Source organism: Microcebus murinus, chromosome 4, assembly GCF_040939455.1.
Source record: "Microcebus murinus isolate Inina chromosome 4, M.murinus_Inina_mat1.0, whole genome shotgun sequence".
NCBI lineage: Eukaryota > Metazoa > Chordata > Mammalia > Primates > Cheirogaleidae > Microcebus > Microcebus murinus.
Genome location: NC_134107.1, coordinates 66,547,568 through 66,691,746, shown reverse-complemented (window position 1 = coordinate 66,691,746; position 144,179 = coordinate 66,547,568).

Genomic DNA, 144,179 nt, shown 5'->3' with positions numbered 1-144,179 from the left:
AAATATCTTTGGCAAGTGGACTGCGGGCCATAGTTTGAGGACGCCTGGATTATTGTGAGCACTTGGTCATGTCAGTTTCCATGGAACTTTGCTTGGGACATAATTCTTTTCTGGGAACCTGTTTTTCAAGTGATCAATCTCATAAAAGTTAATGCTTGCCTCTTAGTTGTTTTACTTGAAAAACTTTGTACGTATTTTATAGGTATTCGACCTACACAGTGTTGATAAAACATCTTATTTAAAAGAAAGTGTTAGAGATGGATTTTAAACTGGGTCTTGTGACTCCAATGTCTGTGATCATGTTATTGCACTATAGTAGCTGAGGACAATTCATGGCAAAGTAAATATTATTCTTTGGAATCTGAACTATTTTCCTCTAGGAAATGAGTAACTAAAGAACCCTTTTGAATAGTGAAGAAGTATGATGTTGGTTGTTTTTAAAGATGTAAACTGGCAATATTGTGGAAGATGATTTGGAAAAGAGTAAAAAACTAGCTTTGGGAATGTGCATTGCATGTAATTATTTAGTTGCTACAAAAGGAGACTTAAGTAGATTATTGGAGGTGAGAAAGGAAAACAAGAGACAGATGACAGAGACGGAATATTTAGTGACTGGTTAGAAAAAGAAAGAAAGAGAAAGTATTCTTGCCATTTGACTCTGAGGTTTCCATCTGTGTTTCCTGTAAAATTGAAAGGACCACTGACAGAAATAGATGAGTCAAAAGGGAAGTAGGTTGGATAGGATATCAAAGATAGGAATTTGAAATGAGCTTAAGAAGGCTGGTTGGGGAAATAAGATGGAAACTGATGGTAGACCTGGACCATTGAATATATATGACAAATATTATAATTAATTTCCAACAAAAAAAGAAAAATAGTTTCATGACTGATGGGAAGTGGAGTTTGATTATAAGAGGCTGTGTGGGAAAGGTTGATTAGGAAGTAGAAAAAAGCAGTAATAACAGGCTGCATTTTACAGAAATTTGGCAATGAAAAAGAAACAGGGAATAGGAACATCAAGGGGTAACAATATTGAGAAGTTTTTTTATTGCTTTTGTTTCAGGATAGGAAAATACAATTTTTTGCGTCAATAAATCAAAGAAAGATTAAGTAGAGAGAATGATGCCTAAACTGTAAGAGGGTAATTTATAGAAAGTGGTTCTAGAGGCTCTGGGAAGAAATGAGAATTTAGGTGACACAGGTAAAACTTAAGTTTAGAAAGAAAGAGGGATGTACACCTTTTCTTTAATAATAGAAAAAAAACCCATGGAGATTAAGAAAAAGACATTTCTAAGTGAAAGGGAAGAGCGTTGATATAATTTATATTATCCATTGAATCTTTCAAGAAATATTTATTGTGATTCACTTGCTGGGAAATGAAGCCAGTACAGAGGAAAGCAGAACAAAGAAAGAGAGAGTGCCTGAGTTGAATGACATTTATTGGACAATCCCTGGGTGGTGGGATTCCCAGTTATGAGACAACACAACCTGTATTTTGCTTAAGATAGTTTGAGTTCAATGTCTGCCACTTGCCACATGACAAGCCATAGTTGCAGCCACAGTTTTCTCCTTCCTATCCAACCCAACTTAACCCATAGCTATGGCCATATCATGCCCCACTATCTCTAAGTATACTTCTTAAACCAACACATTAAGGATCTCGTCCTCTACTATTACCATTCCCTATCTTTCAAGCTCAATTCTTCTAATACTCTCACTCTAATGTGATTTTACTTCCCAGCAATTTATATCTTGTTGAGTATAACACATTTCCTTTATGTATCACCATCTCACCTTCTAAGCTCCACTCTGAGCAATTTAGATTTCATGGTCCAACACAGTAAGTTCTTATTTATACAGATTATCTTCCTTGCTCTTCTCTCCAACCCTTGCTCTTCTCTCCAACTGAAATACCAACCCTAGCTTAACTCAATCATTTGTCTGCTCCATGTTGTTTATTCATTTAAGATTGGAACACCAAAAAATGATAAAAAAGCACCATTTAAAAAGGTAAGGGTACCTGAGTAAGAGTAAAGGTAAGGGTACCTCAGTTCTGAGCTTCACAGTAAAGTGACCTGTGTGCCCTGGTTTGTTGGGAAAACTCTGAAGTTAATATCTCCATGATGAGATGTGCACTATCTGGGGGATGGTCATGCTGGAAACTCAGACCTGTGGGGGGAGGGGAGGAAAGGGCATTTATTGAAACCTTAAAATCTGTACCTTTGTAATATGACGAAATAAAAAAAAATATCTCCATGATGGCCTATAAGCTAGTCAGACACATTTTCCCCTGTAGAACATCATGTAGTTTTCCAGAATTTATGTGAGTATCAAAATCTAGTATGAGCATTTTCACTTAATACTCTTGGTTTTTTTTTTTTTTTTTTTTTTTGAGACAGAGTCGCACTCTCTTGCCAAGGCTAGAGTGCCGTGGCATCACCCTAGCTCACAGCAACCTCAAACTCCTGGGCTCAAACGATCCTCCTGCCTCAGCCTCCCAGAGTGCTAAGATTGCAAGTGTGAGCCACTGCACCCGGCCCAGTGAGTACTCCTGTTGATGGAAATTGTGTTTGGTTTCTCTCAGCTTGGAGACCTTCTATTTTACCTTTTCAGAAAAACCCCCAGTGTTCTGTTGAGATAGGAATAGACAGTCTAGCTGAGCAGAACAAAAGAAAGGATCTGGAGTTGAAGTTCTTAAATGTATTTTTAGACAATGCTACTGATATCAGCCTCGTATTTATCTCCATTTCCAGAGATAATAGAGCCACCAATTGTTGAGCCTTCTGGGAGTTTGGAAAGAAAAATTAGGTTGATTCTAAGTTTAGCGGGTTTAGGAGGGAACAGAGATAAAAATGCATGTTTTCAACCTGCAATCTTTATCAAGAAAGGACTCCATTCTTGAAGTACTATTTATAGAAATCCTCATTCCTTCTTGCACATTTTCTCTTTAATTGGTTAATAAATTAACCGGCCCAAGGTAAGAGACGACCTCCTTCATGACTGATGGAAACATGCCCAAGCCCTACGAAAGGGCACTTGCTCATCCCTACAGGGGAAACATTTTGGAGTATCCCCATGCAACTAATTCAATTGAAATGTATTATTTATCAGCTTTGTGACAGGTAATGTGCTTGGCCATTTTACATACTTTATTTCATTCACTTCTCAAAAATAATCCCTACATATTATTTCATAACGCAAACAGGGAAGCTCTGAGAAGTTACTTTCATCAAAGCACAAAGCTAGTAAGTAGCTGACCTAAATGTAAGTCTGGTCTTTACAATTCTTTCTACTCAGCTCCTTTTCCAAGTTTTTGCTTTATATCTAAGAGCTATTTGGACATGATAGATACTTCTGCTGTTCCATAGAGGAATACACTTTTATTGCACATGTGCACACGCACATACATAAATACACAATATACTTGTTTTGTGAATGATTTGAGAATAAATTGAAGAGACATTAGGCCCCTTCATTTCTAAATATTTTAGCATATATTACCTAAGTACAAGTAAAGACTACAATATATTTATTGAATCAAAAAATATAACAATGACACAACATTATTACATAATCCATAGTACAAATTCAAATACCATCAATTGTCTCAGTAACATCCTTTACGATTTTTATTTTTTCCCAGTCTAAGATAAAATCCTGTGTTAGGCATTCCACTTAGTTTCCGTATATCCTTTGTCTTCTTTATCCTGAAACAGTGCCACAAACTTTCTTCATCTTTCTTACATGGATGTTTTTGAAGAACACAGGCCAGTTTTCTTTTTAAAAATGTTCTAAATCTGAATTTATGTGATATTTTCTCATGCTTAGATTCCTGTTATGTATTATTGATAGGAATGCCAAAGACATGATGTTTTGGAATTCTTGCTGAATCATATCAAAAGACAGATGATGTCGGTTTATGCTAATTATGATGATGTAAACATCAATCACTTGGTTAAGGTGATATTTACCAGATTTCTCCACTTTAAAGTTAGTATTGTAATTAAAAAATACTTTGTGAGGAGATAAATTAATTTGCAAATAACAACCCATCATTAAATGTTCTCCTACTAGTTTTAGCCCTCATTGTTAATTTTTGAAAATCATCATTTCTTTTATGTGCGGTATTTTGCCATCTTTATTGTAAAATAAAAATGTGCCTGTCTTTCTTCCTTTCTCTTTTTCTCTCTATCATTCTTTATTTATTTTGAGTATAGATTTGTGGGTTTCTATTTTATTAAATTTCTTGGGAAGTTCTTAGCCATTATTTCTTCAAATACTTTTTCAGTACCATGTTCTTTCTGTTCTACTTCAACTCCAATGACGCAAATATTAGATCTTTTGTTGTCTCTCAAGTTTCTGAGGCTCTGTTTACACTTTTAAAATGTTTTCCTCCTCTGTTGATTATATTACATAATTTTTATTATTTTATAGGCAAGTTTACTGGCTCTTTTTACTGTCATTTACATTCTGCTATTGAGTCCATCCAGTGAGTATTTCCTTTCATTTCAGTTATTGCGTGTTTCAGTTTTTGAATTTCCATTGTAGTTTTCTTTATGTATTTTTATTTGCTGAAATTTTCTGTTTTAACATTTGTTTCAAGAATGTTTGAAATTGTTTCTCTGAGTATTTTTATAATAGCTGCCTTTAAAATCTTTTCATGATAATGGCAATATTTGTGTATCTTGGATTTCATGTCTGCTGTCTTTTCCCATGAGAGTTCAACTTTTCAAGTTTCTTCAAATGCCAAGTAATTTTGTATTAAATTTTGTACTTTTAAAATATTATAAAACTCTAGGTTTTATTTAAATGCTATGAAAAATATTGATGTTTTTGTTTTAGTAGGCAATCTATCCAGTTAGGTTCATGCTGCAAGATCCAAATGTGCTTCTGTGATTCCAAAGTCCATTTAGATTGCAAAGTCATGATAGAGCGCTTCACATCTGTTTCCAATGTGCACCACTCAGTGGACAGTCTGGGGGCTGAGCAGTGGTTTATCTATAGTTCAGTTCTCAAAGTCTTAGAAATATTCATTAGTATCAGATCATGGCATGAAGTGAACCTAGAGTTCATAAACCACTTTGTGGGATCCCTTTCCCAAACTCTTCTCTCTCTGTAATCTTCCTAGTACTCTTTGGTTCTCTGGAGCTTTCCTCTGCAGGTTGGCCCCATCCTATTGGAACCACAACCCCACTAGAGGAGGGAGAACTATACTCCCTAAGAGTTTTGACTCCTATGGGCTTCCATTAGAGGCTGTTGTTCTCTACCCCCACCTCCAGCCCCATGGAGTTACTTGGGAATTGGGGTGCAGGAAAATGGGGGGAAAAAAAGAAGAAAAGGGTTGATTTTTGCACTCTTTCTGTGTGGATAAGATTCAGGCCAGGGAATTCTGGAGGGAAACAAGTGGTAAATGAGCTTACATCATCTTGGGTAGATCTAACCTCTTTGTCTTTTAATATGTGCCATTGGAAAGAGTTTAAGAAGGCTGGATGTTTAGTATAAGGGATGGGGAGAGCAAAAGTGCAGGGTCAAGAGGTGAGGCTGAGAGGCTGAGAGGTCATAAGCAGCTTGGGCCATGAGAGGGAGGAGGGCATCTTACATGTAGCTTTTGGTTTAGGGTCTTCCAGAATATTTTTAAAAATTCAAAGAAAGCTTACAAAGTTATGGTCTGTATAAGATTTTTAAGAAAAGAAAATAATGGTCTTATAATAAAAATACAACTAGGAATAATCTCATTTGGTGACTGAAAACAAATATGAGACCTCATGAGAGTCTGTACAGTGGGCCAAATGGCTGTCTTACCTGTACTCCCTCTTGCTGTGCTTGGTTCATCCAGCATAATTAGGTGTTTTATTTGGAGATTGGTGGGAAGCTATTGAAAGATTTTAAGCAGTGCAGAATTTGCACTGTGGAAGAGTATTCTTTTTTCCTTTTTTTAAAATTTCAGCATATTACATTGGCTCATGGGTGATGCATTGGAGAAAGAAAGAGTAGATGTGGAAACATCAGTTAAGCGGGTGAGTGATCTAGATAGTGGTAGGCAGAATAATGCCCCCTTCAAGATATCCAAGTCCTAATCCCTACAGTCAGTGAATATTTTGCCTTACATGGAAAAAGAGACATTGTTGATGTGATTAAGTTAAGGACTTTGAAATATTGAGATTAAGCTAGATTTTTTCTGGTGGCCCAATCTAATCACATGGGCCCTTTGCAGTACAGAACTTCTCTTGGCTGTGATCAGAGAAAGACATGTGAGGACAGAAACTGGGCCAGAAAGATGCTGCATTGCTGGCTTCGGAGTTTGAGGAAGGAGACCGCAAGCTAAGGAATGCAGGTGGACTCTAGAAGGTGAAAAAGGCAAATAAATGGATTTTCCCTTAGAACCTACAGAAAGAAACAGAGCCCTGATGGGCCCTTGGTTTTCATTCACTGAGACCCATATTAGGTCTATAGAATTGTTAAGAAAATAAATTTGTGTTGTTTTAAGCCACTTTGTTTGTGTTAATTTGTTATAGCAGCAATAGGAAATTGATATATAGGCATATATTGACCTAAACTAAGCTATTAGCACTTAAATGGGGAAAAATAGACTGATTTGAAAGATATTTGGGAGGTAAAATTGATGGGACTCAGTGATAGGTAGAAAATATATAAGTGGTGGGGAGAGGGCAGTGAGGAGTGGAAAAATTAAAATATTTTTCTCATATTTTTGGCTTGAGTAATATTTTGATACGACAAAGTGAGGTGCAGCTGTACCAAGTATGTAAAAATATGAAAATAGCTTTGGGACTTTGTAGGGGCTGGAAAAAATTTTAAAGTGAATATTTGAAAAAGACTATATTGCCTTGATGCGAGTGTCATTCACTGTGATTTGCCATGAAAAAAGAAGTTTGGTTTTACATATGCTGAGTTTGATGTACCTGAGGCCATTCTAGTGGAGCAGGTAACAATCAGATCTATAGATTTAGACCTCAGGGGAGAGCTCATAGGTATAGAGTTGTAGTTTGCAGAGTGATCAATATACACATATAACTTAAGTGGACTTCATTGAGTTATAGGACGGGGAGACAGCCTATATAAACAGAACTGATAGAAATAATTGACTGAAGGATATGAGAGACACGGTGGTGCTTGGGAAAGGATGTGGGTGAAAGGAAGGTTTTTGGAAGATACTGAATATGTTTGAATATTGATTTAAATCAGTAGTATGAAAGTGGATCTAGAGGCAACAGAGGGAGAAGGTGATGAGTTGAATGCCACCCTTACAGAGGTAGAATTCATTGAAATTAGGAACAGAAAGAGGTGCTGCTCTTGTTTATGAAGAGTTCTTCTCCTCAACTGTTGAAGGTAGAAAGAAGAAAATGATAGCATGAACTAAGTTCCAAGAGGAAATATAGACCCTATTTGTGTGAGCATAGCTCTGGAGCCAGGTAGCTGAGGCTAAAGCTATTGAAACTCGCATACTAAAGGTAGACCCTGTAACAATTTACTAGTAGTTTGATTATGAGCAAGTTATTTAATCTCTGTGCAATTCAGTTTCCTCTTCTATACCACGCTGATATTAATGTTACTCATCTCACTGGGTGAATGTGCAGATTAACTGAGTTACTACCTTGGGAAATACTTGGATCTGTGTCTGCAGAGGAAGTACAATGTTTACTGTTGTTATGCGAGATTACCATTTTAAGTGCATATTTATTTTTGCCTTTTTGTGATAGACTTCCCAATCTATGCTTTAAGGGTTTTGAGGCCATAGCAAGAATGCTCTTGTACAAAACTGTGAAGTTATAAACCCAGTCATATTCTGGTAGTAGCAAACTGTGAAGGTGTAGACACAAGCATATTCTGGTAGTGTCCTTGAGCACTGTGTTTGGAGCCAGTCTGATTTGTGTTCCCTCTTCAATAACTGATTTGGTATCTGTTTGAGAATAGGAAATATATTTAACTTCTACAAAATTCATCACGAAAACTGATGGAATTGGTTTATATGATTCCTCAGCTTATTTCTAAATCTAACACACTAAGATTTTATTTTATATTTAAATCTATTGTGTTAAATGGTAAAAATATATAATTGGTAAAATAGAATATAACATTATATGAACAGATTTCTGCCTTCATTTCCAAACATAGTTATGCAATATTCTTTAATTTTGATGCATATGATTATGCAAAATTCTGAAGATCTCTTTCTTTAGGTTTTGATATATATTCTACTTTGATATGATTATAGTGCTATATATTATTAATGTCTATTATATTTCAGCATTCTATTTTATGCTGAGTGAAAATTAGAGGTGAATAGAATGCCTGCTCAATTACACTGAAATGAGAAGGCAAACAAAACAAGAATATATAAATAAAGAGTTCAGGAAATTATTCCTATAATAATTGAAGTCTTATTTTTTTATTATTTTACTAGTTTATTCATTTAGTAAATATTTTTTGTCAAACTTTGTGTTATCTCACTTTGACGGAAATGGGAAAAGGCCTAATGATTCAAATGAGCACAAACGTCCAGTGTAGAAAGTGGACTGGAAAGTGGATGTGGTCTCAATGTCCCTGAGTTCTCAGGGAGGGGACCTTTAGATATCTATTGGGTACCTGGGTAACTTTGGCTCCAGGATAGCAATGGCTTTCCTGATCTTCAGCATGCATGGAAGTTTAGGTCAAAAATTTATATCTTTCCCTAGACTCTGTTTACCTATCTTGGGTAGGCAGTTCTTATGTGTCAGTACGTAGCTGTGAACAAGCCTTTGCTTAACTGCAATTTTTATTACAATTTCTCATGTACTTGTTTTTCCCACTACTAAAATTTAAGCCTCATGATGGCAGGAGACCATATCTCTCTTGTTTGTTGCTTTTTCCTGCCACCTTCAGCAGTGTCTAGAGAGAGGATTCACTCAGCAGGCATATGTTGGGTAAATGTAAAATCAGTGTATATAATAACTATAGTCAGGGGTCAAAGGGACTTCAATATTGAAGGGTGCCTTTATGTATTTATTCATGGATGGGAAGGTGGTAGCTTGGAGTGGTGATGATGCTCACTATAAAAGGGAGGATTGTCACCATTTTGGTTGGCAAAGTAAAGAACACATTTTCTTTACAAATACCCACATCACATAGAATTAGATTATTGGATTTAAATTTCACATGTTTAAAAATTCATAAAAGAAAAACCAATCAGACACAGGGCTGAACCAGCAAAATATCAGAGGATTTAAATGGTAGTTGAGAAAGTGTTTGAGGAGTAGTACAGAAGCGGGAAGGAAAGAAGTGCTGGCTGGGGATTAGCTGAGGCAGCCAAGGGCATTTACAGCATGATTTTGGCTGACACAGCAGACACAGCATGAACCAAAGTCAAGGGCAGGGGAGGGAGGCAGGGGCTTAGAGATACTGCTGTACAAACCTCCAGGCAGCTACCGACAAGGAGATCAAGACATGTTTTTACTGATAAGCAAGGCCAATGCAAAGGTCAGAACTTTGATCATGAGAAATTTTAATTACTCAGATATTGATCAGAACACCTAGGAACCAACTACATAAGACAGCGTTTGAGAACGGGGCAGGATTTTTTAGATTCACACTGGGAGACCTGACTACTCTTCTCAGACTGTGGTCAGTTGCTATTCTAAGAGCATCCTAGGAAAAAAGCCCAGACTTTGGGGAATGTCAGTAACCACAGTATTATTAGACTTTAAATGCTAAGTAGAAGAAACATTAAATAAAGTTGATTTTGAAGGCACATATAGAAAGCCCTAAGGACCCTTGATGGCAATTTTTTAATGTAAAAAGGAAGAGGGAAAGAATATTTAAAGGTGAATTGAAGTGCTTCTTCAAAATCAATAAAGAAAATTAAACCTCTTTAATGATCTCAGGCTAGTAATACAGTTCAGAGGTAGGGTCTGCCCCAGTATATCAGGTGTCTGTCTGCTCTTCAAAAAGTTATTTTGTGATTTGGTTACATGTTTGGTTGGGTAGGGGCTTTTCTATAGATCTTGGTCTTTGTGGGTAGTGCCAGATCAAGAAAGATACTTTAATTTAGGCCCTTGAAATATTTCACTCAGACTTTGTAATGCCTCTGCAACTATGCTGTCTTCTCTGAGCCTTGCTTACTCTCTAGTATGTCTTCCCCAAAAACCTGTTTCTAAAAGATAGGTGTAATAATTTTACTTTGATAAGCTCTCAGTATAGCAAAGACAATTCTCTAAAATTTGGCCTTACATTACTTCTTTAATCTCAATGTTTGCTACCCTTATATGTATCCTGCACTCTAGCTATACATTTTTTTTACCTTGTAATCATATTAGATTTACAGAAAATTTGCAAAGACAGAATAGAGAGTTTACATATACTTCCCAGCCATTTTCTCCCTGCATTTAGCATCTTATATTACCATGGTATATCTGTCAAAACAAAGAATTGGTCCATTGCTAGTAATTAAATCCTATGCTTCATGCAGATTTCACCAGTTTTTCTACTAATGTCCTTTTCCTGTTCCAGAATCCCATCCAGGACAACACATTGCGTTTAGTCTTTATGTATCCTTAACCTCCTCTGGTATATAACAGATTCTCAGATTTTTCTTGTTTTTGAGGAGTACTGGTTAGATATTTGCAGAATATGCCTCAGTTTGAATGTGCTTGATGTTTTTTCTTATGATTAGACTGGGGTTATGGGGTTTAGTGAGGAATACCACAGAAGTGAAATGCCCTTATCACATCATATCAAGGGAAATATGCTGCCAACATGACTTATCGCGGGTGTCTTAACCTTGATCTCTCACTCTTTTTTTTTTTTTTTTGAGGCAGAGTCTCTCTCTGACACCCCAGCTGGAGTGCAGTGGTGTCATCATAGCCCACTGCAACCTCAAACTCCTGCCTCAGCCTTCTCGGTAGCTGGGAATAAAGGTGCATGCCACTGCACCCGGGTTAATTTTTCTATTATTAGTAGAGACAAAGTCTTGCTCTTGTTTAGGCTGGACTTGAACTTCTGGGCTCAAGCAATCCTCCCACCTCAGCCTCTCAGAGTGCTAGGGTTACAGGCAAGAGCCTTGGTGCGCGGCCAACCTTGATCTCTTGGTTAAGATAGTGTTTGCCAGGTTTCTCCACTGTAGAATCACTAATTTTCCCTTTCCATACTGGATTCTTTGAAAGTGAGTTCCTAAGTCAGCCCCCGCTCAGGAGTGGTGGAAGGATCAGTCCTCTGTAAGGATCACTTATCTCTATTTCCATGTCTGTCTGTCTATCTATATATTTATATTGGTATGATCTTATGAATATTTATTTTATACTTTAGATTATAATCCAATATTATGTTGTCTGTTTTATTGCTCAGTTTGTTCCAGCTTCGGCCTTTGAAAGCTTAAAATGCTGGGCTTAACCTTCTTAATACCTAGATTAGTAAGGGCTTATTAGCTACTGGTAATGGAACCAACTCAGTCCTGCTTAAGTCAAAAAGTAGAAATTTATTATAAGAATATGGGAGCATCTTGGCCAGGCACGGTGGCTCACGCCTGTAATCCTAGCACTCTAGGAGGCCGAGGCGGGTGGATTGCTCAGGGTAAGGAGTTCGAGACCAGCCTGAGCAAGAGTGAGACCCCCTCTCTACTATAAATAGAAATAAATTAATTGGCTAACTAAAAATATATAGAAAAAATTAGTCGGGCATGGCGGCACATGCCTATAGGCACATGCCTATTTATACTTGAGAGGCTGAGGCAGGAGGATCACTTGAGCCCAGGAGTTTGAGGTTGCTGTGAGCGAGGCTGATGCCACTGCACTCTAGCCCAGGAAAAAGAGTGAGACTCTGTCTCAAAAAAAAAAAAAAAGAATATAGGAGCATCTCCCAGAACCTTTGAGACACAGTACAGCTGGATATTAGAACTGGAATGCATCTTTAGAAAGTGATCAGCCCTCCCCGCTCCCACTTAACTCTTCTGCTTTACTCTGAGGGTCTCATTTTCTCTCTCTCTCTCTCTCTCTCTCTCTCTCTCTCTCTCTCTCTCTCTCTCTCTCTCTCTCTCTCTCTCTCCCCGTAACCTCAGGACACATAATGAGATATAGCTGCTATCTCAGAGCTACTGAATTCATGTGTTAAAATTTACAGCCGTTTAAGTCGAGAGATATGACTTTCTTAAGGTCCTACCTCAAAAGAAATTGTATTTATTAATACCTAACTTAGTTTAGATGTCTGTTATCTGGTGCATAAAGTTATGCCCAGGGATGTGGTGTGGATCATGAGGTGCAAGCTTGGCTCCACAGTCCACATCTACGTCAGCATCATAGGTTGGGGACACATTTCCCAGAGAAGCTTGTCGTATACCCCTCAAGTATGAATGTCTGTGGCTGAAAAATACTACTTCCTCTGCCTTAAATGCACTTTTGCTTTCGATCTGTACAGAAAGCCCCAGCTCAAGCATTATTTCTTTTAGGGTATCATCTATGCTCTCCCCACTTCTCTTAGTTATACTCTCATCTCAACACCCACCTGTTTTTACTATTGACAAATATATTTTATTATTTATCTTACAACATCTTCTAATATTTTCTTCCTCAGGATCCTGTGCCTCTTCAGAAAGTTTTCATGTGTAGTTTATCTAACATCTCTAAGATCTAATATAGTCTGTAGCATATTATAGGTTCAATAAATGTTTTCTGAATAAATAAATGAATGGACAGTGTTAGTAGAATTAATAAATGAATAAACAGTATTAGTAGAATATGTATTAAATTATGTTCAGGCTAAAGGGACTAAAATTAAAGTGCAACATTAATAAACCTTAGTTAAAAGCACATTAATACTTTCTGATAAAACAGTTAAAGAGATACTTTTCTCTGTCACTCCACACAAAGAAGCCTTAGAAAATACAATGCCTTAAAAGACAACCATAGCTCTTTAGCAGTAGAAAGAATTGGAAGGATTCAAAGGCAAATAATCTCAACAAATTTTTAAGAGATAAGTGGAATTGAAAAAGAAAAGCCCCACAGAGTATTAATTTGCAGGGTCTAATTCAATCAGCAAGAAAGGATTTCTCAAATGTATTTGTAGGAGACAGACGGGAAAAGAGAAAATTGGTTCACTGAAAAATGAGACCAGGGAATTAGAGACATAGGATAAGCAAAGGAAAATTTGTTCAACACCTGCATTTTGCTTTGGTCTTTACAGACCTAAGGGGAGATAAGAAATCACTTAGAATAGAAACCATAGTTCTTGTTTTGAACTACACAAACCACAGCTGAGAATGGGTGGATGACTAAGAGGAGAACAGCTGAAGGAAACACAAATTCAAACTCTGCCAGCTCTGCCTAGGCACCTTGAATTCATAGTGGAGGTCCTCATACCAGGCACTCAATTTAGTTTTGTCTGGTTTCTTGACTTTCCAGTCACCTAATAATAATTAAATGCATTTTTAGGAATGTTATTTGGAATTCTCAATCTGCGGTAATTCTCTTCACACAAGAGTGTTGTCCTGGAAAGAGTCCAGACCGATGACTCAGAAAGAGGAATTAGAATTTTAGCCTGGGGTTGGAGATATGAATTTGGAGATACCATATTATTCTAAGTTAAAATGTTGACATTAGAAGAGGTTAACTAATGAAAGCATGTAAAGTAAAATGAGTAATAGGCCGAAAGAGAATCTAGGTGAATACTTGCACTTAAGGACCAGGCAGAGGTATGGAGGATTAAGGAGATTAAGTAGAAAGAGTGGACCATTAGAAATGAGGATAACAAGGAATGTGGTATTGCAGAAGCAGAGGGAGGAGTGGTAGGAAGAAGTAGTCAACAGAGTAAAATGCTGTAGACATTAAGATTAGGGTTTAAAACATTCTTTGTATTGTATATTGTTATATTCATTTATAGAACATTTTTTAGTATTATATTCCCAAGAGATTCATGACCATGCTTTTATTTTCTTTATTTTCACTAAAATATAGCCTACCTTTTCTGAGGCTCTAGTAACAATATTTTTTATATGAAGTTGATCTGCTAACATTATCTTATACTTTTAAATTTAAAAATATTTTTTTTGCTACTTTGGTTTTCCCTAATACCACTAGCAACCACTTAAGAAGATAAGCTAGTGATATTTTATATTGTGATTCTACTCACAGTCTCTTTTCCCAAAAGCATTATTAGTGGTGATCTTGTTCTTTATGAGGATGGCTTTTGAACTAGGGAGATGATTTGGGTTTTGGATAGAAATAAGTCTCAATTTAAATCTCTAGTCTACCATTTCATATCTGCATGTTCTAGGACAAATAATTTAATTTATCAAGGTTTAGTTTTCTCATTTGTACATCTATAAAATGCATCTAGTTATATCTGTGCTATAGAGATCTTAAAATAAATGGTAAAATGAGTGCACAAATGAAAATATTAGTTTCTTTTTTGCAGTGCAAATTTATATTTAATTATACTTAATTCAAATGAGGTGAATTCTGAATAGATTAATTTTCTCTAGTAAAAGATAAGATTCAACCTCAGGGCTCTAGAAAAGCCAATGTCTTCCCACATTTTTAGATTAGTCCAGAACAGCCCTGTACTGAAACATTTGTCTTTTTTTTTTTTTTTTATTTCGGCATATATGGGGGTACAGATTTTAAGGTTTCAATAAATGCACTTTCCCCCCCTCCCCCCACAAGTCTGAGTTTCCTGCATGACCATCCCCCAAATGGTGCACATCTCACGCATTATGTATGTATATACCCGCCCCCTCCCCCCTCCCCTCTCCCCTACACCCTATTACTGTAGTACCTATGTGTCCACTTAGGTGCTACTCAGTTAATACCAGTTTGCTGGTGAATATATGTGGTGCTTGTTTTTCCATTCTTGGGATACTTCACTTAGTAGTATGGGTTCCAGCTCTAACCAGGAAAATATAAGATGTGCTATATCACCATTGTTTCTTAGAGCTGAATAGTATGACACTCTACAAAAAAGACACCTGCACTCGAATGTTTATAGCAGCACAATTCATAATTACAAGGCTGTGGAAACAGCCCAAGTGCCCATCAGTCCAAGAATGGATTAATAAAATGTGGTATATGTATACCATGGAGTACTATTCAGCTCTAAGAAACATTTGTCTTGAGTAACTATTAACACAAGGTCACCTTCTCATTTTGTATGTGGTCTCCAGGGGAATATCACAGATACAATTTTGTATTTCCAATCACTCTTACATGGATACCTAGTACTCTCCCAAATTAAGTAGTCTCTTCTTTCATGGCTAGTCTATTGACAACATTGAACACCAAAAATTGAAATGTCTTTGAACTGCCATTTCTCCAAGGTTCAGGAAAAGCAGTAGATGGAAGGAATGATTCAGGCAAATAAATATGATTTGACTTCTGTTGCTTCAGACTTTGATTTCACCATCTGTCGTGTCTGCACTGGCTATGAGAGTAAACTTGTTGATCATCTGCTTCAAGAGAAGGAACATCAATAGAAACCTGCTTTAGGCAGAGCCTTGACTATAATATTAATGCATTGCTGACTTTCTCACTCCATCTTCACACCAGACACCAGAATGTTGACTGCAGTAAATGATGGATTTCTTCAATTGTTTTACAACCTCAGCTTTGGTGCCCTGCTACTTTCACGATTGAAAGTTCTTTTATACTAGTGTCTCGTTCAAAAATCCTCCTCCGAAATATTCGCTCAACTCTACCCTTCTCTCCTCTAGAATGCTTGATTGGTGTCTCCTTTGTGCTTCGGAGTCTCCTATGCAGTCCTCATCACAACACTTATTCATCCTGTTGTACTTCACTAACTCTGCCACACTTGAGGGCAGATGCCACTTTTTAAATCTATGTGTCTATACTCCTAACACCTGCTATAATACCTGTCACCGAGTAGGCATGTATTAAATTTCAGTTGAATGACACACTGAATGGAAATTTCTATTATTTGACCTTTGATCCTGCGCTATTTGGTATTTCTAATTCCACCCATTCTTGTTTTTGACCCAGACATCAACAGGGATATGTCACCCCTCATTCTATCAGCTTAGCAGTGGTCTTTGCTGTTCTTATTTTTTTTTTTTGTTTTGTTTTGTTTTTGAAAATATTGGAAATACATGTTCATTTTCATGTTACTATGAAACCGTTTCTGGATCTTTCCATGCTAGAAACATTGGAGACATTACTCAACTTCTAATAGAATCCCAAATATCTGAAGGTTGAAGATCCAGATCAAGTGTTACCTTTTTCTTCTATGAAACTTTTCTTGACTCCCCAGGGATAGTTAGACCTCCCCCGATCCCAGAACTTTATTATTTTCTCTTGTAGAAATTAACCTCCTGTGGTATAGTTCATCCATGTATAGAACAGATGCAGACTAGGAGTTCCTCAAGGACAATGTATGTGTTTCTCACTCATTTTTATGCTCATTTTGTCTGGATAAGTATCAACTTCTAAGACTTTGAACATATTGTTTCCTCTAAATAAAGCACTTTACTCAAAACCTTCTACCATTACTACCTCTTGCCCTATTCCATTACCAGTAAAAAACACATACTTCACTGAGAACCCCTAAATATTCTTTCATCTGTTTCATTCTTTCATTCTTTTATCTGTTACCCATTTTCAGAAATGTCCTATGATCTCCTCACCAATCACCCTGCAAAGTTGTATTTATCATATTGTCTAGGTTATAGCAGAAGAAAAGCTAGGGGGTAGGAGTATCAGAAAAAATATTGTAAATTACAAGAAGGCAGGAGTATGTCACAGGGTGTAGGCAAATTATGTCTTAGAAAATGTACTCATCCAAGACATTTATGGCTTGTAAAATTATTCATATATGATCACACACATATACATCATCTCATAACAATCACTAAAGTTGAAAAACAGAGGTTTTATTTTAACATGCTAATTCAGTTGAACTTTAGCATTTTAGTTTTAACTTCTTATTAATTAATTCAACAAATATTACTGTAGGCTGACTATGCTAGGCACTAAAAGTGCAATATCAATTTAGTTTGTGATCTAATAGAGGATACAGAAAATAAATCATACCATCACAATACTCGATAAGTGCTACAGTGACAATTTATTCCCTTGCTGAAGCACAAACCTGAATGCTGAGCTATGAATCACTAAGATAGTGAATGATGTCAGTCTATTACATCTCAGTGAAACTGGGTTGTTCTCTCTTTCTCTTGTATACTTATAAATTCTCCTAAGGTTTTAAAAATGTTTTATTTATAGAATATTGCTGACAAGGGAGAGATAAAACTTTAGTAAATGTTGAAAACTGGTTAAAATTTGAGGCTATGCCAGAGAACTTATTACTCTCAACATAAATATGATTTGAGGTAAAGGAAAGAGCCAGAAAAATTATCTATATATGAATTTAGGAGTTCACAAAGGTTTCAGGGTATAAATAAATATGATTCTCAGGATGTCAAGGGTCTACTCTGAGAAAGGCAAATATCTTAAGCTGCTCCTTTTGGTCTTCTAAAAACAAGGTACACATGACATAGTAGTAGAAATATCATAATGACAAATATGATGGATTTTACTTTAGAGGTTGTCTAAGCACTATTAGGCTAAATTTACCGCACGAACATTTCTTTTCTGGATCCTGCCAGCTATTTGGATATTTTTTCCAAAGAAGTGGATATAGGTCCCTTCTAACCTTAGTCACTGAGTTTTGGAGAATTTTGCTACTAAGCAACAATAAATTGAAATACATCTTTTAGTTCAAATAATGGCTTCTGTTTCTGTTTTAGTGTTTAAAAAATTATGCAGGCTTCTGGTATGGCCAGCACATACTATCAGACTAACCCTTACACAAATAACAAGTATAAACTCTGGGAAAATATTAAATAAAACAAATATTTGAAGAAACTTCAGAGCAACCCAGAGCAGAGACATAGCAGAGCATTAATAAAAGAAAGAATTAGTTCATCAGGAAGACGTAATAATTGTAAAAGTATATGGGCTTTACAACAAACCTTTGAAATATAGGAAGAAAATGTTGTCAGAATTAAAAAAATAAAAAAATTTACAGTTATTGTTGGAGGTATTAAAACATTATCTTAAATATTTAATAGAATAATTATACCAAAATAGTCACTGATCCATATATTAAGATAGACTTTATCATGGGCCATAAAACAAGTCTGAATAAATTTAAAAATATTGAAAACATACAGATGCCATAAAATAATTACATTATCATCAGGCAAATGGTAAACAGAACAGTGGTAGCTGTACTTATATCAGACAAAATAGACTTTTAGTTGAAGACTGCAAAAAGAGACAAAGAAGATCATTATCTTATGATAAAGTGGTCAATTCATCAAGAGAATATAACAATTTAAAATACTCTTCAGCTTTCAAGAGGGGAAAATCCTGTCATTTGCAACATTATGTATGAACCTGAAGGACATTATGCTAAGTGAAACAAGCCAGACACAGAGAGACAAATACTACGTGATATCACTTATATGTGGAATCTAAGGCAGTTGAACTCATAGATATAGATAGTGCAATGATGGTAAACAGAGGCCGGGGCAGGGGGTGTTGGGAAAGGGACAATATTGATCAAAGGGTAAAAAGTTTCAGTTAGACAAGAGGAATAAGCATTAGTGATCTATTGCACAGAATGGCGACTGTGATAAAGAATAACACATTGTGGTTATCAAAATTGCTAAAAGAATAGATTTTCAATGTTTTCACCAGACAAAAACATGATGAGTATGTGGGGTGATTGATTTGTTAATTAGTCTGATTTAATCTATATTGTAAACATATGTCAAAAATACCACATTGTACCCCATAAATATATATAATTATGTATCAATTAAAATAAAATTTTAAAAAATTAGAGAGAAATCTATAGTTTTAAATGCTTATATGAGAATTAAAAATTCTGCAATAAGATTTCACCTTAAGAAGCTTAAAAAAGTTGAAAAAAAGCAAATTTAAAGTAAGTATAAAAAAGGAAATAATAAAGATAAAAATAGAAATCAATGAAATATAATATAGACAAATAAAAGACACAATTAACAAAGTTGAATCTCTGCCTTTGTCTTTCATTGTTAGAATTTAACTATGTAGTCATGCTGACACTAGACTCTAGGAAGAGAAGCTTTTCAGGCTCCCAGAATATGTGAATAAAGGAGCACTTAGAAGGGCAGAAATTATGAATGGATGCATTCATCTAGAGAGTGGCCATTCGAGTCACAATCTCGTACATATTCCAGTAGCACAGGGATTCCGTTTTGAAATATATATATATATATATATATATATATATATATATATATATGTATTTTTTTTTTTTTTTGAGACAGGGTTTTGCTCTATAGCCCATTTTGGGGTGCAGTGGTGTAATTCATAGCTCACTGCAACCTCCATTTCTCATGGTTCAAATGATCTTCCTATATCAACCTCTCCAGAGTATCAAGAACTACAGGCATGTGCAACCACACTCAGCTAATTTTTTTTTTTTTTTGTAGAGACAGGAGGTCTCATCTCAACTTTATTGCCCAGGCTGGTCTTGAACTCCTGGCCTCAAGTGATCCTCTTGCCCTGGCCTTCCAAAGTGCTAAGATTACAGGTATGAACTCTCATGCCTAGCTCCAAAATTACAAGTTTTTCAGCCTTTAGTTCATTGTTGGGTACATAGACATTACTATTTTGTGAATGGCTAGATAATAATAATAAATAAAGCTGTTTTTCTAAAATTTTCCTATTGGATATATCATTCTGAATAAAAGAAACAGGTTCAAATTTGTGGGCATGGGAAGGAGTCTGTGTGCGTGTGTGCGTACGTGTGTGTGTGTGTGTGTGTGTGTGACCTTAGCTGATCCTGGATCTCAAACTTTGATCTTCTGTTCTATCTTAATGTTCTTTGCCTTAACAGTGGTTGCTATAATTTAACAGCAAGTGTGACATTTCTATTATTACCAAGAAATGTTAAGTGGAAAGATATTCTGGGAGATGGACTTTCCATAGGTAATCAAAATTACATGAGTACAAGATGTCCAAGTCACTAATTATAAAACAGAATATAATTTGACTGAAATTTATTTCTTTGTAATTGAAAAGTACAGACTGTAGTGTGATTCAGACAGTAACATCTTCCTACTTTTTAAGGTGATGTATCCAGGGAACAGTCATTTGTAACAATTTTCATTATCACATTTTACTTTCCAGAGAGCCACTCAGCACAAAATAATAGGTTTTCATTTTCATCAAGGAAAGACTTTGATTGTAATAGGACATGTGTTGTGTTGTATAAGTTGGGGACATCGAGGGAAAGCAAACAAAGTGATATGATTATCGGCTCTTAAAAAAATTTTGTTTTATTGTGTAAGAACACTTAAATGATATCTACCCTCTTAACAAATTATAGGGACAGTGTTGTAAAGCATATTTCTAGAACTTATCTTGAATAATTGAAACTGTATACCTTTTGATTAGCAGCTCTCTAATTCTTCTTCTCCCCATGAAATTAGTTTTGGCAATGATGTGTGTAATGAATATAACACCAAAAGCTCAGGCAACAAAAGCAAAAATAGACAAGTGAGACTATATCAAACTGAAAAACTATTGGATGGCAAAGAAAACAATCAACAGAGTGAAAAGGCAACCTAAAGAATGGGAGAAAATATTTGAAAATAATATAACAGATAAGGAGTTAATTTCCAAAATATATAAAGAACTAATTCAGTGGGGGAAAAACAAACGAACCAACCTCAATAACCAAATTTAAAAAATGGTCTAAAGACTTGAATTGACATTTCTCCAAAGAAGACATACAAATGGCCAATAAGTATTTGGAAAGGTTGTTGGTGTCACCAATCATCAGGAAAATGCAAATAAAAACACAATGAAATATCACCTTACTCCTGCTAGGATTTATTGTTACTTAAAGAAAAATTAAAAAAATAAAAAGAAAAGCAAGTGTTGGAAAACATGTAGAGAAATTGAAACATGCGTACACTGTTGGTGGGAAAGCAAAACAGTGCATCTGCCACAAGCAATAGTACAGTTTTCTTAGAAAATTAAAAATAGAACTATCGTATGTTTCTGGGTTTTTTTTAATCTAAACTTTATTTTGAGGTATGTATAGATTTACAAGCAGTTGTGTGAAATAATACAGATAGTCCCCATTTGCACTCTACCCAGTTTTCCCCAATAGTGACATCTTATAAAACTATACTAATAACACAAGCAGGATATCAGATTCATATAATAGTCAATAAACAATAATTTCATCGCTACAAGAATTCCTCATGTTGCTTTTTAATATTACACTCACTTCTCTCCTTCTCCCTCCTACCTCCTTAAATACTGGTAACCATTATTCATCACTTTTATAATTTTGTCATTTCAAGGATATATGAATGGAGTCATATAGTGTTTAACCTTTAGGGATTTGCTTTTATAACTTAGCATAATTCATGGCAGATTTATCCAGGTTGTATGTCAATAGTTTGTTTCTTTTTATTGAGGGGTAGTATTCCGTGGTATGCATATTCCATAATTTGTATAACCATTCACCCATTGAAGGACACGGGAATTGTTTACAGGTTTTGGCTATTATGAATAAAGCTGCTATAAATACTTATGCACAAGTTTTGTGTGAAGATAAGTTTTAATTCCTATGGAATGATTGCCAAGGAGCACAATATTTGCATAGTAGCTTCTCATGGTTTTAATTTGCATTTCCTTAATAGTTAATAAAGTTGAACATCTTTCATGTGCTGATTTGACATCTGTAAGTTCTTTTTGTTGACATTTTTATGTTGAATGTATTTCTATCACTCCATGTTTTAGAAAACTATGTTTCTCAGCCTACTTAATACCTTGCTCTGTATATCTGAAAACAAGTCAATAGACTTTTGTTTGAAAATTCTTTATCTCGATTTGACGATTTCCCGGATAATTTTCTTATGCATCATCCTTGGGAAGCATATCAATTGCTAAATGTTTTCTTACATCTTCCAACACCTGAAAAGAATAGACAAAGTATAATTTCTACTACCTGAATGCCTATGATGGGAAGAATAATGCCTCCCTCCAAAGATGTTAACAGCCAAATCCCTGAAACCTATGAATATATTACATTATTTGGCAAGGGATAAATTAAATTTGCTAATCATGTGACTTTAAGATAAGTTGATTAGCCTGGATTATTCCTGTGTGCCCAATGTAAGCATATGCATTGTTTAAAGTGGAAGAGGGAGGCAGAAAAGGCGATCAGAATCAGAGAGAGATTTGAAGATGTTATATTGCTGGGTGGGGAAAAGGGCCATGAGTCAAGGAATGTGGGAAGCCTTTAGAAATTGGAAAAGGGAAAGAAATGGATTTACCCCTTGAGCCTGTAGAATGAATTTAGCCTTGCCAACACCTTGATTTTAGTCCAGTGAGACCCACTGTGGACTTACTACCTCCAGAACCATAAGACAGTAAATGTGTGTTGTTTTAGTGACTAAGTTTGTGGTCATTTGTTACAGCAACAAAAGGAAACTAACTCAATGCTGAGTTATTATTTAAATGAAATTGATGCAATAATTTTTATTTCCATTAATTTCCGGAATACTTTATATATGTCTTTATCTATTCTCTGTCTCTTTTTTTTTTTACTGCTAGATCTCCATCCCCTGGTACTGTGTATATCATGTGTGAGGTGCTCAAAAACTATAGTGATTGGGTATATGGATACATGAACATCTTCCTCTCATTTTAATTTAACATATATTTACTGGCTATCCATTATGTATCAACCATTTCAGTTTTCTGGGTGCTGAGGTTAGAATGCTTAATAAGGCACAGGACATTTTAGGAAGGGAGATAGATACAGATAACTTTATAATATAGAATGGCAAGCAATATGAGTAAAACTTTGAAAAAATGTTGGGTATATATTACAGGGGATGATATTTATTTCTGTTCAGAAGATAGCAGTTGTATAAAGCTTCTTAATGCAATTGACATATGGGATACATTCTGAAGGATGATTGTGTGACTTTCATGCAGTAGCAGGGGCTTCTAGGTAGAAGTAATAATAGCATTTGCAAAGGCACAAAGATGTGAAATTACAAGCATCTTTGAGAAAGGGCTAGTCGTTCAATGTGGTGTATCAGTATGTGTGTGTGTAAGGGAAAAAGATACTAGGAAAGAGGTTCATAAATAAGTTTGAATGTCATTATGAATAATTTGCATTTTATCCAGAAGGCAGTATTGAGGGAAAATTGCAGTATTAAGAGTGACATGGACAGATTATTATTTTAGAAAGATAACACTGACCAAAAGGCAGTATAGGTCTTTGGGTGCAGGCCAAAAGGCAGTGAGGAGGCTATCATCATAGACAGTATTCAAGGTAATAAGGGCTGAAAGAGGGCAAAGGTGAGATTAAGATAGTTTTGCAAAGGCTTTTAGCCATAAAGCTGATAGTTGAATTGATGACTGATTGAATTGGGTGGGTGAGGTGTGACGGAAATAAAGATGTCAGAAATGTTCTGAGTTGGGGTGACTGGGTAGATATAAGATCAGTGATACACCCAGGGGGAAGAATAATTTGAAGGCTCAAAAAAATTAATGTTGGAGATACTGAGTTTGACAGCAAGACATGCAAGTAGAATATGGAATAGGTAGCTAGATTTCAGAAAATAAATGTAGGAATACTGATGTGAAAATTTCAGATGTTATATTACTACCTTCCAATTCCACAGGAGTATGTAGAAGGTGAATAGCCTTTGCAATTAGATAGACTTGAACTTGGATCTCAGGCCTACCACTCATTACTGGGATGAACATAAGCAATTCACACCTACTTTCTTACCTGTGGAATAAGTTCAACAATACCTATCTCAAAAAATTTTAGAAATTAAAGTATATAATGTACATTAAATACCCAAAGCATATTATATATTCAGAAATACTTGTTTTTCTCTTTTTCTAATCCCCTTTCTTCACCTATGTGTTTTATTTAATGTCAAAGTTCTTGATAATAGGGTTCATATTTTATTAATCATTAGAGAAAATATATTGCAGGTGCTCAATAACTATCACTTGAATTCAGTTGATTATTTAAAATAATTTTAAGTTGAAAAATCCATATTCACAAAAGTAATTTAAAATTCCAATTGAAAAAATAAAAAATTAAAGTTTCATTGTCTCCAAACCTACTTCAGGTTGCTGAAAATTGTCAATGGTTTAGTGTAGTGGAAATTTTTTCTCTGCATATATAGTAAATAATAGATATTTATATTAGTGAAATGATGTCATATTAATATATTGTCCTGAAATTTTCTTTTGTCAGTTAACAATACATGTATGATGGATAACATGTCAGTATATGTCCCATTATTTTTACCGGCTGAATATATTTCATAGTATGAATACATCATTTATTTAACCATTCCTATTCTGATGGACATTTACATTATTTCTAACTTTTTAATGTTACAAACAATGTTGTGTGAAGCCAGTTTACTCTGCACTGGTTAGCAACTTGCCTGAGTTAGATAAGATAGAATACCCACACAAGTAAAAGTTACATGAAGTGGATTTTTTATTTGCAGAGACAGATAAAAGGGACAACAGAAGCTTAGGGTTCATTGTGAGTTGGTCTCCCCAAGGTTCAGGATAGCTACCTAGGGCAGGTGGAATCTTGTCCATGAATGCCCCACTTGCAACTACAGCTGAGGGACCCTAGAAAGCAACCTATTGTGGGTTTTATACCCTGGGAGAAACATGAAAGATTGTGTTGAAGAATATTCTGTTTCTAGGAGAGACTGGAACAGAGCGCTGGCTGTTCAAGCCATTCCTCTTTATTGCAGGATGTTGCAGTTCCAGCACATTCTATTGTGATTTTTAAGAACTATAAGCCAGAAAGGGGTGTGGGGATTGGATTGGTACAAGGCCACCCAGAGAACTGTCCTGCATATTGCAATATGTGTTTTAAAATATATTTATTTATATATTATTGATAATATTTTATAGAATATTTATATACCTCTATATAAAACTGTATACTTATTATAGAGTATGTATATCACTTACTTTGATAGATACTGATTACATTTTAAAATGTTGTTAAAAATGCTCACTCCTCAATTGTGTAAAATAATGTTAAGTTTATCTCTTTGTTGCCAAAAGTTTTATTTAAAACTTAGCCGAAGTGGTAAGCAAAATATTTTTCATGTAATTTTAACTCATATTTTTAAGTTATCAATGAGGTTGGACCTCTTTTCCTGTTTGTTGGAGATTTGTGTTTCTTTAATTTGTGAGTTACTGATTCTTATTCTTTATCTATTTTTTAATGATTTCTTATTGTTCCCTTATGTAATTATAAAGGGGCAGAAAGAGAATGTCTAAGTCACTCTTTATAGGAATAGGCTAGAAGTGCACTGCACTTAAAGGAGCAACCTACTTCATGATATATTATATTAAGTTCCTAAACATCACCATTAATAGTGACATGTATGATGGTCATTCATTTGTCACTGTACAGAAAATAATTTTGTTGAGTAAATGATATGCACTTGAATGCCACATCTTCTTTTTAGTGAAATATTAAGACAATAGGAAGAGTAACACATACTATTGGGCAATTACCAAGTGCTATACTTATTACAGGCCTTATCTCGTCGAATTGTCTCAGGAATTTTATTATTCACAGCATTTTAAAGATGCATTATCAGAGGCCCAGAGAGGCTAATTATGTTTCTCAAATTCAACATTTTTGGTGATAGCTTTGAGCTTACATTCTAGGCAGTGCCCAAGTTCATATTCTTTTCACCATGTCTTGATGACTCCTGTTTTTTAAATAAACAAATTCTAACAATTCTAAGATGCAATTTCCTTATGCCATTTAGTGTTGTGGAACCTGCTTAAAGGACAGTTTGATTTTTGACAAAAATGAAGCTCAGTGTTCTCCCCAGGTGGCCCAGTGAGTGCTGCATATAACAGTGTTGCTGTGGCTCAAAAAGAAGGATCTCAGCAGTGGTAGATCTCTAGTGAGCTTTAGGGAAAGGACAGGATTTGGATATACGAAAGAGGAGGCAGGATGCCCTAGGTCAGACTTTTTGTTTAGGCAAATATAAGGTGGTTCCAGCACTGGTGCTTTCCAGCTGGTCATAGCTGAAAAAGTCATGGATAAAAATATCATTTTTTCTTGGTTTTTCCTTAGGCAAATGAAAGATATTGTTTGTTTAAACATGTAGAAGTGACCTTTACCTAGTTCCTAGAATAATTTTCTAGATGGTAATATTAAATATTACAAGTAGAGGGGATATTATAACAATTGCCATTTTATGTAGTATCCAAAGGGATGAAGAGATACAAAAATTTGCTCTACTGCTTTTTTTTAATTTTTAAAATTTTTTTATTTCAGAATATTAAGGGGGTACAAATGTTTAGGTTGCATATATTGCTTTTGCCCTGCCTGAGTCAGTAGGTCTACTGCTTTTTAAAATCATATATGTATGTGAGGGAAAAATTAAGTTTTTTGAGGGAAAGATGGCAGAAAAAAAATTACACAAAAGCTAATTGAAGACAATACAACCAAGGTTGTTTTCGTTAGTCATTAGAGTTGTATATAGAGAAAAGACTATTTCACAGAGATAAGGAAATGGCATTAGTGTTTTCTGATATAGAGTTATCAAAACCTATTTAGTTTTTATGGCTAGATAAAGTTTCTGACCTTACAGGAGACTTCAAAGACAGATAAGTAGGTAGATAAAACATCCAAACAGAATTTAATTAAAGTTATAATGAACATTGGTTTTGTGTTATCTAGATAAATTTCCAGTCTCTTGCAATTTGTGTAATGCTGGCAGATTTCACTATAGTCAAGTTCTTACATTTGGCTGTGAGATATTGCTGATGGTGTGCCCAAGGAACAAAGGAAACATTTGGTTTCATTTAGATGTGAAAGACTTTACCTTATTTGACACCATAGTGTGGAAACTTAACAGAGACAAGGTTGAGAGTGTTATAAAGACTAATGATCGTTAGATAGTAGTAACTTAATAATGGTTATTATTTATTGAATGTTTATTGTAGGCCAAGGATATTATATTAAATAACTCATTTCCCCTTCATAATAATCCTACAAGGTAGGTAAAGACTATTATTAAATCCATTTTATAAATGGGGAAACTGAGGTTATGCAACTAGTTTGTGGCAGAGTTGAGATTCTAACTCAAGTTTGGATAACTTGGTAATGTGAGCACTTAACTACTCTGCTATACTGTTTAACTCTATGGTAGACATCATTTAGTTTAATTTGGTAGGCAACAGTGGAGCAGAGGACAGAGCACTGAAAAGTCAGAAGAGCTGTATTTGATTCTAGTTTTGCTGCTTTTTAATATTAGCTGTGTGAACATTAGCAAATTATCTTCCCTGAATGTTCATTTTCTCAAATTGTCAAACACAGGCAATAAAACCAGTCTCATTATAGGATATTAGAAGTAATATGCAAGAATGTAATAATGTTTGACACAGTGCCTGGTATAAGATTTGTATTCAAACAGGAGAAAGAAATAAAGAACAGAAAGTGGAAAGGAAGATTTTATACACTGTAATTACAGCTTAAAGGCATGTGAACCAACTATTAATATAAAACTCTCTGAATTGTTTATCCTTATTTTAAAAGGCTATGTCTCTCTCTTCTAGAATGTGAGAAATAGAATAGGATTTGGAATTAAACAAATAAGCAAACATAGAAGGTTTCATCCTAGTTTACCTTATTTTTAATGGTATTCATGTGAATGTTGGTTCACCTTTCTAAGCCTTACTTTCCTGTTTTTTAAAAATTGTATAATGGTAAACTTTTCACTATCTTTTGTGAGAATTAAATACCATAATGGTTGTGAAAACACTTTTCAACCTGTAATCTACATTTTAGTGAAAATGGAAGCTGTTTGAAGGTAGGTATAAGGTTTTTCATCTTCCTGAAGCCCAGCTATCAGATTCATGGTTATGTCTTACAATTGGTATAGAAGATTTATAGTTCCCTGGGGAAGCTATTCTTTGTTGATTTCCATAACTGAAACCTTTCTGGCAACTTTTGCTAATCTATTTGGTGGGAAATTGATCACTTAAAATTTGGGGTGACTCTAAATTTTTTTCCTTCTGGTTAAATGTAAGCCAGGCTACTGTGAATATTTGGTCTTGTTCTCTGATATTTTGGATGTTGAATGAGACGACATTCTACTCTGACAGTAATCTCAAATGTTGAGGGCAAAACTTTGTATTTTTTCTTTTCAGAGACTACACATTGTTTAGGTAGTAGTTGTTAAAGTAAATGATGATAAATGGATGCAATCAGGTCAACCTTCCACTGTAGTATTTTAAGTGGTCAAGAGAATATTTGTACAGCAATTACCCTATTTATCCAAGTAAAATCACTCAGAGTAAAGTCAGAAGGTGTCACAACAACACAAAATTGTCACATTAAAGCAAAATGAAACTTTATATGTCTCTTTATATTTTACCTTTTATATTAAGGGACATATTGACAATAATGCCATTTATTTGCTTGCATGGACCTATAAAGGCCAATGAATGATTCGAAATGCATGTTATTTTCTTTATCAGAGAGATGCAGCTGTATGAATAAGATAAGGCAGCTCAGTAGAATTTGCTATGCCCTGAATCCAATAGAAGTTTAAGAATTGCTATATCCAAGTAAATATTTTAGAGGTAATAGTGTTGTTCTTTTCTACCAAATATTTACTTATATATATACACCTATTGATTGATTCATGATTTATTCAACCATTTATTTTTCATTACAAAAAATATTTATTGGGGACCTACTTATGCAATAGATTCTGAGGCTAGAGATAAAGGTGTGCACTGTCTGGGGGATAGACATGCTTATAGCTGTGTCTCAGGCAGGGCAATGGCAATATATGTAACCTAAACATTTGTACCCCTGTAATATTCTGAAATAATAAAAAAAACCTCTTCAGTTGGAAAATTTTAAAAAAGATTTAAAACATCAATTATTTTAGGGAACACACTCTGATAGGAGTGACCAAATATTTGTAAAAATAGGATACAAATGCAATAGCGGGAACTGCTATAGTATATGGCAGAAATAGCACAAATGAGAAATGATTCCATTTGAATGTTTGAAGGAATTCTTTAGTGAGAGTGAAACAATTGAGCAGTGGCTTGCAAAATGAGTAGGAAAATATCAGAAGGAATGAGGTTGGAGAGAGAAAAGAGCATTGGAGACAAGAGTGGACAGCAAGGAGAGAGCCAGGGGGTCACAAGCAACCTGGTCAAGATGCCATATCTTTAATTTGGGAAGTCATTGAAAGTTTGGGGGAAGAAGAGTGCCATGATCACAAGGTAATTGACAAAGGCAAATGCAGCTATACTATGGAAAAATGATAATAGGGAGGAAAGAGCAAAGGAAGAGAAACCAAGTAGTTTATTACAATATTTTAGGCGAGTGGAAATAGAAGCTATGAATCCAGGCAGGGACTGGTAATAGAGATATAGCAAAGGGGAATCTATAGGACTTGATATCAGATTGTAGAGTGATGCAAGAGAGAGATGGAGAGAGAACATAATCTATTTTAAGCTATGAATCTTGGTGACTGAGGAGATAGCAGTGGTATTAGAATAGTTCTACAGGAAGAGCAGAGAGAAAGTAAAGATAAGTTCCCTTTTAGATAATACATTTGGAATACACATAGGTAGTCATGATTCTACTGCTGCCAGAGATATTACACAGCTTCACTGAGAGGCCAAGGCTTCGTACCTCTTGCATCCAAGCAGCCAATATCTTTGGAAACTGGTCCGTGAATTTTAGGGAAATCCAGATGCTATGCCAGTAGGAGCATATTGCAATAGGAATTTACATTTTATCTTTAATTGACACACAAAAGCAGCAAATAACATGATTTGCATTCTGGTGGCAAAACCAAGCAGTACTGATTTGGAGACAATAGTTTGGGATCTCTATCTGGACACACAGTGTCTTTGCCCATACAAATGAGCACAAATGTAGCAGGCAATCTTCTGTGACTAATAATGCCTTCTTTCAGATTCTGAGCAGAGTGTATTTGCTTGTTCATTGTTTGTTTCTTTTCTGATTTTGGCATGGTATGTGGCATCAGAACCCCTATTCCAGCTTCAGAAGAAGAATCACAGCAAAGTAAATCAAGTAGGCAATTTACATACAGCCTCACAAAATAAATCCAAACAGACAAACAAACAAACAAAAATAATGCTATCTGTGTACCGGGATTGGGAAAACTATTTTTTTTCCCTAGCTTGAATGAATTGGCATTGTCTTCTCTTCTATTGCTCTATTAAAAAACAATAGCAACAGCAACAGAAAAAAACAGAACAAAGAAATAATATCCAACAGTGACATCTCCCACTATATAATTATTTAATGGATATGCATTATTCACTAGATTGATAATGACCACTATAATTAAACTATATAAAAATAATCTTTATGCCACATAAGGAAAAGGCTGCTTCCTTTCTTTCTCAGTGGACTCCATCTGGAATTACTGGTAACTCTCTCTGAAGATCCAGATTGTCTTGCCCTTGAGTTGGTCCTGACCAGTGAAAAAAGTAATTATTTAGTTGCTTAGCAGTCTCAGGCCCTTCTTATGGTAGACTATGCAATTAGTAATATTGTCCTTATTTTTTATGTCATAGGTTTCAAGGGGCAAGATCAGAGCATCAAGAAATCTTAGTTTTCCCAAACCACTGATGAATTTCCCAGTGCCCCACCTACTCCATGCAAATTTTCTTTGGTTCTAGCAGCTCTGCCTGGCACTACTCAGGAGCATCTCTTGCCTTTCCTACATGTGCATATCTGTGGTTTTGAGAACCAGAGCCAAGACTCTGCAGCTGCCTGTGCTTTGCCTCCAAAATCAACCCTGGCTTTCTCCCCACCATCTTCTTTGAACCTCCTCTCATTTGGCTTTGAGTCTCTACTGCTACTATTTGTCCACTTTATGTGGGATGATTTAGTTTCAGTCATCCTTGGAAGTGGTGATTGTCTCAACTCTCATATTCCCTCTGAGGACTACTCCTAGTTCTAGACATCTTTTGGCAAGGTCTGCTAAGCCTGAGTCTCTGATTTCCAGGAAGAAGGAGTAGTTATTCAAGGCTCCTTCCCCTGAGCCCTAAAGTTTAGGATGCCTCTCTTCCTCATGAGGTCTCCCTCTTACAGGACCTTAAATTCTACCCTCAAATCACTTCCCCCTCTCTCCCTAGTCCTTGTATTAAATGCCTGAAACCCTACAAACAAGGCAATGCCACCCATTTGGCTCCCATCATCAGTCCTGACTTTCTTTCTGTAATCATTTAATTAGATGTATGAAGATGCATCAACTTTGGAGTCAGAAACACCTGAGTTAAAAATCCTGGAATTCTATTACATATTTCATTAGACATAACCTTGGAAACTCTATCTTCTCTGAGAGTTTCTTATCTGTTAAATGGAAAAATAGTATTTCTAGACTATAACAGTAAGCAGATCACTTTTCTGGAAACATTATATCCTTTGTTGAATAAAATTATTAGACTTATCATTTGTTTGGTACCATATAGGCACAGTTTTTTTTCTCAATTATTTATGTATCTCCTCTTAAAACTAAAATAGCCAGCATCCTAGAACCACAGATTGGAAAGACCTTTCCAACAGCATTAAGACTCAACACCAATTCAATATATGAATCCTAACTGTAACATCCCTAGCAGGTGTCCATAGGCCACCATTTAATAAGTATCATCATGAAGAAATTCATTACATATAAGTTAGCTGATTCCATGGTTTGATGAGTTTGAACAATTTGGAAAGTTTTTTATATTGAGTCAAACTCTACTTTTCTGATTATAAAATTCACTTATTTTTATTTATGTTATGATTATTAGTTTGTTTTAAAAATTACTTTCCACTTAGTTTTTCATTTCTTTTTGTTCCTTATATGTGCATTATAAAGACCTAATTCAGAACTAGAATTTCCTCCAGAAATCACATTTGATTGGCTGTTGATTTGCTATTTTTATTTATCATATTCATAACGATTTGAATCATTCTTGAGGGGGGTTGGAAAAATCATCAAAAGCTATGTTTTAAACATTCAATTTCGAAAGCCATCTGCTATGCCCAGAAGAGACAAGATACATGAACAGGACATGGGAATTATTCTTTCATAAATGAATCCCCAAAGGGTAGACTTCCAATGAGGAAATCAGCTTCTCTGCTGATTCCTAATGGGACCTGGCAAGTGTGTTTTGGCATGACTGAGAGCTGAGGGTTTTGTTAGGTGGTCATTGAACGTGTCGATCTAAATCTAACACAAATAGATGGCCCTTATAGAGACACAAAAAGAAAGAGGACAGGACTAATAGAATTTTCAGACTCTAGAATGTTATATTAAGTAGCAATTAATTGGGTCTAAGGTTAATTAATATATACATAAGCTTTAAAAACAAATCTTGATCTCTGCTCTCTTGGCAGGGAGCTCAGTCGCATATATGCAGGCAAATCCACTGATGAGTAGCTCTGATTACAGCAAAGTTTTCTTTTGTTTAAATGCTATGTGGCTTTTTCTACTTTCTTTCTATGATTTAGATCTAATTCTTCTTGCCAAGTCATTTATACATTCATCTGTGCAATTGTGTTTTTTCTTTGAAAAAAGTATTTCTTGGGTACCTATTTTGTACAAAGCTCCATCCTAAGCCTTAAGAATGCAGTATTAAATAAAATAGCACTGATTTGTGCTGTAATGGGACTTAGAATGTATTGAATGAAACAGATAGTAATTGAAAAATTACATGATAAACATAAAATTTCAAATAAGTGCTATGAAGCAAAACTGCAAGGGTTTTATGAAGCATATATTAGGAAAAACTGACAAATGCTGTGGTAGCCATAGTCATAGAGGTTGTGGAGGGGCACCAGACACTTCCTGAGGAGGTGACCTTTAAATTGAAATCTGAAGAGAGTGTCATTGTTAACTAAGCAAGAATTAGGAGTAGGAATATTTGAATAGCCTCCTTGACACAGAATGGCCGATGAGAAGAGTTTAAATTGAGCAAGACCTGGGCAAGATTAGGACAAAGGTAATCACCTTTCCCCCATGGCAGTGCACTGCTGCTCTCTCTTGAATCTTCTCAGTGTACCTCTCTTTGTCTCCTTGAGCCTTTCTTCACACATCATGAGCTCCAGACCTCTCACCCCTCTTTTTGTTTCTCCTTGACCATGCTCCAGCTTGTCTTTATCTCCTTGACATGTGTTCCTAACAACAGCACACAAGTCATGTAGGTGTGTCACTCTAAAAACCAACACCTCTGTGTCCCAAACTGGGAATGGGGGAAGTTACAATGGAAGTCCTAAAACACTGTACCAGAGTACTCAAGATTTATAAGAGTAACCACAGAAACCCTGCTGGGTTGGCAAGGAAGGTGCTGTCCTTTGAGTGTTTTTACTTGACCTCTACTCAGTAATATTATAAAGGATAAAAAGAAGCAAAGTTGATGGATTTGGAATTGATCTTCAAGTAGCTCTGGCCAATATAAATAGCATTTTGATGTAGGAAAAAAAACAGACAGAACAAAAGAACTCTCTTATCTATTTCTACTAACTTCTCATTATAACAATATCTTTTTTTTTCCCATATTTTACCTCTTTTCTCTCAACTTGAAGTCCTGCAGGGCTTATTTGTCTTCATAAACAGTTCTCACCCTAGACTGGAAAACATGGTCATTGGCTGTGAAATACCCCAGGGGAACAAAGTGCCAAGCCGTTGCCCTGGAGGCTTTAGCCTAACAGATAAAAGGAAATATCTGAAGAGGAAAGGGTTGATCCAGTAAATAAATGTGATTGGCATTAAGTATTTAATGTGGTGGTTGGCTCCATAAAGCCAGTACATCAAATGCATAATGGCAGAGTAGCCATTTGGGCTTTACTGTAAGTCTGACAATCCCCGGCCAGCTGCATGGCAGTAAATTATAAGTGACATGTTCTCATAGACCTGTCAGCTTTAGAAAGTTTACTTTAAAGTGAACAGAAAATGCTGCATATTCTTTTATTAATAAGGTAATGTTCAGTTGGAAAGAATAGGAGAGGCAGTGGATGCTGAATGCCTTTGAGGGTGTGACTTTGACCATGACAGCTCCTCTGGGACAAGTTCAATTTCCCCAGGGAGTATCAACTATGTCCTAAGCAGACAACCTTCTTTGTAGCTAAGGGGTGAGTACCTTGATTCTAGTCTATCCTGTGCAATGTTTGGATCCCTTTCTTTAAATAATAAGTTCATGCCATCTGGAAACAGTCTTTTCTGTATTCTGTTTGGTCACTTCCTGGGGACACTTACTAGAGGAAGGTTGATGGGATAAAATATGGATCTTGCGGCTGCAGATGCACTACAGGCTATAATTGATATTCGTCATTTCCTCCATTACTAAATTTCTGTTATTTTAAATTTCTTTGCCCCTCAGTTAGCATTTCTGCTGGTGGGGTCTCCCAAACCTTCATCCTTGGGGAATTTAATCTCCTGCTTACCAGATCTTGGCTTCTTTACTTGTTGACTTATTAATATTATCAAAATTGATCAGAAGAGTACCAAGAGGTACCCCAGTTGATCATTTGGGTGTCAGGTGTATTATTTTTTGGCCACAACATGTAACAGTAGCCTTACTTCCTTCTGAATATCAGTGTTAATTATCCCTGCCAGGATGATAATTTCTTTTCCCTGTCCCCTGATCTCTTGGAACAAGAGTTCAAAATAACTAGGTGCTGGCTGTAGATAAAGTTTAATGAGACACATTCCCCTCTAAGAATCAGGACCTATGGATCCACAGAACCTAGAAATTCAGGATTATCAGTGTACATTTACCTACATTTAGCAGGTTATGGGGAATGATAGTAAGTGGGGCCACTCCTGGTTCCATCCTTTGGTTCCTCCACCTTTATATTCTACTATTTTTTTGTATTGTACTTACTAGGAATATAGTGCTGTATACTGAGTATTGATTTAGGGTACGTTCTGCATCCTAAAATTGTCAAACTAAAACTAAACCTTTATGAAATGAGACCATATAAAGAATGATAAAATAAGTTTTAGTAAGTGTAAAAGTGTTTAGAGCATACAGTGTATGCTCCCTGAGTACAAATGTATTAAGTTAGAAACCAATAATAATAACAAACCTATAGAAATGCTAAATATTTAAAATTAGCAACATCTTATAAATAATTTATGGGTTAGATTTAAAAATTATAAAGAAAATTAGAAGATGTTTTGATGTGAATGATAAGGAAATGTAAAAATTTATGGAGCACAGCCTAATTTGTGCTTGCAGGATGTGAATCAGATTTGTTTGTGCAATTTGTGTGAATCCGTGAACAGAACACGCACATAATGCAGTAAGTTACATGAAACAAATTTATTACTTACATATAGGCATCAAGGGACAAAAGAAGCCTAGGATTCACTCTGAGCCAGTCCCCCAAGGCTCAAGAATGCTACCGAGGGTGGATGGAGTCTTGACTGTGTTCCCCATTTGCACAGCAGATGAGGGACCTCTAAAGGTAGCTGATGCTGGTTATTTACCTCAGGGGCTACGTGAATTACTGGGAAAAGCTTGGAAGGAGATCTGCTTCCAGGGGATGGAGGCACAACGCCCACTGTCCCAGGTATCTCCCCCCTAACTCAAGATGTTACATTCCATAGGAGGGACAGGAATAACCTGGGCTTCTTCATTCAATTCCTCCTATCTCAGGATATTGCATTCCTAGTGCATTCTACAGTTATTCTGAGAACTAAAAGCAAGAAAAGAGAGGAGAACAGGGCAAGTCCAAGGTCACCTGAAGAACTGGCCTCCATAGGAAAATATATAGTTTAAAATGCTCAATTAAAATATAAGAAACTTTAAAATATAATGATAGAATTTTTCACCTAAGGTGATGGGGGAAAAATAACCCAAAGTGAGTAAAGAAAGAAAAACAAAAAGAAGAGCAGAAATCAGTGAAACAAAAATAGAGAAACATAAAGAAAATCACCAAATCCAAAATTTAGATTATGAAAAAGATTTAAAATCAATTTAAAAAACTTCCAAAATAATCAGGAATGAAAATGAAACCTCATAAATTACCAATATTAGGAATGAAAGGGGAAGTTACATTAGAGGTCCTAATGAGTTTAAAAGATAACAAATTGGTCAGCTTAGATGAAATGTTCACATCTTGAACAGTGCAACTTGCTAGAGTTGATACAAGATAATAGAAATAGAAAATATGAATAGTTCTATTCCTGTTGAAGTAATTACTTGTCAAAATCTCATCATATCAAGAAAACCCTAGGTGCAAATATCTTCACTGGACAATTATATCAAACACATGAGAAAGAAAAAAGTCAATATTACATATATTCTTTAAGAAATATAGTAGAAAGGAACATTTTCCAACCCCCTTTATAAGGTAGTCATAATCTTGATACCAACACCTGAAAATTACATTCAAAGAAATTTATAGAAAAATATCTCTTATGATGATAGATGTAAAAATCTGTAGTAGAATATTAATAACTTGAATTCAATAACCTATAATGGCCAAGGGAAACTTATCTCAGAAATGCAAATCCAGTTTATCACTTAGAAATCATTCAGTATAATACACCATATCAATAAAAAAGGGAGATAATTATTATCGTAGATACAGAAGAAGATTTAACAAAATTCAATGCCTGTCATGATGAAAACTCTAAACAATCTAGGAATATAAGAAGACTTTCTCAATCTGATAAGGAGCATCTATAAACAAACCAGAACAAAAACTATTCATCATGCTTAATAGAGAAATATTGAATGCTTTCTCCCAAAGATCTTTTCAAGGCAAGGATGTCTGTTTTTACTGCTCCAATTCAATATTGTACTAGAAGGCCTAGTCATTACACACAGGCAAAATAAAAAGGCATGTATATTAAAAAGAGAAAAGGAAAACTATTAATAGATCTATTTGCAAGTGACATAATTTTTATGTAGAAAATCCTGAAAAAATGCAAAACAAATACTAGTACTAAGAAGTAAAATTAAGCAAGTTTTCAAGATACAAATTTAATATAAAATATATTTCTATATACTTGTAAGAATAACTTAGAAAATAAAATATAAATTCTATTTAATATAGCATCAAAAACGTAAAATAGTTATAAATTTAAACAAGATATATAAGCCGTCTACATTGAAAAGTAAACATTTCTAGCTGAACTAAAGGAGACATAAATAAATAGAGAGTTATATCTTGCTCATAGATTCAGAATCAGTATATTTATGTTATTAATTTTTCCTGGTCCATAGTGTCAATGCAGTCTTATTTATCATTCTAGCAGAATTTTTCATTAAAATTAAAAAGTTGACTCTATAATTTATATAGAAAATGCAATGGACTTATAATAACCTAAAAAATCCAGAGAGAGAATAACAAAGCTATAGTACTTATACTACTGATTTTAAGTTACTGAATTAAAGCCAGAAGAATCCAGTATGATATTAACATAACAATATACACATTATCAATGGAACAAAATGTGTATACCAAAATAGACTGACATTTATAAAGTTAATTGGTTTTAAATGGAAGTTTCAAAGCAATTCAATGGGAAAAGAATCCCAACAATTGGTTCAGGAACAATTAGATTGCTATATAAAGAATGTGAACCTCAAACCTGACCACACATGAAATAAAAATTAATTCAACACCAAAATATACAAGATAAAACTATAAAACTTCCAGTAAAAAACATGTGTGTATATCTTTGAAGCCTAAGATTAAATAATTAATAACCATTAAAATGATGAATTCAATTTTATCAAATATAAAAGCTTCCACTTATCCAATATATTATAAAGAAAATGAATAGAAAAAGCTACACACTGGGGTAACATAATTATGAAACACAACTGTCACAAACTTTGATCAAGATTATAAAAGACTGCTATAATTCAATACTAAAAATACAAACAGCCTAATTACCAAATAAAAAAGCAGGGGAAGGGGGTGGGGCAAACAACTTCACAATTCACAAATGATGATCCGCAAATCACCAATAATTTCATTTGAAAAGTGCTCGACATCTTCAGTCACCCAGGAAATGCAAATTAAAACCACAAAAAAGAAACTACTACACACTGGCTAAAATGGCTAAAATTAAAGACTTACAACATAAGGCTATTGAAGAGCAATGAAAACTCCCCTTCCTGTTGTTGGGATGGTAAATTATATAACCACTCAGGACAAAAGCTTGGCAGTTCAACAAAAAGTAAAGTTAAACAAGGCCGGGTGCAGGGCTCACACCTGCAATCCTAGCACTCTGGGAGGCTGAGGCAGATGAGTCATTTGAGCTCAGGCATTTGAGACCAGCCTGAGCAAGAGCAAGACCCTGTCTGTACTAAAAAAAAATTAGAAATAAATTAGTTGGACAACTAAAATATATATAGAAAAAATTAGCTGGGATTGGTGGTACATGCCTATAGTCCCAGCTACTCGGGAGACTGAAGCAGGACGATCGATCGCTTGAGCCCAGGAGTTTGAGGTTGCTGTGAGCTGGGCTGATGCCACCGCACTCTAACCCAGGCAACAGAGTGAGACTCTGTCTAAACACACACACACACACAGATCTACCCTTTGACCTAGCAATTTTATTTCTAGGTGTTAACCAAGAGAAAGAAAAACAAATGGCCACCAAAAATTTCTGCGACTGTATTAATAACAACTTTATTTATAATAACCTCAATCTGGCAAAATGTCGATCAATAGGAACATCGGAAAACACATTATGGTATATTTACATCATGGAATAGTACTTAGCAATTATAAAGAAAAAAATCACACAAAAAGGTGGATAATTGTCAAAGGTACTAGGCTGAGGGAATCACACCATGCACAATGATATCATTTATGTGGCATTCTAGAACAAGAAGAACTAAGAGATGGTTCAAAATATTTTAGAAAAGTCATAGTGTCTAGGGTATGTCTGCTTGGAAAGAAGTACTAGGGGTCTTTCTGTGAAATGTATAAACTTCTATATATTGATGATTCAGTGGATTATAAGGTTTTATTATGTATTTGTAATAACTCATTGAGTAGTACACTTGAGACTTGTGCATTTAATAGTATGCAACCTAGAAAGAAAAAAAGAAAAAGAAAGAGTTGTAAGCAACCACTGGAGATGCTAGGCCTACAGAAATGTCTGTCTCACTATGTCATTGGAGCAACAGTCTCTGAACTCTTTTTCCTTGCTGCAGCTTTTGTATTTGTACAGAATGGATAAAGAAAAGGCTGTAGAAGTAGGGGACAGCCAATGTGCTGAGGCCATGCAGGCAAGTAGGAAGCTATCTTACTAGACGTCTGTATGATATTTCTATTTATAGTAGTGTATATAGATAATAGCAAAAATATTAATTAATTTCCATTGATTTAAACTACAAGGAGTTGGAATTATAAATTTTTCTTGGGTAATGTGGAGCCACATGGTCCCTAGGATTGGAAATGGACTAGATATTAAAAATTAGACATAATAGAGAATCCTGAATGTACAAATAGAGTCTTTAAGTTTGATTATTTTCAGTAACTCATACTGCCTCCAAAATATTTGATTATATCTACTATTCAACTATTGTTGAAGTTGTGCTCTGATAAGTGAATACTAAGTTGATTGGATTATGTGTTCTGAGCAGGTGAGGAACTCTTTCACTCAGCAGAATGTTACTTATTATATAATATAATAGGACTAACTGAAGGAGGAAAGCAGCTTTAGTTTGTTAGTCCTACTATCTGCCAGATTCTGAAGTATTATTCTCAAATTACCTTTCTCTATCTACTTTCCATAACCACTTTGTGATATGGAAATTGTTACCTTAAACCTAACTTAATTTAATTTAATTTAATGTGAACACAAGAGTCTTTGAACTTTCTACTGTTACCTCGAGAAAGTTTTATTGAAACCCTGTTGTATCAGTATATAAATTCTTATCCCTTTTTCTCTCCACTGAACTTTCTCTACATTTTATTTTGTATAGGGTGTGTTTATAAACTGTGATATTTCTTTTGCATTATTAGAAAATATGACACCATGGCACAGATGTGATGCTGAGGTGGTCATATTTGCAAATGGGCCTAATCTTATATATTGGTTGAGTGGACATGAATTACAAGACATAGATAGATGGTGATATTTTCCTTGATTACTCTGCCGTGGTTTAAGAATATGTTTTTTCTTTTATGAACCATGATTTCTCTCTGTGCTTATTTTGCTCCAGTCTGTTGATTTTATTGAACAAAGCTTTTAAGGTTTTTTTTGAGTGCTGACTCTGTGACAGGCATTGTTCCAAGCATTGGAACTTCAGTGATGAAGAAAATAGATGAGGTTTGTGCTCTCGTGCAGCTTGCATTCTATCAAGGGGAGATAGAAAATAAGCAAATAAACAAATAAATGAACAAGATTTTAGCTTCTAATAAATTCTAAAAAAACTTATACTTGGCAATGTAAGAGAGAGATGAGAGTGGGTGGCAGCTTCCTTAGACTGGGTGAACAGGCCTTTCTGAGGAAGTGAAACTTTAATCAAGACTTGAGTGATGAGTGGAACCAGTGATGTAGAGATCAGAGATAGAATGTTCTAGGAAAGAACATCCAGACTCAGGAAACAAGTACAGAAGTCTAGTGGTGGGAGTGGATGTGTTGAGAAATCCTTTGAAGACAAATGTGGCTGAGATGTATTGAGAAGGGGAAAAGTTGACAAGAAGTGACATCAGGAATATAGAAAACACACAAATCATTGCTTGGAAGCATTAGAGTGTTTTAAGTATGTAGATAACATCATCTGATTTACTTATTTAAAAACATCCCTCTAGCTATTCAGAAGCATAATTAAATAGACCGGTTAATAGCTTATTGACCTAATCCAGGTAGAAGACAGTAATAGCTTTGGGTAATGTTTTAGAAATATAAAATAGGAAGAATCTAACACATTTTAGAGGGAAAGCTGATAGTATTTGCTGATGATTGGAAGAAGAAAGGGTACATTTTCTAAATCATGAACAAAAATAAAATGGTTTAATTTAACAAATAGTAACTGCAGGTATAGTCTGTACGAGATGTTTCCATTTTGTGTTTGTGTTCTGGCAGTAAAGATGATGCAGTCCCTGCCTTCAAAGAGACTGTTAGACTTTACCTCAGACGTACTGACTTCACTTCAGACTTACTGAATTTCAGGGACGAGGATGAACCTAGGATTGTAACTTCAATTAGTTTGAAAACTACTAGTATGCTAAACACACACCTGTTTTCCTCAAGTAGAAGTAGGGAGGGGAAATATAAATGAGTGCTCCTATGCAGGTTGTCCTACGGGTGAGATGAGCATGGTAGAAGGAACACTTGTGGAGACAGTACTTAAACTGAAGGCTAGGTACTGATGGAACCAAAAGGGTCCTATGCAAGGTAATTTGAAAAAAGAGTTATGCATGTGAAGAGGCAGATACTGGGAGAAAGCAGTCAGATTACACCTGGAGGGAAAAATCTCATATGCCACATTGGCAGAGCAAGAATAATAAATGAAAAAGGTGAAAGAGAATGCCAATAACAATTGAGAAAATTACAGACTCTGAGTTTCTGAGTGAGTTGTGTAGTTCAGGAAATAATTTGGTAATTTGGAATATAAATGTTGCTATTATTATTGGTGACCAAAATTGCTAAACATGAGAATGCAATGGTTTAACCAGTCACCATTACACTCAATGGCTTCTTGCTGACTATTTTCATAACTTGGGTAAGGTTGGTTGTAAGGCATAATGAAAAGAGGACTGATCCAAGACAAGGGGGGTTAAGGGGCTGGGAAAAATGGTCAGTTCTCAGTACCTTGTGTAGTTCCAAAAAGAACAGAGAACATTGTTAGATCCTGCATATGTTGCTTTTCAAACAGGAGTCCTGAGGGAAGAAGATGTTTGAGAAGGAGGAGAAATAATTTATTTGTTGGTTTGCTGGAAGGCAGCTGGTTAGAAGCAGCTAAAAAATGAAAACATTGGGAGGGGGACTTTGTGATACTGCAATGGCCAAATATCTTATATTAGACATTTATATTACACACACACACACACACACACACATAAATAAAACTCCTACAACTCAATAATAAAAAGTCACAATTTAAAAATGAGCATATGACCTGAATAGACATGTTATAACTACAACATGATAAACAAATGGCCAATAATCCTCTAAAATTTTTCACTATTTCTCACTAGAACAATGAAAATTAGAGCTACTGTGTGATACCACTTCACATACACTTCAATAGCTAAAATCAAAACCCAAAACAAAATAAGACAGAACACCTGTTCAACACAAAAAGTAGTTGAAGTTATAAAGCAATTGGATATTTCATACATTGCTTGTGGGAGTATAAAATGGCACACTTCATGGAAAAAGTTTTGGCTTGCTTTTTATGAAGTCAAACATACAGAATGGTCCCAAGGTTCCTATGGCTGGTGTACATGCTGTACAGAAACTCTCTCCTCTTGAGAGTGGTTAGGACCTGTGAATGTAATGGAATAATCATTTCCTTGATTGGGTTACAATATATAAAACTCTAACTTAGAAGACTAGAGTGAGATTCTTCTACTGGCTTTGAAGAGTTTAGCTGCTGTGTTGCTAGTTGGCCACATAGTTTGGACCTGTAGGCATCCTCTAGGAGCTAAGAGCAACCTGTGGCTGATAGCCAGAAAGAAAATGGGGACTTGAGCCCAACTACCTCAAGGAACCAAATTCTGCCAACAATCTGAATGAGCTTGAAAGAGGACCCAAACTTCATATGAGAACAGAAACTTACATATGTTGTGTGAGACCTTAAGCAGAGAACTCAGTTGCACTGTGCCAGACTTCATACCTACAGAAACAGTGAAATAATAAATGGATGTTGTTTTAAGCCCCTGGATTTCTGGTAATTTATTGCACAGCAATAGAAAACTAATGCACACTTGTTATTTATCATCCTCCTTTTGCTGAAATGTATTCAGTGTTTTCCACTGCAGATTCTTTGGACTCTCTTTCTTTCATCTTGGTCTCTGATAGTGTGATATATAAGTTGTAAAACCTGCTTGGTATGTCTGTAGAGAAGGAAGAAGTGAAGTGGCCCATCATGTTGTGAACAATCTCAGTCTCCATAGAATCAAAATTTCAGATTTACAACTCATAGATCCTTGTCCCCAGCCACTGTATACTTTATATACATGTCTAATTTGATTCTCATCTCAAGCAAGACTTTGTAATTAATTCTTCTGGAATCTCACCTGCTCCAAAGATATGTCATTTTAGAGTATGCTTTTCTGGTTCTATAAGCTCATATTTTTTCCCAATGTTGAAGCTCATTACTTACTACTAACACAGAGAAATAATTCCTCAGGCCTCTCCCTTCTCTTTCTCTGTTCTTACTGCTGCCTTAAAAAAATCTAGGACAAATTTAGAAATGTTGTGAGACTTGCGTTCATTAAAACAGCAAGCACTTTGTTCATGAAAATTGAAATACAGACAAATGGATTTTAAGAAAGGATCCAAAATACCTACCTTGAATATACAGATTAAATTAACATGCTTTTATCTTATTCCCCTGAGTTATTCAACTTCTACTTCTTAATCCAGGGCTCAGTAGATAACTGAATACCAATTTCTGACATGAACAAAAGGTCATCAAGAAAGCCTTTTAGAAAAGAGCTATTATTGCTATTTCCTCACCTTCAATCAAGACTTTTGCTCAGGCTCATCCTTAAAAAACAGTTCCTGTTAAGCTAGATTTCAGCCAGATTAATATGATTCTGTTCACATGACAGCTAATTTGGAGCAGGGTTCTGACTAAAGCTTTTTGAGCTATTGCATGATTCATGATGGCTCAATCGAAAGGCTGCTAGGATAGAAGCCAGGGGTCTGGACTCTCCACTTGGCTTTCTCACTTATCCACACACTTTTTTTCTTTTGGTAGCAAAATCATGATCAATTGTTTGTGTTGATTTGTTTAATATCTGAAAAAAGGTAGAGGTTCCATGAGGTCATGTATGTGACTGTCTTATTCCCAAGTGTATTTCTAACCTAGCACATTGGTGGTCATAGAATAGACAGGCTCTAATAATTTGCTGATATGAATAAATAGCTCTTGACTTAAGGCAATTTTGGAACCAAATTAAGTGTTCTTTTTTTTCATTATATCATTTATTTTCATGGTGTCCTATAGAAGAGGAAATAAATATCCCATTTATGGACTAAAACATTTCCCTGATCATATTGCTTTTCATAAACAAAAGAATAAAAATTTGAAACCAGATATGTGGAGCCAGATTGCCAAGTTTAGGCTGGGCACATAAGCATTTGGTAGAGAATCAAAGAGTGGACCTAAGGGAAGGTCTTTCTTTTTGGCAACAACTTCAATAAGACTATGGAAGGTAAAATCCTAAGATGGTTCCATAAGTTTTCTAGCTCCTCCTATGCTCATACCTTCTCCCAGTTATTCAAAGAAACATTAATATAGGTAATTCCATGAAAGGATTTTCATAAGTCAGTCTGCAAATCAGTTGAGTTTAAAATAGGGAGATTATTCAAGTGGGACTGACCTAATCATATGAGCCCTTTTTGGCAGAGACTTTTCACTGGCTGTTTGCAGAAGTGAAAGTCAGAGGGGTGTGCACCAGCTGGCCTGTGAGAAAACAACTGTTCATGTTGAAAACTGCCTGTGGAGGCTGCATGACAAGGAACTGTGAGTAGCCTCTAGGAGCTGAGAATGGTTCAGCCCATGCACAGAAGGAAAACCAGGACCTCAGTACTAAAGCTACAAGGAAATGAGTTCTGCCATCAACCAGTGTGTTGGAAGCGGGCCCCATGCCCAGATGAAAACTTCAGTTCTGGCCATCACCTTAGTTTCAACCTGGTAAGACCCCAAACAGAGATCTGGTCATGCCTTGCCTGGACTTCTGACACTCGAAAATCTGAAGTAATAAGTTTTACGTTATTACATATGTTATGCAACAATAAAAAAAATATATAGGGAATGATTGCAACATATTGGAAGTTGATCTGAGAGTTGTGAGCATTGATTTGGTTTCACATCAGATTAGAGAAGTAGATGATGAATGAATGGGCCTGATGACAAAACAGTATCAGATAATGACAATACTATATTGCGGGTCCTGCTCTGTAAAATAGAGGGTTTCTTTCAGAAAGGCTTGAATTTCTTATAACCTTCCTGAGGGGTTATTTTAAAGGTGCATACCTCCATACTTGTGTATGTATATTCTGAAATTTGCCAATTTTTCTCTTTGATCTGTAGAAATGGTAAAAAGATCAGTGGCTGCTAGAGGTTAGGATAAAGGGAAAGATGAATAGCTAGAGCACAGAGGATCTTTAGAGCAGTGAGATTATTCTGTATAATGCCACAACGGTGAATACATCTCATTAGACATTTGTCAAAATCCACAGAATTTACAACACCAAGAGGGAACCCTAATGTACACTTTGGACTTTGGGTGATAACAATGTGTCAGTGTCGGTTCACAGATTGTGATTGTAACAAATGAACCATTCATTGTGTTGTGGGATGGGGAGGCAGGTATATATGGGAACTCTACTTTCCACTCAATTTTTCTGTGAGTGTAAAACTGCTCTAAAACATAAAGCATGTAAAAATAAAAATAATAGTTTATTAAAAATAAAATTATAAAAAGAAAGGCATATGGTCTAAGTCTATTCAAAGATTGGATCTCTGTGAATTTTAATAATGTCAATTGTAGTGGGAATGAAGAGATACATGAGAGAGGAGGAGGGAGAGGGAGTGTTGAGGAAGGAGGAGAGGGAAGAGGGAACAAAGAAGGTAAAACAACGCAATGAGGGTGAGGGGTAAAAAGAGAATAGCTAACATTGAGAAAATTATATAATGTCTTTTAGCTTCAAATTCCACTTCTACAAAATTGGAATAAATCCACATTTCATACAGAGTGGTTGTGTTTAGTCCATGATAATGGATTAGTAAATAATATGTCTTCTTATTGTCATTATAATTATTATAATTTGACACCATTTTACTTGGAAAGGGAAAACATTGCAAAGTCTTACCACCAGTGACAGGAGATAATCCTTCAACCCAACCACTCACACAGGGTATTCATTTCTTAAGTTTGGAGTTAGGCTTAAACACAGACATGTAATAGGCACAGAACAGTTGTTTGGGTTTGAGTTAATATTGAATATGTACCATTTCAGGTTGAGAATTATTTCTTAAAAAGGACATGTAAGTTGGGATAAGTGACCAAAAATTCTGATTGAACTTGTCTCAAAGAGTAAACAAATTGATCATGCATAATGGTGAGAGCAGAGTAGCTTTGTGGGAGATCGTGTCAGGACTTTGACTCTACTTTTCTGTGTTTCTTTCTTTCTTTTTTTTTTTTTTTTTTAATATGTTGAGGTCAGTAACAAGTTGACTGTAGCAGTTTTGGTCATCAAATTCAGAACGATTTTCCAGAGGAACAAAGAGACTATCTTTTCCTGGGTGTCCTTTCTAGGAAGAAGAAAACTTGCCATAGCAATCACTCAGCAGATGTGGATCACATGCTCACTCCTACACCAGTCACTGCCAAGTGCAATGATTTTACTGTAATTGTCGAAGACTAATTTTCTGAGGTTGATGAACTCTGGGGAATCCTGGTCTCTGCCATCTCCTGAGTCACACTCCAGGTGGAGAAACAGATACATAAACAGATGAACAAACAACGTGTTAAAGGCAAATATAAATGCCCATAGTAATACAGGCAATGCACAATAGTGTACCTTTCAGTTTTAGCTTTCTATACATACTTAAAGGCAGAGTAGACACATGGTAAGATCTAGTTAATTCTGAAAAACTCCATTTTCCCGAAAAAAATTATGTGTGAAGGAATGATGGGACAGATAGAATATGGTGAGACATGATAGTCTTCTTGTAAGTTCTTGCCTCAAAGTGGATTTACTCATGTGAAAAAAAGTATTAGTAGAGTGTGCTAGAAAAGCTTTATCATCAGAAGTATTGTATATTTAAATGGCTTCACTCACTTTTAGTTACTTTCACCTCTGTAAGCCTTAGGACCATCCATGTAAAACAAGGAAACTTATAATAACTACTACCCAGCGTCACTGGGATAATCTAAGACATAATTCTCATGAAGGTATTTTAAAATACAAACATAAGAGGAATCATTACTGAAATTAGGCTGTTTTCTTTTCCCATTTTGCCTTTATTAAATCAGCACTGTATTTCTCAGAATAATTATGTCAGTATCTTTTCTGCTGAAATATTTGTGTGATAAAAGGCATAAATTTTCATAACCAGTTAAAGGGATAATATTCATTTAGATTGGGTTGTGCTAGCACTTTTTCCCTTTATATTACTACTGTTTTGTTTGTATTAATATTTAATAATCAATAGGAATTAATACAATCTTGAATTATCTTGAATATACAGAATGTTGGGCTTTCTAAGTTGTTATATATCTAATAAATAAACAAAACTTGCTGCTTACTTTGTCTTGGTGCAATTTGCATGGAAAAGTTGCCCAAAATTTACAAAAGTAAAACGAATAGACTAATTTTCAGTGAACTAGTCAGTAAAAAGCAGGAAAAAAAGCAGTTTTAATAAATGTTTTTGTTTTGTTAATTAGAAAATATTTGAATGTGATTAATGTCACTTGACCATTCTATGATTTTTTTCCTTGGTGATTTAAAAATTTTTTTGTCTTAGAATTCATTATATAACCAATTGTTTAACAGATTTAGTGTTTTGGAGAACTGGATATACAACTATTATAAGCCTTTCTCAAGTCTTAACTCTAAAGCCTCGTCAGATTCCACAGCCCTCTTTGCAAATTATCTCCATTACATTCTTTTTCCCAGAAGTCTGTGCCATTGAGGTTACCAGCATCTCCAGGACCTAAAGCCACAAGAAGAATGAGCTCCACGTTTAGAAGTAGACAAAATGGGAAAGTCAGCAGAGGTCTGAACAAGATTCGCTTGTTCTTTTGAGTGAAATTCTTTCCCAAAGCCCTTTCAGATCATTTTTCCTCTTTGAAGTATCTATTTTCTAAAATAACTACCCCCATGCGCCATAGCCCTGAAAAGTGCCCAGGGAACACCCATCCTGAACCATGGTGTTAGATAAGCCGTTTTCTGACAACTTGAGGGATTGTCATATTTCTTCTCTGCCACCAGCATTGAAAGAAACCTGCTTCACAAATAAATCTTACGGTTTTGTTCTTCTGTCTTCCACTTTTATTAATTTTGTCTTTCATTGAAATTTATTTAAGTCCCTAATTTGTACCAAGTGTTGTACTAACAGTAGAATACAGAGAAAAATATGACAGAGTGTTTGTGTTCAAGGAGCACTCACTGTATCAGAGGTGACTGACACGGAACAGATAACTGAATTACCATGCAATATGAAGTGAGGGATTGCTAGATGTTTCTCTTCATACAATGCAGAGGGGACCAGGAAGCGTGGAGTCCGGTTCTTCTAATTGCACTAGAAATTAATTGCTTGGGCATGGGTGGAAGTAGAAATTCCAGTGGCATTTGTGATGGGAACAAAAAAATAGGGAAATCAGGGAAATTTGGATACATAAAAGGATACTTGGGGAACTTAAGGAATGGAGAGAGAGTCGGGAAAGATTTTTATCATCTTTCATGTTTGTTTTCCTTTTGAAAGAGAAAGAAACATCAAACAAAGTCTTGGTAGTCAACCTTGCCTAAATAGGGCTTACAATCCACCACCCAGATTCCTCTCCATCCTCTTACTCTACTTTTTTTTTATAGCTTTAATAAATTTTAATAAGTATTACTAAGTTGTGAGTGGATCCCCCCTGATGTCCTCCAAGAAATGGGAATAAATATGTGAACTGCTTTCACACTAGTTTTTTCTTCCTTATTCACTTCAAATGAATTGTTAGGCTGAAACTAAGCTAAGAAAAGTCTTAGCCTATATTCATTTTATTAACAGCCATTTTGTAGAAAGGTTAGTGATTTTCTGGTTGTAAAGTCATGAAAGGTATTCCAAGAAAGATGGTATCTGATCAAGGTAAATAGGAGTTTTATAGAGGTTTTAAAAAGAGAAGTTTCAAAAAATAAAAGAAGAAAAAGAGAGAGAGGGAGAGAGAAACAGAAAGAGAGAGGAGGGTGAGACATACAAGAGGAAGGAAACAAGAACTATAAAGGCTCAAAGATGTGATTAAGCACAAGGTGCTCAGTTACCACAACTAGTTTTATAGGGCCAAAGCATGAAATTTAAGATAATGGAGTGGAATTGTTGTGTAAGTGTGTGTGTGTACGTGTATGCACATACATGTTTGAAAGACAAGATGAGTGCTTTACTTAATCTTTTGCTGGATGCTGGCTTTTTAGCAATACATTGCTATTATATATAATGCTGCAGTGTATAAGTTTATAAATATATTTTGTTTGTGGGAATGCATATCTTTAGAATAAGTTTCAAGAAGTGCAATTGCCAGGTAATGGGTAGATGCATATTATTTTAAAGCTATTGTAGATTTACCCTACATAGGATTTGTTCCATATTTACATTCCCCAAAGCAAGTAAGACCTTGGTTGGTTTGTCACACATCCCTTGCCAATGATGTGTTGGCACTTCTGAATTTTTGTTAATTTGACAGGTGAAAAACAGCATCTTTTCACATCTCTTATTCTGAATAAAGTGGAACACCTTTTCATATATCTAATGTCCATTAGTATTTATTTTTCTACAAACTGTCTCTTCATATCTTTTGAGCTCTGTTTCATTGGGTTGTTTGCCCTTTTCTCCTAGATTTACAAAAATTGTTTATTTATTGGAATAGCTTTTTTCTATGATAGGAGTTTCAAGTTTTTTCCCAGTTTATAAATTGTCTTCTGACTTTGCTTGTGGCGTTTTTATCTATGTAATTAAAAATGACTTTAAAAATCAGGGACTTTAGTTAGCAGTCTTCCTTTACAGTTTACTCATTCAGAGACTTATATAGAAAAAACTCCTCATTACAGGAATATACAAAAGCTCATCCTGGTTTGCTTTTAGTATTATACTTTGGTAATTCTATTTTTTTATTTAACTGATACCTTTCAAGAAAATCCTGCTGTGCAGTTAGAAGCATATATTGGATATTTTCTCATTTCCTTTTGTAGTCCCTCCTTTCCTTTCTTCCCAGCCCATCTACATCTCCAGGCAACTAGTGGTGTGTGTGGGTGTGTGTGTGTGTGAGAGAGAAAGAGAGACAGAAAGCATGCTAAAAAAACACATAAAATAAAATTTACTATCCTAACCTTTTTTCAGTGTACAGTACAATAGAGTTAACTATAAGCACAATGTTGTTTAACAAATCTCTAGAACTTTGTATCTGGCAAAACTGAAACTCCATATCCATTGAACAATTTTCACTTTCCCCCTCCCTTCAGCTCCTAGTAACTACCATTCCACTTTCTATTTCTATGAGTTTGATTACTCTAGATATCTCATACAAATAGAATCATGCAGCATTTGTGTTTTTGTGACTGGTTTATTTCACTTAGTGTAATGTCCTCAAGGTTCAGTCATTCTATACATATGACGATATTTCCTTCCTTTTTTAAAGCTGAATAATATTCAGTTGTGCAAATATACCACAATTCTCCTTACATGTTCATCTATTGGTGGACACTTGGATTGTGTCCATTTCTTAGCTATTGTGAATAATGCTGCAATGAACATGAGTGTGCAAATATCTTTGTGGGAACTTGTTTTAAATTCTTTTGGCTATATATCCAGAAGTTGGATTGCTGGATCATATGCTATTTCTGTTTTTAAGTTTTAAAGATTTCTTAGTACTCTTTTCCATAGCAGCTGCATCATTTTACATTTCTACCAATGGTGCACAAGAGTTCCAATTTCTTCACATCCTCTCCAATTTTTGTTACTTTAAAAATTTTATATATTTAAGACAATATGATTCTTTCTTTTATTTCAGCATATTATGGGGGTAAGATGCTTTGATGTACATATATACAGTGAAATGATTAATATAGTCAAGCAAATTAACATATCTGTCTCCTCACATACCATTATGTGTGTGTATGTGTGTGTGATGAAATCCATTTTTAGCAAATTTCCAGTATACAACACAATACTAGTAACAATAGTCATCATATTATACATTGCCCAAAGCTTCTAGTTTCTCCACATCTTTACCAACCCTTGTTATTTTCTGAGTTTTTTAAATAGTAGCCATCTTAACAGTTGTGAGGTGCTATGTTATTGTAGTTTGCTATTCATGTTGCTGATGATTAGTGGTGTTGAGCATCTTTTTATATGCTTGCTGGCTATTTGTACATTTTATTTGGAAAAAAATCTATTCAAGTTCTTTGCTTAATTTTTAATGAGGTTAATTTTTGTTGCTGTTGAGCTGCATGTGTTCTTTATATATTCTTAATATTAATCCCCTATCAGACCCATGGTTTGCAAATATATTCTCCCATGCTGTAGGTTGCCTTTTCACTTTGTTGATTGTTTCCTTTGCTTCACGAAAGTCTTTAAATTTGATGTAGTCCCATTTATCTACTTTTTTTCTGTTGCCTGTATCTTTGATGTTAGATTTTAGAAATCATAGCCATATCCAATGTCATGAAGCTTTCCTCAGTGTGTTTCCTTCTATGAGTTTTATAGTTTCAAGTCTTACTTGCTCCTTAATCCATTTTGTGTTATTTTTTGTACATAGTCTATGGTAAAAGTTCTGACACCTGGGTCCACAGGGGTTTGAGGGACTGGACCTGTAGACTGGGTCAATAGCGATTGGCCTGAAGGGTAGTCAGTGGCCACCCTGCAGCTTATGAAGGCTGGGAGGCTGGGTTTTCAGAGGTTGGCTTGGAGCCTGGGTGTATAGGTGTTGACCTGGGGGAAATATAGGACCTGGCCTAAGGCCTAGGGCCACAGGAGGTGGCCTGTAACTGAAGTGGTTCTGGGGCATGGATCCTCAGGTTTTTTTTTTTTTTTTTTTTTTTTTTTTGAGACAGAGTCTCACTTTGTTGCCCAGGCTAGAGTGAGTGCCCTGGCGTCCTAGCTCACAGCAACCTCAAACTCCTGGGCTCGAGTGATCCTTCTGCCTCAGCCTCCCGGGTAGCTGGGACTACAGGCATTTGCCACCATGCCCGGCTAATTTTTTTTATATATATATTAGTTGGCCAATTAATTTCTTTCTATTTATAGTAGAGACGGGGTCTCGCTCTTGCTCAGGCTGGTTTTGAACTCCTGACCTTGAGCAATCCGCCCGCCTCGGCCTCCCAAGAGCTAGGATTACAGGCGTGAGCCACCGCGCCCGGCCTGATCCTCAGGTTTTGATGTGGAGTCTGGGTGTACAGGTACCGCCCTGGTTTGGGGGTTCACTGCGGGAAGGCCAGGTGCTGGGGTGTGAGACAAAGTTAGGTGCTACTTCATTCTCCTTTCCTACATAGAGAGTATCTCTCTCTGTGCTCTATGGGATTGGGCGAGGAGTGATGTGGGTAGGCAAGGAAATGCAGGAAAGAAACCGTCCTTCCTATCCTCTTAAATGTGTCTTGTCTTATTTCTGTGCTTTACCCAGATGCTGTAATCTTTCCCCTGGAACCCTTAGACCTTGTGAAGGTATTTTCTAATGTGGATAGTTGCTTCAATTGATGTTTCTACAAGGGGAAGAACACTGGAAGCTTCTATTCTGCCATCTTACTGATGTCATTTTTTTACTACTATTACACCTCCATATTTTGAAAGAATGTTTCCATAAGATTGAATTTATTAATTAGTGATTATCTAATTCTGTATCAACCATAGCATAACTTTTACATGTTGCCACTCTAAGTTGAAATAAACTTTCCTTGATATTTTTTTCTACCTTATGAACCTTTATGCCATATCTAGCCTCTGTAGTCATTATAAAAAAGCAAGATAAAGGTTTTGATATACATAGATGATGACATATAATTATATATATATATAAATAGATATATACCCTTTAATATTATAGATCTTAGGGGTGAATGCAAAGAAAAATTTTATAACTTGGGAGAATTATTTTGTTGGCATTACATTTTCTACAGTAAAATTTATATAATTATCCAGCCAAATGCAGTGTGTGTTTAGCAGTTTAGAAACATGTTTAAATAAGTAGGCAAAAGGAAATAAGTTACTTGGCTGGATTTCAGTATAGCAAAGGAAATAGAAAGGCCAATGTCTGTAAGGTTTGATTTCAGTTTAACTAGATTATGCTGAAAATGTTGTCATTCAGTCAATTACTTCATGTAGGTAGATGCAATTTTCAGCTGTGTTGTAAGGGTCCCTGGTGCATTTTTTATCTAATCTACAATAGATTGAATGTCAACAACTTGCTGAATAATCGAACACCATAGATTAGGGAAAAAACACCTCTTGGGTTTTTCTCAGGCATGTTTTTCTATGATAAATTATAAAGGGCATTTTTTTTTTAACCATAAAGACACACAGAGTACAAAATGCATTTTCAGTAACATATAATATATAGAAAAAAGCCCAGGATCTGAAAGAGGACCTGGGTTCCAATGCTTGTTTGGCACTCACAAGTTGTATGACCTTGGGAAAATTACCACTCTTTCTGAACCTCATATTCTTTAGATATAATAGAGAGGGTAACAGAGTAGAAGCTCTCTTCATGGACTTCCATTTAACTAATTCATTCAATTAACCATCTGTCTCCATCTCCTCTGTAAAATATATAGATTAATGACCAAACACTCTGAACTGTTGGTGCTTTTAGAATAGTCTTTAGGATGCTCACACTCTATCCTGCAAAAAATTTTTTTCAAGGCAAAGTTCAAGTGCTTTTCTCAACAATTATTATATGGTTGTGGTTGTACTTGGTATTGAAATTATAACATTTAATTAAATTTAAATAAGTTGATAAAATATGAGCATGCAAAGTTTTGAGTGCTTTGGAAAGGCTATACTATAAAGATGAAACACAAAAATCACACAAACTTTTTGTGGGTAAAACAATGGCAAATGATTGAAAACATCATTAGTAGCTAGGATTTAGCATTCAAATAGCTTCACAAGTATTTTAAATTATCATTCCACTTCAAAGTAACAATAGCTAGACATTAATGAAGATCAATTATAGGCATGATTCATGCAAGAATAATAATCAGAATCTAATCAGCAGGATAGAAACAAATTAAAAACCTTGGTCCTAAATAGGTATCTTTTAAATGCTTTGAGTTAAAATGAATTTTTTTTTGAGACAGGATCTCACTCTGTCACCCCAGCTAGAGTACAGTGGCATCATCATAACTCACTACAACCTCAGACTCTTGGGCTTAAGTGATGCTCTTGCCTCAGCCTTCCAACCAGATGGGACTACCTACGGGTGCATCCTACAACATCCAGCTAATTTTTCTTTTTGTAGAGACAGGGTCTCACTATTGCTTAGGCTGGTTTCAAACTCCTGACCTCAAGGGATCCTTCTGCCTCATCCTCCCAAAGTGCTAGGATTATAGGTGTGAGCCACTGATCCCAGCCTAAAATGAAATATTAATGTGAATTCCAATAATGTTGGTAGAGTGAGTCATCATTAAACTCTGTCACAGGTTATATAATATTAGAGCAAAATAAATGATTTAAAGACACCAGAACATCAAAAAGCAGATGGAACTTGGAAAAATTTGCTCTTGAAAAACTTCAACTGCAACAGCTAAGAATTATAATATGAGTTTGTGGTTATTGTTTTTCCTATTTTTTTTTTCCATTCCCAATTTCTTGGTAATGGCAGCCGAAAACCACAGACAGATCAACTTGAGGTTGCAAATATAGAGATTAGGGCTAAATGACATTATGGAAATGAAAGAAACCAAAAATCTGTGCACAAAGTTTTCCTATATCTTTGTCTGTATTATGTTATATAAGTGAAGAAGAAACCCTAATGACACAGCTTAAAACATAGAGATCAGAAAAGACTCTAACCTAGAAAGACAGTTCTGTTTAAGTTGAGACTTTTGGGCTTGCTACTTTCTGAAATAACTCTGAAGAACCACAGATATTATATTAGCAGGCAGACTTCAAGGCATCTATAATGAATATGTTTATATAATTTAAAGAATATATGTTCAACAAATTAAAGAAAGATGATTTTAATGAGTAAGCACATAGGATATCTCAACAGATATGGAAACTATGGATAAAAGGAACTTCTATATCTGAAAAGTACCATGATTAAATTTTTAAAAAGTTCAGATGGCTCAAAAACATCAATGAAAAGAGAATTAGTGAACTTGAAAATAAATTAATTGAAATTAAGAAATCTGAAGAACAAAAAGAAAATTGAAGAATCAACTGAGTTTCGGAGATCTACATAATCCAGTTTATATGTCACACACAGACATCTATTTATACCGTATATCTGCATTTACCTAATAAAGGGCTTCCATTCAGAATACATGAGAAATGCAACTCAACAATAAGACAAACAAGAAAACAGGCAAAAGATTTGAACACACATTGACAAAAGAAGATATAAAGAGGGCCAATAAGCATATAAGAAGTTGCTCCACATCTTTAGTTATCAGGAAAATGTAAATTAAAATCACAAATGTGTTACCAATATACATCCTTTAGGATGGCTAAAATTAAAAAGACAGAAAATTATAAGTGTAAAATGCACAGCAACTGCAATGTTCATACATTGCTGCTGGGAATGTAAAATGAAATGAATGCTTTAGAAAACAAGGAAGCAGTTTCTTAAAACTTAAACATAATCCTAACATGTTCCATATGTCTTCATATTCTCTTTTGAGTAGAGGCTATCTGGGGCATGTTCTTTTCATTGTAGATCACAGGATCCCAAGAAAAATAGTGGGAACATGTGCTACCTTTTGAAGTCATGGCCAGAATTGGCACATGGAATCTTCCTTCCTCATTTTGTTGGCCTAGGCATGTCATATGGTCAAGTTCAATATTAATACATTGAGGGTATACATTTTGCACCTCATGTGAGTGGTACTTCAAAGTCACATGGCAAACATAGATTTTCATTCTAATACAGGGAAAAATTAAAAGAAAATACATCTATTGCAAGTGATCATTATGACACTACAACTATTGACACCACTATTTAGTGAAGAAACAGGATAAGAGATGTCACAGTTGTGATCAATGGAAATGAGAGAGGAGGAAAGAAAGAAGATTTGGGCCAGAGATTTGGGTCTGACCTGAAAAGGGCCTCTGAGTGCTTGTGCATAAATAAATATTTGGGTGAACATTTTCTAACAGCAAGAGAGGGAGAAATGTTTCCCCACTAGATTTACAGTAATTTTTGTGCCTAGACATAAAGGGACTTTGTGACAGTGTCAGAAATAAAGCTCAAATCTTTTTTTCTCCAATTTCTCTTGGATGGTCACTAAAATTTTCAAACACCCTTATAGTTCATGAAAAGTTTTCTTCTTCTCTGAATCCTGAGAAGTCAGATTTATTACTTAAACTGTTTCATAGATGAGTAGAATGCAGGAATTAGAGAAGTAAAATGACTTGTCCAAATTCACATAACCATAAAAAAATTGAGAGTAGTAATCAAATCTATACCTTCTGATACTGTTACAGCGGGTGGTTTCGAAGACAAACCAAGTGGCACATGGAGAATTAGAGAATCAAGGTTTATTTGCCAGTGGCCTCAGAGGGATCTCGCCACCATGAGCCCCATCCACCCGATTTTTGCCACTTTTATTAGGTTGGAGTGGTCTGAGGGGTGGGGTCCTAGGAGGCTAATGGGCCAGGTAATAGGTTAGTATTATGTTGATACGCTAGGTAATATGTTGATGAAGGTCTTCCAAGGGGTGGGGTCTCAGGTGGCTTATGTGCCCTGTCATAGATGGGGGTCTCCCTTATCAATACTAGACACAGAAATTTTATATTATTTAGTAGTTATTAATCCACATTTGAACACATATAAAGTTTTCAGCAAAGACTTGTATTGTTTAATTTATAGAGATCAGTAAATATTGCTTTGGTTCAGTAGGGAGAGAACAAATCTCATGTCTGAAGGGAAAATTTCCTTTCAAATTCTACCCTTTGTGAATGTTCATTAAAAATATTTACTTTCTACCGATTTTGCTCACATATGATCAGAAAATAACTATAATTTGTTAAATTTGCATTTTTAATATGCAACTAAATCTCCTTTTTCGCGCTGCAAAAACACTAAGCAGTAGGTAGCATTATTATTACATGTTCTCATCTAATAAGATAAGAGAGGAAACAGGCAGATGGCCTATAAGGGTTTGCCCAATGTCACAGCGACACTATAACCAGCTAAACTTAAACCAGGACTGTTCTTTCTATTTTTTTTTTTCACAAATTCTTTTCCATTTATCTGTGATTATTCAGAATATAGCCTCATATGTGGAATTTCTTCCTCAACTCTAGAGAGATGATTACATTAAGATACCATTTAATTACAGTAATCTTAATGTCTTCATTAACATTTTTTTATAATCTAGTCAAAATATACTTATGTTTTCTAGCAGTTCTTAAATGTTTTTAGGCTGCTGAGTTCCCATGGAGCCTGCTGAAAACATTTAATTAAAAGATAATTGTTCCAGCATATGTTAATTTTTACTTTCTTAGGTGTTTATTAGTGTAGATCCTCAGCTGAATTACCTCCTTCTTTTTTTTTTGAAAGTGTTAAATTGTCTTGCTTCATTATTCTGCAGGGATCATCATCTTTTAAAGAGAATCTTTCACATCTAAAAATGTCTCCTTTTTCTGGTGTTTACAACCAAACAATTATTCCAAGGCTTCAATGCTGATTTCCTCAAAACATATTCCACATAATAGAAAAGGGTTTCATGGGCAACTTCTTTGAACCACACCAAATGCAATCCCCACCTTTTTTTTTTTTTTTTTTTTTTTTTTTTTTGTTTTTTTGTTTTTTTTTTTTATTTTATTTTATTTTTTTTTATTTTTTTTTTTATTTTGGCATATTATGGGGGTACAGATTTTAAGGTTTCAATAAATGCCCATTCCCCCCTCCCCCCAAAAGTCTGAGTCTCCATCATGACCATCCCCCAGATGGTGCACATCTCACTCACTATGTATGTATATACCCGCCCCCCTCCCCCCTCCCACCTGCCCAATACCCTATTACTGTAGCACCTATGTGTCTACTTAGGTGCTACTCAGTTAATACCAGTTTGCTGGAGAATATATCTGGTGCTTGTTTTTCCATTCTTGGGATACTTCACTTAGTAGTATGGGTTCCAGCTCTAACCAGGAAAATATAAGGTGTGCTATATCACCATTGTTTCTTAGAGCTGAATAGTACTCCATGGTGGACATATACCACATTTTATTAATCCATTCTTTGATTGATGGGCACTTGGGCTGTTTCCACAGCCTTGCAATTATGAATTGTGCTGCTATAAACATTCGAGTGCAGGTGTCTTTTTTGTAGAGTGTCACTGGATCATTTGGGTAGATGCCCAGCAATGGGATTGCTGGATCAAATGGTAGATTCACTTGTATCGCTTTAAGGTATCTCCATATTGCTTTCCACAGAGGTTGAACTAGTTTGCAGTCCCACCAGCAGTGTAGGAGTGTTCCTCTCTCTCCGCAACCACGCCAGCATTTATTGTTTGGAGATTTTTTGATAAAGGCCATTCTCACTGGGGTTAAGTGATATCTCATTGTGGTTTTGATTTGCATTTCCCTGATGATTAGAGATGTTGAGCATTTCTTCATATGTTTGTTGGCCATTCTTCTGTCTTCTTTAGAAAAATTTCTGTTCAAGTCCTTTGCCCACTTTTTAATGGGGTTATTTGATTTTTTCTTCCTAATTTTCGTGAGTTCTAAGTATATTCTAGTTATCAGTCCCTTATCGGATGCATAGGATGCAAAAATTTTCTCCCATTCTGTAGGCTGTCTGTTTACTTTCATGACTATTTCTTTGGCTGTGCAGAAGCTTTGTAGTTTGATCATGTCCCATTTATTTATTTTTGTTGCTGCTGTGATTGCCTTTGGGGACTTCTTCATAAACTCTTTGCCCAGGCCGATGTCTAGGAGAGTGTTTCCAACTTTTTCCTCTAGAGTTCTAATAGTTTCATATCTTAGGTTTAAGTCTGTTATCCAGCGTGAGTTGGTTTTTGTGAGAGGTGAAAGGTGTGGGTCCTGTTTTAGCCTTCTACAGGTGGCTATCCAGTTTTCCCAGCACCATTTATTGAAGAGGGATTCTTTTCCCCAGCGTATGTTTTTGTCTGCTTTGTCAAAGATTAGATGGCTATATGAGGATGGTTTTATATCAGGATTCTCACATCTGTTCCACTGGTCAATATTCCTGTTTTTGTGCCAATACCATATTGTTTTAATTACTACAGCTTTGTAGTATAGTTTGATATCTGGCATATTAATGCCTCCCATTTTGTTTTTGTTGCCTAGAATTGCTCTTGATATTCGGGGTCTTCTTTGGTTCCATACGAAGCGTAAAATTATTTTTTCTATATCTGTGAAGAATGCTGATGGGATTTTAATAGGTATTGCATTGAATCTGTAGATCAGTTTGGGTAGTATAGACATTTTGATGATATTGAGTCTGCCGATCCACGAGCATGGTATGGATTTCCATCTGTTTACATCCTCTGCTATTTCCTTCCTCAGTGTTTCATAGTTCTCCCTGTAGAGGTCTTTTACCTCTTTGGTTAAATATATTCCTAGGTACTTTAATTTCTTTGTTGCTATTGTGAAGGGAATTGAGTCTTTGATTTGGTTCTCAATTAGATTGTTGTTGGCGTATATGAATGCCTCTGATTTCTGTGTATTAATTTTGTATCCTGAGACTTTACTAAATTCATTGATCAGTTCCAGGAGTTTCTTGGTTGAATCCTTGGGGTTTTCTAGATACAATATCATATCATCAGCAAACAGTGAAAGTTTGATCTCTTCTGCCCCTATTTGGATACCTTTGATTCCATTTTCTTGTCTGATTGCTGTAGCCAAGACTTCCAGCACTATGTTGAACAGAAGTGGAGATAGTGGGCAGCCTTGTCTGGTTCCAGTTCTAAGTGGGAATGATTTCAATCTTTCCCCATTCAGTATGATGTTGGCTATGGGTCTGTCATATATGGCTTGTATCATTTTTAGGTATGTCCCTTCTATGCCTATTTTCTTAAGTGTTCGTATCATGAAAGGGTGTTGAATTTTGTCAAAAGCTTTTTCTGCATCTATTGAAAGGATCATGTGATCTTTGTTTTTGCTTCTGTTTATGTGGTGAATTGCATTTATAGATTTACGTATGTTGAACCATCCCTGCATCCCTGGGATGAAGCCCACTTGGTCGTGGTGGATTATTTTTTTGATAAGTGTCTGGATTCGGTTAGCTAAGATTTTGTTGAAAATTTTTGCATCTATATTCATTAGGGATATTGGTCTGTAGTTTTCTTTTTTTGTTGCATCCTTTCCTGGTTTTGGTATCAGGGTAATATTCGCTTCATAAAAGGTGTCGGGGAGGTTTCCGTTCTTCTCGATGTTGTGGAATAGTTTCTGCAAGATAGGTACTAGTTCTTCTTTGTAAGTATGGTAAAATTCAGGTGTGAAGCCATCTGGACCGGGACTTTTCTTTTTAGGGAGATTTTTAATTGCTGTTTCTATTTCAGCTGTTGAGATTGGTCTGTTCAGGGAATCTATTTCTTCCTGGTTGAGCCTAGGGAGGCTGTGTGTTTCTAGAAATTTGTCCATTTCCTCCACATTTTCCAGTTTGTGTGCATAAAGATTTTTGTAGTATTCATAAATTGTATCTTGTATCTCTTTGGGATCAGTTGTGATATCTCCTTTATTATTCCTGATGGAGCTTATTAGAGATTTCTCTTTTCTGCTTTTCGTTAGCTTAGCCAATGGCGTGTCAATCTTGTTTATTTTTTCAAAGAACCAACTTTTTGTTTTATTAATCTCCTGAATAGCTTTCCTGTTTTCAATTTCGTTTAGTTCTGATTTGATCTTGTTGATTTCACTTCTTCTGCTGGGTTTGGGGTTGGTCTGTTCTTCTTTTTCCAGCTCTTTGAGTCGTTTCATTAGATTGTCTATTTGTGATCTTCTTGCCTTTTGGTTATAGGCATTTATGGAGATAAACTTTCCTCTCAGAACTGCTTTAGCTGTGTCCCAGAGGAGTTGATAACTTGTCTCTCCATTGTCGTTTTCTTCATAGAAGTTTTTTATTTCCGTCTTGATTTCTTCATTTACGAAGTAATCATTTAGTAGGAGGTTGTTTAATTTCCACGTTTTTGTGTAGAAATGTGAGTTTCTGTTAGGGTTGATTTCTAGTTTTATTCCACTGTGATCTGAGAAGGTACATGGTATGATTTCTATTTTTTTAAATTTCTTGAGATTTTCTTTGTGTCCTAGGATATGGTCAATCCTAGAGAATGTCCCGTGAGCTGATGAGAAGAACGTATATTCAGTGGATTTTGGGTAGAATGTTCTGTAGATGTCTGTCAGACCCAATTGTTCTAGAGTTTTGTTTAAGTCCATTATTTCTTTATTAATTTTCTGTTTGGAGGATCTGTCTCGTGCCGTCAGTGGGGTGTTGAAATCCCCGGCGATTATGGAGTTGCTATTAATCCATTTGCTTAGCTCCAGTAAGGTTTGCTTTATGAATCTGGGTGCACCTAAGTTGGGTGCATATATATTTAAAATTGTTATCTCTTCTTGTTGGACTGTGCCCTTCACCATTATATAATGACCCTCTTTGTCTTTTACTACTTTTGTTGGTTTAAAAACTAAATCATCTGAAATTAGAACTGCCACACCAGCCTTCTTTTGGCTTCTGTTTGCTTGGAATATTGATCTCCACCCTTTTATTTTTAGTCTATGTGCATCCTTGCAGGTTAAATGTGTTTCCTGAAGACAGCATATACTTGGCCTGTATTTTCTTATCCATTCAGCCAGCCTATATCTCTTGAGTGGAGAGTTTAAGCCATTCACATTTATTGAGAGAACTGATAGGTAAGGTAGATTACTGATCATTCTGTTGGGTTGGATGTTGTTGCTATGATTTCTGTCTTGAGCCATTGTAATATCTGGCCTTTAATATCTTTGGGTTTTGGTTGTTTTTATATCCGTGGATTATTATTATGATGTTCCGTGCATAACGCTGTTTTAAGTACTTCTTGTAGGGCTGGTCTTGTCTTGGTGAATTCTCTGAGCCTTTGCTTGTCTGCGAATGTTTTTATTTCTCCTTCATATATGAAGCTTAGTTTTGCAGGGAATAATATTCTAGGCTGGGCATTGTTTTGTTTCAAAAGAGTGAGAATGGGGCCCCAGTCTCTCCTTGCTTGTAAAGTCTCATTAGAGAAGTCTGATGTTATTCGAATTGGCTTTCCCTTGTATGTCACTTGCTTCTTTTGTCTTACAGCTCTTAGAAGGGCCTCTTTAGTTGATACTTTGGTCAGTCTGATGACTGCATGACGTGACGTCTTCCTGTTTGCATTGAATCTCCCAGGGGTCCTCTGGGCTTCTTGAACTTGTATATCGAGATTTTGAGCAAGACCTGGGAAATTTTCCTCTATTATATCTTCAAAAAGCTTGTCCAGCCCTTGAGTGCTGTCTTCCTCCCCTTCGGCTAAACCTATGACCCTCACGTTAGGTTTTTTCACATAATCCCACAGCTCTTGTAGACTTTGATCTTTTCTCTTGTTTCTCTGCTGTATTTCTGTGACTGATTTATTTAATTGGAAGGTGTTATCTTCAAGCTCTGAGATTCTTTCTTCTGCTTGATCCACCCTGTTCTTGAGACTTTCCACAGTATTTTGTAGTTCTCTGAGTTGATTCTTCATCTCCAGGACTTCGGTTAAAGTTTTCTTCACTGTGTCAATCTCTTTGTTGAACCTTTGTTCCATTTCTTGGAGGTTTTTTGTGTTTTCTTGGTGTTGGTTATTGAGTTGTTGTTGCAGCTGGGTGAGTGTTCTTATGATCCACATACGAAATTCCTTTTCTGTCATATTGGTTGCCTGATTTTGGTCGGTGTCCGTTTCTAGGGGGCTGGTGCTCCTCCTTGGGGGTGTGTTTTCCGTTTGGTTCTTCATATTTCCTGAGTTCTTTCGCTGATTTCTTCCCATGTCGATCAGTTGTTGTTTCTTTCCTTAGGTTATTGTTTGGGTATTCACACACCTTGTTTAGTTTCTGAGGCGTTAGGTGGTGCCTGTGGGTGAAATTGGACCACTCCCTGTATATTGAGTCAGTGGGTGCCGTGGAAAGGCTGTGCAAGATGCTGTCCCTGTCAGTAGGTGGCGTTTGCTTGGAGGAACAGGCTATGGTGTTGATTTTGAGTCCTGTTATCAGCTCTCGTTCTGGGCGGAGCTGGGTTGGGTAAGCCTGCCCTCAGGCCGTTAGCAGGGGTCAAAGTTCTGTTCTCTGCTGTCAGGGCGGGGCTGGGATGGTCCCGCTCAGCCAGAAAGTCTGGGTGTGGGGTGGGGCTGTCTGAGACCCACAGTCTGCAGCAGGCCTCGCTTCTTTCCACCCTCCCCAACTCCGCAGCTACTCCTGAGCCTCTGCCAGCAGGCCAGACCACAAGCCACCAGGCCTCCCCGGACTGTGATGCCGGCGGGGAGGTTCCCTGCACAGGAACGCCACCTGGGTTGGGCGCACGGCCTCCTCCTGGGACGTTCCGCCCGATCCGCCCCTGGAGGCACACAGACCTCTAGGACTCCGATCCGCCCCTGGAGGTACACAGACCTCAGTAGGCTGTTCACGTATAATCCTTCTGTGCCCCGGGCAATGCTAGCCCTCGGTGCAGGGGATCTGGTCTGCAGGTCCGACCTCTGGGTCCCAGAGTTCAAACTGTATTCCCACCAGGGAGAGGGTTTCCGGTCCTAATTCACCCACAGGGAGCCCAAGCTGGTTCTATGTCTCTCAGCCTCTGAGTCGGCACCGTTTTCCTGGGAACAAGGTGCCAGCAGCACCTGGGAGGGCGGGCGGGGTCCCAAACGGGAAGGTCCCGTTCCCTGGAGGTGCCTCTGGCTGGTGGCTGTATTGTCTCTCTGGGCAGCCGAGGGTAGGGTCGGCGGAGAGGAGGAGGAGGCAATATGGCGCCTGCCGCGCGGCTCTCCGTGCACACGGAGGTGCCCGGAGGAAGTTGGGAACCTGGTGCCACGTCTGTTACAGGCTCACCGTTGGCAGGCGGCGGCAGTCTCTGGGCTGATGTCCGCAGGTCTCTCCACCCGCTGGGGAGCCCACCAGCAGTCCCGAATGCAGGGGAGGGGAAATAGCAAATCCACCTACCCTTGCCGCTGGTCTCCGGGCTGCTCCGGTGGTCTCAGCCTCCAGTTCTCCTCCGCAGCCTCCTCCCGTGGAGTCTCCCGGGGTCTCAGGTACCCCTCCTTCCGGCCCTTGTCCGCTGTATGCTCGTCTTCTTGCTTCTTTTCTCTAGTTTCTGCTAGAATCGGTCTTTTCTGCAGAGACCCTCTGTCTGGCGGTGTTATTCGTCCGCCATCTTGCTCCGCCCCCCCCCACCTTTTTAATAGTAATATACATATTAAACCTATGAGAAGAATCCTGCTAAGAAATTTAGTCAACTTATTAATTCCATAATTCAAGCATTTATAAGTAGAATATCATTTAAAATATCCTCAAATCAGTAAAGATAAAAATAACAAAACATTGTAGATGAGAATGTGATGGCAGAAAAGAAAATAATTGTATAATTTTTGGACAATAATTTTGTTTCTAGTAATTGTGACTGAGAAAATTATCAGAAATACAGCCAGATCTTTATGAAAGGACTTCTTTGTAACAAAAACAGAGAAAATTTAAGTTTCCAACAATAAGGAACTACTACATAAATTAGAGTAAAGCTATGTGGTAAAGGCTTTGCAGCTACTAAAATATTTTGTTCAAGAATTCTATAGTAGCTATGCAAAAAGACATAAAAATGAATATTTAGTATAAACTAATTTAACCAAGTCAATATTGCAAATAAATGTATTTTAGGTTACAGGAAACAATATGATTCTTATATTTCTCACATGCACATAAAACATAAATTCAAGTTTTATAAGACCTAGGAATGAAGAGTTAGAACTAGAACCTATGGGTGGAAGCCACATAGAATGAAATATTGTCATATCAGAAATGATTAAAAGATAGATTATTTGATCTTATAGCTAGCAGTGTCATTTACGAAACACACAGTATATGCCAGTGTAGGGGAGGAAAAACTTTTTCCACTACCCTCCTAGGTTCTCCAACTGGGGCCCAGTAAAGTAAATTGGCAAAAGACATATTAACAAGACAAAAACAGTTTATTAACACATGCAGCACAGGTGTGGGAGAAATTCAGCTAGGAGCAACTCAAAGGGTGATTAGAACTTGGGCTAGTATAGCATCTTAACAAAGAACAATAAATCTGTAGAGAAGTGACAAGACAAAGGGAAAGGATTTTAGGTCTCCAACAAGGGTAATTTGTGGGAAGGTAAATATGTGGGGGAAACTAATGGAAGATAAGGGTTGTTTTAATAAGGTTTTTATGTAGTTTCCTCTTGTTGCTGCCTTTGGGTTAAAAGTCTAAGCCTGCTGCTGGGCAAATGGAGGCAGGGCAGAGAGCTGCTTTTGGCATCTGCTGTTTCCCAATTTTCTTCAGCTGAAAATAATCCTTATGCCAAAGTGGCATATTTGATCCCTTACTATAGGCTGTTCTAAACTCTTTACACATATTAACTCATTGAATTTTTCCAACAGTTTTCAGGCTTAAGTATTCTCATAATTTCCACTTGATAGATAAGGAAAATAAGCATAGGGAGGTTCTCATCTTTTAAGTGGCTAGTGGAAACAGGATTTCTACCCAAATAGTATGTAGCTTCAAAACTTGCTCCCTTGGCATTTGGTAACTGTTGCCCTAAGGGAGAAAGAATTACTCATCTCTGAAAGTATTTAAGTAGTAATTTAAAACCCACTTGCTAGGCATATTGTTAGAAGGGAATTCAAATCTATAAGGGAAAGGTAAGCTTAAATTTCTAATTATTGAATTTCTTAAAATATACATTTTTAAGAAAAAAAATAAAATATATCAATGATTCTGCATGCTGTTGAATGTTAGAGGCCATTGCTTTCACTTCTCCTGGGTTCTTCACTGTGCTTCAACTAGAGCTAAACACAGCATAAACCAACAATACACATTACTAAAATTAAATACACTTCAATTCCTTTACAGTATATTTATCTCTTTAAGATTATTAATCAGGCAGTTTACTTTCCACTCAATTCGCTCTGCTGCCAAATTTTTCTTACCTCCAGTGTAATTCTTATTTTCTTCCTTCCAGTTGGACGAGCTCACTTTCTCTCTCTCTTTGGACTTATTCAAGACTAATCTTCTCGTGCCTTTCATTTTCCTTACTCATCTATATCTAAAACCATATCCTATAATACATTGCCTCTTTCCCATTAATTAACTTCCTTCCTTCCTTTCTCCTTTCCTTGTACCCTCCTTCCTTCTCTTTTGTCTCTTCCTCTCACTTTCCTCTCTTGTCTCCCTTTTCCCCCCTCACCTTCCTTTCCCCTTTTTCTTTTATCTTACCCTCCTTCCTTCATACAACTAAATATTATACAATGAATTCTTTTGTGGCTATAAAAAAGAAATAAAGTACTGATACCTTCAGCAACATGAATAGAACTTGAAAGCATTATTGTACCCGAAGAAAGACAGTCACAAATGACCACCTGTTGTATGATGCCATTTATTGGAAATGTGTAGAATAAGGAGATCTAGACAGAAATTAGATTGGGGCTTGTCTAGGGCTTGTGTACAGCAGTAGTTTGGGGAGAGAATGGGAAGTAATTTCTAATGGATGTGAGGTTTCTTTTGGGGTAATACAAATATTTTAAATTAAGTAATGATGATGGTTGTGGAACTCTGCGAATATAACAAACAACAAAAAACGCTGAATTGTACACTTTAAAAAGAATCAATTTTATAATATATAAATTGTATCTAAATAAAACTGTTATTTAAAAAAAACATGTGAATGTATACACCAATTTGTTTATATAATGATTATGCAATTTTTTGTAAACTGATTTAGTTATGAACCATGATCTTATATTTTCTTCATAGTGTTAATGAAAATACAGAAATTTTCCCAGTAGAGTTAGAACATAATTGTTATTTATTTTTATAATATACTTCTCAGAATTTATAAACCAGGTAAGTGGGGACATTTAAGTTACCCCTTTTTTATGCATTTTTATGTGAAGGGCATAGTGTCTTTTTAACCAATTTCTTAAACTTCGAAAGATCTTGAATACTCCTTTGTGACAAAAATATCTTTCTTCTAAGTCTGGCTTGGACATTTGATATAGGTGTAACTGTGGGAAAATTACCACATTTTCTGCATTTTTGTTTATTCAGATGTAAAATGAATATAAAATTCAGGGGTATTTTTGATTAAGGATTATATAAGTGCACTTCTTGGGTCTTCACTTAAGGTTTCTGAGCTTCAATTTTCTAATCTGTATAATGGGGCTAATCTACCTCCCAGTCTATTAATGTAGTTTAAATTAGACACTGCAATTAAATCTCTTAGTACAGAGTTCGGCACAATAAATGGAAGTTTTAAATTTATTATTGTTGCAACACAATTTATCTTACATAAACCCCACTTGTCCTTTCTTTGTATCCTTGTCCCTCTGCCTTCAACTATTCTTTTCCATTTAGTGCTGAGGACATACTTAGCTTTGTTTCTCAGAAACAGTGGCTAAAAGAACTAAACTATGTTCTTACGGAATTATGGAATAATATCAGCAAATCTTTGCAGAAAGTCCTCAGTGTATCAAATTCCATGAGGTGCAGAGTTGTGTGTATGTTGCTACAATCAAAGGGCCTGTTGTGTTGGTAGGAGATAAGACATGTACTTATGTAATTTCCATAGAGATCAGAAAGAGACTGGTACCACACTGAAGCTAAAAAATTAAGGAGAAGGAATTTATATCTAAAGTAAAGAGATTGGTATGAGACGATCAGAGAAATCTGTAAGGGAGTAAAGGTGTGGTAGACAGAATAATGGCTCTCCAAAGATCCACTTCCTAGTCCCTGGAACATGTGAAAATGTTAGATTGAATGACAAAAAGGAATTAAGGTTTCAGATGGAGTTAGTCACTAACCATTTGACCTTAAAATAGATAATCCTGGATTATTGAAGGGGCCCAATGTAATCTCAAGGTTCCTTAGAAGTGGAAGAGTGAAGCAGAAGAAGAGAGTCAGTCAGGAAGTCTCAAAAAGGTACACAGCCCTGCTAACACCTTGATTTTAACCTAGCGAGATAACTTTTTTTCCCTTAAGCCACTAAATTGTTGGTATTTGTTACAGCAACAATAGAAAACTAATATAAAGGGGTATGATGATCCTATTTGTGGAAGTAGGTATTTTTGACATGAAGATCACTCATTCACTCATTCATTCATCCATTGAATGAATAGTTGTTCAGTACTTTTCTGGCACAATTTCAGAAGCTGGAAATACAGCTGTAAATCAGACAAGACTCCTGTCTTCTGAGAGCTCATAGATTAGTGGGAGACAGAAAATAAATGTCTAAATATTTAAATCAGTAGAAAAATAAAAATCGAAACAAATATATTATTCATTCCATGAAAATTTATTGAGGACTTAATATGTGACAGATCTTTTGTGCTAGCTTTAGAGTGTAACTGATAATCATTAAAGGAAGCAAAGACAAGTACTTCAAAGAGAGGCCCTGGAGTCTGACAGTCCAGTTTTCATTCCCATTTTCTCCATTTATTTACTCATGACCCGAGGCTAGTTACTTAATCCCTGTGAGCCTCAGGTTTCCATTCTGAAAAATAGGGATAATAATAGTCCCTAAATCATAGGGCTGCTAAGAGGATTAAATGTTATAACTCATTTATATTTATATTATATATGTATTAATATATATTAATTTATATTTGAAAAGTACTCAGAGCATTGCCTGGTTCATAGTACATACAACATAATGCAATCCTTTGATACAGTAAAGAAGATAAGAATAAAATTAACTTGTCTGCAAAGCGTTAACAGTCTGTGATACAGCAATATAGAAATAAACAAAATAAATTATATATAATATTATAAATATTTGATCTTAACATTCATGCAAGTTAGGCCAGAATATCAAGGACTATGCAAAATATGTCTTCCTGGAAACATGGAGAATTCATGCCTTAATTCTCAGAAAAATAGCTTTCAAACCACTCTGGAAAAGGAGCTGATTTATCATCTCCCAAGCAATAGAGGCAGATGAGATCATGACGAGAGTTCTTTGTCATCTTCTGCACAATCCAGTGTGTTAGAAATGGGAAAAAGACAATTCATTTGTCATAGTTCCTGCAGGTACTCTTTGGGTAGGCTGGAGAAGCTCATGCTTCATTTTAGGCCATTTCTAGTTCTTGTGTAAGATCAATGTCTTCAAACTAGCAATAGATTCTGGATGTGTGCAAAAGTTTGAGCGTGTGTGTGTGTGTGTGTGTGTGTGTGTGTGTGTGTGTGTGTGGTTGTGATACTGTGCTCTTTTTCTAACTTCTATACTGCTGGTATAACAAGGAAAAAACAGGATAAACAAGTCTACAGAACTCTACAAACAGCAGGTGATCAACAGCAAAGCAAATCCTTTTGATGTATAAAAGATAAAACTACAAGAGGAACAGAAAAAGAAGATGGTGGAAGAGGAGGAAGAGAAAAATATGCCCAAATGATTGGCTCTGGAGATACCTAATAGCTGAATAAGAATCTTTAGAGCTTGTTGGGTTTTTATTTTTTTCTTAATTTGAAAAAGAAAAGTGGAAAAAAGTGTCATTCAAGACACAAATATTAAGTGTTTTTGGGCTAAGAGTACTTCTTCCTTAGACACTAACTCAGTGAAACAACCTATTTCCATTTAACTACTTTAAGTGGATGTCTGTTCATCCCATAGAAAGTGTGTAAAGTGCCACTAAGTAATTATAACAATGTGAGCCCAGTGAATCCATTAGATTGTCATCCTGGGACTAAAGTGAAAAAGAGGAGGAGAGAAAAGACTGAGGAGTAGCTAATTTGGGAGCTGTCAGAAAAAAATAATCAGGTAGAATTGTGAAGGAGCATTTGGACTCTCAGTATTGTTTATTAATAAGTTTGGTAGCTTAATCCAGGGCCCTAGTGTGACTACCTCCAAGACCACATTTAAACATAAGGTGAGACTTACCCAAGTATGAACCATTCACAAGCATGCCTTATTCCACTGTCCCTTCACCCTCCACTCCAGGCGTCTCTGCTCTCAGTGTGACACCCCTTCACATCATTTGTCAGACATCTCTCTCTCCCCTGGAATTCCTTCCCTACTTCTTTCCTGGCCTTTGACTTATACCTACCCAGCCACTTCCTGTTCCTGCAGCTCATTCAATCTTTTACTGATCTAAAATGTCACTGCATGCCCATGATATAACTTAGATGGCTATTCAGTCAGTGCTTACTATGTACGGGCACAGGAAGCATGCCTTAGTATACCATACCTTGTTTATTATAAAACAATAAAATTATAAGATAAATACTTTTATCCTAGTTATATACATAAATGAACTAGGGTGTAAAAAGTTTAAGAAATACTTAAGATCACATAATGAGAAAGTGGCAGGGGAGGACTTGAACCCTCTCATTGGACCCCAAAAGTTACGCACTTAGCTCCTGGGCTCTATGGCTGACATGTGCTGAGAACAAGCACTGGAGATACTGAGCTCAAAACAACCAGCTCTCCCCTGGAGCTTCTTCAAGCTTAGTGGACAGTAAAATTAGTGATTTCTATTCTATGGAATGGGGACCATGGTGAAGGCAGAGGTTTGGTTTGCAGTACAAGGAAGGAAAGGATCTTGGTAGGCTTTTGAACATAATCTTAAAAATGGGGTGAGCAAGATCAGAAAGTGGTGTCTCAGGCAGAGTTAAGAGAGTATGTTAAAATGCACATCGTTTGGGGTACTGCAAATGGTTCATGGAACTCAGAGACTAGAGTATAAGGTGGAAAATTTTATCAGGAAAAGATGCTAGAAAGTTAGGGGAACTACACTAAAGAACTTTGTATGCTATACTAGGAATTGTTTTTAAAATATTTATCCTGAGGACAATGTGGAACCATATTTAAAGTGTCTGGTAAAAATTGATCTCCTCTCAGACAGAATGAGTGGCAGACAATGAAGTTACTAGTTACGAGACAATGCAGTACATGATATAGTAAAAGTTTTCACAACATGTTAAAGGAACACAGAGATGGGGTATCTATAATACCATCATGGTGTCAGGGGCTTAAGGATGACTTGGAAGAGTAGGTGACACAAGCAATGAGCTAAAGGAAAAATAAAATTAGCAAGAAAAAAGAAGGGATAGAGGATATTCCAAACAAAGGATTCAACAAGCTTAAAGGCAAGGAGTCAGGAAATAGCAAAAGGAAACAGGGAATAGTTTTTTTTTTGAAAAGTTGAGGCAAAAGTTAACTTGTACTGACAAGGCGAAAGATGAGAAAAGGTTAAATTACAAACAGCTCATACCAACGCATTTAAGAACGGTTCTATAAGCAAGTAGGAAACTAAAGGATTTTAAGTCGGAAGCAAAAATGGTCACATTTGCATTCTGGGACAATTGTTCTGGCAGCAATTTAGTAGGTGGATAGAAAGGGAAGAACGGTGACATTTCAGAGACAAGATAAACAAGTAGACTATCTCAGTAATCTAGAAGAGATGGAATGAGATGGAACTGAACTAGAAATGTAGTAAATTGGGAAGAAATGAGAGAATTTTTATGGGCATGTGTAAAGAGGGAGCAAAGATGACTCTCATAATTCTGACTTGGGTGACTAGTTTGGAATGTGTGTGGAAAATTCAAGTTGAGATATTCAGAGGCTTTTGAAATTTAGAGTTCAGTTAAGATATAGGCCAAGGGTGTGCATACCGATAAATATTGGTATCTTCATCCATCTCCCTATGATCCTATATGATTGTTTTGTTTTTATTTTCCAAATAATTCTTATATACATTAACCATTAGAGGATTTTTAATGTCCTATCTTGTATTTAAAGTGGAGGTACTTGAGTTTTCACATGCTGTAAACACGATATTCCAACAAAATCTCAAGCAAACATTTTGAATTCATGAATACTTATCATAGTAATACGAGATCCATCTTAACAGTACTTCTAGTACCAAAGGAGAAAATATTTTATAATTAATTTTATGTTTTCCTACTTTCCATTTTTCTTCTAGTACCACTGGTTTCCTATCTGCCTGACCAAAATTCTGATTACAGCTAGGGCTACATTTAGATCCCTAAAGAGATTGCTGTTATCGCATAAAAGTATTCTCAGTTCTGCAAGATGCAAGAAGCTACTTCCTCAGCCCCTGCAGATGCCTTGGATACGGAGAGGCTTTTCCTTAGAGTGCACTACACTGAATGGATGACGACATAAAGTGACATTTGTATAGCACCTTACAAAGCTGCTTCACATGAATTGCTTCAACATTCTCCTCAGGACAAATTTTTTTTATCAGAGATTATTGTCACTCCTTTTTTAAAACCTTTTTTAAGACAAGCACTGTGAAAGGTACTAGACATGTGGAGATAATACCCACTGCTCCGTAGTTAAAAGTCTAGAAGGAATGATGAGCACTGACATTTACTATGTTATAATACAAGAATAACTCAGGGTTTGTGATGTTAGGGGTAATAAGTGAGTAATTTTAGAAGATTCTTTAAAAAAGACTACTTGAACCACTCAGATTTTTTTTTTTTTACTATGCTAATGGAGCAAACTTGTACTTCAAACCTTGCTTTAAACCCTGACAGGGCTGATTAAAAAATGAACCTAAAAAACAAAGAAACGAGCAAAATGTTTTAAAAAAATATTTCCCCCCAACCAAAAATTTGTATAAGTGTAGATTACCAAGTGCATTTTCTTTATATGGGAAAACTTAATATGAAACATTCTATTAGAATTAATGTATGTATTTTAAGTGTTTTCATTTCTCATATAGTGGTAAAAAATCAAAAGGCCTCTAGAGGTCACCAATGGGCTAATTTAAGAGTGGGCTTCTCTGTTTAGTTTATCTTTGTTTAGAATTAGCCATTATAAAAGCTTGTGTGAATACGCTAGAACCAGCGGACACAAGAAATCCACCTTGACTCTCCTGTATTCTAACACTGTCTGTGGGTGGCATAATGCTTCAGTACGATGCTGTTTCTTATGGAATTATCAACAACATAATTTCATAGCTACAATGATCTGTAGACCTTAGAGAAATCAATTTATTGTCTTAAGTATTCCCTGAGCTTCATTTATACACCAGGAACTGTGACATTTGAGAGAATTTAAATGTAGCAGATTTATTCATTTTCATATGAGAAACTGAAGCCCAGAGAGAAGATGTGATTTGCCCAAAATCACTCAGATGGTGAGTTACAGAGTTGAAATTTGAACTAACATATTCTATCATATTCATATCCTCCTGCTCAGTTTTCTTTCCTATAGTCCAGGTATTTGAACTCTGAGTTCAGTGTAATTTAGTTTAATGAACCTTTACCAAGAGTCTAACACATGCCGGGCCATATACTTTAATGAGTGATGCTGAGATGAATTATGGTTCCTTACCTAGTAAGGACAAGGAAATATACATAGATAATTCTAAAGAACTTAAGGATTAATATAGAGGTACTTACCTTCTAAGGAAAATAGGGCTCTATTGGAGCACAAGGACACCTAATCTGACCAAACATCTTGCTAAGTATACAGAGATGTTCCCCTGGATGCGGTGATTCCTGAGATGACAGAAAGAATCATGTAATTTATCCAGGCAGAGAAAATGGGGGGATTGTGAGGAAAGGATGGATGAAAGAAAGGGTCACTTATCTGGGCCTGTTATAAGAGTAATAGTAAGATTGTGCCTTTGAGCAAGAATGTCTTCTGTTTTTTTAATATTTCATAATAAAATATATTTAATTGAAAACATGCTCTAATTTAGCACTTTGAGAGAGTCCTCACTTTGAAGTCTATATGCTGGATTTTTAAAGTTGCCTGTGAACACAGTACAGATAGCTACTAAATTTTATAGCCATCGTGGAGATTTTCTGTTGTGTTCATTTCATAATTCATAATATCCTTCTGAAAATTCTTAATAGATTTTCTTCCTCATTGATTCTATTTTTTGTTTGTTTCATTTCATTTTTATAATTTCAGAATATTACAGGGGTGCAAATGTTTTGGTTACATGGATTGCTTCTGGACTGCTTGAGTCAAGGGTATAAGTGTGCCCATCACACAGATAGTGTACATTGCAGCCATTAGGTATAATTTCACCCATTCCTTCTTCCCCCTCCCACCTGCATGATTTCCACTGAGTTTTATTCCCATCTGTACACATGGGTGCTGATCAGTTTAGTTCCAATGTAATAGCAAGTACATATGGTGTTTGTTTTTCCATTCTTGAGCTACTTCACTTAGGAGAATAGTCTTCAATTCCATATAGATTGTTTTAAAAGGTATTAATTCATCTCTTTTAATGGCTGGTAGTACTCATGGTATACATATACTACATTTTATTAATACACTCATGAATTGATGGGCACTTGGGTTGATTTTACATCTTTGCAATTGTGAATTATGCTGTAATAAACATTCGGGTACAGGTATCTTTTCTATTTATTTTGAAATAAAGAAAAAATAAAATCACCTAATTCTATTATCAAAAAAAATAGACTGTTATAAGACATTGTATGTAAACCCCAAGGTAACCACACACACACACACACACACACACACACACACACATACATACATACACACACACTAGAAGTTATACAAAAGAACAAGAGAAAGGGATAAAGTATATCAATAAAGAATCAACAAAACACAAAGAAGAAAGCAAGAGAGGAAAAGACAGACAAAGGTACTACAAAATTGACAGAAAAAAATTAAAAAATAACAGTAGTAAATCCTTTCCTGTCAATAATTATTTTAAATGTAAATGAATCAAACTCTCCAATAGAAAAGTCATAGAATGGCAAAATGGATTTTTTTTAAAAAAGCACAAGATACAACTTATAACTCTATGCTGTCTACCAAAAAGTCACTAGAGATTTAAGGAGACACATTGGCTGAATGTTAATAGAAGCAAAAAAATATTCCATGCAAATGATAACCAAATAGACTTTCAGTCAAAAACTGTTACATGTGATAAAGAAGGACATTTTATAATGATAAAAAGATCAGTTGTCAAGGAGATTTAACAATGAACATATATACTTTCATCATCAGAGCATGTAAATATATAAAGTAAACATTGGCAGATCTGAACAGAGAAATAGACAGCAATACAGTAATAGATTTCAATATTCCACGTTCAATAATGAATAGAAAATTCAGACAAATGATCTATACAGAAACAGAGGACTTGGACAACACTATAGACCACATGAACCTAACAGACACATACAGAAAATTCCACCCAACAACAGGTCAATATACATTCTCAAGTCCACATGGAACTTTCTCTACAATAGATCACAAAAAATTCTTAACAAATTTAAGAGTATTGAAAAAAGCTTCATGATATTGAATTTGGCAATGATTTCATGATTATGACATTACGATCACAGGCAATGAAAAAAAGTAAACAAGTGGGACAACATCAAACTAAAAAGGATTCTATAAAACAAAGAAAATAAACCAGGTAAAAAAACAACCTATACAATGGGAAAAAATATTTTGCACACTCTATATCTGATAACGGTTTAATCTTCAATATATGTAAGGGGCTCCTACAACTTATCCAAAAAACTAAAAACCTGATTAAAAATGGCCTAAGAACTTGAATAGTTATTTCTTCAAAGAAGACATACAAATGATCAACAGGTATATGAAAAAATGCTCAATGTCACTAATCATCATGGAAACACATATCAAAACCACAATGAGATATCATTTCATACCCATCAACATTGCTATTCTTAAAAAAAGAAAAAAAGAAAAGAAAAAGACAACTGTTATAGAGGATGTGAAGAAATTGTAACAGTTGCACTGGGAATGAAAAATTGTGCAGCCACTGTGGAACACAGTAAGGAGATTCCTCTAAAAATTAGAAATAGAACTACCATATGATCCAGCAATCCTACTTTTGGGTATTTATCCAAAATAATTGGCATTAGGACCTAGAAGATGTATTATCACTCTCATGTTCCTTGCAGCACTATTAATAACAGATATGATATGAAAACAACCTAAATTTCCATCAACATGTACAGATAAAGAAAATTTAGTGTATACATATAATGGAATATTATTCAGCCTTAGAAAAAAAGAAATTCTGCAATATGAGATAACATGGATTAACATTAAAGACATTATGCTAAATAAAATAAACCAGCCACAGAAGAACAAATACTGCAAGACAGCCCTTATATGAGGTATCTGAAATAGTTCAATTAATAGAGTCAAAGAGTAGAATGATGGTTGCCAGGGTATGGTGTTAAATCAACAAGCATAAAGTTTTACTTAAGCAAAATGAAAAAGTTCTAGACATTTGCTGTGCAACATTTTACTTATAGTCAAAAATACTGTACTGTATGCTTAAAAATGTGTAAACAGGGTAGATTTCAAGTATTCTTAGAATGATAAAATAAAATTTAAAAATCTAATTAAAATTTATTAAAGGAATTAAAGTGCTATCTAGAGCATATCTACTCCATACAAAAGAAAGTAGTAAAAGAGGGACAGAGTTACAAAATAACGAGACATAAAAACAAACAAAAATCACAATGGCAGATATGAATCCAAACATATCAATGATAGTATTTAATATGAATGGCTTAAACAACCCAATAAAAAGACAGAGACAGTCAGACTGAATTTTTTTAAATGACCTAATGATAGGCTGTTTACAAGAGACACACCCCAGACTCTCATGACATATAGTTGAAAGTAAAAGAATGGTAAAAGATACACTGTGCTGACAGTAACTATAAGAAAGCTAGAGTGTCTGTGCTAATATCAACTTCTCAGGCTTTTCTGAATCCTTTGCCTAATTTTTCTAATTCTACTTTACCTTACCTTAAATATATCTACATATTTATATCCCAGCGGGTTATTTCATTCCTCGCTATAACTATACCATTCTGTCAAATTTCTAAGGAAACCTTCCCTAACTCAGAATTCTAAATTGGATCTTCCTGACAGTCACTCTCAGACTGTCAGGAAGTACTTCATGGTATTAATTACAATTGTAATTAATAAACACTTATATAACTAATTTGTGATATCTCTTTCACCTGGTAGAAAGGACCCAATTAAGATCAGAGACTGAGCCTATCCAGTCTTTTCTATATCATCAGCATCCATCATGGAGCCTGGCATATTTTAGATGAATATCAAAATGAGTGAATATACAAATATAGAAATGATCCCAGGGACCTATAGAAAATTTACCTCTGGTGAAGAAATTGTTGCATTCTCCCTAGACTCCCATGGGCCACAAAGTGAACAAGTGGAAGTTTTCATTGGGCAATGTTTCTTAAAGGTCATCTGTTGAATAGTTGTATTAAGATCAATAGGGGTATGGGTAAAATACAGATTCCCTGGCCCTTTCCTAAGAGTTTGTTTTGGTAATTCAGGAAGGGCATATCGATCTACATTTTAAGCAACTTCCCCACATGATGTTTTCCCTTTGATTTCCCTAAACTGCATGTGTTCATATTACTATGGATGGTAAAAAAACAAAAAAGTATATGTGCGAAGTCTTGGCTGAAGAATGGGTAGATAGAACATGGGTGGGGAAAGGAAGACGTTCAGGACAGAATTAACGAGTGCAAAGGCATGGCAACAGGAACTAATTTGGCATTTTTGGTGAACTTGAGTGCACAGTTGACACTACACTGGACCACAAAGACAAAAGAGAGCATGGGATGATCTTGCAGAATTGAACTTTCTCCAGGTCACAAACACTTGGAATGGCACGAGAAGATATTTAAATTTCAACCTGTAGATTTCACATATTAGCACAAAAAATTTCAATCTGCTATCCAAGAAAAACTGGCTTTCCACTCTAACCATGGATGCACATCACTTGGAAGAACACTAATCAAGAGCAATCCAGCTGACCTTTGTGATTCAGAGACTCTCCCTGCCAGAAGAAACCTTTGAACTCATTCGAACTCCTCATTTAATAGTGGAGGAAATTTTCTCAAGAAAGGTGACTTTTTTATGGTCAAACAACGGTTACATTTTGACAGAGCTGGGATTAAACCCAGGTCTCTTAGCTTCTGGTCCAGTTCTTTGAGTTTCACATAAATCCTTATGAAAAATTGTTTTTATATCTCAACTGACAATAACAACTTTTGAGCACTAAGTGCTCTGAGTTAGATGCTGTCCAAATGGTTCCATTTAATTCTGATCTATATGCTTTCAAAAATAATTCCACCTTATGCATTTTTTTAAAATTTTGGACTTAGGTCCTTTCCTTTTGCAAAAGGAAACATTCTCATTATAATGAAATAAAATAAAAACCTGCTGAGACTCAATATTTATGTGATCTAAATATAACATATAATGTTATATGTGTGTATACATATTAGTAATAAATGCTCATGCAGCTCTATCAATAGTATATTATGTGCAAATTAATGTCTGAATTAATGTAGTGTGACTGGAGCAAGAAAAAAGAAACCAATTTTATTACATAATAAAATGTTTTTAATTGTTGGAGTAGAACAGCTTTATTACCTACCGTTACTTTTGGAAACATCAGACTTTTCATTGATCAAAAAATGCTATCAGTCACAATAAGACTGAGAATAAACTAAAGAATAACACTTCTGAAAGAAAGTGAAATAACGTGACACACATTTGGTTTTAAATACAAAACGGAACGTAATTAAAGAACAGGTTTATAGTAGAGCTTATGTACATTTAGCTTTTGAAGCCAGTTGTTCATATCAAGAGCTTTGAAATCTTCACTTGTATTTGTATTTTAATTCAGAAATATGGGCTGCTATAAAAATCACTAAGCTAAATTTCAACAAAATAAAAGTAGGCCTATTTTTCTCTCTGCATTGATTGAGATGACCACGTTTGTCATTTTTTAAAGAGATCTTAGCTTCTCCCTCCTTTGCTTATGATGTAAGTAAATTTACTAAGAAAAATTAATCTTGAATCTAACTTCAGCTAGAATAATAAAGTACTCCCTAGAACAGAGACTTATGCTCCCTGGGTAGTATGTTGGTTTTACTGATAACTGATAGTAGGTGAATGATACCATATAAAGATTTTTTTCACAGGAAAAAAAAATACCACCATGATGCTTTTAAGTTTTTTTTTTTCATGAATTTAACATTAATATATTAATACGATTGCTCTGTGTCTGAAGAATTATATCATGAGACCCTAATCAAGAAGATCTTCCATGTAAGGCTGTGGTCCCCAGCACCCAGGCCATGACTGCTATCAGTCCATGGCCTGTTAGGAACAGGGCCACACTGCAGGAGGTTAGTGGTGGGTGAGTAAATGAAGCTTTATCTATATTTACACCCGCTCCATATCACTTGCATCACTACGTGAGCTCTGTCTCCTGTCAGAGCAATGACAGCATTAGATTTTCATAGGAGCATGAAGCCTAATGTGTACTGAACATGCAAGAGATCTAGGTTGTGTGCTCCTTATGAGAATCTAACAACTCCTGATGGCCTGAGGTGGAGCTGAGGCAGTGATGCTAGAGTTGAGGAGCAGCAATGAATACAGATTATCATTAGCCGAGAAGTTTGACTGCACAGAGACCATAATATATTAATTGTTTGCAGACTCATATCAAAACCCTATCAATGAGTGGCAAGTGACAATTAAGCTGCATCTGGTGGCAGGCTTTATAGTGGCAAGTGAGCATCTTACTTCAATTGTACAACTGCATCTGGTTTTGGTAAGCCCATAAGCTAACTCTAGCAAAAATGAGTAAAAAAACAAACATCTCTGGAGAGCTTCCTTGAAAAGGGAAAAGACCCAGTGAAGAGATAGCAGAGGACTCTAAGACTGCCAAAAAAAAAAAAAAAAAAAAAAAAAAAATGAAAGCTGCATCTTAAAGAAAATACCAAGAGTCCTACCTAAATTATGGCTTCATTGCAATAGGTAATTCACATTCTCCAAACCTGCTTTGTATGGTATGTGGTGATCAGCTATCCAATGAAGCCATGAAACTTTCACATCTGCCTTGCCACATGGAGACTGAGCACCCGGCATTAAAAGCCAAGGCTTTGGAGTTTTTCAAAAGAGAAAACATGTAAACGCAAAGAACAGAAACAATTATTGAAGGCCACCAGTTCATCAAATGTGTCTGCACTGAAAGCATCATTCCTAATGGCTAACTGCATTGGTAAAGCTAAGAAGTTCTTTAGTATTGGTGAAAAGTTGATCCTGCTTGGTGCTAAGGACATTTGCTATGAACTTTTAGGAGAGGCTGCAGTTTAAAAGGTGGCATGTGTTCCTCTTTTGGCTAGCACCATAACTAGATGAATTAATGAAAGAGCAGAGGATACTGAGGCACAATTGTTAGAGAGGATTAATGAGTCACTGTGATATGCAATTCAGGTTGACAAGTCTACTGACGTTGACAACAAGGTAGTAACGCTTGTTTTTGTCCAGTGCATTTTTCAGGAAGATGTGCACGAGCATATGTTATATGCACTTTTATTGCCAACTAAAACCACAGCTGCAGATGTATTCAAGTCCTCGAATAATTACATTTCAGGAAAACTGAATTGGTCATTTTGTGCCGGTATATGCACGGATGGAGTGGCTGCCATGGCTGGATGGCTTCCTGGTTTCACTACTTAGGTCAAGGAGGTCGCTTCTCAATGTGAGTCTACCCACTGTGTCATCTATAAAGAAATGCTGGCTAGCCAAAACACGTCATCTGAGCTAAACAATGTTTTTCAGGATGTGATTAAATTTATCAACCACATTAAAGTACATGCCCTTAACTTACGTTTGTTCCCACAGCTCTGTGAGGAGATATATGCAGAGCACACATGTCTTCTCATACACACAGAAGTGAGATGGCTTTCTAAAGGTAGATCACTGGCCAGAGGTTTTTAGTTATGAGAGCTGCTCAAGAGATTTCTTTTAGAAAAACAGTCACCACTGGCAGCACATTTCAGTGACACAGAATGGGTTGCAAAAGTTGCTTACTTGTATGAGACCCCCAAACTTGGAAGAAATGGATTCATAACCCATTTGTGAATAACCCAGGTGAATTGACTTTGTCCATGCTAGAAGAGGATCAACTGCTTGATATTGCAAGTGATGGTGGCCTTAAAAGCATGCTTGAGAATACTTCAAATCTCCATACATACTGGCTTAAAGTCAAGGTGGAATATCCTGGGATTGCCACAAAAACATTGGAAAGCCTGCTTCCATTTTCCAATTTCCTATCTTTGTGAAGCATGGTTTTCTGCAATGACAGCAACCAAAATGATATTAAGGAGTAGATTTCTACTTGTTTTTCCATTCTTATGATGCTTCACTTAGTAGAATGGGCTCCAGCTCTATCCAGGATAATACAAGAGGTGCTAAATCTTTGTGGCTGAGTAGAACTCCATGATATACATATATCACATTTTATTAATTCACTCACGTATTGATGAGCAATTGGTTTGTTTCCACATCTTTGCAATTGTGAATTGTGCTGCTGTAAACAAGCACCACATGTACTCACCATCAAATTGGTATTAAAAGATCAATACTTATGTACACATTTAGTAGTAACATTCATTGGGTATCAGACAGGTTGGGGGAGAAAGGTATTGGTATATTCACACTTAATGGATGATGGACATGCTTGAAGATGTAACCTAAACATTTGTACTCCTGTAATATGCTGAAATAAAAAAATTAAGAAAAAGAATAGACTGAACATAAGCAACATATTTTGGGTGTCACTGTCTCCTATCACCCCAAGATGGGACTGTATAGTTTCAGGAAAACAAGCTCAGGGCTCCTACTGATAATGCATTATGGTGAGTTGTATAATTAATTCATTATATATTTCAATATAATAATAATAGAAATAAAGTGTCCAATAAATGTAAAACACTGGAATCATCCCCAAACCATCCTCCCCCCTCCCGTCCCCACCTTGGTCTGTGGAAAAATTATCTTCCTTTAAACCAGTTCCTGGTGCCAAAAATGTTGAGGACCACTGCTATAAGAGAGTCATAGCCTCATGTATTATTAATTAATTACTTTGGGTTATGCAGTGATAACATAGGCAGAAAGTTTTATATTAGTAAATTATTTGAGATACTGGGAAAGTTGAAGCTAGGGGGAAAAAGTTTTTGGTGAGAGTAGATATAAACTCTGAAACTTTCTGCCTAATACTTAAGTTCATTACCACATGTTGTTAACAGTTGGATGAAAAGCTTCTTGAAAATGGGATGTAGGCTTTAGATAGGGGAATGTCAGGGAGCTTGGGAGTGAGAGAGAAATAAAGAATATAAAGGCTCCTTGCCTTTATATGTGGATGAGAAAAATCTGACATAGTTTTGAGTGAGGTTGGAAGTAGAAAACATTTATCTAAGAGTTAATTCTGGTAGAAAGAGGTATATACTTGCTCCAGAAAGCTGAGAGATTTGGGGAATGGAATTCTATGGTTTCTGCTGAATGACACCCATGCACTGGAGATTGTAAATGAAAGAGTGTGGGTGATTAATCTTTTGAAGACAAAAGATAAAAACCAGAGGGCCTCTTAGGCAACATAGGAGACTTATACCTATGGAAATTCAGAAAAAGCTAAAGGTCAGGGTAGAGAATTAATTATGAGAGTGACAGAACTCCAAGAGGGCTGAATTTTTACTCCCATGAAGTCTGCTATGCTAAGGTCACAGTCCTAGATAAGAAGATATGAGACACTTATACTTAGGATGAGATTATCAGGGTTGATGGACTTAAAAACCTTGAAACTCCGTGATACCCTTAATCTGTACCTGCAGGAGCGAGCCAATCACTCCCTGCTAGAGGCTAGAGCTTCTAAGTTTCCTCTTGCTTAAAGACAACACGAATATCTTTGCATTGCAAATCAGCATGTCCTTCCCTCTTGATCTACTCTTCACTTTCCCCTCCTAATTATATAACTAATAAAGAAAATCAAGTCACAGTATTGCAAAGTACAAGAAAGTGCTGGTTCTACAAATGGGGGAAAGGAGCAACAAGTTGAAGGAGCTGCGGAGCCCACTTATACCGGCGGGATTCTGAAGTATATATGAAATTGTATCCTGAGAGTACTGAGTTAAGGTGTTGGAACAATAAAATTGGATAAGGGACAGTTATCCAAAATTTAAAAAATGCTCTTGAAAGTGCTTTCCTATGACACACCATTTAAAACAATGGCGAGTACATGTGGTACTTGTTTTTCCATTCTTGTGATATACTTCACTTCAAAGAATGGGCTCCAGCTCCAACCAGGATAATACAAGAGGTGCTAGTTAACCATTGTTTTTTTGTGGCAGAGTAGGACTTCATGGTATACGTATACCACATTTTATTAACCCACTCATGTATTGATGGGCACTTGGGTTCTGAAATTTTAAAAACCCCAGTAATTAATTAATTAAAAATGAAAAACAATGGGTGGGATTTAGGAAAGTGATGTTTATCTGCTGCTGGAATGGCTCTTGGAAATTTTAAGAGAGTGATGGCCCATAGAAGTAAAACAGAAGTGCCACAGCCCTTATATCAGATGGTAGTAAAAAGCATAAAAAAGCAAAGAGAAGTAAGAGTGTTAGAATGGATATAACCAACTAGTTTTCTGTGTTTGAGAGAGCCTAGAGAAATCCTGTTTACTAAAGCAAACACACTTGTGGACTTCTTAGTATTACTAAGAAGTTTAGGGTGACTGTCCATTGTAGGTTATAGGTGATAGTAGCAGCTAGCAGAATGGGGATCTTTGATAAGAATGACAATGACAGAATCCTGAAATAATAGGGGCTCAGTGGTGGAGCTTAACTGGCAGAAGCAAAGTGGGCATAATTACTGTAATGAGTGTGAAGGTTGCAGTGGCAGCTGGAGGTAGTGGGATACTGACTATTAAAATGATATGGAGATGGCTAATAGAATACAGCACCCACAGGAGCAAGAAACACCAAAAGTCAAAACAGTTATGCTCAAATTATGTAATTAAAATATATCAGGGATGAATGATTAGAAGGCTGAGGACAGGTGCATCATCAAAAAAGTCATAATTCCTTGCTTTGTTTTTGGATCTGAGCCAGTTTTCAGACATGTGTGTCCCTGACTGCAGAAAACTCCTGACTCTGGAAAGGATTCTGTAATACTTAGGCTTATGTGTATAATACTAATTCTGGCATGAGGAAAGGTTAGAGTTGTGGACATACCATGAGGACAGAAATAATATATTTGGCATCCAGGTAATCCACTGAGGTATCATTGGGAAATCCCTTACACTATTTTAACTATAAATAGTAAAGGGTAACATCCACAATCTAAGAAGGTCATGATAGTCAGGGACTAACACCCCTCCAGCATGAAAGGTCTTTGTACCAATAAGTCCCCTAGACTTACAGAGGTATAAGGTAAAAATGAGAAAAATCTAGAATGAGTAATAGAGGGACAAGATGTTGGGTATTAATTGCAGCCCCAAGACTAGTTGTAGTAGTAGGAACTAAAGTTTGTCTCACTAATGTTCATCTTAGGCATTTACCTAGGAAAAGAGGCCAACCAAAATACTGGAAGAGTTATTTCCAGGGATATGGTGTCTGTCAGCTCTCAGGGGAGTCCTTCTGCATGAACTGCTGTTAGCTGAATGGAGCAGGTTTTTCCAGTGTCACTTTCTTCCCAAGAGCAGCCTATATCCAGTGACAGGTTGACATGGGGATATAAAGTCACTTAGGTTCAAAACCAGCCCCAGAGCTCCTATGGATCAGCTAACCACTGTATTGTAACTGAACTGCACTGTACCTTAACTCCTTGATCTGGCCACTCCTACTTCTTTCACGCTTTACTGGTGTTGATCTCAAGGATTCATCAAAATAATCTTTCTACATGCTAACATCCTTCTCAGAGTCTGTTTCCTGAGGAACCTGGCATAAGACCTTACCTATTTCGCAGTATTGATTTACGATAAGAGAAAATATATGGAAAATTCATCTGCACTTATAACTAAACTAAAAGTACCATGTGGGCAACAACAGCATCACTTTTCACTCACTAACATCTCTCCAGGAGTTTTAACCAAATGTTTGTTGAATACACATATGGATAAACAAACACATGAATAAAGGAGTGAAGCCTCAATCTAGTGCCTAGAACATAATAAGAAATCATTATATGTTGCTATTATTGGATAAAACACATGATTTATAATAATTTTTATCAAATGAATATTTTGATAGTTTATTTCATAAAGTGACATAAGGCAGACACAGAAAGACAAATACTGCATGATCTCACTTAAATGTGGAATCTTTAAAAAGTCAAACTCATAATAGCCAGAGAGAACAGTGGTTTCCACGGGGTGGAGGGTAGGGAAAATGGGGAGATGTTAGTCAAAAGTATTAAGGTTCAGTTATTCAGGATAAATGAGTTTTGGAGATCTAACATACAGCATGCTAATTAGTTAATAATGCTGTATTGTATACTTGAAATTGCCAAAAGATTTGATCTTAAGTGCTTTCAGCATACACACAAAAATCATAATTATATGAAGTGATAGATATTTTAATTAGTTTGATTGTGTAACCAACTTACAATGTATGCTATGTTAAAACATCATATCTCATATGTATTTCAAATACATATAATTTTTATTTGTAAAATATACCTCACATAAGCTGGAGGAAAAAAAGAAAATGATCCTGGTCAGTCAATTGATAAACATGTAGTGAGTTCCTAACATGGGTCAGAAACTATGTCAGATTCCGAGGATACAAAGATAAACAAAACATAGTCTTTGGTTATCAAGTATCTTGAATTTTTTTTTTTTTTTTTTTTGAGACAGAGTCTCGCTTTGTTACCCAGGCTAGAGTGAGTGCCGTGGCATCAGCCTAGCTCACAGCAACCTCAAACTCCTGGGCTCGAGCGATCCTTCTGTCTCAGCCTCCCGAGTAGCTGGGACTACAGGCATGTGCCACCATGCCCGGCTAATTTTTTATATATATATCAGTTGGCCAATTAGTTTCTTTTTCTATTTATAGTAGAGACGGGGTCTCGCTCTTGCTCAGGCTGGTTTTGAACTCCTGACCTTGAGCAATCCACCCGCCTCGGCCTCCCAGAGAGCTAGGATTACAGGCGTGAGCCACCGCGCCCGGCCTAAGTATCTTGAATTTTAATGAGTGATCTTAGAAAGTGAATTAGTTGAAAGAGTTCATAGGCTTGGAAATTAATTGATGTACTATTAAAAGAAAACATTAACAATTATTTTAAAATATTTTCAACAATATAAAACATTTATAGCCATAAGGGTAAAAAAATACACTAAATGTAATAATAATTGATTTTGAAACATACAAGTATTTTCTTCCTCAGATTTCTTATATTTTTTAGAATTTTGGAAAGTCTTACATTAGGTACTATTATTTTTACAATAATAAAAACTGTAGTCTTTTAATCAATTTATGGTTTAGATGTATATTTGCCTAGATTTTTATATGTATCATATTTGAATTACATTCATGGAGTAATTTGTATTTTGTTTAGTGACTTATCAAATTCCTGATATTATTCAGGGGCATCTCTGAAGGAATCATTTAATATTCATTCATTTTCCTTACTTTATAGAAACCCAGAATATTATAGTATCTATTTTCATCTTATTGTTATAATAAAATTTATACTAATGTTAAAATATAAAATGTTAATATTTTTGTTTTTAAAAATGAAGAAAATTTTAAAATAGTTTCAAATTTATAGTATATAAAATTATCTTTAATACACAATTTATGATTCATTGAATAGCTCTGATATTTTGAATACAGATAGATTTATTAAAACACATGGACTATATTTTAATGGCTGGTTAATTGGCATTACTTCTAGTCCTCCAGTGTTGAATTTAAAAAAATGTTTTAATAAACAATTATCATTTTGTATTCAGAAAGCACATTGTTGAGCAAATAGCTAGCAAATGTCATATTACTCATATCAGGTAGATTCTTCTGTTTTACTGGTAGTGGAACCTAAGACATTTTTTTCCAAAGTCTAGCCCTGTTAGCAGAGTTTATGTTACTTCTGAACTTGTATCACTGGGAAGTCCCTTACACTATTTTAACTGTAAATCGTAAAGGGTAGCATCCACAATCTACATGTACTACATGTACATTTTCAGAACCAGTTATGGATCTGTGAGTTTAATTATGTTAGTTCCCAACTCTATTTTTTTTTCATTTTTTAAAATTCAATTAATATATAAACCCACCATAACATGATAATCAGAGCAATTGGCATTGAATTCATTGAATTGCATAAAATGTGAACAAGATTAATGACATGACTAAACATGGCCTATGCTGATATTAGACAAAGAGTTTGGTAGCCTTCCTTTGTGTAATCCAAATTTACCCTGGTCTTGCTAAAGTATAGTGCATCCTGGTGATAGTTGTTCACTCAAGCTGAAATACTGTTTGAGAAAATTCTGTATCTTGTGGCTTCTGATATTTGCATAATGAAGGCAGCAAAATCCAGGAATATCATAGATATTGGCACCTCTTTCTCCACCCTAAGAGCTTGAGGCAAGAAAAAATTGGGAATATGGGGACTGACTTCCCTGCCCATCCTTGCCTTCTAGTCCATTTCCTTCACACCCTTGAAGATTAAAACATTAGTCTACCACTATTTAAATGTGGGAGCTGGGCAGAGAAGCCAAATTGTCAGTCATATAATATCCTGATTTTCAGCATTTCTGAATATATTATCTCAAGATTTTACGGTATTAGTATTCTACAATGTATCAAGCACTGTGGTGGCAGATTTATGGTTAGACAGAGATAATATATAGACACCTGTAATGATACATTGGATTGCATTAGTCCATTCTTATTATTTATTTTTCCATCAAAGAACATTGCTTCAGCCAGAGAAGACCTCATATAGCCAAAGCAATCTTAAGCAAAAAGAACAAATTGGGAGGCATCAGTCTACCAGACTTCAAGCTGTACTACTATAAGATTATAGTAACCAAAACAGCATGTTACTGGCACAAGAACAGAGATATTGACCTTTGGAATAGGACTGAGAATCCATATATAAAACCATTGTCATCTAATCTTTGACAAAGCAGACAAAAATATACAGCAGGGAAAAGAATTTCTATTCAATAAATGGTGCTGGGAAAATTGGATAACCACATGCAGAAGATTGAAACTGGATCTGCACCTCTCATCTCCCATAAAAATCAACTCACAGTAGATAACAGACTTCAAGCTAAGACATGAAACTTTAAGAATTCTAGAAGAAAATGTTGGAAAAGACAACATATAACATTAAAATGTTGGAAATGGTTACATATAATGTCTTTGCATTGCCCAAGCAAGAGCTATAAGAGTGCCCATCCCCCATCCAGTGCACCCTGCGCCCATTAGTTGTGAATTTACACATCCCTACCATCTGCCTCCCATCCCCCACAGCATCTGATGAATATTACTTCCCGTTGAACACCTAAGTGTTGATCAGTTAGTACCAATTTGATGGCAAGTACATGTGGTGCTTGTTTTTTTATTCTTGTGTTACTTCACTTTGAAGGATGGGCTCTAGCTCCACCCAGTTTAATATAAGATGTGCTAGTTCACCATCGTTTTTTATGGTTGAGTAATACGTAACCTTTTCCAACATATAAATTCTTATAGGTAAAGATTTTAAGAAGAAGACCCCCAAAGCAATTGCAACAGCAACAAAAATAAATGAATGGAATCTGGTCAAATTAAAAAGCTTCTGCACAGCCAAGGAAACTATCATTAGCGTGAATAGACACCCTACAGAACAGGAGAAACTATTTGCATGCTATACATCCAAATCCAATAAAGGGCTGATAACAAGAATCTCTATAGAACTTAAGAAAATTAACAACACAAAAATAAAACAACCCCATTCAAAAGTGGGAAAAGGACATGAAAAGAAACTTTGCAAAAGAAGACAGAATAATGGCCTGCAAACATGTAAAAAAGTGCTCAACATCTCTAATCATCAGGGAAATGCAAATCAAAACCACAAAAACCACAATGAGGCCGGGCGCGGTGGCTCACGCCTGTAATCCTAGCACTTTGGGAGGCCGAGGCGGGCGGATTGCTCAAGGTCAGGAGTTCGAAACCAGCCTGAGCAAGACCCCGCCTCTACCAAAAATAGAAAGAAATTAATTGACCAACTAAAAATATATATACAAAAAAAAAATTAGCCGGGCATGGTGGCGCATGCCTGTAGTCCCAGCTACTCGGGAGGGGAGGCTGAGGCAGAAGGATCGCTGAGCCCCGGAGATTGAGGTTGCTGTGAGCCAGGGTGACGCCACGGCACTCACTCTAGCCTGGGCAACAAAGTGAGACTCTGTCTCAAAAAAAAAAAAAAAAAAACCACAATGAGATATCACCTAATTCCAGTGAGACAGCCTGTTATCAAAAAGTCCCAAAACAACAAATGCTGGTATGAATGTACAGAGACAGGAACACCCTTACACTGCTGGTGGGACCACAAATTATTACAACCTCTGTGGAAAGTAATTTGGAGACATCTCAAAGGATTAAAAATAGAAATATTATTTAATCCAGCAATCTCACTACTAGGCATCAACCCAAAGGAAACAAAGACATTTTACAATAATGACATCTGCACTCAAATGTTTATGGCAGCACAATTGACAATTGCAAAGATGTGGAAACAACTCAAGTGCCAATCAATGCATCAGTGGAGTAATAAAATATGGTATATATATACCACAGAATATTACTCAACCATAAAAAATGATGGTGAACTAGCAAATCTTATATTATCCTGGGTGGAGCTAGAGCCCATCCTTCAAAGTGAAGTAACACAAGAATAAAAAAACAAGCACCACATGTACTTGCCATCAAATTGGTACTAACTGATCAACACTTAGGTGCTCAAGTGGAAGTAATATTCATCAGATGCTGAGGGGGTGGGAAGCAGATAGTGGGGATGTGTAAATTCAAAACTAATGGGTGCAGGGTGCACTGGATGGGGGATGGGCACTCTTATAGCTCTTGCTTGGGCAATGCAAAGACATTATATGTAACCAAAATATTTGTATCCCCATAATATTCTGAAATTAAAAACAGAAAAGAAATAAATAAATTGAAAAAAACATTGCCTATTTTGTGCTAGGTACTGTGCTATATCTTAACAAGACAAAGGGAGAGAAGCATGCTCTTTAGTCTTACAGAGCGAAACTATCCAATTATCAAGAAAACCTAAATCAACAATTCTGCTTTGACTGATAAGTGCTCTGATGTCAGTACTAGAAGCTATGAGAATATAGAGGAATGTTCTACTCTAGGTGAGACCTAACGAAACTAGAAATGCATGAGATCAGATAGGTTTAATAAGGCCAATTATGTATGTAATCTAGACAAATCCACAATTTTTTTTGGGGGGGGTAATTTATTATATAGAACTGCCATGATATTTTTTCTACATATTATGTAAAGGAGGGATGTTGGTAGGTATGTGATTGGCTTTAGAAAAGTTATCAATTATATTTGGTTTTAAGGTAGTGGTCAGATTCACAAGTTAACCATTGGAGCAATTTCAGAGTTCTTTTTGATCTATTGTTATGTAGTAGAGTAAATGTCAATTTGTTTTCCTTTTCTCAAACGTATGTCCCAATTTGTGCATGTTCATCCAGAACCTCTCAGTTTACTTTGACACCAGCATAAACATCAATCAGGAAGAAAAATCTACATGTGAAAATTAGGTGAGGAGTCTAGTCTTCCACCCAATTCTAATAAGGATTGAAATCCAAAAAGCTTTGGCTACCTCTGTAGCGAACCAGTTTTCTGAATCACATTCCTTCTTCTTCTTTTTTATTTTAAACTTTTGTTATTTATTTTTATCAAAAGTAATTCACTACAACAGCTAGTTGAGATCACATTCCAATTTACTATTTAGGTTGGCGTATTTAATATTCTTTTCTTTTATATTTAATTGACAAAAAGTGCATACATTTATTATATACAACATGTGTTTTAAAATGTTTACATTGTGGAACTGCTCAATTGAATTAATTAACATATGAATTATCTCACATATTTATCATATTTTATGGTGAAAACACTTAAAATTTAATCTGTCAGTGATTTTGAAAATACAATACATTGTTATTAACTATACTCACCATGTTGTGCAATGGTTCTCTTGAAGATATTCCTCCTATTTAACTGATACATTGTATCCTTTGACCAACATCTTCCCAACACACAGCCCCAGTCCACCATTCTACTCTGGATTTCTGAGTTCAAATATTTTAGATTCCACGTAAAAGTGAGATCATATATTTTTCTTTCTGTACTTATTTTATTTCACTTAACGTAATGTCCTCCATGTTCATTCAGGGTGTCACAGATGACAAGATTTCCTTCTTTTTAAGTCTCAATAGTATTCCATTGTATATGTATACACACCATTCTTTAACCATTCATTCACTGATGGACACTTATCTGATCCCTTTTGGACAGGAGACAATCCTATCCTCATACCATGGTTAAGGAGCTGAAATGGTCTGTATGCACGTAAGTGCATTTAGGAATGCTACAATGAGGACTAGGAGGAAGTGATATTATGTTCTTTTTTTCATGTACATATCTTTGCAATTGTAAATGTTTCCATGATAAACATTTGAGTGCAGGTATCTTTTTTTATAAAATAATTCCCTTTCCTTTAGATATATACCCAAGAGTGGGATTGCTGAATTGAATGGCAGGTATAGTGTTAGTTCTTTGAGGAGTCATCTTACTGTTTTCCATAAACATTGTACTACTTTACATTCCTATCATAACCTGAGCATTCCTTTAACTGCATTCATGCCAACATCTATTGTTTTTTGAATTTTTAATAATGACCATTCTGACAGGGGTAAGGTGGTATCTCATTGTGGTTTTAATTTGCATTTCCCTGATGATTAGTGATGTTAAGCATATACTCATATGTTTGTCAGCCACTTGTCTCTCTTCTTGTGAAACAAATATGTTCATGTCTTTTGTCCACTTTTTGGTGGGGTTATTTGTTTTTTTCTTTGAGTTTTTTGTAGATTTTGAACATTAGCCCTTTGCAGGTGTATAGTTTGAGAATACTTTCTCTCTTTCTATAGGTTTTTTAATCTACTCTGTTATTTCCTTTTCTGTGCAGAAATTTTTGAGTTTAATTAAGCCCCATTTATTTATTTTTGTTTTTACCATATTTGATTTTGGGGTATTAGTCATAAATTCTTTGCCTAGGCCAATGTACAGGAGAGTTTATATTTTCTTTAGAACTTTTATGGTTTCAGGTCTTACATTTAAGTCTTTAATCCATTTTGAGTTATTTTTTGTATATGGTGAGAGACAGGGATCCAGTTTCATTCTTCTGCATATGTATCTCCAATTTATTGAATAGGGCACCTTTTCACCAGGGTACATTTTTGTTTGCTTTGTCCAAAATCAGTGGTTGTAGTTGTATGGCTTTATTTATGGGTTCTCTATTTCATTCCATTGGTCTATGTGTTTACCTTTATACCAGTGCCATGCTGTTTTGGTTAAAATAGCCTTGCAGTCAAGTAATGTGATGCCTCTAGATTTGTTCTTTTTCTTAGGATTGCTTTGGCTATTCAGGCATTTTTTTGGTTCCATGTGAAGTTTAGGATTCTCTTTCTAGATCTGAGAAAAACGGTGGTGGTATTTTGAATGGGGATTGTGGTTGAATCTATAAATCACTTTGGGCAGTATGGACATTTTAATAATGTGGATACTTCTAATCCATGTGCTTGAGATGTTTTTCCATTTTTTTGTGTGTTATCTATGATTTCTTTCATCAGTGTTTTTTAGTTCTTCTTGTTACAGATCTTTCACTTCCTTGCTTAAGTATATATTCATAGGTATTTTATTTTCTTTGTAGCTATTATAAATGATACTGAGTTTTTGATTTGACTCTCAGCTTGACTGTTATTATTGTATAGAAATGCTACTGATTTGTGTAGATTAATTTTGTAATCTGAGAATTTACTGAATTTATTTATCAATTCTAGGCATCTTTTGGCAGAGTCTTTAGGGTTTTCTAGATGTAAGATCATATCATCAGCAAATAGGGATACTTTGAGTTCCTTTTTTCTAATTTGGATGCTTTTTATTTATTTCTCTTGACTGACTTATTTGGCTAGGATTTACAGTAATATGTTGAATAGAAGTGGTGACAGTGGATATCTTTGTCTTGTTCCAGTTATTAGAGTTTCAACTTTGCCCTATTCAGTTTAAGATTGGTTGTGAGTTTGTCATATATGACTTTTATTATTTTGAGGTACATTCCTTCAATGCCTAGTTTGTTGAGGGTTTTTATTATGAAGTGATTCTCTATGTTTTCAAATGCTTTTCTGCATCTATTGAGATAATCATATGGTTTTTCTTTTTACTTCTGTTTATGTGGTGAATTACATTTATTGATTTGTGTATATTGAGCCACCCTTACATTCCTGGGCTGAAACCCACTTGATCATGGTGAATTGGATGTGTTGTTGAAAAGCTTTTTAGTATCTTCCTTTGGATTTTTGCATCTACATTCATAAGGGATATTGGTCTATAGTAATTTTTTTTTTTTTGGTGTCTTTCCTGGCTTTGCTATGAGGGTGATACTGGCTTTATAGAATGAGTTAGGGAGAATAACCTACTTCTCAATGTTATAAAAAAATTTAAGTAGGATAGGTACCACTTCTTTGTAAGTCTGGTAGAATAGGGCTATGAATCCTTCTGGTCCTGGGCTATGTTTTGTTGGGAGATTTTTCATTACTGTTTCAATCTCACTACCCATTATTGGTCTGCTCAGGATTTGTATTTCTTCCTGATTAAAGCTTGGGAGATTGTCTATTTCCAAAAATTTATCCATTTTCTCTAGATTTTCTAGTTGTGTGCATACAGTTTTTCAGAGTAGTCACAGATATTGTGTGTTTCTGTGGTATCAATTGTAGTGTCTCTTTTTTTTATTATGACTAAGCTTATTTAAATAATTTCTCTTCTATTTCTAGTTAATATAGCTACTGGTCTATTGATTTTGTTTATCTTTTCAAAGAACAACCTTTTCCTTCATCAATTATTTGTATTGCTTTTTGTGGTTTTAATTTTGTTTAGTTTTCCTCTGATCTTTGTTATTTCTTTTCTTCTGCTAGCTTTGGGTTTGGTTTATTCTTTTGCTTGTTCCTTGAATTGTGACATTAGGATTTTAATTTGTGATATTTCTGTCTTCTTGATATAGACACTTGAATATGAAGCTGTGAACATTCATCTTATAACTTCTTTTTCTGTATCCCAGAGATTTTGGAAGCTTAGTGTCACTTTAGTTCTTCAGTTTGAAAATTTTTTTATTTCTCTCTTGATTTCACCATTGACCCAAGTATTATTCAGCAGCAGGTTGTTTAATTTCCCTGTATTTGTGTAGTTTTGAGAGTTCCTCCTAAAATTGATTTCTAGTTTTATTCCAGTGTGGTCTGTGAAGATACAGCTATAATTTTAATTTTTCTAAATTTTCTGAGGCATGTTTTGTGGCCTAACATATTATGTACCTTGGAAAATATCCAATGTGCTGATGAAAAGAATGTATATTCTGTAGTTTTTGGGTAGAATGTTTTGTAAATGTCTGTTAGATCCATTTGTTCTAGAGTCCTTTTTACATCCAGTATTTCTTTGTTGATTTCTTGACTTGATAATCTGTCTAGTTCTGTCAGCAGAGTGTTGACTTCCTAGGATATTATGATACTGCTCTTTATTTCTTTCCTAAGGTATAGTAGAAATTGTTTGTGAATCTGGGAGCTCCTGTGTTAGGTGCATATATATTTAAGATTGTTATTTTTTTGTTGAATTGTTCCCTTTATTATTAATGACCATTTTTTGTCTTTTTTATCATTATTGACTTAACATCTATTTTATCTGATATGAAAATGGCTACTTCTCTTTGCTTTTGGTTTCAATTGGCATAAAATATATTTTTACCCCCTTTTTCACCCCTTGAGCCTAGAAGAAACTTTGGGAGTTAGACGGATTTCTTGGAAACAGTATGTGTGTATATATATATATATATATATATATGTGTGTGTGTGTGTGTGTGTGTGTGTGTGTGTGTGTGTGTGTGTATAATCTATTTGGTCAATTTATATCTTTTAAATGGGCCATTAAGTTTGTTTATATTCAATGTTAATATTGATATGTGGGATACTGTTGTGTTTGTTATGTTGATTTTGACTTAGCTGTTTTGTTTTCTCCCATTTTTCTGTTTTATAAGAGCTGTGAGTTTTTACTATTGAGTGTTTTTACACTGGTGGGTATTGATTAATATGTTCCATGTGTAGAGAACTTTTAAGCATTTCTTTTGGAGCAGGTCTAATGGTGACAAATTTCCTTAATGTTTGCCTGTCTGGGGAAAACTTTATTTGCACTTCATTTATGAAACTTAATTTTGTAGGGTGTGATATTCTTGTCTGGAAATTGTGTTTAACAAGACTTAAAATGGGATCTCAATCCTTTCTGGTTTATAAGATTTTTGCTGAGAAGTCTGCTGTTAAACTGATGAGTTTTCCTTTTTAATCACTTGATGCTTTTGTCTCACAGTTTGTAGAATTTTCTCTTTCACTTTGACTTTGGTTTTACAGTATATGCCTTGGTGATGTCCTATTTGTCATGAATCAGCCAGGTGTTTGATGCCCTTCTTGTATCTGAATATTTAAATTTTTAGCAATATCATGGAAACTTTCCTCCATTATTTCCTGAAATATTTTTTCCATGCTTTTTGCTTTTTTTTCTTCTTCCTCAGGGATATCTATGATTCTTATATTCATTTGCTTTATACAGTTCCATATTTCTTGAAGAGATTGCTATTTTTCTTCAATCTTTTTTCTTCATTTTTGCCTGATTAGGTTAATTTGAAAGCCTACTCTTCAAGCTCTGAAATTGTTTCTTCAATTTGGGTGAGTTTGTTGGTTACATTTTCTACTATATTTTGAAATTCCCTAAATGACTCTTGGAATTCTAGAAGTTCTGTTATATTTTTCTTATATTCTCTATTTCTTTAGTGAATTTTTCATTCTTATCCTGACATATTTATTTATTTATTGGTTCTTTTGTGTTGGTTTTCAACTTTATCAATAATCCCCTTGTTCTTACTTGCCATCCATAATATGCATTCCATATCTGACATTTCAACAATTTCCTTTTGGTTTGAATTCATTTCTGGAAAACTTTTTTATCTTTTAGGGGTATTAATACAGCCTGTTTTTTTCATGTTGCCAGAGTTCTTATGTTTATTTCTTCTCATCTGGAACCTGTTTTCTCAGCTGCTGTTTCTTCACCTAACAGTTTATCATGACTTTCTTCTTATATCATAAAAGATTTTTTAAAAACACATAAGCTCTGCATCATAGCTTGTGATATAAATGTGCTATATTTTTCTTTAACTGTTCTTCTATTTGGGAGACATTTAATGTGTTTTCTATTTCTTCTGTAGCATAAATTGATGTGTAATAAATATATTGATAAATAAAAAATCTTTGAATGATTTCTATCTGCTGTATTAGTGTGGGATTATTTTTAGGGGTGAAATGACAAGCTAATTATTATATGAACTAATTGAATGATCTAAATAAATATTCCAAAATACTTTCCCCATAGATTGTAAAGATCTACACTCTCTCCAACAGTTAATAATAATGACAGTTTTGTACCACACTTGGCAAAATTAATGCTACCTTTAAAAAATTGCTAATTAAGTACATTGAGATAATATATCATGTTTGACTATACATTATCTTGACTACAAGTGAAATATTGTGTGTTTTGGCCTGGTAAAATAATTTGGAACTTTGTGTTTCGTATTGAATGCTATTAGTATAGATAGTTGATAGATTATGCAATATAATCTGTGTTACATTCATAAAGAATTGACAAAGGAATCAAAACAGCAAACAAGAGGTTTGCTGTTGTGGAGTGGTCTTCAATGTGTGCCTCAGTGCCTGATTAGTGACTGTAGAAATGAAAAGGGCTACTAAATTTCTTCTTCCACAAGACTATGCTGTCATATAACAATATTAGAGGAAAACAAGCATCAGGTTCAGGATGTGATAAAAAGCCATGTTCACAGAACAATAGAATTTTCTAGAAATAGATGGGAACAAATACCAATCAAAATGGTTTCATAAAAGAGTGCAAGGAAAGGATATATTTGAGTTGGATAGGCATAGAAATGAAACTATGCATGTTTAAAAGATCTCAACCTAAAGCTGATCTGGGTAACATGGTCACTTATCTCTGAAGACCTAGAATATATAAAATTCAGCTCACATATCTGAAACATACTCAAGAGTGTGAAGCTACAAGCAAATAGGCTTGTAGGTACAGTTATGCATTATATAATGAGGTTTTGGTCAACAATAGACTATATTTACAATGGTCCCATAAAATTATAGTACTGTATTTTTACTGTGTCATTTCTATGTTTAGATACACAAATACTTACCATTGTATTACAATTGCCTACAGTATTCAGTACAGTAATGTGCTATACAGGTTTGTAGCTTAGAACAATAGGCTATACCATGGAGCCTAGGTGTGTCATAGGCTATACCATCTAGGATTGTGTTAGTATTCTCTATCATGCCAGACAACAATGAAATAGCCTAAGAGTGCAGTTCTCAAAACACATCCCTGTTGTTAAGCGGTGCACTACTATAACTATGTATTATATGAGTGTAATATATATATGTAAGCTCTGACTGTTGATAAATTTTCTTAAACTTTCTCCGCTGAGTTTTTATGTTTTATTATAAATTCTCTTTAGTGTCAACAGAAAGACATTGTGCTTAAAAAGAGGAAAATTAATTTTTAACTTCAGCTTTGTCACTTTCTTAATTTTTTGTGATTAAGCTGATTCCCATTTTTGCTCTAAGCCTCAGTTTTAATATATTAAAATGTAGATAATGACATTCTCCTTGCCTTTCTTATAGGATTGCTTTGATGATCAAATATGACATAGATAAAACAGAATTTCAAAATTTGAAAGTGTTTAAGAAACTTGAAAAACATAAAATTTTATTTTTCTTTAGCCAAAAAAACCCCATTCCATGGATAAATGGTAGTTTACTATGCTATAACAGTTAAGATCTGACTTATTAAAAACAATTTTACCCTTACTGGATATAAAGAGATACCAGGAAAGACTTTAAACCATTTCATAAAGGAAAAAGCACATAATAGCAATAGACTTGCAGAGCTTGTCTGCTTATTTTTAAATGCCAACTTAAATCCTTTTCAGGAGGTGGGGGAAAGCAATGATCAGAATAGCACTGACCTTTCACTGTGACATGGTGACAGCCTAAAAGGCATTATCACATGGATGGATAATATTTTAAAATAATCACATTACCATTAATCTGGTGCTGAGCATTCTCTCTGTCTGACACAAAGGCTATGCAGCAGCTGGAATTCAGAGCCGAGTCAGGGCATCCAGCAGGTATTTCTGACACATCACATGCCTTTGGAACAGCATGGTCCTCCTTGATAACAGATGATACAAAGGCATATTTCCTATAGGGATAGATGGTTAGATAGAAGACACAATGAAAAGGAAGAAAGACAGATCCCTTCAAAGATGGGTCAGCTGAGGCTAAACTTGTCTCCATTTCTTTCAGCAAAAATAAAAATGTTTATCTTCCATGTGATCAATCACCAGAGGTTTGCTGTTGTTTCATCCGGAAAAATCTATTTTGTACAATTTCAAACCTTGGCTATGGGGCTGCAGGATTCCGGGGCAAGACTGGAATTTTTACATATTTGTTTGAAGGAAAAATACACATGACCATGGTTTTTATTTGCTTTATAAAATACTTCATGATCAAACATTTGAGTCAGTCCAGCTAAAAACATGCAGATAATATTCTTTTATAATTCTCTTGCACTTTGATTATAATGTCATCTATATCTTTTTCTGTTCTTCAACTTTTCCTTTTGTACCATTGATCAAATTTCCTTCTGCTCTCCTTGAATACTCTTAAGGCTAAAAATGATTCTGACATTTCACATCATAAAAATACTTCCTTTGCTCCTATTTCTCCTTTAAGCACTAGTTTAAGTGTGAGCATTGGAGGCTGGCAGACCTAGTTTATTTTATTTTATTTTTTAATTTCAGCATAATATGGGGGTACAAATGACAAATTTTTAGGTTACATATATTGCCTTTGCCCCACCGAAGTCAGAGCTACAGGTGTGTCCATCCACCAGAGGGTGTGCACCGCACCCTTTAGGTGTGAATATACTCACCCGCTTCACTCCCCTCCCACCTGCCTGACATTCGATGAATATAACTACCATATATGCACATAAGAGTTGATCAGTTAATACCAATTTGATAGTGAACACATGTGGTGCTTATTTTTCCATTCTTCTGTACTTCACTTAGTAGAATCGGTTCCAGCTCTATCCAGGATAACACAAGAGGTGCTATATCACCATTATTTTGTGGCTGAGTAGAACTCCATGTCAGGTGTCCTCAAACTACGGCCCGGCCACATGTGGGTGTTTTTGCCCATTTGTTTTTTTAATTCAAAATAAGATATGTGCAGTGTGCATCGGAATTTGTTCATAGTTTTTTTAAACTATAGTCTGGCCCTCCAACGGTCTGAGGGCCAGTGAACTGGCCCCCTGTTTAAAAAGTTTGAGGACCCCTGGACATACACCACATTTTATTAATCCACTTACATATTGATGGACACTTGAATTGTTTCTACATCTTTGAAATTGTGAATTATACTGCCATAAACATTCTAGTGCAGATGTCTTTTTTTTTTTTTCTCAGATGTCTTTTTCATAGAATATCTTTTTTTCCTTTGGGTAGATGCTTAGTAATGGGATTGCTGGATCAAATGGTAGTTCTACTTTTAATTCTTTGAGATATCTCCATATTACTTTCCACAGAGGTTGTAATAATTTGTGGTCTCACCAGCAGTGTAAGGGTGTTGCTGTCTCTCTGTATTCATACCAGTCCCCACAGCAGTGTATGAGTGTTCATATCTCTCCACATTCATGCCAACATTTATTGTTTGGGGAATTTTTGATAAAAGCCATTTTCACTGGAGTTAAGTGATGTCTCATTGTCATTTTGATTTGCATTTCTCTGATAATTAGAGATGTTGAGTATTTTTTCATGTTTGCTGACAACTTGTCTTCTTTTGAAAAGTTTCTGTTCATATCCTTTGCCCAGTTTTGAATGGGGTTGTTTGATTTTTTCTTGGTGATTTTCTTGAGTTCTATATAAATTCTAGTTATCAGCCCTATATCATATGTGCAGCATGTGAATATTTTCTCTCATTCTGTAGTTGTCTTGTTTGTTATTGTGATAGTTTCCTTGGCTGTGCAGAAGCTTTTTAATTTGATCAGGTCCCATTTATTTATTTTTGTTGTTGCTGTGATTGCCTTTGAGGTCTTCTTCATAAATTGTTTGCCTAGGCCAATGTCTATAAGAGTTTTTCCAACTTTTTCTTCTAGAATTCTTATAGTTTCATGCCTTAGGTTTAAGTCTATTATCTACTGTGAGTTGATTTTTATGAGAGTGAGAGGTACAGATCCTGTATAAGTCTTCTATATGTAGCTATCCAATTTTCCCAGGACCATTTATTGAATAAAGATTCCTTTTCCCGGCGAATGTTTTTGTCTTCATTGTCAAGGATTAGATGGCTGTATGACCATGGTTTTATAACTGGGTTCTTAGTTCTCTTCCATTGGCCTATGTCTCTGTTCTTGTGCCAGTATGCTGTTTTAGTTACTATAGCCTTATAGTATAGCTTAAAGTCTGGTAAATTGATGCTTCCAAATTTGTCCTTTTGCTTAAGATTGTTTTTGCTATACAGGGTCTTCTCTGGTTCCATATGAAGTGTAGAATTATTTTTTCTAGATCTGCGAAAAATGATGTTGGTATTTTAGTAGAGATTGCACTGAATCTGTAGACCACTTTGGGTAGTATAGACATTTTAACAATGCTGATTCTGCCTACCCATGAGCATAGTATGGTTTTCCATTTGCTTATGTTCTCTGCTATTTCCTTCCACAGTTCTCCCTGTAGAGGTCTTTCACCTCCTTAGTTAAATATATTTTTCAGTATATTTTATTTTCTTTGTTGGTATTGTGAAGGGTATTTTGTCTTTGATGTGGTTCTCAGTTTGGCTGTTGTTGGCATCATATAGGAATGCTACTGATTTCTGTACATTGGTTACGTAACCTGAGACTTGGCTGAATTTGTTTATCAATTCCAGTAGTCTCATGGCATAATCTTTGGGGTTTTCTAAATATAAGATCATATCATCAGCAAAGGGTGGTAGTTTGACCTCTTCTGCCCCCATTTGGATGCCCTTGATTTCCTTCTCTTGTCTGATTGCACTTGCTAGGACTTCCAGCACGATGTTGAATAGAGTGGTGATAGAGGGCAACCTTGTGTGATTTCAGTCCTAAGCGAGGATGCTTTCAATTTTTCTCCATTCTGTATGATGTTGGCTGTGGGTCTGTCATATATGGCTTTTATTACTTTTAGGTAAATCCTGTCTATTTAAGTGTTCTTATCATAAAAGGATGCTGAATTTTGTTGAATATTTTTCTGTGTCTACTGAGAGTATCATATGGTCTTTGTTTTTACTTCTATTTATGTGGTGAATTACATTTATAGATTTGCATATGTTGCATCTCTGGGATGCAGCCCACTTGGTCATTATGGATTATTATTTTGTTAAGCACCTGAATTTGGTTTACTAGGATTTTTTGTTTAGAACTTTTGCATATTATACTCATAATGGATATTGGTCTAAATTTTTCTTTTTTGTTGTTGCATCCTGTCTTGGTTTTGGTATCAAGGGGATGCTGGCTTCATGAAACATGTTGGGGAGGATTCCTTCCTCTTGATGTTGTAGAATAATTTCTGCAGTATAGGCACCACTTCTTCTTTGTAGGTGTGGTAAAATTCATGTGTGAAATATCTGGTTTAGTACTTTTCTTTTTAGGAAGGGTTTTATTGCTGCTTCAGTTTTGGTACCTGATATTAGTCTGTTCAGGAATTCTATTTCTTCCTGACTGAGCCTTGGGAGACTAAGTGTTTCTAAGAATTTGTCCATTTACTCCACATTTTCCAATTTATGTGCATAGATTTTTTTTAGTATTCATAGATGATATTTTATATTTATATTGTATCAGTTGTAATTTCTCCTTTTTCATTCCTGATTGAGTGTGGTAGAGTCCTTTCTTTTCTGCTTCTCATTAATGTAGAAAGAGGCATGCCAATTTAGTTTTTTCAAAGAATTTTTGTTTTATTTATCTTCCATATAGTTTTTTTTTTGTTACTGATTTCATTTAGTTCTGCTCTGATCTTTGTTATTTCTTTTCTTCTTCTGATTTTGGGATTGGTTTGCTCATTGTTTTCCAGTTCTTTGAGATAATTCATTAGATTGTTGATTTGTGACCTTTTTGTCCTTTGGATGTAGGAATGTATGGATATAAATTTTCCTCTCAGGGCTGCTTTAGTTATGTCTCCTTTATCATTTAGTTCAAAAAAGTTTTTTGATTTCCATCTTAATTTCCTCATTAACCCAATAATAATTCAGCAGAAGATTGTTTCGTTTCCATGACTTTGTGTAGAGATGAGGATTTCTGTTGGAGTAATTTCTAATTTTATTTCACTGTGGCCAAGGATATGTATGATATAATTTCTATTTTTTAAAGTTTGTTGAGACATGCTTTGTGACCTAGTATTTTTTATTTCTGCATATTATGGGGGTACAAATATTTAGGTTACATATACTGCCCTTGCCTCCCCACCCCCAATGTAGTTTTGAATTACTACATCCACACAATATATGTGAATGTATGTAATGTCTCAAGACTTAGTTCCCTTATCTATAAAATAAGGATGATGGTAGTATATACATCAAAGTTTTGTGAGGGTTAAATTTGGTACGATTTATAAATGATTAGGTAGAGTGCCTGTCACATTTAATCATTCTTTTTCATTTTTTTTTATTTCAGGAAATTATGAGGGTACAAACATTTTGGTTACATGTTTTGACTTTGCCACATCCCAAATATCACTTGACACATTCCCTTCCCCCCTATAATGCTCACCATGTCCATTAGTTGTGAGTTTACCGGCCCCCAATCCCACTACCCCTAAAGGATATTACTACTGTGTGAGCATTTTAGTGTTGATCTGTCAGTGCCCGTTTGATGGCGAGTACATGTGGTGCCTATTCTTCCATTCTTGTGATATCTCACATTAGAGGATGGGCTAAAGCTTTATCCAGAGGTGCTAGCCTATTCTTTTTCTTAATTCACAGTAGCACTTTTTCATCAATGTACATGCCTGTAGAGCAAGGAAGAGCCTTGTTTGTCTTGTTCACAGCTATACTCACATTGTCTAGAATAGTGTCTGGCATATAATAGATGCTTAATATTTTGGTGAATGAATGACATTTACTAGTTGTAACATCATAGGTAAGTTTCTCTTTCTCTTTGTGGCTCAGTTTCCTCATCTTTAAAATATGTGCGATAATAGTTGTACCTATGTCATAAGGTTGCGAGGATTAAGGAATTAAGACTTGCACAGCACTTAGTGCAGTGCACGTCTCATCATGAACACTACACAAAGCTTTGGTACTATTATTATCTGATTGCTCAGACTTTTGATATAACACTTTATGTCGTGGGTGGATATTTTCATGGTTTGTCATGCCTCTGTTTTATTCACTTTTATTTCCCAAACTTAACTATTGGGCTGACATATATTAAATATTTAACACATATACTTCAGATGAATATTCCTCCCTGTGCTTAAGCAAAAAGTTGCCTAGAGGTTATGCTCATTCGTATCTCCCTAGTACCTCCCACATACAGACCTCTCTCTTTGGTGTCCAATGGCTCATTTCCAACAGCCACTCAGAAAACTCATTGTATGCACTTATGATCTCCTTATGAGTCACCCATTTCAAAGACTATCATACATCCTCTCCTATAGTTCCTATGTTATTTAATATGTAGATATTACTGACACCACTCATCCATCTTGCACTATAATTATCTTAAACTTTGATTTGCTACCACTTCTTTGACTTTGGGGAAAATTTAATTAATTCCTTACGCACTTCCGTTTTTTTTTGTGAAATGGGAATAATAAGAGGAACCTACTGCATTTTCTATGGTTTCTGTATTTTGTAAATACTTTCATGTAACAAGATGCTTAGAACATATCTTAACCTCCACTAAGTGCTCAGTGTCTCTTATCTAATATTATTCTTGTTTTAGCATTGCAATATATTCTGCTCTCTCATGCCCAATTAAAGTCTTAGCTGTTTATATATGGGTTTAACACTCAGATAGGTACAATAACATGTGACTACTACACCTTGTAGCTTCTGATGATTTCCAACCAGAGAAAATCATCATACAGATTCATCCTCCCTCCGTGAATTTAGGTGTAGAGGTCAGGGTGTATCACAATGTCCAGAAAGTATTTGATACCTTGAATGCTGATATGACTAATATGAATGGCTTCCCACACGTTTAAGAGACTATACTTTTATCAGTATTTTACCTTTATTTAGTCCCTGTGTTTGATATTACTTGTGTTTACCATATTGATTCTTTGTATGAGTGGGTTTTCTTGGAAACTCTTGCCACTAAATTCCATCTCATTATCAAAATCCAAGCAGATGCCATTATTCTAGTCTGTCAGGAACATCCCTTCATTTATATGTCTTATGTATAAATTTCATGTAAATCATACATATATAACTCATTGTATTGCCAACATTTATGCAGTATTTATTTACACATCTGTTTTCTCAGACAAAATTTGATGGCCCATGCTTTAATCATTCCCATAACCAAAGTACACATCCCATGAGCTTATGTACAATATGTACTCAATTAATGCTTATTGAATTAGATTGTATTTTCAAAATTAGATTCTATTAATGATAAGAAAAGTTGTTGATGTACAAACTCTTTAATTAAGGTACAATGGAAGAGTCAAATTGTTGAAAAGTTTACTAAGTAATTTTAATACTATGGTGATTATTCTATTTTCATGACTTTAAAGTTATTTCAGATGTCTGATGCTTAATTATGATTCAAAAATGAGGTTTAAGAAATGCACTGAAAGGTGAATGATAAATACAATGTGAAGTGTGAATACAATGATTTTTAAATTTCCATGAGAACTTACACTTTATTAGTGGATATAAGGCATAATCCTAAACAAAATTATTTTAAAACCAATACGTAATGAGATGTAAGTAATAATAAATAACATAAAAGAGAAAAAGACACTATGCTATGGGAATTGAGAAGAGGGTTTGATTTGGAAGCAAGTGTAAGGGGCAGTGTGCCATGTGTTTGTGATAGGAATTTCCAGTACCGTTAATCCACACGGCCAACCTGGCACCTTGGTGATTCAGAAAAGGCAGTGGTCCAGACGTCTTGGCAGAGGCATCTCTCCAAGCCTATTCAATCACAAAGTTGAGAGCTGCTGGCCACCATCACGGTGCCAGTGTTTTATGAACCAAAATGAGGACTAAGTCTGACAAATCATAATGCTCTTCTGGGAAAGCTGAGACCCAAAAATTTAATACAAGGCAATCTTCACATGCTTATAAATCCACATGGTGCTTTCTCTTCCCTATTTCATTCATTTTTCAACCTCATTCAACACTTAACTCTGTAGTTATGTGGTTCTCAATAAAAGTTCCCTGAATAAAAATTAAAATCCATTTAAATGTTGTCACCATAGTTTTTATAATAAGAAGAATTTAAATATGGTACATGTTTTATTTATTCACTCATGAAACTCATTTGGTAGGAACTCAGTAAACGAGTACCTACCAAATTTTTTAGCTATGGAGTTAGTGACATGGAAGCAGCCCTAACTTTTTTCTTGTTTTCTTTTCCTAACATCCAAGTGTCACAAAATCACATCAGTTCTACCCTATCAATATCTGTCCCCTACCCTCTATTCTTACAGTGTCAATTCATGTGCTTATTAAATTCTGTCTAGTTGGGTGCAATAGTGCCTTCCTGGTCTTCTTGCTGTGACTCTCACTCTACCTGCTAAACCAGGTAGAGTGTCATGTAACTGCCAGAGGGACTTTTTATCTCGTGTAAACCTCATCATGTCACTCTCCTGTACATGATTCTTCATTGGTTTTTTAAAAATTCTTTCCTTTTGTCAGTGTGTATCTGGCCTTTCTAGCTCAGATTTTTCTTTACATTTTCACTCACTTGTTATTGCCATTCCATAGAGAAGAAATAAAGATCATATTTTTGTCACACTCACTCTTACACCCTTGACTTTTTGGCTTATTGTTCTCTCTTCAGTATCTTTCTGGATTCTTTTGTAGACAAGTTACTTCCATCTGCCACTAAACATATGCTTTAATTTACCTAAGAAGTCCTCATTGAGCTTATTCCTGCCACTATGTAAGGCACTGAGAATATCATGTTGAGCAGACAGATGCAGTCCCAGTCCATGGGAACTCTTATGTCCTAGTGCCTGAGTGCAGACACTGGCCTTCGCCAGAATTAGCATAGTGAATAATGGGTTTAAGCAAAAGGTTTAAGAAATAGGAGTATTTTCACATGTTTCTGATATTCTATATTTCTAAATTTATGTTCTCAGAGATGTGTTCCATATGTGTCCCATAAAATGAATAAGGATACCAGGAGGCACAGCATGCCTCCCTGGGCTGGACTCACCTCTCTAGTTGGATATGGCCTTTTAAGCTGGAATGTCTGTGTTAGTCATACCTGTTGACTTTGCCTGTCCTAGCCCAACATGGCCTCTTGCCCCATACTTCATAACTCAGTTCCAATCACCCAAGCATCTGACATCTTAGATAGTCATACCTGATGCCTGGAGGAGAGCTCAAACCTGAGGCTCTCTCCTTTTGTTTTTCTCTTTGATTTACATTCTGCACTATATTTCACTATCTCCTTAGAATTAAATCAACTTCTTCTTTGGGGAAATGGTTCACCAATTTGGCATAGTCATTGGAATTCTGAATCTACATGTATTTTTGCCTGTGGTACCCTGTTTTGTTTAACTCTGCCCCATGTGCAGGTCTAAAACATTCACTGTGTTATCCAGACCTTTCCACCACTTCACTGCTAGGGGCAATGTAATATATTTGAAATATGGAGGACAGGCATTTTACCCTTTTCGCTGCCCTTTCTGTTATTAATAATCGCCATGACTTTTCAAAGTCTCACCCTTCTCTCTCCACCCGCCTCTCCCTGGAAGTGTCCTGTCTCCTGTCTAATTAATGACCATAGTTTACAGACAGTGCAGCTGTCTACACATATGCTTCATTACCCTTAAGACAGAAAACGATGTAAGAGTTGAAGGTTTCTTTCTCAGGGTTCTTTGGGCAACTATGAAGGATGAAATCATTAACGTGACTTTTAACTAAAAAAGGGCCTTGTGGTATTGCATCATCCTCTTGTGCCCCTACTGCACACACTAGAAGCATTATGGCTCTTAAATCAGGGTTTATTAGCTTGTGTTTATAGCCAGATTTGCTTGGCGCCAGAGAGAACTGAAAAAACAATAATAAAACACTTTACATTGTATCTGAATTTTCTAAATGTCTCACATTTGGGGTGAACAAACAACAATAAAATAAATTAATTAGAAAAGAAGACTCAGACTCAATACTTTCCTAGAAAGACCATAGGCTGATCATTAAATCAGTTGGCATGCTTTAGAGAAGAGTAACATTTATAAGCCTGAAGAGAAGGAGTTCTTGGGTGCTTCATAGAATTACTTTTATTCATTCACGTGACACATATTTATTGGTACTGTTTGCCAGATACTGTTCTATGTACTGAGTATTATTCCTAGTGAACAAGAAATATCCCTTGCCCTCCAAAAAATTAGGATATTGCATTATTCTTTGGATACTCATATAATAATATTGTTTTGCCAGCTCTTCTGTCAAGCTTCTGCTATTTCACAGAAATGCCTGGTTCTTGTGACCACTCATGATGGCTTCACACAGCCTCCATCACGTCCCTGCTTCTGCCTTGCCTAAGGGGGCCTATAGTAACTGGCATGTGACTCCTGCTGTTTAGTGTTTCACAATCTCTGAGCTGGCGCTGTGAAGTCAAGTGGTGCATTTGCTTTCATGCCCACGTACCAGTCAGGTTGGAAGCAAGCCTGTATGCTGGGGTGGCCTGAGAAATGGGTGCTGACTGAAAGTCATACAACAGTCCACCCTTACCTGCTGTTTCATTGCCTGCAGTTTCAGTTACACAGGGTAACCAAGGATACGAGTTTGAAAGAAAGAGAGACCATATTCACATAATTTTTATTAAGGTAAATTGTTATAATTGTTCTATTTTATTACTGTTGTTATTAATCTCTTACTGTGCCTAATTTATAAATTAAACTTTATCATAGGTACGTATTAATATGTATAGGAATAATGTAGTATACAATGAGTTTGGTACTATATATATGTTTCAGGCATTCACCAGGGCCCTTGGAACGTATCCCCAGAGGATAACAGGGGATTACTGTGTTGTCTTCCACTGTTTTTTTTTTTTTCCTTTTTCTCCAGTTCTTTGCTCTCCATACTGTTTTGTATTGAAGATCTGCTCTATATCTCCCAACTTGACTAGGACTTTAGCACTTAATGACCTCTATCCAGTTCATGGCCTATGAGTTCAGATCCTATCTCTACCCCTGTTCTCTTTCCTTTTCATATTTTACATTTGTTATTTTTCTCTCTGCTCATCCTTCATATCAGTACTTCATAGTCTAACTTCTTCAATCCTTAAAGGGTTTGAAGATTGACTTCCTAAAATCCACAAGCTCCCTGGAATTGTGTCTAAAAATAGTTTTGTATCCACCTGTGTAGTTTTCTAGGAGAGTTCATGGCTTGCTTCAGATTCTCAAAGTGACCTCAAAATATATCCTAATAATAAATCTGAGCCTCTTCCGTTTTTGCTCTGCACTTTTGTCTTTCTCTGAGCACTCACCACCATGCCTACAGCATTCACTACCATATAAAATACTAATCACTCTTAAATTGTATCTCTAGATTATAATTATCTCCTGCCCATCTCCAACCACCTACCTTTTCCTCTTCAGATTTTCACAGGTTATTTGTGTCTAAGCTTGACCCATTGTTTACCTTCTATATTTCTTTTGCCTCTTATCTCTTCTGATTTTTTTTGCATAATGCAGTCCTCAGCCAAATCAGTTAAGACAAATATCTTGAGCTTCTCTCTTTCCCTCACCAATGCCTTTATACCAGTTCCTGGATACTACATATTGTAGTACTTTTTATGTACCACCCAAATCTCCTTATCTCTATGTTTTCTGTTACTGTTTCTGTCTTACCTAGAACCCTTATTTTAAGACTCTCAGCTTCTTAGCTGCTCTGTTTCTGATATCCACTAGAGTACCTTATGGAAGCCAGAGAGATCTTCCTAAAATATATATGGAGCCACATCATTTCTTCATTTAAAATACTTAAGTGCCTATGTTTCCTCAGGATGGGATGAAATGAAAATTTCATTAGCATGGTTCATAATGAATCTCATGATCTGATTACATACCTCATACCCAGAGTCACCTCTTGGTTGCTTCCCATATATTAATATATTGGTATCTCCAATGCTTCAGTGTTTCCTGTACCCATGTAGCACAGTGCCCTCCTACTGAGGGTGGGGCTCACTTCTTCACTTTTCAACTCAGTGTTCAACTTTGCTACATGCTTTTGTTAAAGAGATGCTAGCATATGTGACACAAGCAGTATCTTGAAAACAACTTGGATTACTGGCCTGATTTGCTCTTGTGCTTCCATGTCCACCATGAGAAGGACTAGTCTATCCTGCTGGCCCTGGGAGGAGGAGGATGAACAAGTTGGGCAGAGTTTGCTCAGCCAAACATTGCCTAGAGCAGAACTCCCTGCAAACGAGTAAGTCCAGATGACATAACCAGAATCCCACAATTTATTCTGTGCTTTTGAGATTTGGTGTAGTTTGCTACACAGCAAAAGCAAACTGATATATTTTCCATAAAGCTTTCTGCACTGTGGCCTTATTTCACTGTTCAGTGCTACCTTTCAGCCTCTGCTCTTACAATTCTTTACTTTGATTCCCTTCAAATTCCTGCCTGCTTAGTGAATTCTCACTCATACTTTGAGACCCATACCAAGCATTTATTCCTCAGTGAAGCTTTCTGTGATCTGCCAAGATCATTTTCTCCTTTGGGCCATGTAGTGCTTTGTACATATTAATCTGCATCTGCACCTTATCACATGCTATTTTTCCCCTACAAGCCTGAGACCCAAAGGGCAGAACTGTCTATTATTTAACTTTGAGGAAGATCAGGGAAGCTTTTACAGAGGAAGACATACATACCCAACTTGAACAAAGAAAGAGAAAGATGAACAGGTAGGGAAGAAGTAGATTAGGAACACCTGGATAACCAGAGGCCAGGGTACTGAGGTAAGCAGAAATGTTTGTAAATATATAATCACATTTTTTCCTTGATGTTTCTTCGACTTTTCAGGTGAAATGGATCCTGTTGTTACTGCAGTAAGGAGAATCATTCCAAAGGCACAGAGCTGGATGTGCCCTGAAATGCTGATTTTCTTCCCTCTGGGTGGCAAAGCCATGTGCTATATGGTCAGCACCTGCTTTGCTCTGGGCATTCTGTCCAGCTGTCCAGTCTGTGAGAGATGATGACATTTACAACTGTTACAAGGCTATTGTCCTGGCCACCTGCCACAGTGGGGCCCAGGTCCAAGTGGCTACCATCTGGCAGGGCATCTGCTCAGCTACTGGGAGGGCTTTGGATGCAGCAACATGCCCACAGAGAAGACATTGCACTCTGCCCTTTGGGGGAGGAGAACACATTGCATTTCCACCCATGCAAGAGATGCACAGTGAGAGTAGCTCAGAAGGGGACCTTTCCATTGTGGCAGTGATCCTTCATAGCCTTTAGGTTTGAAGCCTTTGCCAATAGGTTAGAATGTACTTGAGGAGAACATGGTCTTATGTCCAGACTGGGTTCCCATCCCAGCTGTATCACTTTACTATGTGACCTTGAAGCAAGTTACCTTTGTCTAGTACTGAGTCTGTCCTCAGTAAATGTCATCTATTTTTATTTTTAGGCAATACCTTGGGTATATCATGCTTTCTAGAAATCTGAGACTGCCGAAGATCTCAGTGCAGTGCCTTTCAATAACGTGCAAAAGTCCTACTTGCCTTATATCCCGGTCTTGCTGAATACTTGCATTTTCCTGAATTTCTGATGCTTCCTGACACCTCTGGGCCTTTGCACATCTTTTGGATGTCACTTCTTGCTAGAAGCTGTCCTCGCTTATCTGCAGGCTGTATGTTGCCATATCTGTCTGTACTTACCTCTAATATTGGATGGGTGGATGAATGAGGTACTTGTACATGTAATCCCAATTTTTCTAACTTAATGAGTCATTAAACTGTCAAAGTAAGTATTTTATTGTCTTCTTGAAAAAAATATATTTGTTCATGTTTAAATGCAGATTGTGGTACATAAGAAATGCAAATGAGAGCCCAACCCTGGAGAAGGAGATTGAAACAATCACATAGTACTTTCTCATTCCAATCTCCTCCAGTCTGGGATTATGTAGAGCCAGAATGACCAGCTGGAAAGGCCTGTATTTAGGGAACTGGTGTCATTGATCCAATATAGACATTTGTTTGGCCAAATTCAAACATGTTTAAAATGATTTTAGTTAAGTGGAATTGTGTGTACATGCTGTAACTAGATTCAGGAATAAAGATGAAGCTATTTGGCCTCTGGAAATTTTGTAATTGTTGCTGTGGCTAAGGCTAGCAAGCCTCTTAGGCAGATGAGTTATTGTCTGGTTTATGTAATTTGAGGAACTCTATGTGGCTTACCTGTCCAGGAACAAGTCTGTCTTCAACCTGAGATAAAAACCTGCAATCCTTACCACTTTAGCCACTCCTTGAGTTAAAGTTATATCTCTAGAAATTTTCTGTATATAAATAACCTTGTCAATGGAAATGGATGCTATCTTAACCAATATCAATTAAACAATAATAAGCATTAACATATATTGTAATTTAACAAATTTTTCTTTCCTATCTAAAATATATTAAACATCCTTTAATTGATTGATGCTTGGTATCTGTCAGTGAACAAAACAGATTCCTTACCCTAAGAATCTCACAATATAAGGAGACACAGAAAGTAATAAATGAACATAATAAGCAGAATGCAAAGAATCTTCAAAGGCAAAAAATCCTATGAATAATTAAGCCCAGTTAAGATAAAAATTCGTATGTTTTACATAGCTGGTTCACATACATAGCATCATTTGATCCTTCCACATACCCTGAGTGGGACGGGGTATATATTGCTCCTATTTTATAGATGACCAAATGTTAATAGAAAAAAATGACAACATGTTGTCAGGCCCTGCCTAATCTTAAGTTCTTCCTTATACCTGGAACTATTTGAAACCACCTGTCTGCTTAGACTGGCTCGAAACCTAAGGCCAATCCTAGAAACAGATATTTAAATAACTCCAAGAAAACATTCTTAGAAGAAGCATCAAATGGCTTTGGTCTTAGTATGGCTCCAATTTATGTAGTAGTTCTACAAATCAGGAACTTCTTACCTTTCAGTTGAAACACTAGTTCCTGGTTTGTAAATTTGTACTAGTACCTGATTCTTGTTCCTTGTGTTTAAGTCTCTGCCAGATAATCTTGAGAACAAGAACTCTGCTAGTTGCTTGCTAGTCGGCACGTTGGACCTCTGGGTTCTTGGGCTTAGAGTCTCCTCCTTGTGGTCCTAGTCCCTAATAACAAATAGCATCTGCACGAAGGCTGTTGGTTATGGAGCATTAAGTTAATGCAAACATAACAGCCCTGGGGATGGGGCAGCAGTATCAAAGTGAGAGAAGTTCTCCAAACTGGGGTTCACACAGAAACTCAAAACTGGCACATAAATCCAAAAGAGACAGAAACAAGGGTAGCAGGTAAACAAGTGATATTAATAAAATTTTAAAAAATGTATGAGTTATAAAAGTTAATCTGGGATTCAAATGATTTTATTAATAATAAAGAGTGCTAAATATCATTAATAATAATGTTACTATTATTTTGTGTTCTCTTTATTCATTGAGCACTATATTATATACTTGTATGTATTTTATATATATTTATATATGTAATTTAATCCTGCAAAGGAACACTTAAGGTAAGTAATCTGCCGTTTTTAAAAAGCTAGAATTTGGCTCAAAAAATTAAGTAATTTTATTAATCTCAGAGCCAATAAAAGGAAGGTTCTAGAGGTTCTAGAACCAAATTATGGATTTATAGTGAATAGTTTTGTATCTTGATCAGGTTGATCAGGTACACAAAATAGAGTTAATAAACTTAAGGGGTTGTGGTGAAGCTTACATAAAATTATACATAAAATATCTTAGCCTGGTATATGGTACAAATTTTTGTAATTATTATTCATATTGTGTTCCTTCATCTATGTTTACTAGTTGAGATTCCCAGACTATATAGTTTCTTTGATGTAGGGCAAGTGAGTGGTTGAATTAATGGCTGTAAAATCTTATTGAGTGCAATTCACTAACAGTTATGGCACGCTACCAAAGAGAAGCTGGTAATACATTAGTATTCATGATGTTATTTATCTTCCTATTCATTAAAGGATGTTTTGACGTTGATGCTGTTAGCTGGTTTCCAGTTGTTTCTGTTATCTGTTTAGGTGTCTATGCAGGCAGGACATTCATTTCATAATTACTTTGGGTATTTTCTTCTAAAAAAAATAGAACAGCCTGAAGATATTGAACCGAAAGACTTCAGTTTTCTACTTGTTGTTCTGATATTCAACTTGTTATGGGAACTGAAACAAATCACTTCCCTTTGGTATAATGAAGATATTAGGGGGAAAAAGGGAACAATTTTGGTTCTATCTCTTACAAGCTGTGTGAATATGAACAAATCAATTAGCTTCTTATAGTAAAAAAAATAGGGGAATAATTTGTATCTCCCAAGGTTGTGATGTTAAAATGAATAATACATAAAAATGGTGAGCACATAGCATAAGTGCATAATAAATATCATTTTCTTTCCTTACCATCTAAACCTTGAGTCTCTTCTTCATCTGAGAAATGATGGGATTAAACTAGAATAGTGACCTCTCTACACTGATCTGTAATCTGTCTATCTACCATCCCTCTGTCTATAATTTATTTGTCAGAAAATTCTTTTTTCTTTTATGTTATCATTTTTAATTCACTGCAGTTTCTTAAAACCCACATACTCCCTTTTTTTTTTAGACGTATTGAATAGTTTTCATTTTGCTTGAGTATGTCCTCAAGCAAAGTCCTACTTTATTTTTTTTTTCCAGTGAGAGTTCAAATAAAGAGAGTTAACTCAATAAAGAGAGTTAAAATAATCTTTATTGTGCCTTAATTCTTAAAAGAGAGTTGACCGGGCATAGAGTTTAGGTTAAAATTATTTTATCTCAGAATCATTTTACATTGTCACAATGTTTTCTAGTACTTCATGTCCCACTTGAAGTGTTTGATGCCATTCTTTCGTAGATCTTTTTCTATCGTTGTTTCAAATCTGGAACACCAGTGTGCAAAATAGACAAAATGGATTACTCTGATCAAACTTGAGAAAGATCTGCTCACCTTACCTGCCTATCGCCATCGCCTCTCACCTTCTTATACTATTGATGGCTCTTCAGACATCCCTAAAGAGCACCAAAGTTCCAAAGGAGGCAACCGACAACTTGTTAAGTACACACACACACACACACACACACACACACAATAGGAATTGGAAAAGGATAATTATTTTATTATGTTGCTCACAATGGGTAGAGCTTTTTCTTAGATTGTTCAGAATAAATCTAGCACAATGATCTACCCATAGTAAAGGTAAAGGTTATCATTATCCTATTTGAACCTCTGAGGTTCAAATAGATTTTATCATCATTTTCAGGCCAGTGAGTACCATGTTGAGTAAGACATCAACTATATATTGCCACAATAATGCTACATGAGAAAATACCTCAAAACTCAGTATCATATAACAATAAATTTTTGTTAGTTCACAAGTCTATAGGTCAATGATTTAGACTGGTTTCAGCTGGGAAGAATTTCAGGTCTTTTCTTAGCACATTCACATATGTGGTGAGTGTCTGCATATTGATCTGAAACAGTGGACAAAGCTAGCCAAATTTCTGTCTAATTCTCCAATAAGCAAGCCAAGGTATATTATGCTAAGCCCAATCACATAAGCATTTTTTATGCCAAAACTCCATGACCAAATCAAGTCACATGGCTCATCAGACTGGTGAAGCTATATAAGTTTCCATGGCAATGGGTGCAGATACAGTGGAGGATTGGAGCTGCAAATGCAATCAATTTTACAATGAGTAACTATGTACTAATATTTACATACTAATATATAGACCTACAAATTTGTTCATAGACCTTCATTGACATTTGCTGAAGATGACAGAATAAGAACACTTGAATATCAAATCTGAGCCCTGTCTCTTACTATCCTGATAACCTCTCTATGGCACAATAATGACTTCTGTTAAAAGAGGGTGGTAATATTCTCTTTCTCATAGCATTATTATCAAGATTAAATGGGTACAATGAACACCATCTGGGTGATGGGCATACTTATAACCATGACTCAAGCATTATAAAAGTGGTCCATGTAGCCAAAAATATTTGTACTCCCATAATACTTTGAAATTTAAAAAAAAGATTAAATGAATTAATGTATGTAAAATGCTTAGAACTGTGTATGACACTTAGTAAGCACTATACAAGTGTTACTAATTACTGGATATTAGTAATATTATTATTAGCTCCTTACTTATAAACACTTATCTCTACATAAGCAAACTTTCTCAGACACCATTGACAGATGGGAATTGTTTAATAGGATAATGGAAAGAGCAGAGTAAAACAGATGTAGATTCAAATCCTTGCTTGACACTACCCATCAACATTATTTATTTGGGCAAGCTTTTTTTCCTGTTTCAGACTCATTTTTCTCAGCTGGTTATAGGAACTCTTAATAATAAGCATGGACTGTACTTTGTTCACCATTGTATTCCCGGTATGTGGTATAAGGCCTGACATTAGTATATCTTGAATGAATATTTGATGAATTTTTAAATTTTTTTTCTTTTTCTTCTTCCCTTTCTCCTTCCTTCCTTCTTCCCTTCCTTCCTTTCTGTCTACACCATTTTCTGTTGAACACTAGGCTGTTTCCATATGTTGTAAATAATTTGATAGACACTTCACACACACACACGTACACATACACATTATGTACAAATAGCCAATCATCACAAAGTGGTCTTTATGAGGCCTAGATATAAGTCCTTTGTCAGATGTATGGTTTATAAATGTTTTGTCTCAATTTGTGGAGTATCTTTTAATTTACTTATGATGTCTTTTGATAAAAAATAAAGTCCATTGTTTTTTGTGGCTGAGTAGAATTCCATGGTATACATATACCACATGCACATATAGTAGTAATAGTCATCGGGTGTCGGGCAGGTGGGGGAAGGGGATGGATATATTCACACCTAATTGGTGCGGCCTGCACCATTTGGGGGATGGACACGCTTGAAGCTCTGACTCAAGTGGGGCAAAAGCAGTATATCTAACCTAAACATTTGTATCCCAGTAATATGCCAAATAAAAAATTAAGTCTAAATTATCAATATTTTTCTTTATATAGTGTGTTTGTGTCCTAAGAAATACAGCTCTACCTAAAAATCAAAAAGATTTTCTCTGATGTTTTCTTTTATAAGTTTTATACTTCTGGCTTAAATAGTGTATATCAACGATCCAAATTTTATTTTTTTGTGTGTGTAAGTCATAAGGTATGAGTGCGGTTTATTTCTTAAAGGTTTAATTGAAAAACAATGAAATGCATTCACTTTAGTATACAGTTTAGTTTTGATATATTATAAATCTGTGCAATCACTACAATCAAAGTAAAATATTTCCATTATCCCCCAAGTTTCCCTTTTGCTCCTTCTCATTCATTAATACCCACACAGCCATAGCCCCAGATAACTAATGATGTATTTTCTGTCACTATAGATTTTTTAGAAATTTTTTTGCACTTCATAGAAAGGTAATCATATAATTTGAACTATTTTTATCTCTGTTTTATTTTTCCTTTAGAACGGTCATCATGTTGTTGTATCATGAATTGATTACTTTTTATTGCCAAGTAATATTTTATTGTATGAACATACCAGCTTTTTAAAAAATTGCACTAGAAGTGGAGTTTTTGTGTTCTAAGGCAATTTTATGTTTAACTTTATAAATATTGTTTACTTTATTAAAAAGTTCCCAACATTGTACAAAGTGATGGTACAATTCTACCTTCTCACCAACAAGAGTTCTAGTTACCTCACATTCTTACAAAATCTTGATATTGTTAATCTTTTTTAATTTTTGCCATTCCAATGAGTTTACCTTTTGTTTCATTGTGGATTAAATTTGCCTATTGCTGAAAACTAGAGATCTTGACATTCTTTTCATATATTTATTGGCCATTTCACATTTACTTTATTCATAAATTCAGTTGTTTGGTTACTTATTATTGAATGATGACAGTAATTTATATATTCTACACATAAGCCCTTTGTCAAATATATGTATTGTAAATATTTTCTCCCAGTGTATGGTTTGCCTTTTAATCTTTACATAATTTTTAAGGACATAAAAATAGTTAGTATTTAAAAAATTAATGTTAAATTTTTGAGTATTGATAAATATTTTAGATTTTATAAAGTTCAAATTATTTAGTTTTATGATTTGTGCTTTTTGTGATTTTCTCGTGTTTTATCCTACAAATTTCATGGTCTTAGCTTTTACATAGGTCTATAATTCATTTCAAGTTGTTTTTTATGTGTGATTTGAAGTCATGAGCTCAATTTTTCTCTCTCAAATTTTTTTCTTTCTTTTACATTTATCCTGTTCCAGCACTGTTTAGTGAAAAAGCTATTTTTTTACCCATTGAACTACACTGGCATTTTTGTTTAATTCAGTTGACCATACATATGTGGGTTTATTTATGTAGCCTAGTCTGTTCTATGTATCTATTTTTCCATCCTTTCAGATGAACCACACTCCCATAATTACTGCAGTTTTGATAATAGGCCACATAAGTTGAAGAACTTTTATCTTTTTCAAAATTGTTTTGGATGTTGGTCTTTTGCTTTTCTATATAAATTTTCAAATCAGTTTTTCAAATTCTACAAAATTTCAACTCTAATTAAGAATATGATTATATTGAATCTATAGGTTAATTTGGGGAAAAATCAATGCCTTAACAATATCGAATCATCCAGACAAGCAACATGGACTAGTGTCTTAGTGTTTATCTGGTATATTTTTTTCCACATTTTACTTTGATAATCTGTTTTATATTTAAGATGGTTTTATTTTATATAGCATATGCCTGGGTTTTACTTATTTTTTATCTAGACTGATAATTTCTCTTTCAAATTGGAGTGTTGGGCAATTTACATTTAATTTAATTATCTATATTGTATGTAAATCTACCATCTTTCTATTTTTTTATATGTTCTACCCAATTTTTTTTCACATTATTTTGTCCTGCTTTCCTCTTTTCTTGATTGCTTTTAAGCTAATCAAGTATTTGTTATTTTTTTATTTATCTCAACTATTTGCATTTTTTAAAAATTTAAATACTTGATCTAGGATTTATAATATTCATAGTTAACATACCACAGCCTACTTTTAAATGATATTGTTTCACTTCATGCATAATGCATAAACCTTAGAATAGTATATTTCCATTTTCTGCTTACAACCTTGTGATTTTGTTATTTTATATTTCTACATTGGCTTTAAATCCATTATTTAAATACATTATTATTATTTTTACTTCAAAGAATAAATCATGTGGTAAAGGAATTAAAAATTAGATAAAATGTATTTTATTTACTCACATATTACATCATTTCTTGTAGGAAATCTCCCTCTTAGTTGATTTTCACAAACTTTATCTAAAACTTTTTGTTTCCCTATTATATTTTAGTGACAGTTTTGCTGGATAAGATATTCTAGTTTGACAGTATTTTTTTCCATTCAGTACATTCAAAATGTTGATCTGTTTTCTTCTGGTTTGCATAATTTTTGATAAGCAGTTTTTATTCACCTTGATCTTAGTCCTCTGTTTTTACTCTGGTTCTTTTTCCTAAATTATTTTATGACTTTTTATTAATCACTGAGTTTTAATGATCTGGTGTGTGTGTGTGTGTGTGTGTGTGTGTGTGTGTGCAGGCGTGTGCTTGTACCTGGGTGAAAGTGTGATTACCCTGCTTGTATTATGTTGATATTCTTAAACTTGTATTTACAAATTTCTTTATTTTTTATTATTATTATTTTTTAATTTTTTATTTCAGCATATTATGGGGGCATATTATGTTAAGGTTACATATATTGCCCATCCCCCTTCCCCCTTGAGTCAGAGCTTCAAGCATGTCCATCCCCCAAACTTTGCACATCTCACTCATCATGTTTGTATATACCCATCCCCTCCTCCCCCTCCCACCTGCCCGACACCTGATAAATGTTATTCCTATACTTTCACTTAGGTGTTAATCCGTTAATACCAATTTGTTGGTGAGTACATGTGGTGCTTGTTTTTCCATGCTTGAGATACTTTATTTAGTAGAATGGGTTTCAGCTCTATCCAGGAAAATACACAAATTTCTTTAAATTTGCGATTTTGGGGTGCACTATTTTTACAGATATTTTTCTTTGTTCACCTTTCTTGGACTCCAATTAAATATGTTATGCTGTTTAAAATGATCTCACAAGTCACTGATGCTTTTGAAAAATTTTTAAGGTATTTTGGTTTTGTTTCAGATGATTACTTTCTATTGCTTCATCTTTAAGATCACCAACATTTTATTCTGCAATGTCTAATATTTATTTTGTATTTATTTCTTCATTATGTTCATGTTTTCCTTTGCATACATGTGCTTATTTATGATGTTACTTTAACATCCTTGCCTGTTAGTTTCATAATTGAAATCCTTTTTGTTTTGTTTATTTTCACAATTGTATTCACTGATTATTGATAATATTTTCTGCTTCATGATCTAATAATTTTTAATTTTCTTCTGAACATTACAGATTTATATTCCTGAAATTCTGGATTTTTTTTCCTTTTCCTTTTTAAAGAATGCTGCACTTGTAAGCATTCCTTTGGAGGGCAGTTTGTTCACTTCAATGCCTGTTTTTGTAAATTTTTGCTTTGCTGAATCTAGTGTAACCATCACTCCAGTGACAGACTGGGTCTACTTCTGAGCTCTCCTCTGATTTCTCCATAATGGACGATCAGAGACCAAACCTTTACATCCCTGTGTAAGCTCAGAGAATTGTTTTGCTCACATCTCCCCAGTCTTTCTTTGACTAAAAATGTGGAGTTGCTATCTTTGCATGAATACCCTAATATTCATATTGGAATTTTGAAGCTTTTTGCAATGTAGCTTTCTACTTTATGTAAATTTTTCTTACTTTCCAGCCACCTTAGTATTCTTTTTTTTGAAAATTCAATCTTTCTGAGATTTATTATGGGAGTATAAGGACACTTAATATTTGAATACAACCTGAAGAAAAATTAATTAGAAGATATAGATCCATAATCAAACAGAGCACTGTATTTCATGAAAATAACCTGCCCAACAGTGAGTACTTCACTTAATAAAACCTTAGTATTCTTGAACTCTGATTTCCACCTCTTCAGTTCAGCAGAGCCATCAGATTCTGTTTGAAGTCTCCATTCTTTGCAATCTACATATTACCTTTGGGTAGGAATCCAGGGAGAATATACTTGCCTTACTTATCTCCCTTCTATGAGGATCACAGTCAAGAGATTCCTATTTTCCATTGTGTAAACACACTTGTTTCATATATTTTTGTCTAGCTTTCTAGTTTTTCAGTTGGAGGTTATATCCAGTACTTGCTAATTATTTTGACCAGAAGCAGAAGCTAATGTTTTCTCCATATGTGTATCCAGTTGTTTCAGCACCAATTGTTGAATAATCTATCTTCCCCCTCATTTAATTTCTTTGATGTAATTGCTGCAAATCAACTGACTATATAAACATAATTGTCTCTGCACTATTGAAATATCTTTTATTATGCTAATGAAATTAGGTTTTGATTATTATAGCTTTATTTTAAATCTTAAAATCACATAATATGAATTATCAAACTATTTATTCATTTTATTAAGATTGTTTTGGCTACCTGAATACTTTATATTTTCATTTAAATTAAAAAAAATTTTTTTTATTTCAGTATATTACAGGGGTACAAACGTTCAGGTTACATATATTGCCTTTGCCCTACCTGAGTCAGAGCTTCAAGCGATGTCCATCCCCCAGACAATGCACACTGCACTCATTAGGTGTGTATATACCCATCCCCTCCTACCTGCCTAACACCTGATAAATGTTACTATTATATGTGCACTTAAGTGTTGATAGGTTAATACGAATTTGGTCGCAAGTACATGTGGTGCTTGTTTTTCCATTCTTGTGATACTGCACTTAGTAGAATGGGGTCCAGCTCTAGCCAAGATAATATAGGAGGTGCTAGATTACCATTGTTTGTTGTGGCTGTGTAGAACTCCATGGTATACATACACCACATTTTATTAATGCACTAATATATTGATGGACACTGGGTTGTCTCCACATCTTTGCAATTGTGAATTGTGCTGCTATAAACATTCTAGTACCGATGTCTTTTTTATAGAATGTCTTTTTATCCTTTGGGTAGATGCCTGGTAATGGATGTTGGATCAAATGATAGTTTTACTTGTATCTCTTTGAGGTATCTCCATACTGCTTTCCACAGAAGTTGTACTAATTTGCAGTCCCACCAGCAGTGTATGAGTGTTCCCATCATTTTGCATCCTCACCAACATTTATTGTTTCAGGACTTTTTGATAAAAGTCATTCTCACTGGAGATAAGTGATATCTCATCGTTGTTTTGGTTTGCATTTAAATTTAATGTCAAATGGCTATTCCTCAAACTTTTTCAAGGTTTTTGTTTTGTATTATGAAAAAATCTATAGATTAATTTATGGAGAAAAGTTCTGTTAATAATGTTGAGTTATCCAGGTCAGCAAAATTGTATAGTTCTTCACTTATTTAGGTCTTCTTTATTTCATTTGGCAATTTTATTAAGTTTTGATTCTATTAGATGGAAATATAATAAATTTTTGTTTATTAACCTTGTATCCTCTCATAGACAGTATCTTATCCCATTTAGGAGCTTGCTTCTATGTGAAAGTTGCCATCCTAGAAATATCCATATAACATCCCATCCTTAGACATGTACCTTTATTATCATCTTCATCCAGGTGAATGGATAAAGAAAGAGAAATAAAAATTATATGTCCTGCCTCCATGAAGTCCTCTATGGTTTCCTACCTAAAACCCATTTTTTTCTCTATAACAAATATTACTATACAATTTATTTTCCAAACTGGCACATTTTTAAGGCAAAATGAATCATCATTAATAATTAAATAGATATAACTCAGAGTTGTAGATTGCTTTTAAAGGTAGTTGAAATAATTAATTCCATCCCTATATGTATATCCCTTTGCAATGTGATATTGCTACTCTTCCCATCAAGAAATGAAGCTATTTATTTCTCCACGTGGAATCACCTTTTCCATGGCGAAATGTAACTCCTTTCCTCCTAGCATAAAAATAACAACAAAACAATCCCTAGTGACTTTATTCTATGTCTCTGCCTCCAGCAAAGTGTTGGACACACGGTACCAGTTTTAAGCTCTTTTACTTTCTCTCTTCTCTTCTCTAGACTGTGACTCCCTTCTCTTCTTATTCTTTCACTAGACAGCGTACAATGCATGTGATAATCTCTTTGCATACAATCACACAGTCTCCTATCAGGACAGTCTTCATTGACTTAAACCCAGATCATTTTGAGTGGAGTTTTAGGTGTTCCCAAACTTTTACTGCCTGTGAGTCTGAGGAAAGAGGAAAAGAAGAAGAATCTAAAATGGCTGAGGCCTGCTCACTAGGCCTCTGAAGAGGATTGCAGAGGCTAATCTAGACACAGGGATTGAATCTGGTGAGAGCTACTGACGTCAGTGCTGATGATGCAGATATTAATCAGGACATCATTAGTTTCTGATTATTACAGGATATCAGATATTATATAATTTAGAATTATAATCAAAATACAGAAGGGAAGACATGATGATCAGGGACTTCATAGAACTTAATTTCTTTCCTTATAATGTTAAAGGCATAATACCAACAGTACCATGATGAAAAGCTTACGACTACACACACACACATACACAGACACACGCTTCTTCCTCCAAGATGGGTCAGATTCAAGAACAAAAATTTTCATTGCAACTGATATTAGAACTAAAGTCCTGGTTGATGAGTGAAAAGATGAAAGGATTTTGAGTATAAAAAGTAGCTCTTATCTTAGAATTAGCCTTCTCTTGCATGGCCAAAGCAGCATGTTTATTTTTCTCATTCTATCCTGCTGAGTGATAAAATGCCAAGGGAAAAAATAGAATGGTTTACTGAAAAAGAGCCAATGACTATACTTGATTTTCATATTGGCCTTAGGACAAAGTACACAATACATCTTGGTAGGTAATCAATGGCTTAGCCCAACTTACGTGGAAATTACATTGGTTTTTGAGACCATAATCCTGGAAAGATATTAAAGAGCACAAAAAAGCATCCATCTAACTGAAGTGTTCTCTACACAGAGAACTTGTCCTGAGGATCAGCAAGACAAAATTTAGTGATCTGGTAGGATCCTGTGTTTCTTTCTCTTTCTCTCTCTCCCTCTTTTTCCCTCTCTTCCTCTTAAATCTATGGCATAAATTTGATCCAGGAAACATTTCTGCTCTGCATCTGCCTGTCTTCTGTTGCTATTTGATTTGCAGTGGGTTATACAGCCAGGTTCATCTAAGGGTGGTAACTTGATTTTGGAACTTGAATGCACAGATTAGACTGTTATTAATATAGAGTTTGAAATTATGTATTAGTACTCATTAAATAATAATTGATTTAGAACAATGAAAAGAAGTTGAAACCAAACTACATGATTCTGCAAAATTCAGTGTGGTCCTGAGATGGAGCACTCTGCCCTTCTGCGTTACCGCTGGTGAACATTATGCTTGGTCAGGAAGTCACAACTCTTGTAAAACTTTATTAGTGTTCAAGATCATTAACGGGAAGCAGAGGGGGAAAAGAAGTAAATATAAAGTGTCAGTTTCAGACAGTCAGAGACAAGTTCATTGAGCTGTAAATTAAATCAAATGCCACAAAATATGCAGATTGTAAAAAAGTCCATTCTCTGCAAAGCTGTTAAACTTTAAAAGGTCTTTTCAATTAAAATGACTGAGATGAGTATTGTGTCATGTCACTATAGAAAAGGCATAGAGAACATTCAGAGGGCACTGGGTAGAGGAAAATGGGTGGGGAAAGTTTTTTATGTGTATGAAAAGATTCACTGGCAACAAGTCCTTGCCCACCCTGACAACTACAAGCTCTTGCTCACATTCCTCATCTCCTTGTTAAACTTCTGCATACATTAATTAAACTTTGGGGGTTTTCTTACCAAGATTTATTTTCACACTTGTCCTAATTTTGCCATCTCCTTTGTGTTATCTTTGTCTCTCAATCTGATCTCAGTTTTGAGTAATGAGCAAGTGTATTATTACATCTATATTCACAGCCTTAGGTGGAAGCGTCTTGGCTAATAATGGGTCAAGGGTCTGTACTCTAATTGTCATAATCGGGGAAGCAAGGCACCGTGCCTTTCTGTTATGGCCCAAAGTGGGACATTTCCCTAAAGGCAGAGTATGTTTGGTTGTGAAATGATCAAAAGTTGGTAAATGCTCACCACATCTATTATTCTGGTTGCTCAATCCAAGATAGGTATTTTCCCATTTAAAGAAAAGAAGAAAAATGAACAAGAAAGAAAGAGAGAAAGATAAAGAGAAGGAAAGAGAGAAGGAAGGAAGGGAGAAAGGTGGTGGAAGGAAGAGACCAAGAGAGAGAGAGACAGAGAGAGAGAGAGAACACCATAACAATCACAACAAACCAAACCAAACCCCAAAAACTACAACACACCCATAAAAAAAAAAAAGACTTCTCACCAAACATTACATAATTATTTCTCCTACAAGCCTAAACAAACTCCTACCTTTCAAAGGAACACGATGTCAGCATGTACTTCTTCTTACTTCATCAGGATTTTTGGAAAATGTCCATTTCACTTTTGATATGTTCTGATCTTGCTAGATATGCAATTAATGGATTAAATTGATAAACACCTTCTCTAAATAGTGGGAAACACGAGGGAAAGAGAATGGAAAGATACACGCATACAATTCAGAAAGGAAGGACATGTGGACGTTTGGATGTGTTGTTTTCGCACTTGACTGTGGAGCCATAGCTGACACTTTCATCACTTTCCTCCATTTCCTACTCCATGTTCCGTGGCCTCTGCTCTGGGTGCTTTACCTAATGATCATAGTCACACTTGTTATGCTTGGTCGCTGCTAGGCCCTGTGCTATTGTATAGCCCATGTCCACAAAATAGTCACTAGTTTCAGTGTGACTGCATCTGTGTGTGCTCAGTCAATACTACGGAACTGCTTATTGTGCCGTGTGTGACTGATGTTTTAGCAAAGGAAGTGAACCCAGAAGCCAGATGTTGGAATCAGATGCTGCATCTTGCCAAAAGCAGTTTTTGCAACTCTATAAGCTAATTATGTCTACTATGTGAGTGATGTGTCTGTAAGTACAAGAGACAAAGAAAGCCCCTGTTCTGTGGTTCTTGACACCAGGGTAAGATCTTCACCTTGGACAGATATGCCACCTGAAATATGTCTCCTATGGAGTAATTGGGGTAGCTCTAATAGGATGTTCTCACCAACTGCTCCATGCTTGGTGCCATCTTGAATCGTTAACTGGAATCCATATCCTGCAAACGTGATGTGTGAGTGTGAGGTGCGTACTATATAATTGTGCATGGATATTCCTTGTTATTAATCATCAAACCCATTTCAATTGAGAACAATACATTTTGTCTCTGAGGTAGTCCTGCCAATATATTAAAATAGTTGTATTCTATTAACAAAGGACCCAGGAAGATCCCTAAGAGATCACTTTAAATTCACTTTAGTTTCTCTCTGTTTCATTTGTGTAGCAACTAATTTTCCTCTTGATGGTTAGGGCTACTCATGCCTATTATAAATAACATTATAACACATTTGTATTTTAGTCTAAGAGAAGAAGAATACTGAAATAACTAGTTGGCAATCTCTGCTTCCAATTCAAAAGAATCATTTTTGTGTTTTCCTCATGGAAACTTTTGATTTATGATATTTTCAACCACATCATAAATTGAGGGGCGTACTGAATATGTATCATTTTCACACCATTGTAAAATCAAAAATCTTAAAGTCGAAAATCATGAGTTGAACCATCATAAGTCAAGGACCATCTGTAGTTTGTAAAGAGCCTTTTACACTTCTAGTCTTTGATTTCCATACCCATACATATAAATGCATATATCCAGTAAGAAAGAGCACAAACCTGTGGCTAATTCCATAACAAGCCTCCAAAAGGTGTTTCAACCATTTTATAAAGCCATTTTCTCCTGGATGGTATATAGATGATAACATCAGTGAATTCCATGGAGACAAGTGCTTCACTTCTCAAACAATGAAATTAGTTAATTGGTAAGAAGAAATTTGGCATGGAATTCCATAAAAAGTAGTTCTTGATGGGCTGTCCCAATCCTGCAACCGTAACTGTCTTCTCAAGTGGTGTTCAGGTAAATGTTTCATAGCCAGTCATGGAGAGAGACAGAAAGAGAGAGATCATATTTACATAACTTTTATTATAATATGTTGTTATAATTACTCTTTTTATTATTAGTGATATTAATATCTCACTGTGCCCAATTTGTAAATTAGACTTTATCGTGACTATGTATGCGTAATGAAAAACATAGTATATATAGGGTTTGATACTATCTGAAGTTTCAAGCATCTATGGGGGTTTTGAAATGTATTCCCACTGGATAATAGGAGACTTCTGTACCATCACAATGGCAATTAAATTTCAGCTTGAGTTTTGGAGAGGACAAACATTCAAACCATAGCAGGAAGCCATGTACACCATTGGCTACAGGGAGCCTAGTGCAAGCTGGCTATAGTACTTTTGCTCTCTTTCTAGAAACCTTGAGTTTAGATGTGATCCTGTGGGAAATTTATAACCAGTGATACCTAGGCAGAAGCCTTGAGGAACATATCCATTTTTTTTTCTTTCTGTCTTTCCTTTTTTTTTTTCTTTTAAGACAAATTCTTACTAGGAGAGACTTTTTCCCCTTAACTCCCCACTTTTTATCCTCCTTTATTTCTGGTGTTTTACTTTAAGCATCATACAGACATGAGAATAAAAGCTATTATGGTAAGGTGACAGAGTTAAAATATAGAGAGTATTGGGTTCCTAGGGGAACTGTGAAGAGACCATATCAGAATTAGAGTCCCCCCCCCCTTTTAATTTCCTATTGCATGATACCAGTAATACCTTCTTTATTTAAAACTTCTTTGAACATTTTTTTTTTTGGTTATACAGCCAGATGTACCACTCACTATACAAATAAGACAATGTATAGAAATCTGACATGTCCACAAATAGTGTCAGTAGAAGCTTGAGTGACAGAGGAACCAAATACAAATCCAGAATAAGTGATATTCTAACTAGTCCAAATGACTTTCCTTTCTAAGAAGAAAGGAGTTAAATATAGTCTACTGACCATATGCAGCTGGCTTCTTTACCAAGGTCTGATACCTGTGAAGGATGTAATTATTAATTCTAATTCTTCCCTCCTCTCTAGTAATATTATGTATCCACACCCTTGCCATTTCCTTTAGGAGGAAGGGCTATACTTCCCTGACTGGCTTTGGCCATGCTACTTTCTTTGGACAATGATATGTCAGCAGTCATAATGTGAGCATGCAATAAAAGGTGGCTGTAAGGCTTAGCTTGGCCTTCTGTGCTTTCACCTTTCACCATAAGAATAATGTACCTTGGTTAACCACTGGTCCAAGAAGGATGAGAGATGGAGCAAATATACCTTTGAGACAAGACCAAAGCTGAATCAGCCTAAACAGCTGAACCTCTGCCAACCTGCAGATGAATGAGTAAGAAATAAATGCTATCGCTGTGAGCCATTGAGATTTGTAGTTAATTGTTGCATAGCAAAGGCTGGTTGCGGGCATGGGGGATTTTTATTGTTGATATTTGCTTCTGGCAAACCAGATCCTCATTAGCAGAGGTAATAGGTCAGACACATTATATTGATCTAAAACTTGTTCTCCATTTTAACTAAAACACTTTGTTCAAGAGCCCTTTGTTAAATCACTGGGGTGATTAGGGAAGAAGAATGACTGAAAGCTATCAAATGATTCATCTTTTCTACCTGATTATTAAGAACATACCAAAAAAAAAAAAACCATAAAAAAACCCCAAAAAACCAAATCTTCACAATAGTCTCCCTTTGAAGAAAATTTACACGGAACTCAAAAATTATCACATTTGGGTCTATCATGAGAGGTACCCCCACCCACTTAATTTCTAACCATTTTTGTCATTGACCTTCCAAGACCCTGATCATTTAATTAGTCATCAGCCACTGCCCTAAAATTATATGTATCTTAATCTTGAGTCATATATTCTTTCAGTAGATGAAGAGAAGTATTGTTTAAATATTTCATGCTGGAAGGATATTCCTAATTCACTCTCTTTTGGGGGGCCCTAGCTGGGGCTGTCTTGCCTTATAATGTATAAGTTTACATTTGATTTCTGCTAGGACATCATGATTCTTATTTATGCTAAGACATTATTCAGAGTCATCTGAGGTTCTTTTTCTTTCTCAGATAAATAATAATAGGGAATGACCTATAACCTGTGAGTCTATATTGAAGAAATGGCAGTAGAGCATGAGGAAGCATGGTGGAATTGTACACATTTGTTCTTAAACCAAGGCCTGATTTAAGGACTAGCCCAGCCACCAACACTCTATATAACTGTACTTAGTGACAAAGTATACTTAGGCATTCCCATATTTATGGCTATGTAGACCAAGCACTACCCAGTTTCTGACAGCCAATTCAGCATAGCCATTTGGTATGCTATCATCAGGAAATTAGTCTCCAGGAACAAATACTAATCTATTTATCTCTAAAGAAGTATGAATATATGAACTAAAAATCTTAAGCTCCCCAAGCTGACAGAACAGGCATCCTGTTGGCCAAGGGGACCCCAGAAATACACTGCTGGCCATGAGAAGGAGATCAGACATGCCTCATCATGCCCCCTCCCTTCTCGGAGATATCCTTTTTAACTCATTAATAAGCCTAAGGCTGTATAAGACAAAGCTTAAACCACAACTGCAGATCATCAATTTATTTAACAGACCACTTAAATCTGGGTAAAAGTCTGGTGTATGTTCGGTGCTTTGTCTCTGATTAACAAACTTCCTTATCTTATAACATTACAAGCCTTTAGACAAAGCTTCATTTCTTTAACCTATTACAAATCAAAGAATCTTTAAATCCACCTATAACCTATAATGCCCTGCTTCAAGATGTCCTGCCTTTTCAGGCCAAATCAATGTATGTCTTTTATATATTGATTATGACTTTACATGTAATTCCTTTCTCCCTGAAATGGATAAAACCAAACTGTAACTCAACCATGGCAAGACCACTTGCTCAAGACTTCCTCGGTGTGACTCTTTGGGCCATGGTCATGCATATCAGAATAAACTTCTTTAAATTATTTTACAGAGCTTAGATTCTTTTCCTTTGACAAATACTTTATGAAAATAATTAATTTTTTTTGGCATATTATGGGGGTACAGGTTTTAAGGTTTCAATAAATGCCCATTTAATAATTTAGTTTTATTCCAAAACCCTAGAGGCCTCTTCTTTAATTCTCCTAAGGACATGTGCCACAGATTTCACAGATTATTTTCAATTTCCAGAGATATTCATAACTTTATAGGATCTTCTAGCTCATAAGGAACAAATAGTCTAGCTGCTTAAATTGCAGTCTGGATATGGAAGAGACTTTTTCTTGTTCTAGATCTTACTGAATGTGTCACTAAGACATGAAGTCAGTGAAACACTACCAATTGTGATATACACTGCCTCTAAAATCCAGGGGTCCACCAAGTGTAATGCCACTTTTTAGTTGTGAACTATATAAATATATGTTAGTCTTTAATTTTGGAGGCAACATCTCAATATATCTTAGTCTAGATTACTGAGCATGCAGCAGAATTTAACCAAGATGGCGTATTCTTTATTTTTTGTGGGAGTTATCCTCTGGTTCATAGGTACCTTACTTGCTTTTCAGGTCTTAGCAGTATGATGTCATCCATACACTAGAATAGTCTGATGATTGTTGTAATGTTGCAACAGGGCAGATCTCTGTGACCAAAACTGGCGCAGTACTGCAGTGAAAACACAGCTCTCTGGCTGGAGAGTAAAGGCATAGTGTGTCACAACTACATGCAATCAAGCTGTCTCTCCTTGTCTCTGTTAATTGGATTTGAGGAAACAAATTAAAGACAAAGCAAAGCAGAGCAAACAATCAAGAAACACATGTATTTTCCAGAGTATGCCAGTTATTAAGGTCTACTTTATTTGCTTCATTAAGAATACTATACCTACATTATTGTAAAAATTGGGATTCCTCCCTGATCAATCATATTATCATTATGTCACATCTGGTTTTTCTACACATTTGTTGAATCAGAATGTTGAATGAGTTAATAATAGGAATCAATAATTGCTTGTTCCTCTTAGGGTTGTTTTCTTTTTTTTTTCCCTGTGGTGGTTGTTGTTCTGTTTCATTGCTTTGTATTTTTTTGTTTGTGTTTTAATGGTACTGGCATTTATGTAATGATCCTTTTCCTCTGGGTGCAGTATTGCTTTGTTTTTCTAATTTGATGGGAAGGGATAGGGAGAGCCAAGGAACAGGAAGCTAAAGTTGTTATGGAAATTTTCCTAATTATATGCTCATAACTAGGAGAAATAGCTGTGGGGAGGGTTTAGGTGTCTGGTAGGATGAAGAGTTGCCCCCAGAGATGCCCTTTTCCTAATCTCTGTAAACTGTCAGTGTTCTTTGTGCCTTTTATGGCAAAAAAGACTTTTCAGATATGATAAAGTTAAGGATGTTGAAATGGGGAGATCATCCCAGATTATCCAGTTAGGCCTGATGTAATCAAAAGGGTATTTATAAGAGAGATGCAGGATTGTCAGAGCCAGACAGAAGATGGTCTGAAGACATGTAGAAGCAAAGAGAGAGAGATTCAAGGATGCTACACTGCTGGTTTTGGCAATAGAGGAAGGGACATGAGACTAAGGATACCGGTAGCCTCTAGATCATTAGTATTTGAGGGAGAACATGTGGCTTGCTGTCAGCTCTTGTGCATGGCTTCCCTTGGGAAACACAGTGTTAGTTGGCCTGTGGATGGTGAGCACAGAAAATTTTAAAGAAAGGTTGAGTTTCTTCTGAAGATGGAAGATACATCCTTGGGCAACATGGTTATGTTAATAGGATTGCACAAGTGGCCATAATCTTTGGGGCTGTTCAAATCTGGCCCCTTGCATGATGCCCTGGCATAGGTGATGGGATAAGATATGCTTCCACATTTTGGATATTACCAGCTACTGAGACAAACAATCTTGAATCATGGATGAAACATAAAGGACAACACTGTGAAAAAAATGTAACCTTTTGGAAACTGAAATGGAAAGCAGGTTTTTAAAAGCTTACATTGATGAAACGGAATAAGTAAGTCCTATAATTTAATAGTGGTTTATTTTAATATAAATGGTGTGAGGTTATAAAATGCTGGAAAATGGTATGCCCAGTTTTTGATTATTTGTCAGAGAGGAAAGAAATAATGCTAACTTTTGATCTTAAAATTAATTTCAACATATACCTAAATTAATATTATTGTTTAATCATGCTATGAGGTGCTTTGGTCCTCTAGAACCTAGGCTCAATATGCTAATAGAACAGGAGAACTTCATGTCGTTGGAGTTCCCAGAAGTAAAGGAGAAAGAGTATGTCCCAAGTACTCAGGGCAACCTCATGAGATGCAAAACACACGAGGCTGATTGAAATATATGCTTTATTTGGGACCATATGCAGTTCTTTCTATGGGTTATCTAGTTACTAGCCCTGGAAAGTTGGAAAGCAGCTTTTAAATATGTCTCCAGCTTGAGCTCTATACTCTAATGTACATCAGAGATGATGGTTTCTATTGCACACTGTTTACTGCCTGCCACATGAAGATGGACATGGAGCTGACTTGACATATGTGTGATTACCTCAGGAATTTTGTACCATCAGACAAGAAGAGTTGAACGTGGAAGGAAAACTAATATATTTAGTAGGTTATGTGGTAAGGCATTCTTTCTTCATGATGGTGTCTTTGTATAAAAGCGAAGCAGCATTAAAAAAAAAAAAATTACAGAATCTCCCCCACCTACTTTGTCACTCTTTTATGAGCATCCTAGGAAGATAACTTTGTCAGAAATAGAAAAATGAAGGGAAATTGCAGAAATCCTAATTAATGTCATTGTGCTATATTTCACTCATGTATTCCTCCAGCATCATTGATCGTGGCAATATGCAAGAAACGGAGAACCTGTGAGGCTTATCAGACAATGAACAGAAAAAAATTCAAAATGTTCTAAATATCTCACAAGAAGACATAGATTCTAAATGGTTCAATAATAGGTTCAATAATAGATTCTAAATTTTTGTTTTGTTTTAAATGAAAAGAAATATTTATTGAGCAGTCATTATCGATCCCCCTATATGGTTGCTGCTCCCTTGTGGTAGGAATGTACAAAATCAATGACATAGTCAGATATAGATTTAATGAAAGGGAGTTATATGAAACTCATAGCTGAGGAGGTTAAAGCAAAGAATGAGTGAGTGCTTCAGGGTATCTCCAGGATCTCCATCAGATTTTTAAAAAATTTTTTTTCAGCATATTATGGGGGTACAAATGTTAAGTTTACATATATTGCCCTGTTGCCCTTCCTCCCTCGAGTCAGAGCTTCAAGTGTGTCTATCCTCCAGTTGGTGCACATCACACTCATTATGTATGTATATACCCATCCCCTCCTGCCCCCCCCACCCGCCTGACACCCAATAGATGTTATTCCTATATGTCCACTTGGGTTTTAATCAGTTAATACCAATTAATTAATACTCTGGTGAGTACATGTGGTGCTTATTTTTCCATTCTTGTGATACTTCACTTAGTAGAATGATTCCAGCACTATCCAGGAATATACAAGAGGTGCTACATCACTGTTGTTTCTTAAAGCTGAATAGCACTCCATGGTATACATATACCACATTTTATTAATCCACTCATGTATTGATGAGCACTTCGGTTAGTTTCCACATCTTTGCAATTATGAATCATGCTGCTATAAACATTCGAGTGCAGGTAGTTTTTAATGAGAATAAGAGTATGAACTTCTTGAAGGGACAGCCGCAGTTTAACTTAAGAGATAGAATTATATTCTGAAGAGTTTGAGGAAATATTACAAAGATGACTTTGTGAGAAGTATTTCTTTAAGGTGTTGGACAACCTCCAAAGGTCCATGTTAAAACTGTTCCTTGCTAATGGTTGATTGTATTGTCCGTGGTTTGAGATTAGGGGGACCTGAATTCTAAATATGGTATAAGCACAGATGCAGAAAAAAATGCCTCCCTTGGCCCTACCCTGCTTACTTATACCCTCATGAGGTTAAAACTTTCATTTCTATTTTACACATAAAGAAATTGGGAGCCACAGACATGCAGGCATTAGTCCAGGGCTACACTACTTGTTGGTAGCAAGCCCATAGCACAGACCTAGACTGTCCAGTTTTACCCTGTGAGAGATGTGCAGCTTTGTCCTGGTACTTGACAATTCTTGACTCTCTGGATTTTCTCTTTACCAAAGTGTCCAGTTATTGTGATCATTAAAATATCGCTTTTTTCCACAACCCTCAGGAAAGTGTGCATCACTTGAGAAGTACATTGTCCACATTACATGTGCAGTAATTAGGGTGCTGCTCTCACAATGGAAAGAAAAGAGAAAATTAGGGTAAGGCAGCACTCTGGTGCCCTTCAGGGAAGAGCCATTCAGTGATATTGAGGAGTGAGTCATCTATCCGCAGTGAGTAAATTGTTCCAAGCACATTTAGCCTCAAAAATGTCTCTTTAGCCCATCTTCCTGGTCAACAACTAAATTGTATTTTTGCCATTTGACCCAAGCCTCCTTGTTTCCTGCTACTTTTCTCACCTTAGCTGCAAATTGTCTATAGCTTGATTTTAAATCTCCAAATCAAATCTTCACTTTATCGCTAGTTCAGGAGATTAAAAAGTGAACCTCCAGGCAGCAATTAATAAGTAATTGTTTGTTTAGCCATCATGTCAAGAGTGAAGTTCACAATCAATTCTCCAGAGGTCGAATTTAAAATTCACCTAAATACTCTTCTCCCTTCTTCTAGTGAATAAATGTTCCTTTGTTTCCTGAGTTTGATTAAGGTTACAGTAATAATCGTCTAGTTCCTTTGATTAAATTGAATCTCCACTTAAGAACTGAACTTACTAACCGGTGTTTCTATCCCATTTTCCCTTTACTAATTAATGAATTACTAATATTTACATACTACATGTTAGACACTGTTTAAACACATTTTATAAACTCTCTTGATAATTACTTCCATCATTATTGTATAAATCCTATTATTATATCCTTTATACAGATGAGAAAATTAAGGCTTCTAAGGGCTTAGATGAATTATTAGGTGTACACAGGTTTATAGTAGCAGATTAAGGACTCAAGACCCAGGTCTTTGCAATTCCAAAGCCCTCCTTCTTAATCACTGAACTTGACAGTATTTAAGTAACACTATGTATGTTCCCTGATAGCTTTTATATTTATGATTTCTTTAATACAACTTGACATTCACTAAGCATTTCTAAGGCCTAAATACTGGGCTATGCATTCAAGATCCAAAGATAGTAAACTATTTTTCTCTTAGGAGAGTGGTTTTGTTATAGGATGGAGGGAGGAATAAAGGAATGCAAATTTTAGGGATGTGGTGTGATAAATGTTACCATACAAATATCAACAAATTGCTTTGGAATATGGAAGTGAAAGAGAAAAATTCCAATGGGCTGTTTGTTAGTAGAGTTGCTCTTAGCAGCTTATTAAAGGAAGCAGAATTAGTGTTACTGCTGCCTTAATTGTTCAATTCTGTATCATTGTGGAGTACATTGACCTCACAATTTTCACCCAGGCAAGCAAAGGAAGTACTCTGTGAGAAACTTTCACCTCTTCATTTCACTGGTAGAGAATAAACCTCATCTTATACCAATTCCTTTTCAGTGAGGACACTGCCTCACAATGTTCTGATCAAACATTTCAGCGATCATGGCTGATCGTAACTTTATCTGATCCATAGGACAAGGTGATTTATCAATCCATGTGCTTATAATTTTACCTGGCTCTTGAAACAAGCCTGTGAGGGTTATGATGACACTGAGACTTAGTGATGTTAAGTAAATTTTCACTGCTAGAAGGTGGGGCATCTGAGATAAAACACAGGTCTGCTGAAAGTTAAAATTCTTCCCAATCCTTCACTTCTCTTTTTGATAGGTAGGTGTTTTACTCAAAGACAACAGAGCTTCTACGGATCACTAGACTAAGTGTATCTGTTTTTGTTAATGTGTGTGTGTGTGTGGAGGGATAATGGTTGGTTTAAGGATTCCTGAGAATTTATAGGTAAAAAGTACAAGATAAGGATGCAGAGATCCCCCCCTGTAACATAAGAAGCTGTGTGAAAAAAAACATTGACTGATCTCTAATTATCTCATTTGTAAAATGAGATTCTTCCTGATATCTGCCTGATGGAATGCTTAGCTCATAGTAGTACCCTCTCCCCAATTTAAATTTCTTACATGTGTGCATACCTTATCTCCTCCTGAATAGGTCACGCCTTTTCCATTTTCCCTGTACTACTTTTGTTCAGGTACCCATCAGCTCCTGCTAGGACTATTTTTTCAGTCTCCTAAATATTCTTGCCCCTATCTTAAACTTCATATTTGATGGCCAAGTAATACTAAAACACGGATCTTATCAACTTAAATACCTTATAAAGAGCCACTTAATTTGGAGACAAGGTCAACCCAAACAGAAATGGGAGGATTTCACCCCAGAATATCCATATGGTAGTGATAACACTTCTAATCCCTTGGCACAAACTAATGGTGGTCCGGCTGCTTCTGCAAAGCACTGCCACTATGCACCATGCAATATGGACCCTCTTTAAAGTCTTGACTGGTTAAAAGTCAGCAAATGCATATAATGTCTCCATTGTCCAAGCAGGAAGCCATTCTGGAGGAGCTAACCAGTAAAAAATGATAAAAGGATACAAAATTGGAACAAGGCTCATAAGTCATTCCTTTCAATTTATTAGAGCTGTGGGTATTGGGGTTGTCCTTCAGTGAAGCTATCATTTTCCATGTAAAGGGAGTCAGAGAATTTACTCTCAATGGCGAATCAAAGCCATAATATCACAATGATAAGTGGTAGCTTGGAATAAAACCTTTCAGAAGTGGCTTCCCAAAGGAGATGATTGAGAGAGGTGCTGAAAAACTTATAATCATGATGAAGGCAGGGATTCAACTCTGTGTCTAAAATTCCATAGTAAAATATTTCTACCTGTAAATACTAAATACTAAAATATTTTTCCTCAATTCCTTGAGAATGCTAAAATTTCTCCTTAACTTATTATGCTCCTAATGTGTTTATATGTTACTTAATTTCTTGTCCTCTCACAGGTGCACTGGTTAAGGTTCAGGCAATACTTAAAGGACAAAACTCTAGAATGTCATCTCAATTTTCTCTGGGGGCTTGACTCCTCAGATCTTCACTTCCTTTGTCACCCTGAACTTCAGTTTTTATCTCCCTCACTTTATGACATTACTGCTGAGATACGTAGGCTGCTATTTTGTCTTTATGCCCCACAGTGAGAATCAGGAAATGCCTCGGGAGGACAAAGGAGCAGAGGTGGCCAGCTCACTTCAGTGTTTCAGTTATCTTGGATCTCAGTCCCTCTAGTACAGACTGCCTTAGTTGTTTCCCATTGCATGTAAACCACTGCTTACTTGTGTATTTTACATGGCTTTTATGTTTTCTCTCACTGAGAATGCTGGGCTATAAGAGAAGCTACTATGTTAGAATCAAAAGTCAAAGTTCTCTCCTAGGTTTCTGATGCTGGAAGTCAACAAGAAGTGCTGAATGCTATTGATTCAATGACATGCATTCACTTTAATTGTGTGCCACTGATAGTTAGCCATCTCTCATTATGGATTGTCAGTCCTTTATTTTTTATCAATAAGTCACACTTCCCAAAGCAGCTATCTACACTGTTCATTTACTTTTCTTCCACTCCTCAACTTCGGATTGCACTGGAGCTTCCACAGTATTCCATCCTCATATATATTTGTTGCCACATTAGTTTATTTCTTCATATGTGTTCTGTTATTGCCATCCTATCTACATCTTAATGAAATTAATCATTCACCTACTCTAATAACAAAGTACAATGTGTCTTTGTTCCACAAACTAACTTTTCCATCTGTGCTTTTGTTTTCATTCTTGTTCATCTATTCTGTTATACTACTTTACTCCATCCATTTATATTTCTTTTCAGTGTTTTCTAACCATCCGTTTCCATTCAATATGCTGAGAGTTTTTATGCATGGTAATGTTCACTGAGTTACATTCTACATGTCTCTACTCACAGAGATCTCCAAATTAATACAGAGGGGCAAACAGCAGTACTTTTTGAGAATATCCAAGGATTCAAGAAGTTATACAATTTTCCTTGAGGGTAGAAAGGATAAGTCTGCCTCACAAAGGATCTAGTATGGGTTTCCCATTCTTTTAGGAAGATCTTATTAGATAATTAAGGAATCTTGCAGGGCAATCTTGTAGGTACTACCACTGTTTCTGAATTAGTGGTAAATGATTCTGAAATAGATCTAATTACAATGGAGATGCTTCTCTAGTTGAGGTTCTATGAGGATAAGAATATAAAATTTTAAACATAGTTGATGATATAGGCTAATTGCAGTATCAATTTTTTTTTTTTTTTTTTTTTTTTTGAGACAGAGTCTCGCTTTGTTGTCCAGGCTAGAGTGAGTGCCATGGCGTCAGCCTAGCTCACAGCAACCTCAAACTCCTGGGCTTGAGTGATCCTTCTGCCTCAGCCTCCCGAGTAGCTGGGACTACAGGCATGCGCCACCATGCCCGGCTAATTTTTTATATATATATCAGTTGGCCAATTAATTTCTTTCTATTTATAGTAGAGACGGGGTCTCGCTCTTGCTCAGGCTGGTTTTGAACTCCTGACCTTGAGCAATCCGCCCACCTTGGCCTCCCAAGAGCTAGGATTACAGGCGTGAGCCACAGCGCCCGGCCTGCAGTATCAATTTTTGAAGCTTCTGCCACTTAATAACATGTATCTAGTTTTTGCAAGAACATGAGCTTGCTCAAGTTTTAGCTTACCAAAAATATTTTCCTTGTTGGTCCTTTCCTCACTGTTCCTTTTTATTTAGTTACTAATAAGCTACACCATGAATTCAACAAGACTTTGCTGTGTTCCCATGATGTGCCAATCCCTGAACAAGGTTTTGAAGCTGAAGAGATATAGCAACTGTGTTTTATCATCATAAGAAACTTATAATTTTGTGGGAAAGGTGGATATTTGAACAAGATTAAAGTATGATAAGTGTAACAACAGAAGTATGATCATTTATATTTGGATACATCTTTGCTTAAATCTAAAAATTTTTTTTCATCAAAAAAATGAATAAAAACCTCTATCTATGTCAGCTCAACAACCCACTCAAGCTATCATTCATTTGTTCTAGATCCACATCATATTGTATCATTTACAAATCATAGAATACAACTATGTTATATGTCCCTGCCTTCACTCATATACCTCCTTCTGCAAGCAATGTCCATCTCATCCCTATCTATATATTAATATTTTATTCATCATTCAAATCTCAACTAGAGCATCATCTCTCCCATAAAACTATTCCTCTAAAAATTTATGATTCTTTTCTCCTCACCAACACCATTTTCTCCTTTGTTTTTCTATAGTGCTAAACAAACTTCTGTTACAGAAACAAAATTACTGACTAAAATAATCCAAGAAATAGAAGACTCTTTGAGAATAGGGATTATGTCTTGATTTCTCCTTTTATCTCAGTGTTTTGAAAAGGTTTTTGTGTAGAGTTTCAATAAATAATTTTAATGAATTATTGTTGACCAAATGAATGACTGAATTACCGCTTTGCTTCCCTTCTTTGTCTTTGATGAAAGCAAAGTCTACAGCAATTGCCTACAGACCTTTACTCTTCACTAGGTTAGTCCCATTCCCATTCCATTGACTTTTGTCTGTTGAGACACTGGTGGTCTCAATATTATATTCACTGGTGTTCTGATAGTGCTCATTCCTGTTTATCTTTCTATAAACCTAATTTAACACAATTAACTTTATACCTTTATTTCTCTTTTGGCACACTTTGTACTGGTTCTTCTTCAACATTTTTTATAATAAATAAATGAGAGAGAGAGAGAGTGATCACTGTAGGTGACAAAAATTAAGGATCCTGAATATTAAGGATTCTAAGTATTCTGGTACTTACTATTCCCAATCTTTTTTAATACAGTAAAGAAACTCAATAAATTAGAAAATAGTTTCTTTAGAAAAATTATCTTCATAGTTAAATATCAAAAAGCAGAGGCATAAATGTATGTTTTCTGATTAATAGTGTACTGCAGAGCAAAACAGCAAGGTTTGACATCAGATAGACCTATTTTTGAATTTCAACTTGGCAGGGATTAGTAACTAGGATATATAAGGAGCTTCAACAACTCAATAGGAAAAATATCAAATAATCTGATTAAAAAATAGGCAAAAGATCTGAATAGACATTTCTCAAAAGAAGACATATGAATGACCAACAGGTATATGAAAAAATACTCAACATCATTAGTCATCAGAGAAATGCAAATCAAAACTACTATGAAATATCATCTTGTCCCAGTTAAAATGGCTGTTATCAAAAAGGCAATAACAAATATTGGTGAGGATGCAGAGAAAGGGGAACACCTGTACACTGTTGGTAGGAATGTAAATTAGTGCAAACACTATGGAGGACAATATGGAGGTTCCTAAAAATAGAACTACCAAATGATCCAGCAATCCTAGTGCTAGATATACATCCAAAAGAAGGGAATTCGGTATATCAAAAAGATAACTGCACTCCCATGTTATTGCAGCACTATTCACAATAGCCAAGATTTGGAATCAACCTAAGTGTTCAGCAATGGATGAATGTATAAAGGAATTGTGGTACATATACACAATGGAATATTATATAAACACAAAATGAATGAAATACTTCCATTTGCAAAAACATGGATAGAACTGGAGAACATTATGTTAAGTGAAAGAAGCCAAGCACAGAAAGACAAATCTTGCACACTCTTACTCATGTGTAGGATCTAAATATTATATTAACATAAAAACAATTGATATCATGGAGACAGAGAGTAGAATGATAACTACAGAGGCTGAGAAGGGAAACAGGAAGTGGGGGATAAAATACGGATGGTTAATGGATGCAAAAATATAGTTACATAGAATGAACGATATTTGATAGCAAAACAAAGTAACTGTAATCAATAATAAGCTAGGGTATACTTTGAAAGAATTAAAAGAGTAGAATTAGAATGTTCCTAACACAAAGAAATGACAAATGCCAGGGGTGATGGATACTCCAATTACCCTGATTTGATTAATACATATTATATGCCTGTATCAAAACATTACATGTACCATATAAATGCATGCAACTATTATGTAACCATAATAATTAAGAATAAAAAACAAAAAATCCCTGATTATCTGAATAACTCCCTCATTTTAAACTTTTAGTCCTAGAATACATATCAGACTAATAGGAGGTTTATGTCTAGGTAATTTTCTTTTTATCTTTTTTTAAATTTGATTATCAATATTTGTTTTTTGAACACTAAGTTTCTGAAAAGGATTTACTCTTGAGGTTGCAGAGAAATAATGTGAAAAGGAAACTTTTCACATACTGATGGATGTATTTAATGATCAGGCATGTATACAGCAGGCAGGTGTGTCTAATCAGGAGGATGGGAAGGAACAGCTGTATGGTGAATAAAGGCTCATTGGCCACCAAAAAGATAAATGGGGAACAGTTGGTTTTCCACCAGGGCTATACCTCCCATAATGCCCTTCTCCCTGCTTTTCTGTGACATGAATATTCTCCCAGGCTAAAGGGGAAGACACATTTATAGATCACTGAGACAGCTGTTGATGTCCTTAAAGAGGATAATTTATCCCATCTTCAGAAATTGCTCTCATTGGTCACCATGGGAGTGAGCCCAGATGCTTTGTGTTATGGAATTCAAAGTCAAACCAGCTATGGATGTACTGATGAATCATGATATCTGAGATGAAGAAACTGCAAATTAGATAATTTCCTTGTTGTTAATTTAAATCTTTACATTTTATACCGTCATGATTTATGCTGACTCTCAGTGGAATGTTGTTGATTGACTAGTTCTTCTATAGTTAGGTATATAATGTGCAAACAGGCAGTAAAATTCATGAAAATAATGTTGATTAATTTTTTTTCTAAGACTACTATCATGTAGATAATCAGATCTAAATGGGTGGACCGAAACTAGGTTTGATTTTACTTGGGTACTCCAAGGATCTGCCTGGTTCTAGTGGAAAGAACAAAGTTGGTGGAGCAGGACAGTCCTGAGTCTCATCCTCTCCATTTCTACCTGGCTGACCTTGGTGGTATAGTAACTGGTCTTGGAAAATTATTTAAAGTCCATCTCTAGCCTAATTTTCTTGTATGTAAAATGGGGATGAAAACAGCCAGATAGAACTTTGTACATTTTACCCTGACATTTTTCAAGTGAGTTCATTTGAGAATGCTTAAAAATGCTTCTTGCTGAGTAATTAATAACAAAGATATAAACAGCACAGAACTGAGTGCTTCATAGAATTGAGTTTCTAACATCTAAAACTCATATATCCACACATTGAAAGTAAAGTACTATACATACTAATTATATATTCCAATCTACTAGATATTTTATATACTATACATACTATTACCTATACTATATATATTATATATACCTATATATAAAATATGTATATATTTACAAATACTATAAATTTGTTATATATATATATATATGTTTTGGCTTAATTTAATTAAAATTTAATTTCTGTCACTTGTAGCTAAAGATCCTGACTAATACAGAGAAATATATTGACAACCAGGACAAAGGAAAGAAATTAAAGAAAAAATGACAAGGTGGTTACTGCCTGGATAATTGGGCCTATGGATTAAAAACAAACTGCATTACTGTCTTACTCATAAATATTTGCTTAAGAACTTCAGGTATGATGCTTACGTAGGTGATGGCTTGTTTTTATTTTAAAAAGTATGCCTCTAATATTTTTCATAATATTTTATAAATATTATCAAGTATATTAAGGAAGCTCACTTCTATTTCTAGTTAATTCACTAGCTAGCTCACTTCTATTTCTAGCTTTTAAAATCATGAATAGCATGGAATATTATTTTTCTCTGTATTTATTGACATACTTTTTAAAATTTGTTAATATGGCAAATTGTATTGATTAATGTGTTTTTTTAGTTGTATGTGTGAAATAAATTTAATCTCTATGAAATAAATTGACATGTTAAACCTATCCAAAATATTCTTTTTTATATATAGAAGTATTTTCCTAATATTTTCTATTAATATTTTCCTCCTTTTTATCTCAAAATATTACTAGGGTATATTACTAGGGTTTTTGGTTACATGGATCAGTATTATAATGCTTGAGTCAGGCCTGTAAGTGTGCCCATCACATAGATAGTGTTCATTGTACCCATTAGGTAGATTTTCACCTATCTCCTCTTTATTCCTCTCCCAAACTTGATTTTCACTGAGTTTTACTTCCCTGTGTGCATGTGTGTTTATCAGTTAGTTCCAATTTAATACCAAGTCCGTGTGGTGTTTGTTTTTTCATTCTTTAGATATTTCACTTAGGATAATGATCTCCAGTTCCATCCAAATTGTTGAAAAAGGCATTAATTCATTCCTTTTTGTGGCTGAGTAGTATTCCATAGTATACATATATCACATTTTGTTAATCCACTCATGAATTGATGGGCATTTGGGTTGATTCCACATCTTTGCCATTGTGAATTGTGCCGCAATAAACTTTTGAGTACAGGTGTCTTTTTGATAAAATGACTTATTTTCCTTTGGTATATAATCGACATACCATAAAATGTAAATATTATATACAATAAAGTGTACCCATTGAAAGTATAAAATTTGTTGAGTTTTGGTAAATTTGTATATCTGTGCAACATCACCATAATCCAGCTCTGGAACACTTCCATCATTACTAAATTTTCATAGTTCTGTTTGTAGAGAATTCTTCCCAGCAAAATACTTATCTATTTTTTGTCTTACAAGTTTTGCTTTTCTAGAAATTTTATTTGAAAGGAATTATATTAATATAAAATGTG